This window comes from Pavona decussata, unplaced genomic scaffold (assembly GCF_977016875.1).
Source record: "Pavona decussata unplaced genomic scaffold, jaPavDecu1.1 SCAFFOLD_1, whole genome shotgun sequence".
NCBI classification, from domain to species: domain Eukaryota; kingdom Metazoa; phylum Cnidaria; class Anthozoa; order Scleractinia; family Agariciidae; genus Pavona; species Pavona decussata.
The window spans coordinates 1298499-1417963 of NW_028145425.1; the positions used below are offsets into that span (position 1 = coordinate 1298499).

Genomic DNA, 119465 nt, shown 5'->3' on the forward strand with positions numbered 1-119465 from the left:
GGTATGTAAATACATTACCTTAACCAAACCACTTACAGGAGCCAAAAATACCATTTCTTTCAAGCCCAACTGTCAAAAGTATTGTTTAAAACATGCCAACCAAAATATCGGGCTTTCATTTCGAGGCAAGTACGGGCAATTCGGTGCCGAAAGCCCATACATTGACGTAGCTGTTAATAAGACCTAACGAAGACTGGTTAATACAGAAAAACAAGTTAGTTTGACACGTTTTTACGAGTTTTTTTTACACTTTTTTTTACTTGTTCGTGTGAATAAGTTTCCCGTAATGAGTCGACAAAAAATGATAAACGCCACCGATGCGCATTACAAAGAACAGTGGTAATCGGAAACGTTTTTAGTTGTCAAAGTATATTAAAAAGGATTGCTTATTCGTGGCGGTGTGTGAGCAGTGAACAAGTCTTTAGTGATAACGTATCTTTCTCAAGTTCAATTTTTGTGACTGGGCAACTTCCATGAGAACATCCGGCTCAAGCAACACTTGATAGTGCAACCACGTCTTTCCGTCACGAGCAAGTTTTCCTTCATAATTGCCCTTTTTCTTTAAAATGTAACTGATTGTGTAGCCTGCGAACGCAAACGTATTTCCGGCTGTCGGTTCTCTCTGTCGGCGGAGAGAAGCGACAGCCGGAAATACGTCTGCGTTGGCAGGCTACTGATTGTGTCAAAAATCGACGAAATACCGAAGTCACGTTCTCGACGCGCAATACTGTAACCCCAAATGTCCCCCTTAGTCAAGTCCTTTTTTATCGATTGGTGTTAACTATTAGTTCAAACTTACCAATATATTTCGCTTAGTTTCAATTAGATTACACTTTCTTTGATTCGCTCTATCAAATCCAAGATAAGTTTACTTTTCCGGGTTCACAGGCAAAATCTGTCACTTGACTACTGTATGAAATTAATTTCCAAAACAAAAAGCGAACAGACAAATTCTCTGTATTACGAATCCATCACAGTGACTATCATTCCTGTTGGCATGTTACATAAAGGGCCAACAAAATCCGTCGGATTTTCTCGGGTTAATGGTGACTGAACAAACACAGGAACAACAGTCAGTTATACGTAAGGGAATGTGTCAGAAACTGAGGCACTGATGTGGAGTGAAGTGATGATGTGAATTGATCGAGCGTCTATATAGAAGAGCTACGAGAATAGTTTATTCTTCTAACGTGGCGGAGCTGTCTACCAATTAATCATCACCAGTTTGGGCTGGGAGCCCTTGACCAAGCGTAGAGAAGCCCACGTCGTTCCTCTTGTTAGGAAATGCATTAAAAACGATGTGCCTAGTTATCTTCAGAATTACTTTCAGTTACGAAACTTCCATATTCATAGCTATAACACAAGAAACAGTACAAATCCTTTTCTGGATTTGATTTCTGCACTCAGCAAACCTTCTTTTACAAAAGGCGCGGATTTTTTTTAAAAATAACATGTCTTAAGTTAGGATGTTTATGAGAATTTTTAGCATTTTCCTTTTTTCCTCTTGAATTGTCAATTGCGTTATTGTTGTTCTTTTTATCTATTTAGTTACAACAAGGCACTCTTTTTTATAAGAGCGCTGAGGCTGAGATAAACTAAAAAATTAAGACATACTAAGAGCATTACCCAGGCTGAGATTTAAACGTTGCTACACTCGCTACGCTCTGTGGTCGATACTTCTCGTCAAGCCAAATTTACCAAGAATTGGCTGCCGCGACATCTTGTACCCAGCACTGCTAGAGTATATGTAAGCGGTATAACAGAGCACGTCACAACTTGCTTCACATGATGGGAGGCACATATTGCTCTTTGGTAGGTGTCTTGGTCACGTCCGCGTAGATTCATTGAAATACTGTAACAGGTAACTTAAGAACATCTTATTATTAAATAAGAACTTTTTCAAGATCAAATTGCTAAAAAAAAGGTCCAAAATTAGACTTCCTTTTAAGAAATCTAAAAGAGTGCATGCAATTTCAAATTTCACCTTATTATCTCAGAACGTAAAAATGTATGTATCCCTATTATTTCTGCCGTTTTTTTAAATGTTTTTCTTGCATTTTTGCCTGTTTCCGGTGTAAATTTGTCAACAAGGCTAAGCACATTACCCTGAAACTTCGGGAAGTCCATTCTACTTAAACTTCAAGCGCTGTACTAATCTTTCGTCAGTCAGAAGAGGGGTTGTGGGTCAATTTTTCTAAATCTTCTCCGTTTCTATGTTTCCTGATCATGTCATTTAAAGTTTTGAAACAAAAATTAGCCAGGATCTCTTCTTCTCTCTCTTTGTTGTTTATCACAATCATTTTGCATCCTCTATTTGCATCCATCTATTTTTTTACCCATCTTTGATGGATTCACCTGTCAATGCGACAGATGAGTAGGCAGACAGGTCATTTGCCGAGGTGGGTCCTCATGTGAGAATGAAGACCAATTCGTGACGCACACGAGCTACCACAGATGCTGCATGAGAATGAGTCCACAGAAACGGAGCGCTGTTTCCTCGTCTCTTTCTTTGCCAGGATCGCAGCTGCTCTGTTCACTTCAAAGTGTTTCGTGCCTTGAGTGCACTGGTATGTCCAAAGAACTCTGTCACAGGCAGTTGCTTTCCAAGAGTTCACTTCAATGTTGCCGCTCTTTGCCCTTTACATATTTACTCACTAAACCTCACCTAAACTAGCAATTTCCATTCAGTCCATCATTTTATGTACTAGCCTAGTTATGTAGATGTCCTCAGGTAACGCAATCAGAAAATGTTATACTAAAGTTTCTGAAATGTATCATGATCAACTTCTCAACAATGTGCTATTTCAAATTTCACCATATTATCTCAGAACGTAAACATTTATCGCTATCATTTCTGGCATGTTTTTCTGACATGTTTTTCTTGCAACCTTGCTTCCTTTCAGTTAAACTTCGAGAAGCCAATTCTACGAAAATGCCAAACGCTGCACTACTCTTTAACAGGGAAGGGAGTTTGAGGATCAATTTGTCTAAAACTTCCCTTTCTATGTTTGAGAAAATAAACTGTTTTTTGATTCTGTCATTTAAAGTTTAGAAGACAAAATTAGCTTTCAGGATCCAAAAATAATTTTAAGCGTACATGCAGCATGTTGTTAAGTTACGTGATATAGAATTTCCGAAAACCGATGTGAACGTGACAACAAAACGTGAAAAAAAAAAAAAAACAAAAACAAAAACAAAAAACAAACAAACAAAGGAAACAAAGCAAAAGATGCTTCATTTTTAAGTCTTATCATGCATGTTCTTAAAATATGAGTCCATTTTAGCCTTAGCGTTCTTCAACAAAACGTTCATAAACAAACCAAAAAAAAAGGAAAAAAAAAAAAAGGAAGAGATTCAAAAGTAATAGTACTTGTCGCTTATGACCGCAGGCCCGTATCCCGGAGAGCGGTAGCGGAAGCCGTTGCCAGTACCTCGGTAAACTCTGACAATTTCGGGGCCAACCATGAACTGGGCTTTTCGCGTCAGATCGAGTATATGCGATTTTTATTTGTTTTCTTTTCTTTTTTTTTTTTTTTTTTTTTTTTTCAGAATTGAGGTACGTACTCATGAAATGAATGTGTTGAAGAGTGGTTATCTTAAAATTTAAAAGTTATGCCAATCCATTTGGGATTTGAAAAGATTAGTAGAGCAACAATTATAACAACACAGACAACAACAACAAAATAATTAGCAAAAACAAGGGCTAAGTAATTTAAATTAAGCATAGCTGCGGTCAGGTCCCTTACCACAATCATCCCACACGAAAACACAGCGACCCGCAACACGTGCCTCACGAATATACGAGTGGGCAGACAGACTTCCATCTCAGTTTTTGCATGCGAAACCACACATGACCTCCCTCACGGCTTATAAATAAGTCTGATAGCACAGTCCTAAACTTCATCACTGAATAGGGATTTGAGAGATAATGGAGAGAGCTTTTATTGTCGCGCGGGTGATTGGCGCCATCATTGGTTTAAGTTTCTGTGTCCAGATACAAGGCAGCTGTGGTAAGTTATTTTGGAATCCTTAGCAGGTAGCACAGCTGATAGCACATTTTCGTCGTCTTTTAGGATTTTTCTTTAAACATGTAGGGCCATTTATTCAAACAGAGTCGAACTAAGGCCGCGGTTTAAGACAATCAGTGAGCCTCCAAATCTGCTTATAAGTGTTTTATTTTAAGTAGATAAATAGTTTTCTAGAATGGGATGCAGGCCGTCTTGTTACCAGCAGTACTGAATGACTGTTGGCAAAATTGAAAACGGTATAGAACGTGGTTTTGTTAAACACCGTTTAAACTGTCTTTAATTAACTGACCCATAGTGTCGAGATCATTTAAGTTTTCCACTTAACATCCCATAATAGAAACTTTTTGGTACTGAACCGAGAATTTAAAATTGTCATACACAATGACAATGTAACTCTTTTTTACTGCGTGACAACCGATGAAGACCTTAGCTCTTAGGTCGAAATGTCTTTCAGTGCCAGTTGTATTGGACTTGTACCGAGGTTCACCACGGAGCACTCAACTCAACGGAAATGTGAGGATTTTAATTCTTGCAAAAGTCAAACTAGGGAAAGTACAATAATTAGTGCGAAGGCCCGTTGTTACGAGTCCTCTATTGTAATTTCACTTACAATTCTGTTAATCCTTTCCGTCGACTGAGTTCATGAACTCAGTCTTGACTTCTTCTTTCGCTTGGTTTTGCAGACCGCGTGGTTTTGTAAACCGCGTGGGTTTCACATTTTTAATATCTATTTTGTCTTAATTAACACTTCAACGGGCTTACACTCGGAGGGTACGAAATACTAGTTTTACTTAAGGCGTTTGCTTTTAAACTTAGTAGATTAGAGGTTTGTTAGAAAACATGTGAACGTTTGAAGATATAAATTTACTGTGTTCTCGGCACCGGTATTCTGCACACCATTGGGGTTGTAATTAAACAGAGGCCATAATCAGAGATGGAGACCGTAAGCGTGTGCTCCACGCGTCCCCATGTGTTGTACCAAAAAATCTATTTTTAGAAAAAATTGCGCCACCCTTCACGTCATAAACCCGCTCGGAAACACGCAAATTTGCGTGGGGCTACTGCCTTATATGGAAAACGGAAGAGAAAGTCCAGTTCGGTTTCAACAAAATTACATAATTTTTAAATACTTTGAATGTGAAAATTACATTTTATTACCCTGTACATGTTTAAGTTTCTCCGTCTAACCTTACTAAACTACAACTAAAGCATTGGGGACAACTCCAGGAAATTCTCCTGGCTGAGTAGAAAACATAAAAACCTTACAGTACAAATATAAAAATATTCTCCGCAATGCTGATATATATAAACTTAAATTTTATTTGTGAAGTCGATCAGTTTCAACCATTTACCTCAAATTGGTGGTACGTCCTTGAGGCCGAGTTAAGGCCATCGTCTTAAGCGTTTTCTACGCGTTCAATGGCATGAATATTCGGCGTTTCCACCAAATTTTGTAAACTGTCTTTCGAAGGAATATCTATTGAGTTTCAGTAATCAAAACCGAGATTGAGTTCATTTGAGAGAAACATGAATATCGCTCACGTGCGTTTTATACCGACCCAGAACAACCTAATTCTTACAAATCGAGAGGGTTAAAACTTGACAAAGGCTTTACCAGGACATTTCGGTTACTGCTGCAACCTTCTTCAGTTAAGAATGTAAATGATTTACGGCATCCTTGGTGCATGTTATATATAAAATTTAAAAATATACAATAAGTGTGATGATAATGTTTTAAGAAAAGGTCTTGTTTTTGTTTTTGTTTTGTTTTGTTTTGGTTTTTTTTTCAATTTTTGACAAGAGTGTATAACAACACGTAACAATTGTGACATAGTTCTTAGAAATTCTTTGTTTTTATATATGTTTGAGAACGATATGTGTATCTCAGACTGAATGCCACGCTTTAAGAAAAAGAAAAGTCTTTATTTCCATTTAGCTGCATACTGCTAGGATTTGAACGTCGATGCGCAATGGAATGAATGTGATGGTATATTTGAAGCATGGTGAATGAATGAGAATGATGTATTATTCAAAGCGACACAGGCATACTCGGAGAAAAGGAAATCCGAGTGCTCCTATCAGGAGTCGAACATAAGACCCTCCGATAACTAGTTCGGATGCTCCACAACTGAGCTACAGGAGACTCGTGGGAGCTAAGGCCATTAAACTATTCAGTGGGTCAGTGTAGCCTGCGTAGCCAAGTGTTTCCGTTGGGTTTTGTGCATGCGTTGTTCGCTTTTTGACCGCGCGGATATTGGGACGAGAGCGCAAGAAACGGAGGAGATAAGATCCAAAATTAAGAAAAAAAACTTAGACAATCAAGCAAAATTAGTAGCTGTGGCATAGACTATCTCTAGAGGGAGACCATGTGTACGGCATGTCTACGTCATAAGTATGGTAAGAAGAGCCTGAGGCTGACCGTTCTTATTTACATATTTGTTTATTTATTTGTTTATTTGCGATTTGAGTCTGAAAACGTTCTTAACATGTTCTTAAAGTTGTGTGGTATAGTATTTCAATAAATCAATGCGGACGTGACCAGGGAACTTATCAAAGTGCATTGTTTGATGTGATGTGGTATCAGGTAGCTTGTCACATGTTGTGCGGCTTGCTGTGATGCCGAGACTACAAACTGAGTTATTCTTCAGGCTAGTATCATGCAATAAGAAAACCACATTGTTAATGTTAACAAACGTCCCTAAGCATTTGAGTTGATTGTACTGCTAGACTACAGTTTTACTTTTCTTTTACCTTATTTATACTACTCACAAAAAGTTGAGCAAAATAAAGATTCTTATCTGACTGTCAGCCTGGGTATGTTCTAAGTATGTTCTTAAACTGATTTTGGTTAATCTCAGCCTGACCGTTCTTATAAAAAAGGTTCTTATAAATAATAAAATAAAAAAAAAGAGTTTATGAGAAGGCTTTTAAGGGGGCAATTTACCTAAATTTAAATGAAATTTAAAGAGGTTTTAAGAAGGGATAGAAGAAAGAAAATGATTTTTGGAACACCAACAGACAGTTGATACCCACGCAAGAGTACCCCGGGTTGTTAGTGGACTAACTGGTATCCGTCTATTAATTATTAAATACAAATTCTAATTTTTAAACTTCACTAAATCTTCAATATTTCTTATTTCTCTTAATTTAACCAGTCCTTCTAAAAAAAAACCACTCCTCCCAAATATATCCAAAAATCACCCAAAAATTTACAAAATACCCCACAACACAGATTCACGGGATAATGATAGGGTTTTTGAATTCCTTTAAACGTGAATGAGAAATTGCCGTTAAAGCCATGTCAAGTGGCAGAAAAATGGCGTTTAGGTGAATTGCCCCCTTAAAGAAACTATAGTACAAATAATCAGTAGAGACGCCAATTTGCAGATATGGTTCCACGGTAAATTAACAATTCTTTTGAAGAAGGAGCCCTGAAAAGTGGCAGTTCTACAGTAAGCAGTTCAAAAACGGGACCGTCCGTGTGTGACTTAAAGTCTGTCTCCTCAATGCGTTAATGAAAGGCGTAAACGAAAGGCAACCGTAGCTGACGTTGAAATTCATGAAGCGACTAGGAGCTTTGGCATTCCCACCGACTCCGTGTACGATTGGGAACTAGTCCATCAGATAGATGGATAGATAGATAGATCTATAGATAGATAGATAGATAGATAGATAGATAGATAGATAGATAGATAGATAGATTGAATGACGTACCTGTTCAAACGCCCCCCGACATTTTGTTCAACAAAGTGTTGAACGCATGTAAAGTAAATGTTGAGACCGTTTAAACGGCTCTTTAATCTGAAATGTCAGCGGTCTCTTTCCGCGTAGGTTAGGGTGATCTCAGACGGTGATTTCAGACCTTAAAATATCTTTTCTTCTAGTGCAACAGCTTGTGTCTTAGGGCGCAACAGATTAGCTAGTATCCACATCTTTATCATTTATAATACCCTTATTTAAAATTTACAATTTAGCAGACAATACCTCACGTTTGCGAGTCAGCCGGTCCTTCTAGCATTTTGCTTAGTTTTGCCAAACAGATTATCCATCTGGGTAGGGTAACGTTTCTTGTCTAAGGAAAGAACACAATGCACTAACAGCCCTAGGAAGTATTACTCTGAAAGTTTGGTGGCGGTGTGCGTATCGCTTCTCCAAACCAAAGATATGTAATTTTGTGATAGCCATTTTCAGACATAGCTCCAGTTGTTCAATGAGCGGATAGCTCTATATCCAGTGGATAAATCGTTATCCAGAGGATAAGATATGCCTCAACCAATACATTTTATCCGCTGGATAAACTTATCTGCTCTTTGAACAACATGGGCATGGCCTCTACACTTCAAGAAGATTTTCAGATCTGGTCTCTAGTATCCATACCTTTTTTCATACTTGCCGACCAAAATGGTTAAAATCCATAGCCTGTTTCAGACCAAAATGGCTTAAAATTATGCAATTTAGCGCCTCACTACCCATAAAGCTTACAAAGGGGGCTATCTTTCCGCTATTTTCTATTGTTCCATGACTTAATACCTCACTGGAGGTTCTTTGACGCCACGCAAACCATAAAACCGCTTGAATGGAATAAATACTGTATTACTTGATCAGATTCACCCATGTAAAACCAGTCGATGCATTTCCTTTGTGGACAAATTTTTTATACTAGCTACAACTGCTAAATCATATAATACCAGGCTGAAAGTTTTCTTGGCTCGGATAACCGCGCCAGCTCAGATCATGTAACAACCGTCTCCTAGGCAGAAATTTCCTTCGGGTCAAATGACTGCGCGCGGCATGCCAGTGGGCGGGGAGTATAACCGGGGATGAGTGCATAGTCGCACGAACGAGTGGATAAGTAGATGACAGACACACCGGATTTACGCTTGGTATTAGATCAACATTTTATATGACTATTGACTATTTATGGTACCTGATTATTTTATTCTTCCTTGTTTTATTTTATGACTTGGGTGATTAAACCCACACAAACGGAGCATAAAAAACAAGTTGAAAAGAAAACGTTGTTTATAATTTCATGTCAGTAAGAGAAATAAAGAGCCAAACAAAAACGACACCTATCGAATAGAACTTACGTCACAAATCAACTTTCATTGAGATATTGCTTAAATTTGTTGTTGTTGTTTTTTGTTTTGTTTGGACGGTTAACTTATCAATGAAATCCAATGGGCAATAAAATCCAGATTATGACTGATGAAACTGAAGTGTGGGGCTACATTAATAATTTAGTTTAATTTAATTTAACCTAGGGATGGTTTCGTGAATCTCGCCCTTGATGAATGAAAAAGCAACAACAACAACAAGAACAACAACAAGCTTTATTACCAAATTAGAATGTTAACAAAGCTAAATTTAATTTACAACGTAATATATTAATACAAAAGACGTAACATTTACTCAGAATAACTGAAAAGCTAATCGAGCTGAGTAAAACGAAATGATGTTTAAATATAGAAGATATGCCACTTTAACTAATTCTTCTATCATAGTATCATATTTCTTTCAATGCGCATTGCTGGCTCATCGACATTCAAATCCGAGCAGTATGCAGGATGTTCGTCACATCCCACGCTGAAGTCACGCTGAAGTCTCCAACAGCTCAGTGGCAGACCATCCGAACTAGTAATCCGTAAGTTCATAGACTTCTTTTGGGAGAACTCTGATTCTTTACCGAGTATGCCTTTGTCACTGACTGAAAAAAATGGAGTTACACAAGTTTCTCGTCTTGTCTTGTCTCTATTTTAAGGCGGGGGGTCTACCTGAAAGCCGCTTTCAAGCCGCTTAAAATCGGTTCAACGGAAATATCTCGTTCGCGTTTTAAGCAATACAAAAACCCTATGCTCATTACAAAAATCAATGTTTTGGGGTGTTTTGTAAATTTTTGGATGATTTTTAGGTATATTTGGGAGGAGATAGTTTTTCTCAAAAGAGTAGTAAAATTAAGAGAAATAAAAAATATTGAAGATTTAGTGAATTTTTAAAATTAGAATTTGTAGTTAACAATTAATAGACGGATACCAAGTTAGTCCACTAGAAACCCAGGGTGCTCTTGCGTGGGTATCAACTGTCTGTTAGTGTTCCAAAAATCATTTTTTTTCTTCTATCCATTCTTAAAACCTCTTCAAATTTCACTTAAATTCGGGTGTACCCCCGCCTTAAGCTTTAACACATATTGCGTAAATAGTTAACTAAACACCACCCCCGTCCGCCCCGAAAACAAATTACATGACCAGAAGTGCATTTTTTGAGCGTTGTAACGTTGAATCCAAACGCCACCTAAAATTGCATGTTCGTAGCCCTTATGATAACATTTTATTTATAGTAGTGGAGGTTAAGTTGGAAAGATTGTGTTCGTGCATGAACAGACTTGGATTCTATTTTTTTATTTTATTTTAATTGTTTTTACCTTGGTTTTTTCTTTTCCTCAATTTTTTTTGTAGGTCTGTGGACCTTTTGGTATTTTCTCTTTCTACGTTTTAGCTAAGTAGGAATTTTGATCAGAGACAATCAATTGGGGGGAGGGCGAGTTTCCCCGCTCCGATTTGCCGACTAAAAAATCCATGTTTATCCGGCAAAATGTTAGGTCCGATTTTGTTGACGGCAAATTTCTATTCCTAACTTTCTCGGCTGCACTCGTTATGATTGTAAAAAAATATATATCCCGGCCCCAAAAATAATTACAACAACGTAATTCCAGGCTGCTCCCAAGCTGTGAAACGCTCTTCCCTGAAATCTGCGCGGCTCAAATTCTGCACACATTTTTAAATCCAAACTAAAAACTTTTTTACTCAGAATTTCTTTTAGTAATTATTTTTGAATGCTTTCTATAATGTTTATTGACTTCTGCCTTTTTAGCTAGGAAACAGTTTTATAATGGTTATGATTTTAGTTTATGGTTATAGTTTTATAGTTCAGTTAGGTCGTCGAATGTAACTTAAATTTGGTCGATAAAAAATAGCACCGCCGTTACTAGAAGGAAATTAGTTTTATTATGATTTTGTGCATCGGTCATGGTTATTTTTGCTAAATGTTGACACTTTGGTGTCTGTCAGGTAATCTTTTTTTATTAGATTAATGACACTAATGTCTCAGGAAAACAATGAACATAAAGAAAAATTGGCTGTGGAATTTTCTAGATGATGAAAGGGGAATCTGTTCGAGGACGTAAAAGGAAGTATGACGCAAACCAAGAGAGGATGAAGCATCTTCTCTTGCGCAAACGTGCTGTTATTTCAAAACCCAAAAATGTTTGTCTGTAAGCAGAAACAACGAAATAATTGTCAAGTTTGTTATAAATTATAACCCCATGGCCCAGGCAATAAGACTGTAGTAGGCCGGTATGGATTAAAACTTAAAAAATGTTAGGCTTATGTTTTTCAAGTTCTCGCATTTTTTGTTTCCAAAATACACTTAAACAGATCCGACGAGTTGTTCCTTTCAAGAATTGAGTTGATTTCGTTCCTCTCGTCATTCTAGAATAATTTGACAGCCGATTGAACGACGTATTTCATCATTTTTAAAAAAAGATATCAAAAATCCCACGATACTTCCCCTTTAGGCTTTTTACGCCCTTGTTCAGTCGGAAATATCGACCGGCAATCTTCTCAGTTGTGGGAAATTGATAGATTAACTAGGTTAACCAGTAACCAACATATATATATTCCTCTTCAACTGGATGGAGAAGGCAGAAGTCCCAAGACAGCTGTACAGTTACGCTTAATGGCCAGACCACCAGAAATGAAAAAGAATAATGATATGCAGTTATCCCTGTGGAAACTTCTCTATTTTTGCCTCATGAAATATCTGTTACTTTGTTCCTTGTCAAGTATCACCACGGAAGGTACATTAAGTGAGTCACTTTGTTCCCGTTATATTAGTTATTTTTGCTAAAGTTCGCAGAGTTCGCAGAGCATTTCAGTTGTCTTGTTCGTATACAGACTGGTCTGATTTAGGAAATCAGCAAAGATTTAGCTCATCCAGGGAATGACATGAGATTGTTTATATTGAATATTTAGGAAACAGATAAGAACTTACCACGGGTAATTTCATTTTATTTTATGAAAATAGAAGTTAAAGAAAAACGTTTCAACCAGGCACACACAATGGTTCACTTTGGTGGATATCTGTTCAAAGGGCCTGAATTGCCTCAGAAATTCGGGTCTAGTCGTTAAGAAATTTAAAGTTTTTCTTAGGCGAAATATTAGCTCACAATTTCATAACACTGGACACTAAGTCCTTTCGTCTTCGAAGGGGCAGGTTTGTCATGAAATGAGCAAAAAAGGGTCAGCTAGCATTTTTTGTAAAACCAACAACAGCTCGTAAATCTAGGAAATAAAATTCGGTCTCTTAAACTTTTATGCAACTTAAAATTTCAGCCAAATCATCCGAACAGACCAATCTGCATTAGTTTTCACAAATAGGTCTTCAAGGGCACAAAACAGGAGAAAAACGATCTGGAACGCAGGATGTTCTCGCAATGAAGAGCAAGGAAGAGCTAGTTAGCAGTAATTAGAACAATTGTTAAAAAAAGAAAGAAGGGATGAATGCTTCTTTTAAATACACCCTTCTTTTATATAGAGATTCAAGGGGAGTGGAGTTTAAAGTTAAATGTTCTTATTTTTGATATTTCGGCCTCACTTTTGTTTACAAATGTTCCCGTTTTTTTTTTTTTTTTTTTTTTTTCAATTTTGAAGTGTACTGCATGAACTCATCGAGAAACCCACCAAACTGCTACCGATATCAGCTAAATCACTGTGGAGTTGTGATAGTAACGTTTTCTAAGTAGGATTCGAGCAGACGAAAACGCCGTCGCCTCTTCGATAGTGCTAAGTAACGGTTGACATGTCAGACTAGTTCAAGACGCATTTGGTGAATTTTTTTTTTTTTCATGAAGAAGAACAGAACGTAAAAAGGTTTTTTTTTTTTAACTATAGTCTCAATTTTCTGCCATAATGGCAGATCCTTTGTAGACTATGCTAATTTCTATTCTGAAGCCATGTTAATTCTCGCATGATCTCATCGCTACCGCGGATATTGACCTTGTCAGCGACTTCGTATATCGGATCAGAGTCAATTATCGCCTTAAGAGAGACATTTTTTTTTAAAAAACCGTGTCCATGACTAACATCCATCGCTAGAACAATACAGCAAACATTCTTTAAGCTGATTATCCTAATTGTATTATTTTGTTTTTCTCTCTCACAAAACCTCTTACGCATGCAGACTGTCTTTGTGCTCGAATGCGTGACGATCTCAAAGCTTAAGAGTGTCTGCGTCGGAAGTTATCAGCTCACATTACTTTTGCTTTTCTTTTTCCTCGTTCCTTTCTTTTTTCGTTGATTTGAACCAGTGCATGACTGTTGACTAGGCGTCGATAGCTTCGTTTCCAAAAACATTCTAGCTGAGAACGTTTCTAGTTTTATCTCAGCCTTACCTTTGTACCTTTTGTTGTCTCAGCCTCACACGAGACACCACCGACCTACGTAACACAACCACAGACTGACTGCTGAACATTCACTTTCGAAGCATTGTTCTCAGTAGAGTTTGCACCTTATATTTCCTTTCTTCTAGTTCATTTGTGGGTTTAGCAAGTTTTTCACCGGGCATGTAAAGAAAATCTCAATTTGTCTTGTATAACAATTTTTAAAGTGTTGTAATTTAAATTCACCCCTCACCATAGCAACGACTAAACAAAAACCTTCGCAAGCATTTTGCGTGTTTTAATTTCCACAAAATGTTCAAGGATATGATAATATTTTTAGGGGCGGGCTTAAGAGGATTGCAACCCCCACTAGCATTGAAAACACAGGAAATGACTACACGTTCTGAACATCAAATGCCATTCACATGACTATGGGAGTTAAATTTATGTCATGCTTCCCGCAGAAAGGGTACTGAATTGCTAGCCATCTCCTCCCCCTAACCCACGAGGGGGCCAACACAGAAGGGGAAGTGAGGGTTATTAGAGGGTTGGGCTTAAACAAGGGGTGGGGGGTTAAGTCTAAACTACTTGGAACATGGCACGAACAGCGCTGTGTTTCACGAACACAATGTCACTAGAGTTAACTCGATGAACGTTTCGTTTCCCATACTCATAGCTATCACATTTTTCACGATGAGTTTCATAACAACAGATTATGGGGTCCTGTTTCAGTAAAAAAAAAAAAAAAATACGGTTCTAGTAAAGGTATACTTAGTCTAATAAATGCTATATACTTATAACACTAATATCAATAATATTTATACAGTCTAGTATAGACACTAATAAATATATTTAGTTAAGCCTAAAAGCGGAGCTCCAAACTGATTACTTTTTAATAGCATTTCTGATTATGGTTTCCGTATGAACGAAATAACCTTACAAATTCCTCATCCTTTCTGGACTTATAAATATTTATAGTACATTAATGCAGCACACTATTTAGCAACAATAACAATCGTAATGTTAACTGTCATACAGGAGAACAAGGTATACTCTTAAATCCTAAAACAACAACAACAAAAAACATTTCAATAGATCTGACGTTCTAAGCTGTATGATTATGTGGAGCTGGGTGTCTTAAAACAATATCAAAATATTGTGTACACTGTAAGATAAACATTCTTTACGGGGATCGGCTATTTTTCTAGTTACGCATAATGTTTTTCACGCTCAAAATGATACTTGCATAGGGTTTTGTTCACTGGATTCCAACTGATCGACCGCCACATAACCAATACATTGAGGAGAAACACGAAGAAACTTGTTGCACCTTCAACAAAGCTCACTAAAGTAGGGTACAAATCCTTATAGCTGCTGCCGCAGGAATTGTAAACAAGGCGTGAATTTGTGGCGCCACGGCAAACATAAATATATGTTATTCACCGGCCGAAGACAAAGTTTTTCCCTATAGGGAGAATGGAGGCAAATCGGTTTGCGAACAGTCAAAACGCGCTACGTAGCACTGTCACTCTCTAGTAATTTTGCTTATCAAGAAAGCCGTGCGTAAGCCTCAGAGAAAAAAAAAAAACTAGACTAACGAGAAAGCAGACTTCAAACAAGGAAGCAGTACAGAAATAAACTAAACAACAATCTTTGAAAATTTTGTACATAAATCAAGCGAATAAATGTTTTGCGTAAGCTTTGTTTGTTTTGATGAAACTGAAATCTCACTTCAAATTTTACATAAGCTTTTGATGAAAGTTGTAAAAACAGAGTTTTAGTGAAAAATACTCACCTATGGATCTTACTCTCTACCTTTGTATCTTATTATTTTAAGTATTTGTGTTTGTTCTCTGTCAAGATCGTCACAAATGAATGTTTAAATTAGAGAAATGTGTGCAAGAAGAATTTTTGCAGAGTTTATGCCAAAGACACAGTGTTGCGAGGCGTTTGTTTAACTATTTTAGCTAAGAATCAAATTTTCTTAAATGAGGTAAAATGGGACGAGATTAGGAAATTAAACTCAAAGAGAAATAATGAACAGGTCAGCAGTTAGCTATACTATTAAGCTTAAGTTAAATGACCTGACAATACTGCAAGAAAAACTGCAAAACAGCAAACCAGCAAAGCTTTGTCAACAAAATCACATGAATAGTATCCGCCTTTTTGGAGAACAACCAATCCTTTTATCCGATTGCTGAGTTTCGTTTTACAACGTTTAGTGAGCGAAAAATTCACTCCAAGAGGAACCGCATCGGAGGTAAATGATTCACTTCAACAACAACTTTAAGATTTCCCGCACATTGCGATTACTGTGTTGTTACCGTGGTTAGTCAGATTGTAGGATTTTCGGGATACCGCCCACTCACGAACCGAGTGAATAATACTTACTAGCTCCGCTCTCACCAAGTCGATTGAAACGGCAAAAATACTCTGTCTTTACGGATGGCATTCGACATTCGCTGTCTTTTACGTTGTACTTGCTTATTCATTGCCTTCGTTTTCGTTTTCTTTCTCTCTCCCTTTATTTTCTTTCCACGTTTGTCAACACATTCAACGAGTACATGAATTTAAAGCTTTCTTCAAAGTTTGTAAAAAGCAGTTGGCAAAGCAAACTTCCCCCCGAAAAAAATGCGGGTTACAGCAAAGGATTTCCGTGTCTCATTTCTCATTGGCTTACACGGAGGAGCTTACGTACGGACGCACGGTCGTACGGAAGTGATGTCATAACCAAACCAAAATTTCTCGGTTTCACGGGTTACCAAATTCTCTTTAATAGCTATGAGGCGCGCACGGAGCTCCGCTAAAATGTCATCCCTGTCACGCAACGATCTTGACTGGGTTATTACACTCATGGAAGTGGGTGGGTACGCTCATGGAAGTTCGGGTATTAAATCAGGATGCCCCGTTATTACAGAGAGTTTTCGTTCTGATCAGGCAGAAAGGCCAGGTATTTTCTCTCAAATTAAGAGGGACTATTGAGTTTACAAATCACTCTAGTTTTAAAACTCGTCAAATACGCTAATCAGACAGTAGAAAACGTGATATCACTCTGGTTGAAAGACAATTGCCTACTTTTGTCTCATAGTTATTAACGTCATAAAGAAGTGTTGTAAAGAATCTATATATAAAAATATACTTTATTCACTGAAAACCAGTGAACGGACAAATTACGTCATTCATTTTAGAATCATATTAGCATGAATATCCTTAATACGGCCAGTTTCAGTGGTCGCTATACAGAGTCCGTACCGTGAACAGATTTTGACCGTATTTCGTGCGAATAGTTTGTTCTGAATAATGAAACGATCCAAACCTAAGATGTTTCATTCACTAAGTGCTACCATGCCGGGTCTATCGCCGGATCTATCGCAAAGTAAGTTCTTCCTCATGTTAGGCAATCTCGGCTTAGGAGAACAAATGAATCGGCTCAGTAGAATTACTAAATGACAAAAGGTTTATCTTCAACAAAAACTCCTCTAGTCTTGTCACACAATCCCCAAATATACAGGACGTTATGACATTCGAGACCAAAAACAGCAAATCACTTTAATTAAGATGTATTTCTTAAACTTAATTAACTTATTTTTAATATTTTCCATATTCCTGGATAATCAGAATCATCTTCCCGCAAATTGTAGATAATATAATGCTTGGTAATTAGGATTTGTTTTCAATTTTCTTAGTAAAACCGTTATATGATGCATCTTTTGTGTTACTGACTCTTCCGTATCAGTGCTTAGGGTTTGCTAGAAAAGCGCAGTGTTCTACTAGCAGAACCGATGCTCAAAGCTGGGCCGTAGTGAGAGAATTCAAGTAGTGGCAGTAAAAATTCCTTAGATAAACAGCCCAACAAGGAAACTTCGAGAACAATTATAACCGCCTACAGAGTTGACTAGAGTTCCCACTCAAGAAAAAAATAATTGTCGACAACAATTTAAACAGTTTCCCATTGAGAGGAACACGGAACACTCTCGTACTTTCTATGTCAGAGAAACCAAATTCTTTTTATTTTAGGCACTTTTCAAAGTTAATTTTCGATAACAAACTATCTGCAGGTAAAAAATAGCTCAACCAATCGCACAATCACACTTCCATCTTTAGATTATCAGTTTAGAGGTGTGGACGTTTCTGAAAACTTGCTAGATCGTTCCAAGTCCTTGGATGAATATTTTAGTCGTTGTTTTTCCCTCCTCACCGACAAACTAACAAAGTAACGTGACAAATTTCCTTCCAAATATCAAAAACACCATGTCTTATAAAAAAAAAGAAAACGAAGACAGCTATGCCGAGCAGATGCAGGAGGAAAAATATTTTCGCCATTAAATTTCAATTTCCAATGAGTTTTAAGTCATTTTTATAATGACTTTAAAAAAGTGTTTGATGACAACACGGTACGTGGTCAATATACTATCGTTATATGCTTTATGACCCCAGAGTAATGACCCTTAATTAAAGGACTGGGTGGCTAGATTGAAAGCTTCATCGTTAACTGTACGTCTGGATTCTATACTGACTCAAATAACTTGTCTGAAGACGAGATTAAACTGATGGTTCAATTTTTTAAAGAAATAACCATACAAGTGCACAGAAACTAGCATCACTTGTAATTTCATCTATGAGTGGCAAAACTAAACTTGAAACTTGATTTTTTACTGCGGATGGCTAGGATAGTTCTAAATGTTTCAAGTTTCTCTCGTGTATTTTGGAGAAATCGCTAGATATTGATTATCGTTTATTCTTCCTCGGATAAATAATTTCATATGTATTTTTCTCCCGGTACTCTAATAGCATTTCACTTTACGGAAGAGCTTCTTCGGTCGAATGTTTGAGCAGTTTGGCCAACATACAACAAAATTTCCGTGACAGTGCCCCTTTAAATAAGGTACACGTGTTGATTTCCATGTGCATCTGTAGGACACATGGAGTGATTCGTCGAGGAATGGATGAAGGAATCCATGAGGTTTATTTTATACCACCAATCGAAAGTGCCGAAGTTCAAGATAAATCAACTGCTAAACGCCCTAACCACGTTCGTCAAAATTCGACCTCTGTGCAGAAATAACTTGAGGTCAAAATGGATAAATAGTTAAGGAGGGAAACTCATCCCTCACGGCAACGAATTTATGTAAAGTAAAACAGGTCAGGTTTTGTTGGTTTTGAGCAAATTTACCCTTAGACACTTTTCCATCTCGATATAAACTCGGTCAATTCCTGAACAGTATAGACGTTTCAAGAAGAGCTTCATTTCATAATTTTGGTTATTCGAGAAAAATGCTAAAAATTCTCGATGTTTCCAGACGATTGTTTTCATCAGATTAGGGAGCCAGTTGATAGCCCCGTGTATTGCGCAGAAGAATCCTGCAAAATCTGGATTAGCGCGTGTGCGGGAAGATCATAGAAATTCCTTTTCTTGCATGATCGCGAAGCTGCGTTCGGGGGAGGGTATTTGGACTTCGTCGCTTTTGTTATCAAAAACGTGGGCAGGCAATTTATTCTTGATGGAGATAATGTAACTACTAGAATATATAAATGCAACATATGTAATAAACAAACCTGGTACTGTATGAAGAAGCTGGAGGACATTGATTGAGGTCCAGGGAAAAAATAGCAGTCATGAAGGAACATGATCGTGTGTTTGTCCCGTGGAAAAATATCAATCGTTGCCTCATGAAATATTTTTTGGTTTGTGTCCTGTTATGTTTCCTCTTCAAAGGTAGGTCAACCGGGTTACTCTGTTCTCGTTATATCTGTAAGTTTTCCTCACTCCTTCTCTAAAGTGAAGGCGACGGTTTGACGACTTATAGTCAGTGCCATTTAAAATATGATTTCAAAGAGAAGGTGGCAGAAATAACCTCCTGAAGGGCACAGGCCAGTTTATCAAAATAAACTCGCAGCCAGATAGCTTAATTACTTCCGTATTGCGAAAAAAATATGAGTTTTGCATAATTATCTGTGAGCAAAACGGATGGTTGAACGTCGAATGAAGGAATGAAGGAAAGGAAGGAAAAATGGTTTATGTATTTCCTTTCCAGGTACAATCATACACCTCGGACATCCTGTTACTCTTGTTACTCGGACTTCCTGTTACTCTTGTCTTGCAAAAGGCCATCGCTTTGCATCACTTTAATCTGACCTCAATAATTCAGTGTAATCGTTGCTTAACTTGTTGACATTTCAATAGGCTGTTATTAAAAAACAATAGGTAGAAGGCTTGTTAATTTAGCAGGACCTCGTGAATCTATCCCCATGTTGTTGGAAACTTGGTTTCTTAAACTGAGATTTTAGCCCGATAACGTTTTAAATTTTAATGTTGTTAATTTATATAATAAAAAGAGAGTCCAGTAATGGCATTCAAATTGCTTTCAGCCGAAAGATGAAAGAAGCCGCCGCGACCTTCCTAATGATTGGCATTTCCCCTTTAAACTGATACGTTCAAAACGCAGATAATACAATACATCCCGCGAACAAATACTGTAGACCTCCAGACCCAAAGAACAATACGGGGGGTGAGAGGGGTGTTATAGAGATGGGAGCTATTACAGAACTGCCTGTAGCATAGCTAGCACTTACAAGGTTGCGTCAAAATGTGATGTCACATGGGCCAACCGCAATGGAATGTCTCGTTTTCCATTACCCGCCCGACCGAATTCTTTCGTGAAAGAAAACTGTCTGAAGCAAGCGAAAAGAAGTATCCGAAACACAGCAATAGTCACCGCTATGCCTTATTCCATTTAAATATAACTTTGGAAATGTGACTATGCTAAACACCAGAATGCGTACGTCTAGGAGTCTTCAACAGGATCAATGCTTTTGTATTTATGAATGTGAATATATGAAACATATATTTTGAATTGCGGATGGAATATCAAATATAAGAAAGATCCTCGCAGTTAGTACGCAGCCTAAGCGTTTGCGAAAAGAAAGCCTGGAAGAAAAAAATCAGTTGGCTTGATAGCTCAGTTGGTAGAGCGTTGCACCGGCATCGCAGAGGTCATGGGTTCTAATCCCGTTCAGGCCTGAATTTTTTTCAGGCATTTTTTTTTTTGCAACTGCTTTAGTTGTGTACTAACTGGGAGGATCTTTCTTCTATTTGAGCTTTTGTATTTATTCGTTTCTTTTTTTTACTTTTCTTTTCTCTTTTTGTTTTGTTTTGTTTCTACTTCTTCCGTTCCTTAAGCCCACCTCGAATAGCTTGATGCCTACCTGCGGGTTCTCAAGTCTTCGTATGTAATTTCAGTATTTATTGAATAAAGTTGTTGTTATTGTTGTTGTTATTGAAACGAAAGTGCTTCCAATCCTCAGAACGAAGAAAGTCCAAGTTCAGTTGTGTCAGGAATTTAATTCATGTCGCAAAATAGAGAAACTACTAGATGAATTAATTGAATGTTCCCACTTTAGGATTTTATCCCTAGACTCAACGGTTTGAACCACCCATTACAGCACATTAAACAGCACATCACCACAGGAAAGTAGCTTCCGTGTGCATCAGGTTATAGTTTAAAATTTCGTCCATAGATGACCAAAAATTAGAACCACCTTGCACAACGTAAAAAGGGACCTATAAGAACAAGAAAAATACTCAGTAGCTTTCATCTGAATGCTGACGGGTGCTTAAGGATTTCATTAACAGACTCCAAAGCTAGACCCACAGGACATTACTGCTCTGTAGCTGTCTGCAAGAGAGGATCCTCTCTTGCTGTCTGCTAGAACTAGTAATCAAGAGACCACAGGAACGTTCTGCTCAGTCACGTTCTGTTGAATGGCCACACTTTTTTCTCAAAGAATCAATTTTAACTCTGGTGAGTGAAAGTTACTTTCATATGTTTAAAGATTTTTCTCTTTTTCCGTGCCACAGGTGCCTCATCCGCGAGCGGCCTGGAATGTGAAATAAGGGCTTCCTGCTCCCCGTCACGTGACTGTCGTTACTCCAATCAGAAGACAGTTGTTCCAGACTCTAACGTGAATGTAAACTGCTCGATCGGAAATGGCGAGACTACACTAGACATGACATGGCAACAAGTGAAGGAAAGAGTAATAGCCAATGCTGGCCTGGTTTTACAGCAAATCAGGAATTCAACATGTCGATGCACCCGTATACGCTTCCCAAGTAGGTTTCTTTTTCCATTTGTTTTGATATCTATCTAGCGCGGTGCAACATTCAAACGTATACAGACGACATTCAAACAATTCAGACACCTTATTTTGAGGGATCAAGCGTTGTACGACCTCGAGCATCAACACGCAAGCAGGCTTATGAAGAGAAATGAGCTTTTTCAAGGGGGAATGGGGATCAGACTGCGTGAGGTCTACTATCTGATTAGGTCTAATTACAATTCGAGGCTGACTTTGAATTCGTAGAAACTATCTCAAAGACAGAATAACAAGTTGACTCTGAGTTGGTCTGTGATTGTAGCTTAGCTTTGAAGAAAGTATTGATTGAAAACGTCGATGGCGTTAAGAAACCTACCTGTTCACGTCTGAGTTAAAATCAAATTAATCGAGCGCTTTGCTCGGTCATCTCAGTAGATCTGACATATTTGAATCGAGTGACTTATCCAGATTACGGTCAAATTTGACACATCTGCGTCCTGTGCTCAAGTCTATTCCGGCTCTCTATCAGTCACTTTTACTCTTAAGGTCAGTTATTAGCTCTCCACATGACCAAGGAAAAGAGTCGAAGAGATAATAGTTTATTCTTACACTAACAATTGGCTATTGTCAAGAAGCAATACTAAGGAGTCATCTTTACTTAGGAAGGCTTCCTGAATCTGGTCAATTTGTAACTCTAAGTCATCTCTTCTTTTTCTAGGAGCGGTACAGTTAATGTATAGCACGACCTCCCCGAGGCATATATATGAAAACAAAGAAAGGAATTTGATTTGTTTGTTCAAGGGATGGCCTCTTCCTCGTGTAGCTTGGTACAAGAATGGCCGGCCAATCAATGGATCTGAATTCGAAGGTTTTTATCACACACGGAGGCTTTCAGAAATCGATCAGGGGACGTTTTATTATACTCTTCACATTCCACCTGGCCGTGAAGAATATGAAGGATTTTATTCCTGCGTTGCAGAAAATAACATTCCTGGCTGGTCGAGTAAACAGTCCTCCCTGATTCAGGTGATATACGCATGTAAGTAATCTGTTTTTTTTTTTTTTTTTTTTTCCGCGACTACTTGTAAAACTGGAAGAAATTTAATGAGCTAGTTAGAGGGAATATCGGTTAAGCTCGGGAATGTTGATACTTTGAGAATGGCCTTTGTTATTTTAGCAAATTACCTGAGGCTTTCTAATAAAAAGCCAAGCGCTACTTTCGAGTGCGCTTACATTCAGTGCCAATTGCTCATCTCTAACACGCGTCCCTTTGAATTGCCAGCTCTTCTTATATAACGAGCACTAACATTCTTACCCTGAAAACGAGGTATGGCATAATAGTGTGACGATGATGCAGACTGAACTAATTCGGGGGAGGGGGGTAATTTAATCATAGTTAATTGGGGACTGGCTATGAAACCTTGACACCTTCAAAGTTGATAAGAATGATGCTGAAATTGATTGGAAGGGCCGTGACCGAGCACAATCCTTTGTGTTCATACTACAGCTGAATATTAGCATATGGCTCCAAGACGTTTCAAAATCTAATATTGCGCTTCGTTCAAAGTTAAAGCCAAAGTGATAACATATACATATAAAAAAAAAAAAGACTTTTTGAAGAAGCAGAATTCCAGAGTGGTGTTGGACTGCAAATGTTGTTGTCCCGAAACGTCAGCTCAACTTATTACAACATTCTCCACAGAGCCCGACGTAAACTGTTTACTTCTTCAAAACTAACTACACAGTCTCAACCAAACAAAAAATGAAGTTTGTATGGCTTCATTTAACTTTGACTTCATCTTTTTTAAGCCCCAATAACAATCACCATCTAGTTCCCCCTTATAATATAAATAAAGGAATTGATCGCTAAGGATGAAACGTATTCATTTTTAAACAAATTCTCCCAACAAGTTCCATAATAATATATACAGAGGACAATGAGGAAGCTGGTGCAAGTTGATAGTTGGAGTTTCAGAAGGATTATATTCCACACGGAGATACAGTACATTGTGACCTTTCCTTTTCTTATTGTTTATTTTTACGATATAATTTATTTATTTATTTATTTATTTATTTATTTATTTATTTGCCACACAAATATTACAAAAAAGATACACTAAAACTAATAACAAGAAAAAAATATGAGGAAAGTGGCGATGAAGCCTAATAGAAGTTAGAAGCTTATAAGCCTTGGGTTTCGTCATACGATATACTAGGTGGAGAAGACATAGCAAATCAGAGGATGGGCGAGTTTGATTTAGTGCTCGGTCGATGAGAAATTTTTTTAGCGAAATCTTCAAACTAGAACATTGGTGGAGGATTGTCAACTGTGGATATTTTTCCCGTAAAAATAACGAATATTCCATTGTTTCCAAAGTTGTTTCATGAATTTCGCTTTTTGGACTATAATGATTCGTCAAAATCAATCGACCCTTGAAGTTTGGCAGATGTATGTGATTGTTCTTGTCATGAAACTTAATCGGTTCCACCTTTCACCACGTGGAGTTAATGTGTTCAGTTTTTAAGGCACCAAGGGGTAGTAATTCGGGAGTGGCGGACGCCAAATCATGGATGGTGTTAAAAAATGTGAGTAAAATAAAATTGTTTTTAACGCAGGCCCACGGGATTACAGCCCAACTACTGGTCATGAGTCTTCAAAGATTCACGCTACAGTCTTTACCAACACCACCCTAAAGTGCTTGGTAGACTCACAATTGGATTATGTGTATGACTGCCACCTTGAATGGCATTTCAATAACAAGTCGCAGCCATTGAAATCCAGTGAAAAGTATACAACAGATTTACAGAAAACAAAACGAAAATGCAAAGAAGCTTTCACCCTCACCATAAACAACGTTACGGATGATGATGAAGGGACGTATAGCTGTCACATGTTCTGTGAATTGTGGGACGAATGGAAAAACACTTCAGCTGCCGTCCATTTGGAAGTTTCACCTCAACCAGTGGGTAAGACCCTCTTTTCATTTCATGCACCCTGAGGTATTCACAATTTTGAATACAATGGATCATCTCCAGACGTATAGATCTCCCATATATAAGCTATATGGGTGTGCCGCTGTGAAAGGTATGGTTTTCAAGCAGTTTAGTCTGGGATTGGGTACAGATAAAACTGAGAGTTTTTAACCAGAATTGCAATTAAAAAAAACAAGTCTTGGTCGTTGGTGTACACGAAGAAAATTTTGTTTTGGCTGAAATTTGATAGTGGCCGAGTTTCTGGAAAATAGCAAGTCTGGAATACGGTGGGGGGTAAGAGGGGGGGGGGGGGGGGGGCTTGTCTTTGGTCTAGTATAAGGATGCAAAATGTAGCTGTAGTTGGTTTAGGGTAAGGTTTCAGAGTCCCAGTGGCAAACCCATGTTAAAAATGTTTAGGGTACCCCTCCCCGGGTGTTATGACTATGTTCTTGTGGCATACACAAGAACACGATTGCCATTTTGTTATCTGAACCATTGTTTATGCGACCGTTCATTGCGTTAGACGTAGTAAGGCACTTCTAATACAGATTGGAGAAGAAATTATATGGGACAACGTTGATTCAGTGAATGGATAGGTCTTGGAATACGTTAAAACTGAAAAACGTGAAACTCAGCAAAATCATACAGTTAGAAATGTGGCAAGAGAGGTTTGGCATGGCGTTAACGGCATACGGCAAACATCACATTCGCGTTTATGTTTTCTTTGAAAAAAAAAAATTACCACCTAGATGAGAATAGTGCAAAACATAATTCTGGCCAGAATTCTAGCTTTGTCGTGGAACGTAGCTCATTCACATTAATGTGGCATTATTTTTCAATTTTTTTTCCAATACAGGCAATCCTGGTGGAAACAAGTTGTTTATCAATTATAGCTCAAGTGACGTTGCCTGGGTTACTGGAAATCTGACCACCGTTCTCAAGGAACACAAGATACGCTATCAGCTGGGAGGACCCATCGACCAAAACATGGCGGACAAGGTGTACGACAGCAGCCTCCAAGTGTTTTTAGTTGTTTTGCCTGACAACTACACGGTCGGGAATGTCTGTCCGGAAGAAGGGAAGATGAGCATCCCGAGGAGGCTAGGCAGGGGAGATTCGCCGCTGATTGTTTTTATCGGCAAAATGACGACAGGGAGTTTAGCTTGTTTGGGAAAGGAGAACTTGCTAGAGTTTGAGGGGCGCAAGAACAAAGATTTGGAGAAAAATAGGCTGCAGGCAGTATTAGGAGAAAAAGTTGTAAGTCGTTGAAAGAGTCAGCACCTCCCAGAACAATGCAAGTGATTTTCAAACAAGTAATTTTCTTTTTATTTTTGGGCGGGCGGATGTTCTTGAACACGTGCTCGTCTTCATTTATAGCCTCTTTCTGATGTAATAAGGCTCTGGAAAAATAAAGAAATTACTTTTAAGTTTAGTCAAGCCTCCTATATTTTGAAACAACTTTTCTGAAATTGTGCTCGGATTTGACTGATGTTCGCAAAATGTAGCTTTTAATATTTCATGACCGTTTTAGCACTTTACCGGGGGTGAACACACGCACGCACAAATCCAAAAGGCCAATCACCCACGCGTATTTTTGCACAACTTTCGTCGACTTTTGCCGTGCAATACTCGCAGTGAAAGCTACAAGTGTGGTACCTTCCATGTGTTACTGTTTGTTTCTTCGTTCCTTTAAGGAAAGTACTCTGGGCCGGGTTGTTTGAAAGCCGATTAACGCTGATCTACGATTAAAAGTTAACTGAGGTTTCTAGCTCGCTCTTTAAGAGTGGTTTTAAAGCCTAATTTCAAGCTAAAGGTAAAGAAAAGTCTAAGTCAAAACTGACGGCCAAAAATCTTTTGGAAGAATCTTTACCGATTAGTAATTAAACTCGAATCAAAGTTCACTTTAATCCAGGATTAGCTTAATCGGGTTTTGAACAACTGGGCCCTGCAGTGTGGTGCAGTGTTATTTTTTATGTAAAATTCTCGTTGTACGTAAAACCGATAGAGTAAAAGAGTTTTCTTTTTCCTCCCTTTTTCGCGTCTTCGGAGCGGCCAAGAACGGATGTTCGAGAGAAGAAGAAGATTTCAAGGGGGAAATCTGGAAGAGCGAAAGCTTGCAAGACGGGCGAAAACTTTTGCTCATCTCTTTTCGCCCATGAAATTTTCTTCTCCTCTCGACTGATTTTCCCCGATTGCTCTTTAAGTTCCCAGAGGATTCTTTTTTCGATACTTTGTGCAGCCCTTCCCATGTAGGCTTGATAAGATTCCTTAAGGCATCATTCAATTCCAGTAGTGCCCCACCGGCATTAGTGGGGCATCAGTGTCCCTTCCGGGGAGGCCGGTATTAGTCTACACCGCCGAATTTGACAGCCCGTGATTTTTATCTCACAGTAACTCTCACTTCCTTTCAATCGGATATGTTCATTGGCAAAGACCACAAATTTGTGATTAACTTTGTCTGAGGACATATCAAACTTTGAGTTGATAATATGACACATTTTCACTCCTTTTATGGTCTTTTTTATTGTTTAAAGGAAAGAGCCTTTATTGTTCGTAAAACAGGTCGTGATTACCATAGTGTTACAATGCCGCCTTTGGAGTAATGTTGGTGAACAAATATCACACCCTCAGTTTTTTTCAACAAGCAGACGTGCGAAATACACATTTGTTGAGGAAAATTAGGTCGTGAGGAACCAGCCTTGATGAGTGGCCTGGAATCAAATTTTAAGCTAGACTCTCACACACACGATTTGTTTGAGCTCACCACGCTACCTTTACCTTCTTTTCAGTGCCAAAGTCATTACCAAACAAATCCTAATTATTATTATTATTATTTAAAGAAAAAAGGTATTTAAAGGGGCGGTGCGTTCTATTTTGACTTCACTAGTGCACACTCAGAAACTAGTATTAACTTGGAATTAATGTGATGGAATATTTGAAACTTTAAGACTCGAAAAAAGTGGCCCCTCTTGCGTATTTTAGAGAAGTCGCTAAAAACTGATTATAGTTGGTTCTTCTTCTGAGAAATCCCTTGATATTTTCTTCTCGGTGCTCTAAGAGCAATTTCATGTTAGCAGAAAGGTTCTTTGTCAAATATTTGAGCTGTTTTTACCAAAATAAAGCAAAATCGTCGTGACAGTGCCCCTTTAAGATCAAACAGCACAACAGTAAAAGGCTTTCCTGTGGCTTTTGTTTGTCACACTTGAGGTTTACATCCATCAAATTAAAAACAAAACCATAAACTGACACAGACAATATAATGTAGAAGATCAGACAGGACTAATCTTTGCGGTAGTAAAATAAGGACTACAACGAAAAACGGTCAGGGATCCCTGAATATGCAATGAAAGTTGGGAACTGGTCATAATAACTTTTTTCGAAGGGGACCCTTCTTGTCATGGGTAGGAGGGTTATCGAAGACACCACGTATCTAATGAACATTACCAGCTAACTTTTATTTGAATTAATGTTTTAGTCGACACAGAAATATTCAGCTAGCAAAGGGTTGGCAATGCTAGGTAAGCAAGAACAATTAGGTTTAAATCTCATTGTCTTTTTTCCCTGCAAGTTAGAGGGGCGGCTATGCAATAAAGACATCATCTTTTGAGGTTGAGAAAGGAACGTTAAGGCTAGACCACTATCTATTCTGTGGTTTGGTGGGTCCTGTTTGAGTGTAGTAGTTCTAATCTCTTGAATATGTATTTTCCAGGTAATATGTATATACTCAACCAGAAGTACATATTCTTATGTAGTTCGGATTCAACTTCCTTTCTTTTCGTCTTCCATTTTGCCTTTCACATGATCAGTTTTGCTAATGTTAATCCATCAAATATTTTTTCTTGCCTGCAATTGGTCAAAACGCATCACGTGACTTAGCAGGGCTATGATACCAACAATCGTTTTGAAACATCCTAGGCGATAGGGCGCTGCTTTGAACGAAAAATATTTGAAGGATAACAAACACAATAACCCTCGTTTGGCTTGAAAATATTGACCCAAATTACCCTTGTTATGCAGCTGTTCTTTGATTGTCACGCAATTCCCCTCTCACAAGAATTATAACAAGATCGAAGGATAGCTTTATTAAGCTTTATTTGAGCATGCAGCACATACTAATCATGAGAATCATGGAAATGATCGCCAAGATATTGTTTAAACAAATCATTGCAGCTACAGTAGAACCCCACCAACTCTAATTCCCAACGTGTTGGTGTTGTATTTCAAGTATCTTGCTAAGAATTAATAGTTTTATTATTATTCTTTTACAATCCCGAGTCACTTTGATGCAATTGTTCTCTTTGTTTTTGTTGTTGTTGTTTTTTTGTTGAGGGGTATAAGAACCTTACGGACGAGATCGTCTAGTTAGGGCATTTCCCCAAAATTTGAAGCTGAGATCTAGTTAAGCACGTTTTGATACATTTCCACCACGTTATCGACAGAAATTACAAATTTCGACCATAGCTAATAAAAGGCACTGGTTATGAAGCCTGACAAACCTCTTTGTTATACATTTTTGTAAGTATTTTTGGCCTTGACCGTACACAGACCACCATAGAATTTGAAATGTGTTGAAGCAACCGACCAATTGAAACGTTCCTGTTAAGATATTCAACTCTAGCATGAACGTTAAAACAAAGGATTGTGCACGGTCGCGGTCCTTCCAACATAAATTGCAGCACCATTGTAGTTAGTCCCTATACATACATTATGGGATGTGCCTAAAGACGTTCTTAAAATAGAGTTCGAGTTATCGAGATAAATTTGAGCCAAGAGAAAGTAAAATTAGTTCGAGGTAGCGGGGAGTTTTAGTTAAGCGATTTTGATTTAGCTCTGATAGTAAATAACTAAAAATACGGGTTGAGGTCAAATTCAGGGGAAAACGAATTTTGTTCGGGTTTGTGGGGTGCTATCAGCTGTGTTACCATAGCAACTGTTTGGAGAACAGTAAAACAGATCTGCTTTATTTTGTCTCCCTAAATTAGTAAGGGATTTTCCCAGGCTATAAGGCATTGACAAGGTAATAAATATTCTATTCTATTCTATTCTATTCTATTCTATTCTATTCTATTCTAGAGGCCGCTAGTGAAGGATTTGTTTAATTTTCTTTCAAACATGTAGGACATTGATCGTAGAGTTATCTGTAGAGAGAGAGAAAAAAAGAGAAAATGTTATCTACAATTTAGGGCCTCTTCGTATGTTCTCGGCAACCAGGGTTGGCTCGGTTAGCGGGACGAATTTTGTCTTCTGATCATATGGGAAATGTCATCTTAGTTACTGAGGTTAAAAAGCCGCGTTTGTTCCTTTTTGCCTTCTCTTCCTTTCAACGTTTGTCGAAATCAACCGACAACTGCGAAGCCACCACAGGCCCGAACATAGATACATCGTTCCTATAAAGTTTATCAGCGCCGAATTATCGACTCCTGTATAGGCCATTTTTGATTCGTCACAACGATCCGGAAAGCTGTTTCTTAACAATAATTATAACAATAGGCTATTGTAATTATAACAATAGGCTTTTGTTCAGAAACAATTATTAGGATACTTCATTCATTCTGGCCCCAGGTGGCTTTTGGAGGTTACCTTATTATAGGAAATTAACAATGCACGTTCACAACGCGAAGAAAATTCACGTCACACTAAATTTACGCGAATTTTTCAAAAGTTAGGTCTACATGCATTAAATTAACGCGAATTTTTCGATAAGCATCTTGCTTTATTTACTGCGATTTTCATAATTCTGCAAACTCGCACTTAACATTTCTGAATGCCAAACCGCGTTTTGGCTTCCGTCAATAAAACCTTCCACGACAACTGCACGGATGTTTCTAAGTTTTTTTTAAAGCCAAAAATTTGGTTTTGAAGCCTAACTAGACCCTATCAATTCAAGAGATAGTTACTCTGAAGAGCCAATAGAGGAGTCATGAACTCAGTAATAAGGTTTTGTAATGAAATAAAGGTGCTTTAAAATAACAATGTTGTAAAATAGAGTGCATTAAATTTACATCGACATTAATTAAGATACATTAAATTAACGCGAATTTTGTAAAATCGCGTTAATAAAGTGCATTGTTAATTTCCTATAATAAGGTACCTCCAGAAGTTTCGCTTAAAATCCCACCTGGGAAAAAAATAAAGTGCAATGCTAAATTACTGTACCTGATTGCACCACAGCGACCAGCTTGATGGCTGCTTTTTGAATTCTTTTCATGAAGTTGCAATACAACTGACAGAAGTACTCTCCACTATCTTTATCCGTCACGTTAGAAATCTTGAGAATAAACTCAGCCTGCAGGAGCCGCCTCTGGCACTCGTTGGTTTTGTGCTCCTCAGTTATTGTATACTTTGGGCTGTTTTGCAGAATCCTGTTTCTGTAGTGCCAGGTTAAGGTGACTGGACCAATGAAACAGGTTTTCCAGCTCAGTGCTGAGCACGTCAAACTTGTGTTGGAGTATTTTTTGGCAGACACCGTTTTTCTTTCTGCTGTTATGTGACCCCGTCCACCTGTGTTCAAAATACAAAGAATGTGAAGAACGCGATGCCTGACCCAGAACTCCCCTACCGGCCTCCCATGGGGTAATTTTGTTGTTATTGTGTTCAAAATGACAAACTGAATAGTAACCTCGCTCAGTAAATGAAGTAACCACAGGGCCGAGTGAAATATTAGAATAACTACGTTTTGTCAATTAAATGTTATTTACTAAATAGAAAACGATGGAAAGCAATAAACCAGATTACAGTGATTGACTGGTTGGTAGTTTGGTTGATTGATAGGTTGGTTGGTTGGTTGGTTGGTAGGTTGGCAGGTTGGTTGGTTGATTGGTTGGTTGATTGATTGATTGGTTGGTAGGTTGTTCTGTTGGTTGGTTGGTTGATTGGTTGGTAGGTTGGTTGGTTGATTAGTAGGTTGGTTGATTGCAGGTATCCTGGTTTGTTTAAGTTGCTTGGTTGATTGGCCGGTTGGTAGGTTGGTTGGTAGGCTGGTTGGTTGGCAGGTTGGTTGGTCGGTTGATTAGTTGGTTGGTTGGTTTGTTGGGTGGTTAGTTCAGTTGATTGGTTGTTTAATACATTATATAGAAATCAATAGGTTTATTCGGTTAGACGGAAATTTATCTTGAAGCTTACAAGTTGATAATGTTTCAATCTGAAACGATTGTTTCTGTCATTGGTCTTGAAGAGAAGCGGAGATATTTGTCCATTTAAAACTATTCTATGCGTCTCTAACACATTAGTGCGACCTCATCTTGATTATTGTAGTGTCTTTTCCGAGAATAGCAACGAAACCCTAATTAAACTACTCTCTCCTGAGGAGGGAGTGGTCAGCGAGTGCCATTGGACTGCGGGCTCAGAATCAGGCACATTTAGCGTCAACTCAAAATTTTGACTTCTTCATCCTTGTTCCAGACTTCGACCTGTTTATCGCGCGAACCGAGCTTTATGTGTTCCGAGCGAATCCGCTCAACCAGTGAGGCTGTGAGTTCTTGAGTTACAAAAGGAAAATAGATTATACATGCAATACTTACAGAGGACGAAGATATCTATTGTTTGACCGTTTGGACATCTGGTCGTATGGCTGGTGTCTGCTTTGCAAGTGTAATTAGCTTCATGATCCATGCGTACGGTGGGAAAATGAAGCGTACTTCGAAGACTGCCAGCTAATTGATCATATGATTGATAAAGACCTCCAGTTCCATTAGTGATCAGTTTATTGTTTTTGTACCAGTAGACTACACGAACAGGAGCCGCGAAATGGCAGTCAAGTTTCCTGCTTTCACCCTTTACGAAAGTCAAAGGTCCCCGACTACACAATGGCGAGGCATCTGCTAAAGAAAGCGAGAGAAATGTTTAATTTTGTCATACCAAAAAAATTCAGAGAGGAAGTGGGGATAGATTGGAGGGCGATGTTCGATTGAAAGGGGTGGGAAATTATGTGGTTGCTCTGTCTCTGTGTGCGTGTCTGTCTGTCTGTCTCGATTGTCTGTAAGTCGGTCTATCTCTCCCTCTCTTTCACTGACCCTGTGTGCAGAACCACTTCTTAACGATAATTCGTATTTGTCAGTGAATCTCAGCTTTTGCTTTTCTCCGAAGCAATTTAACATACCTATTGTGGTTTATTAAAAAAACGAATTCTTTAACACAAACGATTTTTTGTTTTAGAAACTACGTATTCCTATTCGCCTACAATTCTGGAAGCTCGAGTGGCGTCCGATAGCAACAGAAGTAAAATGCTTGGAAATCTTTGCAAAAACTTGCTGGTAATGGCGTCTACTAAGAAGCAGGGGGACGGGGTAAAATCTGTTAACAGTGGGGAGTCTTTTTTGAGTTTTTACATCAAGACTTAACACGCCAATCCATTCCCTGTTCATTATGATGAGAGTTTTGAAACTAAATATTTTTCAGCCACGTGGTTGTTTTTGGTGGCGGTTCTCCAAATCCTTTCATGTCCCCGTTGTAGAGCAAAGTACGTTATTTTTGGTATTTTACCAAAATACGTTATTTTTTCACAGCCGTAACTTAAGAGTACCTGAAGCAGTTAATTGGCATGTTATAACAGCTAAAACGCTTCTGCAAATCTTTTTAGAAATCATACCCAATTTCAAACTGTACTGGCGACAAAACCAGTCACCCAGCCAAACCAATGCAAAGCAGCCGTTCAAAACCCAAACGCTTCAAGACTACACATATAACTATGTGTGTTATATGGTATAGTAATCTTTTACCAGAAGTATTCATTGAGAACTTGAAACCCCCTCCGTTGCGAACAGTTCGAGATCACCTAGAGGTACATTTTTGTAATAATAAAAAACCACAAGTCGAGAAAGGTCACTTTTTAAAAATAATATGAGAAAGGTAACCAATACTGCTATATTAATAATGAGTCCGTCTGCCAAATTTACAAAAATGTTAGCCCCTCAAGTTAGAGTACTTTGTATAAAGATAAATTTTATCCCTAATTTAGAAATAAATTTAGTCTTTATATTGAAATGGAGAATCCACGTTAGATTTCAACCTCAGCTAAGAACAATTGGACATTTCAGACAAGCCTGAACCGCAAAATTTTCATACTTCCTACCATGAAGCACTATCCGTTGATACTGGGTGTTCACCAAGACTTGAAAGATTTTGGTTTTTCTGTGAGTCATTTATCGGTGATAAATTCCACCATTCAATGAATTCCAAACATCCAGCGTTTATGTAAGCTAAAAAATTTGTTCTTGAAACACATTTTCGGAGCAAGACCCCAGCTTTATACAGTCAACTCCCTTTACTGTGGATAACCTCGGGACCACGAGTTAGTGTAGCGAGAATTTACTTCGGTCAAACGTTAGACTTTCTCAAAGTCCGTTTTCGCGGGAGTCCGGTAGTTGTTCGCCTCGTGCCTTCGTCTACCGTTGGTCCAGTCTTTTCGGGGCATAAAACGACGACTTGTGGCAAGTCTAGTTAAACGTCTGTAGTTTATTTTTGCTGGGTATTGAGCTGCTGGCCGTGTTATCGGGGTGTTCGCAAGGCGAGGGTTGACTGTAAATATGTTTTTGTCACAAGGCACGCACTGTTTATGTACATTTTTAGCTATGTGCACCCCTGTGTGAGCTGAAAAAACATAGTACTTGAATCCGTCGGGCCGGCGCGCAGTGAGCAGAGCAGAAAAAAAATTTGCCCGAGGGCAAGCTTAATAAACTTGTCCTACCAGCTAGACTTAACGCGATTTTGTAAGCCGAATGCAATCAAATAAATTGCTTCCAGTCGTGAACTAGAAAATAGCCTATTTGTCTGTTTCCTTCGTGAAAGATGAACATTGGTTGTCAAAGTTTGGAGCGAGTACTGCTAATTCCAAAGGTGGTTAGGTTAATAGGGCTTCAAGATTCCTACCTTAAAAACAAACATCATACTATATACCTGATGGAAAGCAAATTGTTAGGAAGAGACCAGCAATCATCAGGCAGCATATTCTCTTACTTCTTGAATAGTCCATTATCGTACTTTGTTCAAAAATAAGCAGTCTGGCAGACGTCCGTCCACACGACTAAGTAGAGAGGATGGAGTTGTGGGCGTCAAACTTAAGACTTCCGAAAAATTTTACACCCGACTTTTTTTATTAGTAAGCGTAAAATAACCGTTGATTGTTCACTTTGTGATAATTTAGGTGCTCAGGCGTAAGTGGACCAACTTACAAAACTGTGAATTGTCTCGGCTGGTGCACAAATAAATATCGCCAAGGTGTGTTTTATAACTGGATGAACATTTAAAGAAATCCAACTTATTTTCATGTTTTTTTTGGTAAGGGGTAAATATCTTATTGCCCTCTTGCTTCTAAATTAATTCATAGCTGTTGATTCAGCTTACAAGAGGGTCTTTATGGGGGTGGCGGACTTACGCCATTTCTCGGCCGAACTTATTTACTTCTGACCTCACAAGGGGTATGGGGGTGCCGGATTTACGCCACTTCTTAGCTATCATCTAATATTTCGGCCGTTTCTCAGCTATCAGTTTATGACGACGGATCTTAGCTAACGTTTACTTATCACGTATTTTTTCCGTAGCAACCAGCCGTAGACTTTTTATAAGAGCTTTGAACGAAATCCAATCTTTTCGAACACTGCTTCGATAGTCTTCTGGGCCCAGTTGATCGAAGCCCGATTAAGCTAATCCTGGATTAACGTGAACTTTGATTAGAGTTTACAGACTGTAATTACTAATCAATGAAGATTCTTTGAAACGATTTTTGTCTTTCAGGAAAGACATACACTGTTCTTCACCTTTAGCTTGACATTAACCTTTAAACCCACTTTAAGCGAGCGAGATGAAAACTTCGATTAACTTTTAATCGTGGATTAGCGTTAATCGGCTTTCCAACAATCGGGCCTTGACGACTTCACAACTTCTAGAAACAACTTGTTTGGAGCTCTGAGCCATCGTCGTTAGCAACTTACTGGTAACTTGCGAGTTATTTGCCAGTAAAATCTACACTATACACATGCAGGCAAAGTTTAGCCATCCCAGCAAAAGGTTTTCTTAAGTTTCTCAGCTGACAGTTAAAAGTTTAGCCATCCTTTAACGTTTGTCAGCTGACAGATAAAAGTTTGGCCAATTCACGGCTATCAGTAAATCCTCTTACCTGCTTGCTTGGCCTATAAGGCAAAGTCCGTGGGCGTTTTGCTCACATGGGCGGGGTAGGGACATAGTTTTGTGAAATCACTCGAGAACATTTGGTATTGTCTAGAAATAAATAAACGTGAGTGCACTCACGGTAGTTTTGGCACGCCCTACACTTTTATGCTGGCTCAATCTTTCTTCACATATTATCCGTGACAAAAGATCGACGGAAATGGAAATAAAAAAACTGTTAGGGTTCATGAGAGGTCATGAAAATTTTTACTGTACAAAGCATTTTTAATCATCAACGAGAGATATATGCGGAGATAAGTCTAAGATAACAGCGCCTTACTCTATATAGAATAGAACTCCTCTCGACCTGTGCGAATAGAAGCCAGTATTAAAATATTTTCGCTGAACAAAAGGTGCATAGGACGTCACAGCGCGCGTAGGATGTTCACTTTATAGGCTCTCGTTAGAGTATTCCAGAAATGATGATGTTATCGACTGTTCCGACAGCGAAGCCGGCCCTCTTCCATCTTGAAGTTTTGGAATAATCTAATAGCACCGAAGTGACTCTACTTGTACCATGGAAACTGGAGAACATCACTTCTTGAATATCATGGGATATCAATCCAATTCAACGTATTGCATTATTGTGACGCCGGCCGGTCGTATTTTGACAACAACAACAACAAAACAACTTTATTTTTTTCACATTTCCTTTTAAGATTGTATTGATACATATATGAATATTTAGTTAAATTAAAGTTTTAAAAACATTATTACGGATTGCTAAACATAAATATGTAACGTGGAAACGCCTAGCGCCTTAGTAAACCATATAGGTTTCTAAGTTAGACACTAGTCTTGTAAAGAAGCATTTTTTGATCCCAATCGAACTGATTGGTAGCCATGTATTGTCTGTATTTTGACAATATGGCTAAAGATTTTTACGAGGCATAAATGACTTTGGCTTATACTATTAAGCATATTATGATGGTTTGTTTTAACATTTAGACAGCTTTAAAAGTTATCTTTTCTTAATTTGGTTTAGTTACTTGCTCTGTTTAAAGTGGTATGAACAGCTAATGAGGATCGGGGAGGATTGTGCGGCGCCAAAGGGTATGGTTCTTGAGCCGTTTTGGTCTGAAATATGCGGGTATAGATTTTGACCATTTTAGTCTAACTGGAGTGAAAACGGGTATGTTCTGAAATTGAGTCAGGATTTGGAACACCGAGTGAACAAAGCAAAAACCGGGTGAGGATGAAGTTGCTTAAAAATTGACACACTTTAGTTGACAGTATGCCCGTGCTCTTGCCCGTCGAGAAAATAAGCAGGAGAAGTTAATTGCGCGAATGTAGGGCTTAATTTACTAATCCCCCGGATGAGTCTTCTGTAAATTACAATTATAATTTACAATGACAATTTATATACTGCCAACATCCAAAAGTTCTAAGGTGCTTTACAAAAGTAAGAACAATTCAATACAAAAACAACAGCGCTAATAAACATATGCACAAAAAAATGTTCAAACATGTGAAAATTCACTAGATACTGACTAAATGCTCGTTTTAAAAGAAACGTTTTTAACTTAGAAAGATCAGAAATGAAACGCTCGGAAATGCACCAAAGACATTGTTCCGCCATGTGAAAACTAACTAGATATTAACTAAATGTTCGTTTGAAAAAGAAACGTTTTTAAATTATCAAAATCGATCAGGAATAAAACGCGCACAATCCAAGATTTTGTTACTGATCATGAGATCAGTAGACCCCAATGTGCGAAACGGGTTTTGTGTAACTTCCTCGCAAGAATAAAGAACGGTACTCAGGAAACAGTTTATTTCACGCGTTAGTTGAAAGACGAAACGGAATTTAGCCAAGGTTTGAGCAGTGATAAGGCAGAAGATTGGGAGGGTTGAGACTGTAAACATCCATAACTGGCCAAAGAACAAAATATCACATTTACCTGATGGACAGCAAATAAGTAGAGAAAGACCAACAATCGTACAACATACGTCTCTGATTCTCGACAAGCCCATTATCGCGTCTTGTGCTAAAACACCGGGTACTGTAATCAGAAGGTCGTGACTGTATGACTGGATAAAGAGAATAAGCTGTTGGCGTCAATCTTCCGATTTTATACTCATCACCGTGCAGCTGAAAACCCCGCTTTTAATAGCGACCTCCTGGTTTTTTCCACCCATGCAAATGATTCGCATTTTTCTCATTTAAATCCCCGTTAATCCAGCAACTGTTGAAATGTGACTAGTGACCTCCTTATGGAGCCCCAAAGAATGAAGTTGTTGGTGTCAATCTTTCGATTTCATTCTCAGCTCACATTGGAGCCGAGAACCCCTCTTTTAAGTGCAACCACCTCGTTTTTACCAAGCATGCAAATGATTAGCATTTTTCTGCTCTAACTATCCCCATAATCCAACCACCGTTCAGATACGACTCGTGGCCTACCCTTTGGAGTTCCAAAGTATTATTCCGTTAATCGGGCCAACCTGACAGATCGAAAGACAATTGCGCAAGGTGGCTTACTTAACATAACATCTAAACTGGCAAAGAAAAACTCAGTTATCTTTTAATAACCTGCATTTGGTGACTGGTTTCAAGACATTTCGCCCTCTTAGTTATACTGTCTTTCTATGAGTCCTATACTGTCAGTTTCTCTCTGTGATTCTTTCCTCTTTGTAGGTAATCAGTAATCTGACACTTCCCCTCATTGTACCTGCGTCAAAGGACCTCTGTCAAGGCAATTCTCTGTGTTTGGTCAAAACTACTCAACTATCCGACAAGATATCTTTTCTCTAACATCAAATTGCTCTTAGAGCATCGAAAACATGACACTAAGGGATTTCTCCTGAGAAGAACAAAATAGCATCAGGTTTTTGGCGATCGATGTCCCCAGAATACACAGGAGAAACTGGAAAAAATTGGCCAATTTTTTTAAAAGTTGCAATCCATTTCAATCCTGCCATCCTCAGCCAAAGATAAAATACCAGTTTGCGTGCACTAGTAGGGTAATTGCCACAAACTGAACAATTATTCTAACGTTTCCATCGATACAGATACAATTTTTGCTTAATCAGAGTGACGCTAAAAAAGGTGACACTGCCTCTTGAATGCGGCCGCCCCGGGACCGTTAATACGACCAACCTTTCATGGCGTGCTGATGATAGTCTTAAGTGGTTTCCGTTTATGCTTGCAGTGATCGTAGAGTGTAAATTGGCTGTTAATTTAACAAAGATCGTTGTTTAACCCTCGGTATAACTGTTTGAGCTTCGGGATGTTAGCCGGTGACGCATTCACCGTATTTCCTATTTCCTTGAATTGTCTCGCCGTGATATAAATAGAGATCTGGAAATACACATCGCGTAAATAAAATAATTCATCGTTCTGAGACTCAGGTTTCCTGCAGCTTGAGAAAAAAAGCTTTCTTGCGTGGTTTCCGATGGCAGTGACAAAAGAAAAAGAAAAAAGAAAAGAAATCCTCTTGTGCAGTAAGTGGATAGTTCGCGGCTTCATTAGCTTCAGCAATACTCCTACAATCAGTGTATGTGTTCTTTGTCTGCCACAGATGGCAAGCTGGTACGTACACTAGTGTCCCTTAGATGGTTGCTTTTAAACGTTGCAAACATGTCATTTTTCACGTGGGCTGATTTTGAGTGCCAAAAAAATAATAATAATAAAATAAATAAACAATTTTGAAAAACACATGTAACCACCGAGGAAGTCGTAACAGTTTACAAGTCAACTTCCCGTGCTTGGCATAGCGTTTTCCTAAACGTTCAATACAGGCTTACAGTATAGTTATCTTTAGCTCATTGCTATTCTTTCAAAAACTTATTATTTTTTTTATTAAAAAAAGTTTATTTCATTGAAACGCTGAGAGAAATATCAAAATTGTAGAACGTTCCAGAAATGGCCGCAATCCTTAAATGACCTGAAATCCCTCTTCACATCCTACGCGTTTTCTGCGAAAATGTTTTAACACAATAAAATAGAGGGAAAAAAAACAACTTTTATTCAGGGCTACAACTATTTCTCTTCGGACATCATCTGTTCCAACAAGCAAACAATTGTCCTCCAGTCAGAAGGAAAACTGTTAGCTTCTCAGTCCAAATTGATAAGTAAACAATATTCTTGGCAACGCTGTTCAAGTTAAGGAAGAGCTGAGAATGAGTAATTCCCCGTTAAGTGCTTGTAAACGTTCCCCACGAAAGCCTTGAATTTGTTTATGTGGTGTCGTTTTGCAGGGGATGGCAAAGAACTAATTAAAACCAAAATGTATAATGCACGAGCACTGTAATTGCTTCTGCTACTAATGACTCTTGTTGTCTTTCGTTGCCGTCGCCCTCTTTGCTGCTCAAGTTCCCTGGGAAGTCAAGCACAGGGCGTTCGTGGGCCAGACCGGAAGCCAAGCGGAATTTGGCAAACCACCAAGCACAGAGAAAAGCTACCAGCTAATTAGTGGGAGCATTTCACTTCCGATCCCCTTCTTAGTACTTTTTTAATGAGGACAGACAGACCCCCTGATCCCCACCCGTTTCACACAAAGAATTATGCATTACGGATCTGCGTCTCCGGTACCACCGCCAACGTTTGTAATAGCTTGCTAAACATGATATACAAAGTATTTATCACATCTGCGATTGAAGTAGGCTCGATTTGGGCCGCTGTAACAGCGGCTGATATTAAAACTATTCTTGTGCAAAGTCTCGTGTACAAGAGCACGGAAATTCTGAAGACAGGGGTCACTTTGTTGCCCCCTCTTGTCATTCTGTCTGCAGCCTATGAGAGGAATTAACTAAGGTGAATGCTGATCTCACCATTAATTACATTGTAAAGGGTGGGATTAACTAAGGTGAATGCTGATCTCACCGTTAAATACGTTGTAAAGGGAGGGATTAACTAAGGTGAATACTAATCTCACCATTAATTACATTGTGAAGGGAGGGATTAACTAAAGTAAACAGGCAAAACGTTTGCTGATCTCACCTTTGTAAAAATGGAGATCACGTTTACACCTCACACGTGCGTTACACTGTTGGGCCAAGTTGTTGAAAACAAGGCATCAGTGAACACCGCGATCAAACGCGAAGGATAAGAATCGAAAGCTCAAAGGTTGTAAGTTTTGTGAGTCTGAGAGTTTACTAAATCATTTTTTTTTTAATATGATAATACTAAAAACGTTTAACGAACCATAGCGTGAATCAATTCTCCAGATGTCACGCATTTAAAAGGGCAGTGTCGCCTATTAAAAAAAAAATGATTACTCGATGGCCCAAATTAAAAACGTATTTGTTTCAATGGCATCGGTTTGTTAACAATATAATAACCCTACTGGTGCACAGAAACTACTTTTAATTATGTTTGGCTGCGGATGGCTAGAATGGAAGTGGATTGCAACTTGAAAAAATTGTTCTTCCTGTGCATGGTTGTTCTTCCTACGAGAAAAAACCTTAATATTTTCTTCACGATGTTGTAAGAGCAATTTCATGTTACAAAACAGTTTTTTTTGTCAGTTTTGACCAAATACAACAAAATTGCCGTGACAGTGCTCCTTTAAACAGGAGACTTAGATAACCAATATCACATGTTGCACTCGGTTCAAAACTAAAAAAAAAAAAAAAACAATAAATAAATAAATAAATAAATAAATAAATAGATAAATAACTTGAAACTTTTTTAGGAAATCGTAAAACGATTTAATAAATACACGGTCTCGTAAAAAAAGGAAACCTTTCAACTCTCAAAGTAAAAGCCTTATCTTTAAAAGACTCAGTTTTCTGCTTCTTTTTGTTTTTTTCCTTTTTACGCTTGACCGCGGTTGAGTTTAGTGTGAACTTTGTTTCCGGCTTAAAATTACTGGTATTATAAAACTTATGAATCTTTTCCCCACTCATTTCAGAGGGTTGCCAATCGTTTCATTACTAAACCCCGGGTCGTTTCTCGAAAGTCCCAGTAACAGACCGTGCCCGATATATAAGCATATTTTTAAATGTTTTTTTCGCCGATTACACAGTGATTAGAGACATGGAACTTGGCCAATGTTTTCATAGAATTATAGGATTTTAAAATTTAGTATTCAAAGCTAACAAAAATTGACTTCTGTTAAGAAACGTTTATCACAGAAGACGCTTATCGAGCCCGGTAAGTTACCGGGACTTTCTAGAAACGGGCCCCTGATTGTTCCCCACTGTCGTCACTAATACTGCGTCCACGTTTTATTTCAAACTACTTTAGGCTCTTTCTCTAGTATCATCCAGAAAAAAAAAGAAAAGGATTACCACCTTATTAAGCGTTACAACAGTTACAAATTGGTGTTTTCGTTCTTCAAGACCGGCGATATTTTTGGCATGAAAGACCCTGTCCCAAGCGGGCTTTGTTCGTGAGTTGTATACAAATTTTTTGTGTACCGTCTGTAATGCCTGTTACGTTGGCGAAACCATCCGGCATTTTTCCACACGCGTTCGTTAGCACTTAGTCACTGATGGGGCCTCTCACGTATTCAAACACTTACCAGATTTATGTTCGGCTTATTGTTTTAATATTTTAGATCATTCTTCCACCAATTTTCAGCTCAAGATAAAATAGGCTATTCATATCCAATGGCAACAACCTACTTTAAGCCAACAATTGTACCATGTAAATTTAAAACTCTCTTTATAGTCACATTGTCACGTATTCTTTTATTATTCTGTTAGAGTTTTTTCCTCATAATTTAGCATCTCTGTGTACTTATTACAAATTCAACTTAATTTCTACATTACGATTTAAAACTGAAGATGACAGAAGATCTATCCAAACATGTCTTTAAAATCAAAACTGATGTGGCTTAACTGAATTACTAATCAACAAAGACTGGCTGCTCACATATTTGACAAAGAACCTGGTTTGTAACACGAAATTGCTCTTCTTGTCCTTGGAAGAACAAACCATAGTCAATTTTTAGCAACTTCTCTAAAATACACAAAAAGAACCTGAACAAAATTGGCCATTTTTTTCAAGTTGCAATCTAATTTCATCCACGCCATCCGCAGTCAAACGCAATTAATAGTAGTTTCTGTGCACTGGTAGGGTTATTTTTTAACAAAACTGACCCACTATTTTAACGATTCCATTCAAACAAAAAACGTTTTTGGCTATTCATAGTGACACTAGAAATAGGTGACACTTGCTCCTCTCACCATTTCGGAGACGAAAATTATCAAAATTATTTGACGGGTTAAAATTACTCCTTCAATAAATGTTTTAAAAAGCTAACTGCTAATCGCTACCACCATTTTTCAAAGTGTATTCTGTTCTCTGAAATGTTGAGCTCGCGCAAAATGTCCGTCATATTTTTAATCATAGGTGGGGGTCCACAGATGTAACATGTTAAATTACTCCTGTCCAGGGAAGATATGGCTTCTTGTAGACTTGGTTCATTTATACGACCATGTTGACCTGAAATAAAAACAGACGGATTAAAAAGGGTGAAGGAATTTGTAAACAATACACCGTCTGGGTTATATTACAAAGCGAAACGGAAACTGGGACAAATTAAATTTCAACCCATGGATGCGACGTCATTTGCAAACTTTTATTTCAGGTACCACATTTTGAGAACATAGCTTCAAGTAAGCCAACTGAAGTCTGCAAGAATTGTAGCTTTCATTTTAAAATAATGCTCACACTTTAAGATTTTATCCACAAACGCAAAAGCTAGAATCACCCCGAACAGCGCCACTCAGTAGCTTCCATTTGAATGGTCGCACTTTAGGATTTCATCCACAGACTCAAAAGGTGTTCACCTTGAACAGCATAATAAACAGCACCACAGGCAAGCGCTACCCAATTGCTTTCATTAAAACAGTCGTAATTTAGGATTTCATCCACAGAATCAAAAGGAGTTCACCTTAGACAGCATAATAAACAGGCCAAAGCAAAGTACTGTACTGTACTGAGCATCGGACTACCGTGCGGGAGGTCGTGGGTTCAAACCCCGGCCGGACCAACACTCAGGGTCTTTAAATAACTGAGGAGAAAGTGCTACCTTTGTAATGACATCTGCAAATGGTTAGACTTTCTAGTCTTCTCGGATAAGGACGATAAACCGTAGGCCCCGTCTCACAACACTTCAATGTTCATAACCCTGTGGGACGTTAAAGAACCCAGACACTAATCGCCAAGAGTAGGGCATGGAGTTCCCGGTGTGCTGGTCTGGTCTTTGTGCTGTTTCATGATTTCATGGGTTGGGAGGGTAGGATGAGGTCGCTAATGGACATATGCTGATGTAAACTGCATTTGAATATATATAAATAGAAAATGCGGTATATAAATGCATTACCATTACCATTACTGCTCAGTAGCTTTAGTTTGACTGCTCAAGCTATAGGATTTCATCCACAGACTCAAAAGGTAGAACCACTTCGTACAGTATAATAAACAACACCACAGGTAAGCACTGCTCTGGAGAAAAGGAAAAAATGAAGGACCGCAGGCAAAGTAAGCTGAGAGGAAAGTAGGCCGCGGGAGAGAGGAAAGGGCAGAAACACCAGATGTATCTTATAACCACAAGATAATAATTTTGTCGACAGATCACTGACAGGCCAACTAAAACGGTACCAACTAGAATCTTCAATAGCTTGTCTACTTGCCCTCCCCCTTTCACCACCACCACCACCCTCTTCCCCTCTTTCTCCCGCCCCCACCCTCCCGCTTCCTGCACCATTTGGTGGAGAATAGAATGTCAGTAGTTTCGCAGACATTCTCTTGCAAAAGTAGCCTCCTATGCAGACGCTCTTTGGCTCGTCACGCATTCCTCCCTCCCCCCCCCCCCCCCCCTATTAAACGATTTGGTGGAGAATAGAATTCTCCTCTTCACCAAACCGTTATGGAGGGGAGGAATGCGTGACGAGTCCAAACAGCGTCCGCGTAGGAGGCGATCACTAAAGACTCTTTAAAAGGAGTCAGGACTGTGTTTGACATACTTTGTATGTGGTGTGCAGTCGACACGCTATGATCGCAGGCTTCGGGTTTTGTGGTAAAAAACTTGCAGAGTATTGAAGGACATCTTTTGGAAATTTCCAAAAGGGAATCCTGTGAAAGGGAAGAAGATCACATGTCAATACCACAGAACTCTAACTAAAGGTGGAAAAATTTGAGTGAAAATTAAAACTTGCTGAGTGCAGCCTCTGAAAAAGGCTCCACAACCAGTGAGGAATGGGACCCTTGAAGGGTTAACTCATGTGTATTTAATTAGTATTAAATGGAACAGTATATGCAGTAATGAGGATACACTGTAAGTTGTTCGGCCCAAAAAAGTCCCATGTGGCTAAAACTGCGCCCCAAAACATCCAAAGGTGCAAAATATAATTCAAAAATATTAAGTCAACTATCCCTTGCATAAAACCCTAAAAAGAACCTTACACCATACCAAATTCTTCCCCCCCCCCCCCCTGCCAGCCAAACAAAGACCACCAGAAAATTTCTACACACCCACCACCAAAAAAAAAAAAATCCTTAATCACTATATAAATTTCAAACCCAAGAAGGCCTTTCCATCGCTAGTCTCCATTGCAGCCGTCACTTGGGCAACAACGGCTATGAAGGAGACTATTCCATCATTAACATGTTTTCAAAGTAATTGACTCATATCGATTTAACCTGAGAACTTACAATCATGAAGTACCCTCGCAATAAAACATAAATTGCAAAAGAAAAACACTTGGCGAACCTAATTTCAAGCAATCAAAACTGACGGCTATAAGAAATGACCCACCTTGTGTCTGGCAATAGGAAATTATTCTGACATCTGCTTACATTTCATTTTTATGTACAGTAGTTTGCAAATATTTTACAAGTGAGCATGTGCATTGTACCTTAAAAAGTAGTTCATCTATGTTCTTTGCACTGAATAACAGTACTGTCTTTCCAGAATATTTATTTGGCAGGTCACTGGAGATATCAGCCACATGTCGCACAATGGAATACAGAGGATTGATACCAACACCACCAGCAATAAGAAGCAAATCTGAGCTGGGATCACCAGGCCTGGGATCAAAGAAAAAGTTTCCTCCCACTCTCATTTGAACTTTGCTTCCAACACAGCACTGTGACAGACATTAATAAAATAAATAAAAAACAAACAAACAAACAAACAAACAACAATGTTGGTACAATGCTATATTCTCTGTAAGTGCACATACCAAAACATTGTTTTTAACTTTTACAATTTATTGGGAACAGATAACTGGAGAAGTTGAGTGAAGAGGTAAGAAGAAGGAGATGGAGATTCATTGGACACATCCTGAGACAACAACCTGGCAATGACTGTGTTACAGCCCTAACATGGACCCCAGAGGGAAGGAGAAAGAGAGGCCGGCCAAAAACAACTTGGCGGCACACGGTAGAAAAAGAGAGGTCCAAAGCAGGGTGGCAGTCCTGGAGTGAGGTGCGCACTGCAGCGCAAGACAGGAATCGCTGGGAAGCCCATGTGGAGGCCCTATGCGCCACCTTGGCACCAGAGGACAAGTAAAGTAAAGATAACTGTCAGTGTAATTTAATCATGCACTGATGGAACTCAGTATTAACTGGAGGGATTACTGCCTCAAAATGTTGGGCAGCCAAGCTGCTCTGTAATACAATGAACACCTAACTACTGTTGCAAGCCTACTTGTTGTCCTGGTTTAGGCATTTATGTTTAAATGCTTATTTAACGTTCCTTTCATTTTGCTAGACTTGGCAGTGACCCAACTCTTTTTAAACAGCAGAAGAGTTTTTAACATCCTCTGCCAATTATTTTGAGGTGTAGGAGACAGGCCCATTTATGGCTGATTGTCACCCCACAGTGGCATTCATGATCACCTGATGCTGAGCAATAGCTAACTATGATCTTACCAGTTAGTTCATACAGTGTAGCCTGCGAAGCAAGTGTTTCAGTGGAGTTTTCTGCACTATAAAGCCAATTTTCGTACTTTTGGACGCACAAAATGGGCTGTTTTTGTCTCGTACCAATTTCTGCGTGGTCAAACAGCACAAAACGCCACCTGAACAATTAGAAATGCTTGCTACTCAGGCCAGTTAGTTCACAACCCCTAAACTTCTGCTCAGCAGTTCAGTGCCTGACTCAACTCTGTCATGCCTTGTCTTTGAGGAGATGTGTGCTGAAGAGAGAGAGAGAGGCACGGGGGCTGATGGGAAGGAGGAAGGGGGAGAAATATTGTCTCTCATACATGCTTTGCTCCCTCCATCAGCCCTTGCAGAAAGAGACAAGAGAGATGACTGAGGATGAGTCAGGTTCAGTTCTCTTACCAACTGCTGACCGCATCATTAATAACATTATCCGGGTCAAATATTTTTGAAACATGACCCGTCTCCCCCACTCACTGTTGACTCAAATAATGATGTTGTTTGTTATCATAACCATTGTTAGAATGGAACTTGTTTTGTAGAGGAAGCAACATTGAAAAGAGGAAGGGGGATTAAAGCTCCATTGAAATTGTTTCATGATGGTTTTTAGTTGGACAGATTGTAGCTACTATGACAGGGTGGCCATTACAATACAGTATAATTATATATAAAATATATTGAGCTGTTCACAAACACAAACCTTTGTATGGACCCACAATGCAGGGGGATGTTCGCTTTCTTTGACAGCAAGCTCTATTGTGTTTCTTTCTTTTAGTTCTTTGGGAGTGGAGCAAATTGAATATCCTCCCACAGTTGATAGCCCAGGAATGAAAAAGTCAACCCTAGCAAAAAAAAAAAAAAAAAAAAAAAAAAAAACCAAAGTAAAATACATGCAAGCATTACTGATAACACAGCCACAAGCAATGCCATTAAGGAACTGACAGGTCACAACAGGTTTGTTTGAAGAGGACCCACCTTGTCTGGGGTAGCAGGGGTTATCAAAAACACTTACTATTTCATGAATATTACAGACAGAAATTTAATGGCCTTAAAATTTGATGACATTGTTATCATTTAGCATGCCTTTGGATGATTACCATTGTCCTGGCTTGAATGTAAATCTATCATCCTCAACTTTTAAGCACAGCCCTTTCACAGTTTCTGACTGCTGAATGATTTCAGTTACAGTGGCTTGTGCTACTATCTGCCAAAGAGAACAATTTACAAGTAAAACATAAAAGAAAAAGAAAATAACATACAAAGTTGTCATAATAATAAATTACATTGCATGGACAGCCCCCATTAATACTGATGTCAACACACTCTGAAGAACTGAGGCAAGTAAGAGAATCAAAATGGTCATCTGAGACCCTGAAGAAAAGGTAACTTAAGTTGACAAACTGGAGAGGATTGACCTTGGGAACAAAGTTGATTGTTTTAAAAATAATTATACTGTATCTGTGACAGAAGCAGACCTCCAGGTACCATCAACTCTCGCCTTGCGGACAACTCGCTATTACGAATACCCCGATGATACGGACAGCTAGTAGTTAAATCCCCAGCAAAAATAGATTACAGACGTTTGACTGAAATAAATTCAAGCTATTTACAGACTTTCGCTATTAAGGACACTAACTCGCTGTCCTTAGATGGTCAGTGTCCGCAATTAGGGTCAGTCAACTGTACATGTAAATAGGAGTCCACTCTCAATGTATGACTTGCTTCTTTTCATGAAATGAAGTATCATTACCCTACAGGCCTCAATTTTGATCTAAAAAATAAGGTGGGGAAGGGCCCAGCCCCATGGATCCCTTCCCTAGATGTATGAAGAGATCGGACCTCTGCTGCACTGATGTGGGGTAGTCAGCTACCACAATACCTGAAAAACCAAATGTAATTGAAGTTGGTTCACTTCCTTTTGTGCACAAAAACTGAACTAATTAACTCAAGCGAAGCATATTTCATGGTTATCATGAGCAAAAGCAATCAGGCAAGCTTCCCACCAAATTATGAGCGCAAACAGAAATTGACCACTGATAACTTGAATTTATTTAATATTGTTAAGGACGGTGCCTACTAATACCGAAGTATTTTTGTACGGTTTATGACTATGGGGGAAAAGCAGATTTTAGCAAGGCCTATTGGAATCCAAAAAGAAAATTGGGGGTAACCACGCATTTTTCAGAGATTAAATGAAGCAATATCTCTAAAAAGCGCCAAAATATAAAGCAATGTATGGGATTTTTTCCTAAATTGAAGCTTATAATTCTCGGAAAAATGCATGGTTACCCCCAATTTTCTTTTGAGATACCAAAGGCATTTGGTAAGTTCTGCTTTCTCCGTATAGTTTCAAACCGCGCAAAAATATTCCTGTATTAGTAGGCACCACCCATAGGAAACCCGAGTATCTCGCGATGCGCAGAACGTATGCGTGCGAGTAACAATAGTAGGCACCGTCCTTAATTAAACATCTCAGAAAACGTTTCTGTATTTCTCTCATTTCCTGTTGTCTCACTAGTTGTTACAGCTGTGGTTTAAAATAAATTGTTTTTCTTCTACATCTTGCCCCCTTTTTTTCTCACTCTATACCTGCTCCTGTGACCAGTTACACCTTTCTTATTAAAACTTGAATTGTACCAAAATCCCTCACTGCACCAGTATTACAATATTTCTGATTAATGGCCAATTCCTAATTTTTCCCAGCTAATACTCAGACCATCACCTCCTCTCTTGTTGAACTCTCCGTCCTTTCAAGGTGTGTACTGTTATTACTGGTTCCCTCATCTAAACTGCTCGACATGGGTGCAAAAATGCTTAACCTGAAACTGCACAAACAAGGATGTAGTTGTAATCTCTGAAGACTGTTTGATCCAATTTCCAAACACTGAGAAATGGGTAGAAAAAACAAGGCACAACCAAGTTTTTTAAACTACCAACTTCAGTCTGAAGGTGTTGGGAAATTAAATTGGATGAAATGTAGCCTTTTGGGTGTTTGATATAATTATGATTATCTCAAGCCATTAATAATTCTTGGAGAAATTCAAAGCATATTAATATCCACCAAATTTTATGATAATTAAATGATCACATTTCCAAGCCTCCTTCACGGTTGTGATTCCCTTTGTTTTCTCTTCATGAATTATTAACGAGGTTAAGAATGGCTTTCTCAAACTCATTATAATACATTAACATTTTCAGGAAAACATGGATCACTTGCAATGTTATTCCCAAAAGTGATAAGTACAATATATGACACTGAAATTTAAAGAATAATAATTAGGTTTTCCTGTGAATTAAGTTATATATGATATTAAGCTTAATCTTTATAGACCTTCAAGTTATCACGGTTTTGGAAGCCACCTTGACGGGTAGGCAAACACGTCTTGAAATAACAGTGTTTGACTATGGAAATCCGATGTCAAATAAATTTCATAAAACATTGCTTCTGAAAATTCATGAGCTGAATTGGAAACTTTAGGCACGATGCAAAGGATTTTACAGAAAATAGCTGAGGAATGTACATTGTAGCTCTCCCTGGTGAAAAACCTCACAGGATCTTCAAGGATCTTTAAAGATCTTCAAAGACCTGCCAAAGATCTTTAAAGATAAAGATCCTCAAAGGATCCTTATAGGATCTTTGAAGATCCTCCAAAGATCGTCAAAGATCCTGCATATGCAAGATCTTGTTATACTATCTGCAAAGATCCTCAAGGAATTGGTAAGGATCTTGCAAGGATCTTTGTAAGATCCTTGCAAAGATTCCTGCAAAGATCTTTGCAAGGATCCTTCAAGATCCTCAAAGATTTGATGAGGATCTTTGAAGAATCTTACAAAGATCCTTTTAAAAATCTTGCAAAGATCTTTGCAAGGATCCTTCAGGATCCTCAAGGATTTAATGAGGATCTTTGAAGAATCTTACAAAGATCCTTTTAAAGATCTTGCAAAGATCTTTGCCAGGATCCTCAAGGATTTAATGAGGATCTTTAAAGAATCTTAGAAAGATCCTTTTAAAGATCTTGCAAAGATCTTTGCCAGGATCCTCAAGGATTTAATGAGGATCTTTAAAGAATCTTAGAAAGATCCTTTTGAAGATCCTGCAAAGATCTTTGCCAGGATCCTCAAGGATTTAATGAGGATCTTTGAAGAATCTTTAAAAGATCCTTTCAAAGATCTTGCAAGAGATCTTTGCCAAAATCTTCAACAATTTAATAAGGATCCTTCGAAGATCTTGCAAAGATCTTTGTCAGGATCCTTAGGGCTCCTTAAGGATTTTTAAATTAAACTGAATTATCTTTGACGGATCTTAAAAGGATCCTTGATAGTAAGGATCTTGCAAAGACCTTTGCCAGGATCCTTCATGAGCTTCAAGGATTTAATGAGGATGTTTGCAAGACCCCTATGATAAATAGAAAAAAAAGGTGATGGAAAATAAAAGGCCATTACACTTGCAATTACAGTGTAGGCATTTGGTAATTTATTTTATTAATCAATAAGACCATTTATTCAAATACACTTCGCAGTCCAAAGACTGAATTGCGTGTACAAATAATTAAATTGTATGAAACTGAAAAACATAAATATATATACAAAATATGGAAAAAATTTAATAATTACAGGTAACATATAATAAAGAAGAATGCATAGAACTCTGCGAGAGGAAAAAGGACATTATCTAAAAAAACTACATACTACTACTAATGACTAATAATAAAAGAGTTCTTTTAACGATTGGTCTTGCACACCGGAATTATAAAACGGTTATTGCTCTAAGCTTGTGGGATGAAAGGGCAGGTGAAGGCAGCAAATTTGAGCGTTTGTGGTTTCTTGATGAAGATATAGAGTTAAAATAGTTTGTTCGAAAGAAAGTCACACAGATCTGCCCGCTTTAGTAACAAATACATTTGTCACTTTTAAAATTAAGAATCAAAATTTCTGTTTCTACTGAGTTTGAGCTTCCAGAGTAAATAATTATACCTTAAAGGTGTTGGAAAGTACAGACTGTTGACTAAAACTCTGAAAGTTGCAATAATGCAATGTCATCAATACTGCTGGTTTTTTGCTTGGAACTATTGCTTGGATGTCTCAGAGAAACGGGTACGTGGAATATGGAATTTCGTTTTGGCAATTTAAATTTGTGATATGTTGCACCAAGATTCCTGCTTTATATGGCTTCCCACCAAAGGATATAATTCAATAGACAAATAAATAAGTTTACTCAGCTGATTGTCTGATCAGTGCTTGTCATGCAGCATGATAGTGTCTTAGTGATACTCAGACTCAGTAATTCATTCTTATAAATAAAGAGTGATTTCCAATAGCTAAAAGTTTGCTCACAGTCTTCATCAAATGATTACCCTGTCGCTTTCTTGCACAATACTTCTTTTATAAAGGAAACAAGGAAACCACCGGGCCAAGAGCGGCAGCCATCTTGGATTTCCATCAGACTTGGAAGACTGGGCACGAGCAAAGCCAAATTTGGTCAGCAGCTATACACTGCAGGCTCGCAGAAAGACCGTTTCTTTTGGATTTTCGCAGGACTCAAGAAAACAAGGCACATTTCCTCGGTTTTTTCTTCTTTTAAGCTAGAAAATGATGGCTTTAAGCAACAAATCGTGGACAACTACTTTTTAGAAACAGGTAGGCTTTAATATCAATGATTTTGATGAAAGACTGGCTTGAAAATGTGATGCACAATTCAACCAAATGAATGCATGTGCTTCTGTGAATTTAGCTACAAATTCATCTGATCTCGGTTGTCGAGGTAGCCATTTCCTATTTATTTTTAAAATAAAACATTTACAAACGTTTTTATGGGGTAAGTTTGTAGTTGTAGTGCTAGTTGAAATGAACAATCAGATGACTGTAGTTGTACTGAGAATCAATTGCAAGCTTTATTTGTGTGGTGACTTATTCGATCGAGTATAACATTACTTTAATTTGCCTGTGATTTGATTGAAGTTGAAGGTCATTTGGTGGAGTATTATAATGCCCACATGTACAATAAAATAGCACCATCAGTTAAAAACGAATGTGAACACTGTAATCACACAGAAGAACTGACTAAAGTGCATGATTTTTTCTCTTTTTGCTGTAGATCTTCAACTCAATGTTGTTGTCAAGGCCGATACCCAAGACTGCAGCTTCAGATTGTGTGAAGTCACCAAATCCTGCTCAATAAGCTAAGTCACTTGTAAGCAGGGGAGCCTATTTTTAACTGATTTAGTATGGTTATGAATTGTGACTTCTACTACTATATATACTACTCAGGAACAATGAAAAAATAAAAAAATTTGTAACTTTGAGCCTTGAATTCATTACTTGATGTTTGATAGTTTAATAGAAAATTAGAGGGTCAAATTGTTTTGGTCATGTAAATTACAAGCAAATTGGTACTTTTTTGTCTTTTAGCACTGTGCTTGCACAATTATTATGCCTATCAAATTTTTATAGTAGCACAACATTTGCTGATGTTGTGATTGCACTGTTTTGTTACATTATTCATTATCTAGAATATAGTTATTCCACATTTTGTGGGTCATCACGAGGGAAAAACTACAATTTTTCTGAGCCACTATAAATGTGTTAAAGTTGTGCAGACAAGGCAGTAACTTTTAAGTTTTGTTAAAGGCTGATAATTTAGAGAGGGATTTTGACTTGCACTAATGTTGCGAACAACATCTGTTGAAATTTGTTGCACTGTGTAGCCTTGTCATTAGAACTTTTGTACATAATCAGAGCTTGCTATAAGTTATTGTTTTTCTGTTATTATGTTTTCTTGTACAAACGTTTTCACTGGCAATTGTCAAACCAAATTTTAGAATAAAAATTATTACAGTTTCTTGTACATTAACATTAGGATCGTGATCACCCAGGCTTCATGTTGTAGTCAAAATTTTGTCCATCATGGTTGAGGTAAAATATCCATCTGCTGAATATTATTCTTTCACAATACATATTAAAAGTTATGTTTCTATTTCTGATTTTATTTACACAAGTTATTTTGTATTGATTTAGCATTGTAGACCTACATTTATATACAAATAAATTCCTGAATCTTAACTAAAATAAGTTAGGGATTGTTCAATAAAATTATCCCTTTTATGACATGCTGATGTTCTTTTTCATCTACATACTACATGTACATTCTCAACAGCTTATTCTGAGACTCACCGGAAATTTCAGTCACAAATGTTTTTGTGATTTTGGAAAGTTCAAAGTAGTACAAGATCTTGAAAAGGTTCATTCAAGATCCTTGAAGATCTTTTGCAAGATTATTGAAGATCTTCAAAGATCTTGGCAAGAGCTGCAAAGGATCCTGTAGGATCCTTGAAGATCTTTGGCAAGGTTATTGAAGATCCTCAAAGATCTTGAAAAGGTCTGCAAAGGATCCTTGAAAATCCTTTTAAGATCTTTGGCGACATAATTGAAGATCCTCAAAGATCTTTGCAAGTTCTGCAAAGGATCTTTGCAGATCCTCAAAGATCCTGGCAAGATCTGCAAAGGATCCTTAAAGATCTTGACAAGATCTTGGCAAGATCTGCAAGGATCCTTAAGGATCTTTGAGGATCCTCAAAGATCTTGGCCAAGATCTTCAAGGATCTTGGCAAGAAAGTTGAGGATCCTTAAGGATCTTGGCAAGGATTTTTGAGGATCCTTAAAGATCTTTGCAAGATTGTTTAAGGATCCTTAAAGATCTTCATAAGGATCCTCGAAGATCTTCATGAAGATCTTTGAGGATCTTTAAAGATCCTCAAAAGATTTTCACCAGGGCTGAGTGCTAGAAAGCATCTACTGTAGTTGCATTTTGACATTTCCATACATTTGTCTGTATAGCGAACCAGCCGTGAAATGCTATTAAAACTAGTTCACGGGAAAAAATACAGGGAAATGTATGGAAAGTTCAAAACACGACTGGACGCTTTCTGGCACAGCTACATGCATCCCTCCAATTTTTTTCTTAACATCCTTTTCCAGGGCTATAACAGTTGCCCGACGTAAATAATCGAACAGTTCGGTAATCGAACTTAATCGAACCCAATTGAACTTAATCGAACGATTGGGTTCGAGTAGTTCGGACATCGAACACAATCGAACCAAAACATTTTTGTGAGAGTTCGATTGAGTTCGATTTCCGAACCCAATCGAACCTAATCGAACAACATAAAAATCACTTAAAATATACCAGCTCAGTGGCGGGACTGTCTTAACATATGTATATAAGTAAAAATTAAGAACAATAACTAATAATCACTTTAATGAAATAACCTTTGGGGACAAAAAAAAAATACAGTGAGTTTACTGTAAAATCGAAAATGATATAAGTTCAATGGACTACAAGAAAATGCAAATTAGTTGCGAAGAACGCGGTCTTCAACACAACAGGGAGTTTAAGAAACGAGGACGGCAACGGTAGCGAGAACGTGTTTTAAAAATATAACTTCTCGTCTTTGTAACTCTTTCGCAATCATTTAAATTTGTTTAACTTGGAAAATGCTGGCGAACTCTCCAGGAACTAATTAAAATTAGTATGAACGACGTCAAAGTAAGGAAAAATAAAGAAGATTTTGCGTCATACGCTCCCGTTCTCGAGAAAACCTAAAATTTGGTCATTTCACGTTGTTGTTTTGCAGAGGACGGCAAAGAAATGTGCCAAAATGTAAAACGCACGTGCAAAGCGATTGTTTTTGCTCATTAAGCCCATTGTTTTGTGGCGTTCTCGTTACTGTTGCCGTCCTCGTTTCTTAAACTCCCTAACATCCACAAGATAACGCGAGATAAATGAAACTGCCACATTTGCAAGTAAAGCAATTAAAAGCAACAACAGAGTTGTTAACCGTGTAAGGTCGCAAGGATTCGTCAAAGCGGAAAACAAATCAATTTTTGCTGCTGGAGTCATCTCCAAAATAGTGTGTGTTCTCTGATACTCGACCACCATTTTCAACTAACAATTGGACCCGGGGAATCCAACCAGAAAATATATATTCACTGATGCAAAATCAAACCTAATCCGCGAACTCAATGGAACCCATCGAACTCAATCGAACCTAATAATCGAACCTAATCGAACTAATCGAACCCATTCGAACGTTCGATTTGGTTCGATTAGCCCAATTTTTTTGTGAGGGTTCGATTGTGTTCACTCAATCGAACCCAATCGCGTGATTGGGTTCGATTTGGTTCGATTAAGTTCGATTAATCGAACGTTCGATTTGGTTCGATTAGTTACGTCGGGCAGTTGCCCCATATTTTCAACTACCTGAAATTGGACGCTTGCCTACGTTACCTGTTTTACGAAAATTCTTCGACACTGGATTTCCATACAAACACTGTTATTTCAAGACGTGTTTGCCTACCCATCAACATGGCTTCCAAAACCGTAATTAGGTCTATTGAAGGCAGATTAATACAAACGGATGATCTGACAGCCGGGTACTGTACATTTGTACAAGAATCAATCCGTGGTAGACACTAACCTTGATAAAAACGTCCTACTCTTTAACAATAACTGCGAATGTGAAAAAAATGCCAGCTAATCTCTGTGTACTCCAAGTACAAGCCATGCATTTATAAACGTTGAAACAAATCCATCAAAACTTCCTTCTTCAAAATTACATAAGCATTTGAAAAACGTCAGGCGTTCCTGATAGAAAACAGACCGGGGACTGGGTCGGGCGGCAATTTTGTTCCCAGTGCCTTTACCAGTACGAGAGAACAGAAACCAGATGAGAAACGATCGATCACTTGCTCTATTGAACTTCTACTTTTTAATTCTGAGTGAAATGTTTCATCTAACAAACTAGGTAACACTGTTTTCCCTTGTGAGATGAATTCCATGTCTGATCGGGTAAAGGTTCCGCATTTGTGCTAACACGGAAAATATGAGGTAAGATGTGTGATTTCCACAATATTAAAACAGTAATAAGCTTTTTAATATTTACCTATTTGTTTCCCCTTCATCATAAGTCGTTACCAGATGGTCAAATGTAAATGCCCAAAGCGTTTGAAAATCAATAATGCAACATGTAACGATTCTTTATAAAATTAGAAGTTTCAATGTCATGTCACGCAAGCTGTTTTTTACACTATTTCCCGCCAGAATTCAACAGAATTTCTGAAAATGTAAGTTTTCTGGCCGTCACATACAATATACGTGTACATGTGTATACAATCTGCAGTTGCGGGTGTAACTTTGAAGTTCTGCATACGATGGTTCTGTATTGAACATACAAGGTCCTTTCCTAATATTTGAATAGGTTACGTGACTAGTCACGCGGATCACGCAACGTCGGAATGGTAAACACAGGCGTCAGTTTAAATTAAATAAGTAAATAATTCCGGTATAAACAATAAAATTATGAGCATTAGTCTTACTGTAGTGGAGAAATTTACTGCAGTTTTTGTGACGCAACTGGGAAGTTGTTTTATCACAGGGAAAATTTGTATAATTAGTAACCTTCTAGCTTGCAAAATCACTTTTGGAAGTTAATGGTGGAAACAAAGTCATCTTTCCAGGGAAATATCTCCTTTGGTTTAAGTAAATTAAGTTTTCTCAATAAATTCAGGGGTTGTCCATCTAATAAGTACAGAATATGATTGTTTAGAAGACCTTATCTGTGAAATAAGCTACATTTATTTTCCTCGCTGGCTATAATTGTTGGACCTTTCAATGACATGCTAACTCTGAACTTCAAAACACAACTAATGATTTGTGTGATTTTAAAAGCTTTACTGCCGTCACATGTACGTGTATTAATCATAATAATTTAGAGCGACAACCAACTGACCACAAAAATACAGAATAACTGGATCTAAATCTGCCAATGACAGCAATAATGAATGTGACCTTTTGTCCCCACTTGGCTGTCAAGCCAAACGTCTTTGTTTTCCAAGAGGTCCATTTGCACTGATTGACAGCTTTGAAAAATCTACACAAATGTACAGTGTATCTGTTGGTTGAATCATGAATTTCAGAGCCTTCATGTTATTAGCCAGTTCTAGTTTCTAGATATTTTGAGGGAGATGCAAAGTGATTGCGTTGGGTGAGAGGGAACGAAAACTTGGCTTTGTTCTGCTTGCCCAATGCCCATGCCTTTCATGTTATTGAAAGGCACAGTAATTTGGATTTAATCTTTAGATCTTTTGGGTTGAATGCATTTGGGAATGTACATGTACAGTGAAACCAAATCAATGTGCATAGGAGATGAGTTAAAACCTGCAGTAGACTTACATGTAAACACGTACCCCACCCACAAGTACTGGTAATACAATAATTATTGTTCCCCTAGTTGCTTCATACGGTAAGAAACTGGGTTAAGTTTGAGCTATGTATGAGACCTGTAACTCACTTAATCTTTTTAAACTGCAAAGTATTCAATTTGTATTTAGAACAAATTTAGAGCATTGTACCATCTTCCAACTGACATTTTTTTTGTAATGATTTTTCTAGGAGCATCATTGTATACCTGCAGAGCTTTGTTTTAATCTTAATCGTACTGTTATGGAACCCTGTAAGAGGCTCGTTAGGAGACAAGTGTTACCCTTTCCGTCAGTGTTTGAGAGAGTGTGAACGAGGCTGCCACCTTGATGAATACCCTGGCAAACTGCCACTATATCTGACTATCTTTTGGTGGGATTGCACCGACGAATGCAAGTACCAGTGTATGCATAATGTAACCGCGACTGATGTGAGATTTAATAAACCAACCAGACAATTTTATGGCAAGGTAAGATTCGATTTTAAAGGTGATGTACAGTTAGATACTTGTGATGTACAAGTTTGTACCTGCATGTAAATTCTTTCACACCAGTTGTGCAATTCTTGAAAAATTAATATTAATATCGTGTATATTGTGTTAAATATTGTGTTAATATTGTGTGGGTGGATTTGGGGAGGGATGGATTAATATGGCCTTGCTTCTGTTTTCTTGCAGAAAAATGGAGTCAAGTACAATTGTACAGTACATTTAATACAGTATATTTAATACACTCGCATAATATATTAATTTCATAGCTTAAAGTTTTGTTCAAGATTGACATTATGCAGTAGTACTGTATTTGATAAAACAAATCTGGTCCAACTTCGCTAGCAAGTTTACTTAGCATAATTTTTTTTCCTTCTTGTGGAAAACTCAGCAGAAGGACAGTTGTTTGAAGCCCGATTAAGCTAATCCTGGATTAATGTGAACTTTGTTTCAAGTTTAGTTTACTAATTAATCGGTGAAGATTCTTCCAAACGATTTTGTCACTCAGTTTTGACTTAGACTTTTCTTTACCTTTAGCTTGAAATTAGGCTTTAAAACCACTTTTAAAGAGCGAGATCAAAACCTCGATTAACTTTTAATCCTAGATTAGCGTTAATATGCTTTTATCGAACAACGTACCTGGCCCTAGTGTTAACCCCATATTGATCTATATTCATGTACTACAAAGGATCGACCCAAGACGGGACCCTTTATGCCACAAGACTGCTGCATTTTAGTTAAAAAAAAAATGGGGCAGCAAAATAGATGCATGCAATGTTGCTAAACCTTTGGCACTAATAAAAGTAAGAGTGAGCCTTCTGTCTCTGCTGTGAGCGTGGTTCCATCAGTGAGATGAAGCCAAAATAATAAGACATGTGACAGCTTCCAGAGCATTTATTTTACCTACGTAAAGTAGGTAGTTTCTCATGAGTGGACATTGTTAATTTCAAACTGCTGGTCAACAGCATTTGAAATTGTTGATACATGCCCCGAGTCAATATTACATGAACATACATGTAAAGATAGCCAGTCCATGACAAGTTAATGCAGTTGGAGAAATGAACCATGGACCAGCTATGAAATTCTTCTCCGAGGAGGACTATATGTAATCCAATGTCCCACAGGCAGGCATGTACCCTTGGGACCACATTTGAGTGTCCAAATATATTTAGTAGTAGTGTCTATCTATACTGGAGGTGTCCATTAGAGGTGTGACTGTACAGTGTTTACATTGTCTTTTACCTATTCCAGTGTTTTGAAGTTCCTCGCACTCTCTCCATTCATCCATTATCGTTTTTAAACAACTGTGCATTAAACAAACAGCCAGCTATTGAGGGTCAGGTTCACCTTCCCTCAGTTAGTGATGAACCTTTGGAAACAACTAACTAACTGGATCATGCAACATCTGTCAAATAACTGATCTGCAGAGCTGAGAATGATTTAACTGCTATGTAGGAGTTAAATGATAATGCTATTAAGTAAACTGGCATTTTTCGGGACTATATCATACAGGCTAAAGGAAACAGTTATTTTATTAAATTCAAGGAACAATGTATGTCTTGAATACTATAAAACTTAGGGTCAATGTTTACAGCGGTTACCAATGGCACGCGACCTACAGCATTGAAAAGAGTCAGATAAAGTTGCGTTTTGGTGGACGTCAATCAAAGAAAAGCCGTTGAAATTATTTTTTTGAAGGCGATAGGTCGCGTGTTATTGGTAACCGCTGTAACAATTATTGCTATTTTCATGTTTCAAACCCTTTGATATTTGCAGTGGCCATTTGTGAGATTCCTTGGAATTCAAGAGCCTGCATCAGTTTTGTTTTCAATCTTTAATGCAGTGGGACACATTCTTGGCTGGAGAATGTTTAGATCTGCTGTTCCCAGCACAGATTACAATATGCACTTAGTGTGGAAAACAAATTTAGCAGTAAGACTACAGTTCACATGTACTCTTCCTTCCTTCCTTCCTTCCTTCCTTCCTTCCTTCCTTCCTTCCTTCCTTCCTTCCTTCCTTCCTTCCTTCCTTCCTCCATCTCTTCCTTCCTTTCTTCTCCATCCCTCCCTTCATCTCTCCCTCCCTTCCTCACTCCCTCCGATCCATCCCTCCCTTTCTCTCATCCATCCTTCCCTCCCATCTCTCCCTTTCTCTGTTCCATCCCTCCCTCCCATCCCTTCCTCCGTCCCTCCCTTTTACTCATCCATCCCTCCCTCCCATCCCTCCCTCCCTTCCTCCCTCCCTCCCTTCCTTCCTCCCTTACTTCCTCCCTTTTTCCCATCCCCATTCCTTCCTTCCCCCTCCCTCCATCTCCCCCTCCCTTCTTCACTACCTCCCATCCCTCCATCCATCCCTCCCTCCATCCATTCCTTTCTCCCATCCATCCCTCTCTTTCTCCCATCCATCCATCCCTCCCTCCCTTCCTCCATCGCTCCCTCCCTCCATCCATCCCTTTCTCCCATCCATCCCTCCCTTTCTCTTATCCATCCCCCTTCCCTTCCTCTCATCCATCTCTCCCTCTCATCCGTCCCTTTCTCTCGTCCATCCCTCCCTCCCTCCATCCCTTCCTTTCTCTCATGCTGCCCTCCCTTCCTTCCTCCCTCTCTTTTTCTCTTTCTCCCATCCCCCTTCCTTCCTTCCTTCCTTCCTTCCTTCCTTCCTTCCTTCCTTCCTCCATCTCCCCCTCCCTTCTTCACTCTCTCCCATCCCTTTCTCCCATCCATCCCTCCCTTTCTCTCATTCTCTCATCCATCCCTCCCTCCCTCCCTTCCTCTCATCCCCCCTTCCTTCCTTCCTTCCTTCCTTCCTTCCTTCCTTCCTTCCTTTCTTCCTTCCTTCCTTCCTTCCTTCCTTCCTTCCTTCCTTCCTTCCTCCCTCCCTCCATCTTCCCCTCCCTTCCTTCCCCCCTTTCTCCCATCCCCATCCCTTCCTTCCTCCCTCCATCTCCCCTCCCTTCTTCACTCCCTCCCTCTCTCCATCCCATTCTCCCATCCATCCCTCCCTCCCTCTCCCTCCATCCCTTCTTTTCTCTCATCCATCCCTCCCTTCCTCCATCTCTCCCTTTTTTCTCATCTATCTCTTCCTCCCTCCCTCCCTCCCTCCCTCCCTCTCTTCCTTCCTCCCTAGTTCGCTCCCTTTCTCCTACTCCTACTCCCTCCATCTGTCCTTCCCTTCTTCACTCCCTCCCATCCTTCCCTCCCCCCATCCCTTTCTCCCCTTCCTTCTTCCATTTCCCCCTCTCTTCTTCACTCCCATCCATCCCTCCCTTCCTCCATCCCTCCCTCCATCTCCCCCTCCCTTCTTCCCATCTATCCATCCCTTCCTTCCTCCCGTCCTCCATCCCTCCCTCCCTTTTTCCTCCATACTTCACTCCCTCCCTTTTTCCCATCCCTCCCTCCCTCCTTTCTTTCCGTACTCCCTTCCACCACCCCTACCTCGATTTCTCTCATCCATTCCTCCCTTCCTTCCTCCCTCACTCCCTCCCTCTTTTCTTTTCTTTATCCCTTCCTCCCTCCCTCCCTTCCTGCCTTTCTTTCTTCCATCCTTGTGTAGTATAATTCAAAGTTTTATGCATGCTTGCGGTATGTTGTAGTTGATTGTGGACAATTTATAATCTTTTTTTTTTCTCTTTCAGGTTAGTTTAAATGCTTGGTTCTGGTCAACTGTTTTTCATACAAGGGATTTAAACTGGACAGAGGTAATTCGTTTTTATTCTCTAATGAGATTCATGAACTGTATGATAGGCATCACAATGTGTCCTCTAACCTTTATTTGTACTAAGACACACATAATTCTGTCAAACATGAAGTCATATGGAAACAACAAAAAGGCCTGTTTCATGTGAAGTACCCAAATTCAGGGTTAGGTGCATTTCTGGATATGTGTTTCAGTTGGGAATTAGTAACTTATTTTTTTGTCTGCTAACTCTTGTTATAATTTAGCACCCTTTAATAACCCAAATTTGACCCAATTTACCCCTTTCCTCCTCAACTGTTGACTAACCTTAATGTTAAGAATGAATGATGTATTATTCAGTTAATGACAACTTAGGCATAAATGTACTGTGAAAAAGGAAATCGCGGTGCTCATGTTAGGAGTTGAACCTACAATGTAAGAATGTAAGTTTTTGTTTTATTACCACATGTAGTTTCCCTGTCCAGTGATGCCCTTCCTTGAGGACCCTTTAACAGTGTTAAGTTGGTGCCTCAAGGTGTAACTAAACAATTCAATGAACTCAGTTCTCATTTTCTGAACAGAGTTCTTACTGGACAAATTAAACCATTATTATTGCTACCCCTGCTTATACAATTAGAAGACCCATTACCGATAATACAATTACCAGTCGCATATTTAAACTCACATTACAATTCACTTTCAGAAAATGGATTATTTTTGTGCAACATCCCTTGTCATGTTTTCACTGTTTGCTTGTCTAATGAGGTAGGTCTTTCACCTCAGTTGAAGCTTTTCAGTTTGTGATTTGGACATCAAAAACTCATTAATAATTCATATGCCCATTGGCCTATGAAATGGTCGATAAAACATCACAGGCAGTGGTTTTAAAACCTGGTAAAACCTCCTCCTAATGAACTCACTTGACACAGGCTTTTCCAGGAATGTTTTTGAAGCCATTCAAAAAGCTCACAGCACATGGTTTATCGGGTCCAAATCCACTTGGCTGTGCCTCGTGGTTTTAAATCCCTATAAAACGCTGCCGCTGGTGTGTTAGACATTGCATCTTCCGTTTCTTCCCATTGTTCATAATATTGCATGTCTTGCATTTGTAATTAGTAAATAATTGAATTATTTGGGAATTCTTAATAAGACCCCCACCCTTCTGAAAATTCCAATTTTAATTAGCTCCTTACTTTCCTTTGAAGTATTTGGCTTCGGACACATCTCCCCCCCCCCCCCCCCCCCTCCCCAAACTTCCCTGGCATTTGCAATCCCGTCTTTGGTGAAGCGGGGTAATTTTGGATAACTCTCTTCTGGAACTGTTCAAAGTATTATAATTCACCTGTTGGTTTGGAGTAGGGGGGGGGGGGGGGGTTGAGAGCAAGGGGACTGAAGCAAGTGAAGGGACACTTGTGTGTACCCACCCCTCAGGCAGACTCCCAATCTCCTTACTTTGACAACTTCGCTGCTTGTTCAATTAAACCCAAAATTTGAGCCCCTAACATTCCAGGGATGACATTTCAAGAAAAGGTACATGTCACATTCAGGGTGTTTTAAATCAGATGTTGAGGCAGGAGATTGCACTTGATATTCTTTTTTTTATTATTACACAGGTTTATTGGTCTGGAGAATAAAATCAGGTACAGTGTAGTTAAGTCTACTGGGAAAATAATTTGATTCACTGTTTTGTGTTAACCTGCAAAAAGTGAGTATATGGGAACTGAATTCAGTTGATACATTAAATATTTATGCCACTAAAATATCTGATTTACCTGAAGGCATGGTAACTGAGTGCTTCATGCTGTTAAGATAAACAGTTATTTTCTTTTTTCTCTTTCAGCTGTTTTTGTGTTGGGTTATTTCTTTTCTGTGGCCATGTTTACTATCTGGGTTTTGTTAAGTTTGACTATGGATACAACATGAAGTTTAATGTAACGATTGGTGAGTGACAAGTGTCGCACATTTATCAATTATCCCACAAGCATGCATTCCATACAAGATTCATGACAGAAAGCCAACAAAGTGTGCAGTGCTGAATGGGCTATAAGTATATGCATATCCTATCCAACAAGCACAAGTGGAATAATTGTTTTATTAAAAACGACTAAAAATTGCTAAATCTTGCTGATTTAGTGATACTTTCTTTTCCCCCCAACAAAAGGGTTCATGATACCATGGCCAGGAAACCAATCAAAAGTCTGGAACTGCATTATCCAATAAGTCAGTTTGTTAAAAATTAAAATAAGTACTCTTCGGTGTATGAGAGAAATTGAAAGATCGCCATGGATGTTTTATTACAAACAGTTGCAGGATCTATTTTCCCTAAATTTCATACTTGTAATAAAAATAGTTTTTAAAACATTCTTGTAAATGTTCTGGAATTGCAAAAAAGTGATCGTAGATAATATTGATGTGTCAATAGTTGTTGTTCGCACTAAAGACATGCACCGGCCCTGGATGCGTACATTGTTTTGAGCTTGAATGCAATTCACATTTTGCCCCCAAAATCAGCTAAAATCCTTTCAAAACACAGACTTATGCCTCTAATGGCTTAAGTAAAATGTATTTTACAAACTAAGATTGAATGGAAATTGAAAACAGTAAATTTGAACGCTGACTCCACCCATACTCTGCTGCCCCCCTAAAATAGTAAAACAATTTTAGCTACACCGTGAGAAAGTCTGTATTTGCATGAACTCTATTAAAACTGTCTTTAGTGTGAGCCCGTACAGGCATGCGGGAGAATCCATGGTTTCAGCACACACCTTCCTTGGTCATGCCCTCCACAAGTTGTTGTCAATCAGGACACTGCTTTACCATTGATTAGATTAATTTTCACGGTTAGCTGACAACTGACAATGCAACTTTGTACTTTGTTTTTCTACAGGCATAATCAACTTATCCAGCTGGTTGAGTTGGTGTTACGCGGTAAGCAACGCATCTGTCATGTTTTAAATATACACGTCATAATCCATGCGCAACCACTGGGGAGAGAAGGGATGGCGCAGTGGTGAGTGCACTCGCCTCCCACCAATGTGGCCCGGGTTCGATTCCCGGACTCGGCGTCATGTGGGTTGAGTTTGTTGTTGGTTCTCGTCCTTGCCCCGAGAGGTTTTTTTATTCCGGGTACTCCGGTTTTCCCCTCTCCTCAAAAACCAACACTTCTAAATTTCAATTCGATCTGGAAATGTGCTCCCAATTGGTGCTCTGAGCTAAATACATTGACACTTAAATAAAGTGATTTATTTTTTGGTCACACGTCTACCCCATGAGGTGGCGCAAAAAAGACATGCTTTTCTCAGTTCCGGTCCTTTATTTTTCTACATTCAATCCCCACTTACCGTGGATTGAAGTGTTCTGTATTTGCATTTACATGACCCCATATTCATAACTTGCAGAGATACCGGCAGCAACCGTATGTGTGGAAATGTGCCTTAGTGATAGTTAGCCTGTTTCTTCTCTTAGCTCTTGAGGTAAGTACAGTGAAGCATTTTTGTTGAGAATGCAATAATTTATAAAATTGTATTCCTAGTCAGAAATATACTTAACAATTATTCTACGAATACGCGTTGGATTTGTAAAGAAAAATAATCAATGAGGCGCAAAGAACCGAGTTGGCAATGATCGTCTGGGTCTACATGACGTACAACAAGTGCGAGTTGAATAATTGTTCTATTAAAAAAACCTACTAAATTAAGGTAAAATCGTGATGATTTAGCGATATTTTCTTTTTCGCTGACGCATATGCTAATATACCATATTTGTGGGACAGGACAGTAGCTCTTATACTATGGCCGCCCAGCCAATCAAAACTTTGGGACTGATTACGTCGTCCCCTGGAAACTGCCTCTTGAGTTCAAAGCGAAGTAGTGAGTCATCATCATCATCATCATCATCATCATATCTTTATTTACCCTCGGATTTACAGAGTAGCTTAATGCAGCTAATATCTCCGAGCATTTACTCACCCAACCATGAGAGTATACACATAAAGACCAGACCACATCACCGGGAACTACGTCCCCTACTTCATGGTCTTCTTCGTTTCCTTTGCCTCTCTATTTTATAACCACGGACAACTCATCTCCAGTAATAAAAATGGTTTTATCTTCCTTGTTAATTATTCTGGTATATGTTCTGTCTGTTTGCTCTGCCCTTGGAGTTTTCTGAATAGACTGGAACATATCTGTACGCTTTACCACGATGATTTTCGAAGACTGGTTTCTGTTGGATTGGTGAAAGTCAAGGCGGGGGTGCGTCTATCAGGTGCAGGCCTTTAAGCAGCTAAAAAAAAAGGACCTTCAGTGCCGCAAATTGTGTCGTGCAATATATTTTGTCTTTGCTTTCACGGTTGGGAGCATTGTTCTGTTGTTCGTTCTTTTGTCCTCTCGACCAACCACGTAAAAAGTTGCAGGTCGTCCCACTCGGAAATGGTCGATTAAGAATATGGACTAAATCATGAATATTCTTTTGGTTCCAGCTGGGTGACTTTCCACCCATTTTGTGGACTTTTGACGCTCATTCACTTTGGCACCTCGGGACGGCTCCATTCTGCTACTTCTGGTACAGGTTGGTGTAACATTAGTTTTCCACTTTTTGTTTAACAACGGCGTGGTCGATAACAGTTTTTTAATTGATCAAATGGTCTAGCCTTCCTCGTAGATGCTCATTTGGCTAGTCACGCAAAAATAAATTATGTGACGAGCCAAACGAGCGCCTGTGAGAGAGACTGCACATCACCTTCACGTAGGGGGAAGGAGAGGGGAGGAAAGGGCAACATACGATCCCAGTTTTCCTCAAGTTTTCGTATTCCCGTGATTGCCCAAGCCACCCTGATTCGTAAGTTGTCTGGAAAGTTACCTTCCCATTTAAGTAGCAGCTACCCAGACGGGGTATAATCCTCATCAGACCTACCCCTTCTTCATATCAAAAGAGCAAAAGTCTATAAACTTTTCAGGCACTTGGGCACCAACATCCCTGATGTCAGTCCAAAATGATCAAAGGTAATCTACTTTTTCCGGACTAAAATAGCGATGACACCACATCAAGTTGGATCCGCAGTTTTCGATTTAGTTCCAATATTTGAATCGCAAGGGACCACTTGAATAAGCGGAATAGACCGCGGCACTTTTTCTTCCGAATCATCTTTCTGACTAAAAGGGAAGGTTGCAGGAGAATTCGTTCAACGTGGATAATAATTTTGTCTTCCAAATCGACGCCTTTAATCCCTACGGAATCGACGAACGCTTTTCATTCGACTAATTTATTCCTGTTTTCCTCGTTACCATGCTCCCACCAATAGAGCGAGGAGCTCGACTGCTCACTATATAAACACAAAACAACCTACAATTCCTTGATTCGCTCTGCCGAAGGGCTAACGCTCGTAACGTCAGAACTCGAATCTCTTTGCGGTGGCCAATTTACCAACTCTGTTGGTAATCCAAACATTTGTTTTCACTCCCCACCAACGCAGCACCCTAGCTAACCTAAACTAACCCCCTTTACTCATTAATAGTTTAGGGTGCAAGGCTGGTAGAATGGATAAAGAGCAAGGACGATTTAATGTGCGTTTTGGCCTGCAGTAAATCTGACCAGCTTTCTTTAGGTGGATTGCATTGCCGCCATGTTGGTGGACAAAACAAAAGAAAATGTGCTCACGTAGTTTGCATAAAAATGGAGTTAACTCCCAGAGGAGAAAACTTTCATTGTTCCTATCCAACAACATGGCTGGCACGACATCGAATGCAATCCTCCAATAGGCCATTATACACTTGTGTACTTTGTGCCCTGGTCTTGGATTGGAAGCGAGGCTGGGGGTGACCTTGTTTTGATACAGACGTCACTGCTTTTCATACATGTATGTAAATGCAAACTAGTTAGCATAAGAACAGCATGATCTACATATGAAAAGTAGTGAGGTTTGTATCAAAACAAGGTCACCCCCAGCCCTGCTTAGAATCCCAGACAAGGTCTCTTACCACACAACTGTGAAATGGCCTATTGGTTGTAGTATAACCTTGCGTGTAATTTTAACCAGCTACCCTGTATCTATGGAGCATATGCAAACAATCCCTTGAGATTCAAATGACGATGACATGGCCGCCATGATGGTGTAAAATCACTCAGCCACAGGAAGCTAATGAGAAACTTTTTGTTGACGGTGCAACAACATGGCAGCGATGACGTCATGCACATACGCTCCATATGGGGGAGTGCACACTCCGCAATCCGTCAGAAGGAAGTCGGACATCAAAACACGTTTACACAATGTAACACTTACTTCAAACACTTAACTTATCAAACTTAACACTTGTCACAAGCTTCACCGTAAAAAGAAAGTTAAAATCACAACATGTGAACTTTGAACCTGGGTCATTTGCTTCATCTCATCCGCACTTAACCACTGCACCAACCAGGCCTAGCTGCCAAGAACGGTTAGTTGTGACTTCTTTACATAGGGTTGCCCATTTTCAAAACAGTGCTTAGGGCTAAATAGCGTAGATCAGTGACAGTCTCTTTAAATCAAAGAATACTACGTTGTGTAAACATCCAAAGGTGTCCAACCTACTTTTAACGGATGGCGGAGTGTGCGTAATAGGCTTTATAAAAGAGAAAGACCCCTCCCCCACCCCCACCGGGTCCATCCAAAACAAAACTCTGTTTGTCAAATAACGTGATAGGGAATCAAGACAGCTTAACCTAGCGTACCAAATGTACGTATACTTCGTATTTCAGCTTTCTGGTAGATGATGCAAGGCAACAATTGTCCATGAAGAAAAAGAAAAGCAAGAGTTCCTGAGGCCGGTGATTAATTGCATCATGTACTGGTCACGTGCCTTCGTCCAAGGTCCATTCACCGATGTATATTTTATTGATGTTCTCCAGGCACCCGAAGAAACTCATTCAGGGACGCTTTCAAAACTTTTAACCGCTTTAAGTTAGGAGGAGAGCAAACGATCAGGAGAAAGCTAAGCCTTCATTAACTACACCACATTAATGTAAACCTTGGAGTCTTGACGGAGCGATTCAAATCCATGAGTTATTCTCGTGTGTACGGTGAGACTCAATAAAGCTAGTACATTAAAAGAGAATCACATGCATTCAAATACTCTTTTTTATAACACTTTTTTATAATAACGTTGACGCTGAGATTAACTGAAATTTAAGAACATACTAAGAACATTACCCAGGCTGAGAGTAAAATGAACAATATAAACATGGCCCAACATTCGTTCAACAAAAGTTGAACGGATGTTGGGTAAATGTTGGATAAACGGAGTGTTCAAACGATTTCAACGCCTTTCAACATTTTGAATGAAAGTTTAAACCAGTTTATTTATTTATTTATTTATTTATTTATTTGTTTGTTTGTTTATTTATTTATTTACTTATTTTCATTCAGGATTATTTCAGTGTAAAAGTTTAAGCTACTAAAAACTTCATGACAAGTCGCTGGCGCGTTCGCAATTGTCATGGTCTTTCACGTTCGGTAATCGGTTTAAACTTTGCAAAGTAACCATTTTATGCAAGACGACTTGCAAGGCATGACGTTGCAAGTTTCAAGAAACCTGCCTCTTGTATTAATAAAATCGAATGTTATCTTTACTTGGACGATTTTAATTCGATTACGTACCACCTGCCAGCTGTTCTTAGATGTGTGTTGCCTCTATTGCGTCTCAGTTTGCCGGTCTTCTTAAGACTGATGCCTCAATACGGAGCGGTTTATGATTATGTAGAAAAAGAAAGTCTTAGGAAAAGCTATTGAAATCGAAGAAGAAAATTGGGGGTAACCGCGCATTTTTTCAGAGATAATTACGCGACAATAATTCTAAAAAGCATTAAAATACACAACAATGTATGGCATTTTATCTCTCTTTGGAATTCACTATCCCTCGTTAACATCTTCTTTCCCAGCATAGTCAAAAATCGCGAAAAAATAAATTTGAATAAGTAGGTACGGTACTTAAGCAATCATAGTTGCTCGTACCATCCCGAGATGCGCAGAATGTATTCGCAGTTGCGAAAAGAGGGCACCGTTCTCACGGAATCAATCAGGGACCTTAAGCAGCGACGACGACGACGGCAACGACAACGTCGACAGAAAACAATAGTTTTAATTAGCAAGACACTCGCTCTGCACATGCGTTATAAACTTTGGTACATTTGGTCGTCCTCTGCCAAACAACGACGTGAAATGACCAAATTCAAGGTTTTATGGAGAACGTGAACGCATGATGATTAATTTTCCTTTCGCTTTTTGAACCTTAAAGCCGCCCCTGTGACGTTAGCTCCTGGATAGTTTGGCCACATTACACAGACTCAATGAGAAGAAATCATCCCGAATTTATTCAGAAAACGTGAGTGTAATTTGAAAGGCCCGTCTTCGTTGGCGTCGGCGTCGTCGTCGTCTCTGCTAATAGGGAGTTTACGCAAAAGGACGGCTGATGTGGTGGGACGGCAAATTGTCCTTGTGTAACCAACGTGATGTCCAAGTATTTTCGACTCTAGATTGTAACATTCCTACCGCTCGTGGTCTTCACGTTGTAACTGATAAGAGAACACCAATTTTACTCGCAAATCGCCTAAAAATGTGAAGGTACTAAGATATCATGTTGGTCACACAACGATAATTCATCGTCCCCTTCCGTCCGCCGTCCTGTTTTGCGTAAGCTCACTGATGACACAAGTGGTCGTGGTTCGTCACCCAATACCGACAGCATAGAGGAAGGGGATCGCCTCGTTATTTTGTCACGTATCACCAAAACTAATTCTTCTACGAAAATATTAACAGAAAGATGCAACTTTATAAACCATCAATCTGCGTGTATGTTCAAATGTGTTCCTCAAATGTGGTACTGAATATGATAACATCATTCAGGTAGGGGACACAGACATTGTCTCTCAAGTCAGTCAGACAGTTCTCCATAAAACGTTGGAATGGTCCCGGCGCTCGAGAAAGGCCAAATGGAATCCGAATCGTAAAGGCCCCAAGGAGTAATAAAAGCTGTCAAAGGCTGCCTGTTCGGACTCATGAACCCTTGATGGTAGGCCCTACCCTGGTCAAGAACAGAAAACCATGAGTTGCCACCGAGGTTATCCAGCGCTTCTTGTATGCGAGGTATCAGGTGACGGTCAGGTGGTGTCTTCTTGTTTAGTGCTCTGAAATCCACACACAGCCGTAAGCTTTGATCTTTTTTCCTAACACAGACGACAGGAGATTTTTATGAGGATGATGCCTTCTTGATAAATATTTCGATTCAACAAATCTTCAATGTAATCTTTAACCTCAGGGTAGAGTGGTTTATGTAATGCTATGTAGTTCTTCTGTACCTGTGTCCGATCCTCTAAATCTAGGTCAAGTTCGAGCTCTGGGATAAATCCAACGTCATTATCATCTTTAGCAAAGGAATCAGCTTCCTCAGTCAATAACTTAAAAGTCATCTCTTTCTGAGCAGGTGTCAGACCTTAAAGGTCCATGTCCTTTATATGTGTGGGAATCCCCAATGGTCTTTCACTTTGTACAGATGCCTGAGTTCCCATTGGTACTCCTCCTGGCTCTTCGTCGAGTGCCTGCCCTGGCTTGGTAGTCCCTGACTCTTGTGTCTCCTTCTGTAGGGTGCAATTATTGCTATTGTCAGGTTCCTTTAATTTAACTTCAACTGGTGTCACAGATTGTACAAGTTGTAGTCGACCAAGTAGGGTCCGCCCCCGAAGTACTTTGGCATGGTTGGTGTTATTGATGATGTCAATGTCCACCTGACTTGATTTTTCTTTCCTGACAGACAGCAAAGTCTCGGAGACCTCCAAACCACTAGACCATCGATTGGCCTCATCCGGTTCAAACAGTACTGGTGTAGCTCTCCCCACTGGTCCCGTATTTGCTCTGCAAGTAACCTTTTGACTATGATTGGCTGGTATAGTGATGTCACGCTTCGTAGTTTTAATAGAACAAATTTCCTCTTGATTAAGGCCCTGGATAAAATTCACAAATACTGAAGCAGTTTGGCAGTCAAGATCAGTGAAGCTGGAAGCGGTAGATTGAGACAATGCAACATCCTCAATCTCTTCTATAACATTAAAACCAATCAAAGGTGAGTCCAAAAATTGTTCTGTAACAAGAAATGGAACTTTCAGTTCATTGTTGCCAGATGACAGTCTGAAATTCAGCTCCACCCATCCTATGTATGGTATCTCGCTACCGTTCGCAGCAGTCAAGCTCAGTTTATTGTTTAGCAATTCCGAAATATCCTTAACGACAACATCAGGAAACTTCTTCCTTAAGAACTCGTTTGACATGATGGAAACTTGGGCCCCTGTGAGCCAAAGTACCTCTGAAGAATGACCATTGATCTCTCCCTTAACAGTGCATCTTTTCCCCACTAATCCTTCCACTGTGGCATGTTGTTGGGGAGTCAGGTGAGTAACAAAGGTACTATCACTATGGTTCAGCATCTTTACCCCTGCTTTGATGGACAAGTGTGAAATTGCAGTGCATAACACTTTGTGTTCTGGCCAGTGTTTCCTTTGTACAGCCTGACTACAGTATTTCACAACCTTACATTAAGAACATTGCAAGAACTTTACTCCTTACAACTGAGCTTGACCACAGCCATTACAACGATGGGACTTGTAGCTGTTGCTGTAGACTATTCTAGGTCCCGCCGGAATAGTCGTTGGCCGTTTCCCTAACGACCACCCCTATTCCTACTTCTAGTACACAAACGAGCTACATGTCCAGAGCTACCACAAGAAAAACAATGGTTACATTCCTCTCCTCTTCCACGCTCTTTACAACTCTGGCAGCCCCAACTTAGGTACCTTGGCTGGTAACCACCACCACGGCCTCTGTAGGGAGATCGACCCCAACCTGGTTTTGCCGCTTGACTTCCTTGGCCATTAACTCTGATTTCATCTGCCGCATTTCGGAAAGGATCTGTTGGTTCCCGTCTGCACTTGGGTTCCTGCCTCTCTGTTCTCCTCCCTCCTTAGGGACTTCGCAGGCATTCAATTTGGTTGCTTTTTCGGCGCTCTGCTAAGGCAATTCTTGTGTTTTGTTCTGCTTGCTGTGAGGCTAACACATTAACTTGTTTCATAAGTTCCCCATCGATAGAAAACCCTGGGGTGCGCAGGCTGGGTCGCTATTAAGTTGGAGGCTAGAATGTCATCACGAAGACCCGTTTCGAAGGATTTCTCAAATGTCTTCTGAATCAGTGCAGGGCCATAATTAAACTCACAATCTGATTCCTGGCTAGCAAAATTTACCTTGTCGCGCAAGTCCAAAGCATGGAGTAGGAATTGCTGCGGCGACTCATTGCTTTGTTGGCATACTGTTGCAAGCTGTTGGTACACCTCAGATGCAGCTTTCTCCCGGTAGTGGACACAGAGGCTTCTTAATTTTGCAAGGGCGAGGTCACTCAATGTTTCCACGTAACTTCTAAGACTACAATGGGGTGTATGGCAAGAAGCACGGCATCCACAATTCCGCTTTCTTTATAACCACGTTTAAGACCAGAATCTATTTGATGCATTAATGACACAAAAGTCAACTTTTCCGTCTGTCCCGAAAGTTTGTATTTCCTGCGCAGCAAGGATGGGGTCGCTTTCAGCTTTCGCCAAATGTAATACGATATCCCCCACCCCTTGTTCGACTTGTCCTTTTTTGGGATTTTCTTCAGTACCATTTTTTTTATTCACTTTTTACCCCCGTAGCTGCTACGTTTTGGTCCGCTTCTTCAGTCGATTCATTCAATTGTTCGAGAGGGGGTACAGTTCCTGTAGGTAAATAGTTGTTCAAGAAATGTGCTTGCGGTCTTTTCACCACTTTCCATTTTGCTGTCGATTTCTTTTCTGATAATTATAATCTTCTGATTTCGTTTTTCCCGTTACACCATCCTCGATTCTTAATATTTCTATCATTTCGGCCAGCTTGGCCTCATCTTGATCGAACAATCGCGCTTCCACTTGCAGTGGTAATTGCTCCATAATTTATCTTTAAAACACGCTGTACGGTGCCGCAATTTTCCAAACACAAACGTGCAGTTCCAAGTGTGAAATTACAAAAAAAGCAACAATCAATCTACCCGTTTCATCGACTTTGCAGCGGAATTAGCTATCTGCCACTGTGACGCAACTACTGTACTCTTACCACTGGCATCTGACTGCAAATCCTTTCGCCACTTCAAGTGGTCATGTCTCAATAACCAACCAACATCTAGTACATAAGACCGCAATAAACGCAGAGCACTTCAAACGGCGTTGTATTTTCTTTGGCAGACATCTTCGGGACCGCCATTTGGTGCCCATATAAAACACACTGCATGATTCAACCTCGTTCTCCAAGAGACGGGAAGTGAATAGACATTTTCTGCAGGATCCACCCTCTTTGGTCTTGTCTGCTCAGGTGTCTTATGAAGAAAGTTAGGGATGGGTACTCTTATTTCACCTCTTCTTCTAAATAAGGCTCTCGTTACGCACACGAAAATCATAGTTTCAGACCACCATTACTACGCGAGATGGTTTATAGCAGTATTCAGTTTGCCATTTCGAGTAGAACTTATTCCAACGTGAAAGGACGAGGTATTGTTTTATGCTCTACATGCTGTAACGTAGTTCTAATTTTGGACTCCGTCGACGAACGTTTAAAGTATGATCATTCAAATGATGTAAAGGGATGTGCGAAAAAAAGGCAAGAAAAATACAAACAAACAAGAAGTCCTTTAGGCTAAAATCGGATCCTGTGAGAGTCAAACGCTCCAAAAAGGAACCCATAACTTCGAATAAATCTCCTTCAGGAATATTTCTGCACTCAAAAAGAGTAACTAATGGTATTTGTGAAACTTTCACTTTTCATATCGCTACAGTGTAGAATGCACGGAAAACAGAGATTGGGAAGGTGCTAAGAATTTGACCAGAAAAATGGGTCTATTTAGGCAGAGAAAATGCTGAAGAAATTGAAATGATACGTGAACGGCATGGAATGAGTTCAGAGTTCTAAACAACAATGAAAATCTTGGAACGTGGAAGCCAATTCTGAATGATTATTTTAAACTTGGAAAAAAGCGTATTTTCCCGCTTTCATAACTTAATTCCATGATTATACCTCATTAAAACATAGCAACGCGCATATCTGAGAAAAGTGTGGTTACAAAGGAAAACAATGACGACGTATGAAGGGTAGTCAAACTGCTCGAAACGAAGTTCATTTTAAAGATTTTTACCGTGGCTCGGAAGTCTCGTTTTAAAGACAAACAATTTTTAAAAGTTCAAAACAAGTTAACAAGAAAACTTCCAAACCCCAAGAAGTCTCGAAAAAAATCGCCAATTCCAAACTCGCAAATGATCTTCGCGCCTTATAATTAGTGTCACCGCGCCACTAATTTAGCTGAGCATACACACAATACGTCATTTCAAATTATATAAACAAGAGGCTTGACTTATTATCAAAGCAAACGTGTTTATTGTCTTTTATAAAAAGCCTTTAAATTTGTCTGCACACACATTCAGACAAACAAACAGACAATTCACCCCGACTAGAATTAAAATAAGCACACGTTCAAATAAGCAAGTGATTACCCCAAAAATGAAAATTACTAGCTTGAAAATTGGTCTGGGAGGTACTCTTTCAAAACCTAACAACTTTAGCGCCAACTATTGCCTGCAGCAATTTTTTCTCCCAATCTTTTTTCTTGTGCCCCTCAAACTTGAGCAAATTTTGCTTTCCCAAGCAAGCGAGATCGAACAAACGCCCTGTCCTAATTTTGTCTATAGAAACAATAATCAGTGGCAAATCTCCCCTGCCTACCCTCCTCGGGACGCTCGTCTTCCCCCCTTTCCGACAGACATTCATGGTCGGGTAGTTGTCAGACAAAACAACTAAAAACACTTGGAGGCTGCTGTCGTACACCATGTCCGCCATGTTTTGGTCGATGGGTCCTCCGAGCTGATAGCGTATCTTGTGTCCCTGGAGAACGGAGGTCAGGTTTTCAGTAACCCACGCAACGTCACTTGAGCTATAACTGATAAACACTGCACCAGGAAGCTTACCTGTATTGAGAAAATGGAATGTGGAAAAGTAATGCGATATTGATGTAAATGAGCCGCGTTCCACAAGAAAATTACTGTCTTATTGCACGTAACAATAATTTCAATCAGTTATTTAATTAAAACCCCCACTCAACGTTGGTATCATTAGGTGGTAACATTTTTTTCAGGTTAAAATTATTACCTTGTTAATTAAGTACATTTTTTTCTGTTTCGTTTGACATTATGTCCTTGTAATAAAAACCAAATTATTAGGATACTTTTCCTTTTCTTGCCTATACATTCGCGTTAATTTAAGTCGCGTTAATTTTTGTTAATGTTAATTTCCACGAAACATTAATTAAGGGGCGCGTTAATTTCCGCGACTTTAATTTCCATTATTTTCACCCCAAATTCTGATATACACTCCCGAAAGGAAAAAGCATGGCTTTATCAGGGTGAAGATATACCGGTATCATGGATACTGTGAAGAACGCTCGAAGTGGCCAGATTCCTTCTCTTAACCCCTACGTTTAGGAACAATTCCACCAACATTGTTTCCATTTCGGATCTTTACACTTTGGGTTAAAATAAATTTGTTACTGTTGTTTCAACAATCGCATTAATTTCCCTCATTTTGAAATTATTGGGAAGTAATTTTTCCTTCCATTGGGGTTAGTTTAAGTCGCATTAATTTCCAATACCTTAATTAACGCGAGCGTTGATTTCCTATAATAAGGTATATACAGATCCATTGCATAGATTAGTGAAACATATGCCTCGCGCTATGGAGGCATAGTTTATTATGTTTATCACCGCTGTTTGTATTTTATTTCTGTTCCATCATATTCAGAATTGTGAAACTCTCAGGGGACACAGATAAAATGATCAGAGTGTCTTACCCACTGGCTGAGGTGAAACTTCCAAACGGATGGCTGCTGAAGTGCTTTTCCATTCGTCCCATTCACAGGACATGTGACAGCTATACGTGCCCGAGTCATCATCCGTAACGTTCGTAATGGTGAGGGTGAAAGCTTGTTTGCATTTGCTTCGAGTTTCCCTTAATTTTAGTTCATACTTCTCACCGGATTGCAGTGGCGCCGACTTGCTATTGAAATACCATCTCAGACGGCACTCATACTCATAATCTACTTGTCCGTCAACCAAGCACTTTAGGGTGGTGTTGGTAAAGACAGTCGCGTGAATCTTTGAAGGTTTAGGGATTGGTATGTCATCCCATGGGCCTGTGAAAAAAAAGCAAATTTAGATACTGTATTTTTTCAGTTAAAAAAAGAGCAAAATTTGTAACAAGTTAGAGACCATAGCAGTAATGTACACAACTTAAACAGCTGTGGAAAGAAAGCCTGGAAAAACCAGCCAACGACCTCTGCGATAGCTGTGCATTGCTTTACCAATTGAGCTGTTTAACCAACTGAGAGCTGGCTATTTTGCGAATATCTCTTCACCTCTACGGGTATGCAGATTGCAAATTCAGGAAATGACCTACTCCCAGTTGGCTTAATAGCTCAGTTGGTTGAGCACTGCACACCGGTATCATAGAGGCCATGGGTTCGAATCTCGTTCAAGCTGTCAAAGTCACAAGTGAAACTAAAACGAGTGCCAGGGACATTGCTTTGAGAAACTACGATTTTTGCGTTGTTTTTACGAGAAAAAGAAAAAAAGGTCAAGGGGCCACTTTCACCCAAAAGGCTTTGTTCCCATTTGTTATTGTTTAGAAACGCTTCTATTGTTCAGTGTTGCGATCTAATTGGTTTATCAGAATATTCACGCTGGAGTGAAAATTCTGGCGTATTCAAAATAAATTAGACAAGGAAAATCGGACTGATTGACAACAAAAATATACCATTTTTTTTAAAGGGGCCGTGTCATCTAATTTTTGGTGCCACATTGAATAACCAAAAAAAATATATTTGTATTTGTAGACAACAACCCCACAAGTGAACAGAAACTAGTATTAATTATCTTTGGCTGCAGATGGCTAAGATGGAAATGGATTGTAGCTTAAAAAAACATTTATTCTTGTATAGTTTAAAGAAATCACTAAAAAAAGACTGATTACAGTAAGTTCTTTCTTCAAGGAATCGTTTAATAGCTTATGGACATGTTATAGATATTACATTTACGATCACACGAGCAGGCTAAGATTCTTAATATGGGCAACTTTTTAGGATAAATGTATCTTAAAAACTTCTTATGTCCATTTGAATGCCGGCCAAGGGCGTATACAAGTCATACGCCCTTAAATATGATCCGCAAATACCGAAGACATACATATACGTCCTCAAAGAAGATACCTTTTAGTTTTTTTGGTTGGTCACCTTTACCGTAGCTGTTTTGAAGAGTCTGGGAAAGAACAGAAACTCTGCTGACACAAACATTTGCGTTGTCTGAACAAAATTTCATCCACCCAAGATTTGTTGATATTTGTAACAAGTCCAACTCCAACATGGCGTCATGTTCACCCTTGGATCAATGTCAATCGAGGAAGCACTGGTAGAATTTTTTTTTTTTTTTTAATTTTGACGAACAAAGCCCGTTAGGCAGAAACGAAGAGATTTCGGAATACAGCGGTAATAGTTGTGAGTCAGAAGATAAAGTTGAAAGCACCGAAAAAAGCAAAAGTTTCCATGAAAGAAATAGTTATGTGAGTAAAGACGCGGCTAATACAGGTGACAAGAATGAAAGAAATAGAGGATATTACATGGCTGCGCGGAGATACGAAATTTCTCTTCGAGTGTTGAAAAATATTTCACGAGTGAGCGCAGCGAACGGGTGAAATATTTTTTAACACGAGAAGAGAAATTTCGTATCTCCAAGCGACCATGTAATTTTCTTTTTATTGTATAAAATCCTCACAATCTGATACAGCAAAATATCCTTTGTTCTTTATTTCAAAAACTAAGGTTTGAAATTGAGTACATAAGCTTACAGTCAGTTGTTTATTTGTATCAATTGTAAACCAGGCCGAGTTATGTCAAACAGAGTAAGGCTAAGCGAAAAGGCCACAAATAAAATTGGATAAACGGATAATTTCATAATCAGGTAGGTCCCTGATATAAACTAATGGCATATTAAATATGGTTAGAAATTTGGCTTACGGTAACAAGTAAATCTGAACATACCGTCCTAGCTTTCATCGCTGCTTTCAACTACCCTCACACAACTCGACGTCGTACGCAGTTTTCCTCTTCTATTTTTTCTTGTTCTTCTACGAATTCGATCAGTTTCTTATCTGTGATCTCGACAAATCTGCTTGAGCTTGCCTCCATTTTAGAACAAACTTAATTCGACTCGCGAAAAGACCAACTCAAAAACTCCCAAAAGACCAAACGACAGCCAAACGGTGGAAACCCTTCGGAAAACCACAAGTGCTTGACAGCGCGCGAAAATACTGCGAGCTGATTGGTCAAAAATGATATCACACACGTGTGGATAAAAATGATATCGCCACTGGCGGGATAGCGTTTTTATCGATTTGCTACCACTCGGTATACCACTCAATTTTATATAATAAGTCACGTTTTGCACTTTTCTAGACCATGAATGTGCAGTTAAAGGGAACTGTTTTGGACATCATCAGAAGACAGGTTGTCCGTCAGAAAAAGCTAAAGAATTCTGAATTACGTTGAAAATACATGCCATAGTGATAAAATGAATTGAAACTTAGCACAGTTAGTTAGTCCCACTCGATAAATCAAACGAAATTCTGAACTCTAAAGGGACCTTGACGTTGTCAATTCTTTAGCGAACTTTCAAGTGGGCGTGGACTAGTAGAGCGTGACGTGACAGAAGCCAAATTTGTGAAAAAATGGGTTTTCATGGGTTTATTTAGATAAAGCATTTGTAAAAGACGCTCGTTGTTTCCTTTTATTGTTTCAATTCGAAACTGAGATACGGGCACTTACTTAATTCGTACTTTCTCCATACAAATTTCTCCGTTAAGTTTTACACTCAGCGATTCCTTGAGTCTGGAACCATAGTAAGATTTGGAAAAAAGAACTTTTAGAATGTCCATATCTAAAAAGAAAGTTTGTCAGATCAATAAGGATAACGTTATCAAATTGCATATGGAGTTTTAAGGGTATTGGAAATGGTACCACCCTCCAAATAAAAATATGCTAAATTGTCAGTCAAGCGAAGCCTGAACATTTATCACTCCAAGAAACTGAGGTGGCCTGACAATTCATCAAACGCCACAGTGGTATCGACTCAACATGTAGGAATTGAACTCATGACTATTTCGTAATCAAAAAAAAAAAAAAAAAAACTGGCACAGCACAAAAAGATTGAACTCGTGGCTGTCTCGTAATCACCACAAACGTGTGCAGATAAACGTTAGGAGATCGAAAATATTTCAACTAAATAAACATAACATCAGCTTAATTTAGACACTAATCAGCTTTCTTTACACAGTACCCAAACAATACCTTGTGGTTATGTTACTGTCTTGATCGAATGACGGAAGCTCAGATCAAAGGCTAGTTTCTCACCAACAGAAAAGAGTTTTGTTCCCTTTTCTAATGCCAACGATCTGTGAACCAATGCGTGGATTGCAATGAGATTTGGTATCCTCATTGGGTAATTGTTAATATTACCGTCATTATTTCTATTATATCTAAGCTGTTCAATTGCAAGAAAATCAGGTGACCCGACGGATCCAAAACACTTCTTTATGCCAATATTCAGAACTGTTCAATTCTTGGAAAATCGGCCGATTTGTCTATGCACCAAAATCAACAATGGGCATCAAGTCTCGACATGTAGAGATTTAATCTTGAGCACCTCGCGATCGATGACGAACGTGACCAGATAAATGGTCGGGAGGTCAAAAACATGCCTCATTCATTTCCCTGATAGTTAACTGCCAAAAAGTTAAAGGAGTGCTATTTGGTAAGTACAGGTTTTCAGCGATTCATCAGTATGGTGGTCTATGCTATTGAAAATGCTTTCCATTGAGGATGCATACGATATCAAATTGCGAACGAACACATTTCCACCATTTCTTGTCTTTGGGCTAGAAAAGATCCGTAACTAAACTGATTTAGAAGCGAACGCACTTTTAGTCAACAATCGCGTAAGACGTTATACCAAATGGTTATGTCAGACATTCGAAGAACGAGTTTACTAGCTGGGTGACCGAACAAACGAGGAATAGGAAGTACTGGCCCAATATTTCCAGCCGGAAACGTTTAAGAACGTTGTATTTTTGGGATCGCCTCTTTAGTAGGAAGCTTAGCTGTCGAAAATGAAAAGTTTAATTCCATTATATTTGCATCGCTTTGCGATCGCTTTTTCCGAATTTAAACTCGAGAAGAAAAGACATTCTCAGTTACGGTTCATCACCCGTAGGCTGTTCGTTTAACTTTAGCAGATTACTCCAAAATGTATGACATGATACCATAGTGAAGTGCAAAGCGTTATGATACAACTGAGTCATATCTTTCTGTTTCCTTGCTTGTAGTTTCATCCCTGAAAATGGCTGAAGTATCTCTTAACTGTCACGCAATATACGCTTTCAGTCAAAACGTGCGTGACCGTGGGGCTTAAATGACAATTCAGGTATAGCAAACGTCTTGTATCTCCACTGACAATAAATGAAATTGAATTTAAACGTTTCTGAGTTTCCGAATGTAAAAGTTTCTGACTTTGGCGCAACGATCCGCAACTCGTTACATTTGGTAGCGTCCATGCATTGGTCCCGTCCAGCTTCCAAGACGTTTCGAGCCATCCGGCCTAACGTGTATGCAGCTCCGACAGCTCAGCCAAACTCCAGTTCCTTCAATGAGTCCAAAAAATACAGGAGTATTTAAAAAGGCTTACATTATTAAAATAATAGCCGGTACAAACTCATAGCATGAGGTAAATGGGTACCAAAAGCTTTTCTTTTCCGGGTGCGCGCGCGTGGCCGCTTGTAAAGAGTCACATATTATGAAAGAGGGAGGGAAAAAAGGGCAAAAAGGTAAGGGAACAAAAAGATCTGGTATCCTCATTGAGTAATTGTTAATATTACCGTCATTATTTCTATTGTATCTAAGCTGTTCAATTTCAAGAAGATCAGGTGACCCGACGGATCCAAAACACTTCTTTATGCCAATATTCAGAACTGTTTAATTCTCGGAAAATCAGCCTATTTGTGTATGCACCAAAATCAGCAATGGCTATCAAGTCTCGACATGCAGAGATTTAATCTTGAATATCTCGAAATAAAAAAAAGCGCATCTGGCACAGCACGTTATATAGATTGAACTCATGCCTGTAACAACAAACGAGCACAGACAAACGTTTATGAGATCGAAAACATGCCACGTAACAAAAATAACATCAGTTTAATTCCAAGAAAACCACCTGACTTGAGATTGTATGCAAACAATTATTCGTGGTTCTGTTATTGTCTTGACCGAATGACGGAAGCTCACTGAGATCAAGGACAAATTCTCCACCAATAGACACGAATTTTCTCCCCTTTTTCTAATGCTATAACGATCTGTGCTCCATGGCATTGTTTATCAATTTCCAATAGGATTTCAGTACCCTCATTGAGCTATTTTTAATATTATCGTTGTTAATTCTATTATATCTAAGCGTGTTCAGTTCTAAGAAAATCAGGTGATCTGATGGATCCAAAACACTTCCGTATGTCAATATTCAGAACTGTCCAATTCTTGGAAAATCCGCGGATTTGTTTATGCATCAAAGGGTATCAAGTCTCGACATGTAGAGATTTAATCTTGAGCACCTCGTGATCGATGACGAACGTGACCAGATAAATGGTCAGGAAATCAAAACATGCCTCATTTATTTCCCTCACAGTTAACTGCCAAGAAGTTAAAGGAGTGCTATTTGGTAAGTACAGGTTTTCAGCGATTCATCAGTATGGTGGTCTATGCTATTGAAAATGCTTTCCATTGAGGATGCACACGATACCAAATTACCAACACATTTCCACCATTTCTTGTCTTTGGGATGGAAAAGATCCATAACTAAATTGATTTAGAAGCGAACGCACTTTTAGTCAACAAGGTTTATCGCGTAATACGTTATACCAAATGATTATCTCGGACATTCGAAGAAAGAGTTTACAAACTGGGTGACCGAACAAACGGGGAATAGGAAGGATTGGCCCAATATTTTCAGCTAATATGAGAAACGCTCAAGAACGTTGTATTTTTGGGGTCGCCTCTTTAGTAGGAAGCTTAGCTGTCGTAAATGAACAGTCACATTTCACTTTATTTGCATCGCTTCGCGATCACTTTTTCCGAATTTAAACTCAAGAAGAAAAAATATTCTCAGTTACGGTTCATCTCCCGTAGGCTGTTCGTTTAGCTTTAGCAAATTACCCCAAAATGTATGATACCAGAATGAAGTGCAAAGCGTTATAATGCATGCAACTAAGTCATATCTTTCTGTTTCCTTGCTTGTAGTTTCATCCCTGAAAATGGCAACAGATAATGAAAAAATATCACAAGCAGTGAAAGGGGCGTTAGAGCAAATTGAAAAGAATGCACCTGAAGAGAATTCGAAGCTGAGTGCAGATCCTAAACTGAAAGATGCTATCACTGAAGCCGCCAGAGCTTCAGCTACAGAGGAGATAACGCTCGCCCAGGAGTTCGCTTCTCACCCTGATCGAGACATCCGTAAACGGCTTGCCAAGTACCTGCCCGAGGATCGGATCAAGCTGATAGAAGAAGCGCTTAGCATCCCAACTTTTCGCATGGAAATAACCAAGAAGACAGATGGAAGATATTGGGTACAGTCAACTAGGGGAGGTAAAGAGTTCTTTCCTGGAAAAGTGCTTGCCACAGTTGCTGACATCAAATCGGCAAGCATCCTACAGGAAGCCAGTATTGTGGTTGAAGCTGTGTTCCTGGTCTTGCAAGCGGTGGGTATAAAGGTATCAGTGAGCGAAAGCACCATGAAAGCCACAGTTGAAGACACCGTAAACGCAATCGAACATTCTTCACAGTTGCAGCGAGCGATCCAGACGTTCATCTCCTCCTGGAAGTCGGCTGGAGGTAATGCAATGGCAAAAGCTAAAGCCATCTTCATCCTTATCAAGGACAGCTATGCAGCTGGAATCCTTTGGACGATCATCAAGAGTCTTTGCAGAGAGATGAAATGGTATGACTGGGCGTTGACTGCTGCCAAGGTGACCGCCATGATCATTGCGGCTCTTGCCACAGAGGGAGTAGCGCTGATAGCAAAGATAGCCTTGGTTGTTTTGGCGGCCGTTGACTTCGCAAGGAAGATTGCCAACCTGGTACAACTTGAGGAGATAAAGCAAACTCTGTAGGATAGAGTTAATGATGAAGACACTATCGTGTTATAAGGAGAGAAAGTTTTTTTGGCCACAAACAGTCTGATGAAATATTTGATTATATGATAAACGAGTTGAAATGCAAAACCATTGATTGCTTTTAAGTTAAGTGTAAATTAGCTTTTGAAAGTTGAAATGAAGTAGGTAGAACTGATTTACTGATTTAGACAAAATGCCTTATTATTTCTATAGAGCTATGAAGAACTGATGAACATTGTCAACTAAATTCCTACAAATCAACGCGATGCTTAAAATAAAATATATTTGGTGCCACCTTGCCTGACAGAGCCCGCCAGATACATAGCATAAAGAGATCCTCCTTTATGTACGAGCATTTCCCGAGGCACCTTTTAAAAGTACCAAATCAAGCCTAAATCAAATATGAAATTTACGATGAGAATTGACAATTTTAATAAATTCAAAATTTTAAAATTTGCAATGATCCATCACTGTTACTTGTCACGAATATACAGTTATATTTGGCTTGTTTTGTTTCTTTTTCTTTTCTTAGTCATTTTGTTTTGTATACGTGACCCACAAGGAAAGAAAAAAGATTAAGACCAGGCTCATCAGAATAAATATAATGACTGAAGAGTTGTTGTGCTATGAGTAACTGTATCCATGGCTGAAAAAAAAAAGGATGAGCCTGAACGTGAATTAGCTTTACATCACGCATTTAAAGATGTAATTGACAATTCAACAGTCGATTGATTGTTTTCAATGTTTCACACATTTGCCCTGAGGCTCTGCCTTGTTCAGCCAGGCTCAGTAGCTGCCGTATTTAGACAGTGAACTTATAAGGAAGTGACTGGTGATCATAAATATTCAGTGTGCTGCTTTTGAGCCATTACACGTCATGTTTGCACTCTTTAACATTTCGGTAACATTTTTGTCTGACTTTTAAGCTTTAAACTGCACCAACGATCTGAAGTCCCAAAGATAATGATTAAAAACTGATCGAACTATAGCGCTCAGCATTTGTTTCGGCTTGCCTTCTCAATGTGCTCGAAGACTTACCAGCGAATGATAAGTGAGAATGTGAGAAATATACGTTCGAATGGACACAATTAACCCTTTAAACCCCAGTAGTGACCAAAGTCCAATTACTCCTTACAACGTCGCTGCTTGAATAAACATTTAAGTCAGAAGAATAAAGAGGATAATCAACGGAGATGAAATCCCTTGAGTTTTAGACAAAATCTCCCAACTAGTAGCGTAAGAAATATATGGAAGACAGTGAGGAGAATGTATATGTTGATACTGGGGCTGAAAGGGACAAGTAAAGATTGTTGACATACGCGTTTTAAATAGTCACCGTTTTGTAGTGAAGTGAGCCTCTTATTGAACACGTCAATTGGAGCATTAGACAAGGATGCAAACGTATGGTGACCTTTTCACCGGAGAATTTATAGACACAAATGTATTGATAGATTAAAGGGGAAGTATCACGCAAATTTGCTGTCATTTCAAAGCCCATAAGCGTTTGTCTGTCAGCAGAAACAAAGAAATAATTGTCAAGTTTGTTATAACTTATCATGCCAGTGAAATAAAACTGTCGATTACTGCTACTGGCCAGAGACAGAGTAGGCTGGTATGGATTGAAACTTGAAAAATGTTAGGCTGATGTTTTTCAAGTTCTCATATTTTTGTTTCCAAAATACGCTAGAACAGATCACGAGTTGTTATTTTCAAGAATTGAGTTGATTTATTTCCTCTCATAATTCTACAATTATTTGGCAGCTGATTGAAGGTCTTATTTCATCATTTTTTTTTTTTTAAAGTACCAAAAAAAAAAAAAAAAAACGCGGTACTTCTCCTTTCAAAAGGATTAGAGAACTCACTAATTATAAAGAATTTTAGCAGGAATGGTTTGCACGCGACTTACTGTTTTCAAAAGAGTCGGACAAAGTTATGTTTTGGTGGACGCCAATCAAAGGAAAGCCGTTGAAATTATTTTGAATTATGACAAGATTCAGAGGTAACCCGGCAAGAAACTAAGGATTTTTACCTCTCTAAGAGAAGGCAAACTTTATTTAAATCGAGCTCCGAGCTAGATCAAGGAAAATAAAAGGTATTTTTGAATTTAAAATTTAAATTTTCACTGCACGTGATAATTTGCTCACTTGCACGCATCGCTGATTTTGCAAAATTACTTCGGGTAGCCATTTAAAATGTTTAAAAAATGCGGCTTCATCTAAACAATGCCCATTCTTTTAGATAAACTGGCTTGGAAGTCGACTTTCATAAAGTTTACCGACTGTCAGCGAATAAAACTTCTAATTTCTTGGTTCTGTTGCCTTGAAATGTTCTCAGAATTCAAAATAATGCTAAAACAAAATATGTCATGAAGATCCGAGACTGTACGAATTCTTAATACTAGAAGAAGGTCAAACGTTTTACTGAAATTCTATGAAATTGAGGAAACTGTTTGTGTGCATACAAGAAAGAGGCCGGCCAAGGAATAATTATTCAAGTATTAAAGGGTTAAATTGTAATTGTAATCACTAATGTCGGGTACCCGAGAAAAATTGTGGAAAAGTGGTGTGTAGGAGAGACTGAACCGTAGTGCCTTACTCGCCGAAGACCCCGGTAGCCACCGTTTGTATTTATAATCATTATTGTCAAAATCGCCCTACATTTCGCGTTGATTTTCGAAAAAACTAGACGCCCCAACTTTCTGCTCACTGGTATGTAAGTTCATAACAATTCAAAAAGAAAGTTGAAAATACGTAAATTCTGTTACTCTCTGGTACTCTGTTTTTCAAAATTCATTGGCTTCGTGCCGAAACTGTTTAAATCCCAATAGAGGATTTGGGTTTGTTAACGCGAGATCACTTTTTTTTTTATTATATATGCATTGATTAGTTACGAGCTTTTGTGAACGACGAAACACGCACAGAAAGAGAGACGAAAGTTCTAAAGTAAATATTAAGAAAAACCCCTGCTTGCTTCTGAAAACGAAACGCGTTCAATTTTCGCTTCGAGGAAAGCTACTCGATACCAGCGAACGGTGCAGGTTTTTCAAAATTCGATCACAAATTTACCCACACATCTCCCCTTGTAAATCCAAAGCATCTTAACCTCGTATAAAGATTGCCAATGTGAAATCCTTCTGAACTGTAACCGTTTTCTACTTCAATACCGATCGATACCCCTCGCTCTCGTCTCGTTCCTGTGCTCCTGGGCGTGGTTGTTCATCATCATCATCATCATCATCATCATCATCATCATCATCATCATCTTTATTTATTTATACACGGAATCCCTTTCATAAGAATGCTCTTCCAGAGAGCCGTGTAAAAGATACAATAAATCGTACAATATGGAAAATAGGAGTGTTAAGTCACCCCCAAGTATATATGAATAAATTACAAATATAATACAATATGGAAAACATATAAAAAAAGCATACAATTAACGGGAGATAATTAGAACTATAATGTATAAATAGGAGACTAAGGTCTTAATTATATACGAATAAATTACAAATGTGATAAAAATGATTTCAGGCTTGTCTGACCTTTGACCATACCAGGCAGACTATTCCAGAGAACCGCCCCTCTACAGTGAAAGCTGTTTTTTCCAGCTTCAGTACATGGTCTTGGTACAAATAAATTGTATGTAGGGTTTCTTAAGTTGTAAGAATACATAGAGTTTGTGCATGTAAAAATTTGAGCTAAATGATAGGGCATAGCTCCATTAATCAGTTTATACACTATTGCAGCTAATTGCCTTATCCTTCGTGTCTCAACATTATCCCATCCAAGTTCATCTAGTATCTCAACCGACCCTCTATCATAATTTGACAAGGTTAATACTCGAAATATGGCTGTACCAGGGAGCTGTACATTGTGATTGTTTCACGAGGTATAAGATGTCTAACACGTCTCAGAGCTCGAATCCCTCCAGAGGCTTTCTTAGCAATGTTATTTACATGATCTCTCCATGTTAAAGATTGATCTATTTCGACACCAAGGTGATTATATGGGTTATCCCTTGTAAGGTAATGGTGATTTACGTGTATACTGAATTGATGCTCGAGCTGTTTTATCCTATACTGACTAGCTACAATCATGTATTTGGTCTTTATCACATTTATGCTAGGTTTATTAGTTATTAGCCAAGAATGAATTTCATGTAAATCATGGTTCATCAGTTGTTCCAGGGTATATTCATCAGAATGTGCAACAGTTAAGCTGATATCATCTGCATACATCCTCACTTTAGAATAGAGATCACAGGATGGAAGATCATTAATGTAAATAATAAAAAGTAGCGGACCAAGAATAGATCCCTGTGGTATTCCGCATTTCATTGTGCTGCTATCTGACAATACACCACCAACTAACGTTTTCTGAGTTCTTTCAGTGAGGTATGAAGCAGACCAGTTTAGGCTGGTCTGGCACACACCATAAAGCTTCAATTTCTGCAGAAGGATTTCGTGATCCATGGTCTCAAAAGCCTTTTTAAAATCGAGGAAAATGACACCATTTAATAGGCCCTTATCCATATTTAGAAACTTGTCATTAGTGGCACCCAATAAAGCAGTCGTAGTGGAGTGTACCGGTCTAAAGCCTGATTGGGAGTCTGAGAGTATGCCGTGTTTTGTCAGATAACTGTACAGTTAGTTAAAAATAATCCTTTCTATCAGTTTGGTGACAGCTGGCAATACAGAAATAGGTGTATAGTTATCAGAAATGCATTTCGTGCCATCTTTGTATATCGGTGTTACTTTAGCTATTTTCCATTCTCTTGAAAAAAATTCTAATAGAAAGATTAAATAAATTAGCAAGGGATGGAGCTATTATGGAATCAGCCTCCTTTAACAGCCTTGTAGAAATGCCATTTAGACCAGAGGCTTTGTTTGTCGGCAGAGCTCTTATCAAACTAAGAACCTCCGAAATGGACGTTTCTCTAATACTAAAGGAGTACTGTGTTGGGGAGATATAATCAGATGGTTGTTTTGAAGAGAGTGGCAGCTGAGAACCTAGTTTTGGTCCAATTTCGGTGAAATGGGAATTTAAAGCATTCGCTGTTTCGTTTGGGATGGTATAATTTGTGTTGTTATATGTTATATTATTTATAGATGTTGTACTTAGGTTATTACCCAATAAAGTGTTAATCCTTTTCCACGTCTTTTTTTATGTTCTTGGAGTTTTCACGAAAGTACATGCCGAAATATTCTTCTTTGGCAGATTTAACACCAAAGTTGACTCTATTTCTAACATTTTTGTAATCCACCCAGCTTTCTTCTGTATTGAGCCTATTAGCTATCTTTTTTAGCTTGTCTCTTTCAAACATTAGCTCCTTTAATTCCGAAGTTAGCCAAGGAGCTTGTCTGGCACGTACCCTTTTGCGCCTGATAGGAGCATGAAGATTACAAATGGACAGAAAAGTTTCTTTCCATATCTTCCAGGATAAATTTGGATCACTATAAGTGTCAATACTTTCCCATGAGATCGACATAAGATCCTCTCTAAACTTACTTCGGTCGAAATCTCTATACTGTCTTGATTCGATAACTCTAGGCCCAGCTTTAATGGGTGGTATTTTTCGTATGGCATAAATTAAATTATGGTCACTAATACCAATCTCTGAGACTCCATAATGGGAGAAATTGGCGGCATCATTTGTCAAGAAAGGATCTATAATAGTAGATGAATCCTTTGTAATTCTGGTCGGCTGATCTATTAATTGTTGATATTGAAACACATTACATATTTCAACTGTAATCGTGATGTGTGGTGCTCACAGGGGGTAGCATTTACATTACAATTCAGGTCACCAAGGATATTAATCTCAATCCCCTGTGACTCCAGTTTTTCAAGGAGGCTTTCAAAGGTATCCATTAGATTTATACCACTTGAAGGAGGTCTATACCATGTTGCAACCAAGAATGGCTTGGATCTCGGTTTTTTAACTTTGATACATAGCCATTCTAGTTCAAGGCTGCTAAGAGTTAGTGTCTCATCACGATCGCAGTCTATAGTATTTCTGATGTATAATGCTACTCCACCCCCGTATCTATTGCGATCATTTCTTTCGATAACATACCCAGGTATACCGATTTCTTTGGAACTTATACTGCTGTCAAGTCGTGATTCATTGATAGCAAGAATATCAACTGGTTGGTTGTGCATGTAGGTTCTAAGCTGGTCAATATATTTTGGTAGACTAGCTATATTAATTGCAGCAATTTTAAAGCCTTTAGCCTTAGGAAGAGCAAATGATGGATTTAAGTTGATTTCTGGTCTATCACCGGGTTTGGAAAAATCCGAGCTCTGATGCGGTTGCGACTCGAAAGCCGTTCAACGCTAATCCCCGATTAAAAGTTAATCGAAGTTTTTACTTCGCTCGATAAAAGTGTTTTTAAAAGCTGACATTAAGCCAATGGTAGAGAAAAGTCTAATTCAAAACTGATGGGCAAGAGTCTTTTGGAAAAATACTTGTTGATAAGTAATTAAACTCAAATCAAACTTCACGTTAACCAAGGATTAGCTTAACCGGGCTTTTAACAACTGAACTGTGGTGAGGTTTGTTTAAATTACAGTTAGCAAACGCTAACCGAGGGTGCAAAGATACGGGCAACCAATTTTCTTCGGAGAGCTCAGCTTTCCCTATTTGTTAACCTTACTTTAACCTTGCGAGCCCACAGTACTTTGGTGTGCGGTAAATGCAAGTAAAATATGGTGGAAACCTGACAGGATTTGGAAGCAGACAACTGTACAACTTTGTTTTAGAAGAACTTCATTTTGGCACAACCTTTATTGCACAAAGCAAAGATGTTTAAGAATTAACAAGGTAAGATGTGCCCTGTTCTATAAATCAGAATTCCTCTGGACCCTGTGAATTTTGCTGTTACAGCTGTTAGGAAAGCTGTTTTTAATAGGAAATTTAAGAACCAGGCAATGTTTCAATGCAAATTCACAACCAAGCATGTATAACCATAAGCAGCGGGAAACATGGAATTCGCTCAAAAGGCTGACTGGTTTATAAAAAAATTATCTTCTAACCGTTTGACTGTTGTTCATTACTCTAAAGAAGAAAGGCTGCGCCTTTCGAAACATTTGAGAAATATATTTCCCTGACCGTCAAATCACTCTTGCTCTTTTTAAGATTATTTTTGGTACAATTTGTTGCTGATTAGATCCTTTACTACAGGTTCCGGTACTTTTGTTTTGTCGCGGTGCTCCTCCAAACACAGTAACTAGTTTTTGCAGAATGACAACCATGACAATCAGAAATTATAACAGCGCGCGTGCTACCCTATCTTATACCTGTTGGCGTCATCATGGTACATTTCTCAACATACGCACGGCCGTGCGTCCAAAAGATGACGTGTGCAAATCAGACAAACTCCGGTTTCCGTCTGGTGCGTAGTTTTTACAGAGTTTCCCCAGAAATGGATGAAAATAGTGAAGAACTAACCGATCTTTTTTTCTTGGAATTGAGTCTTCTCCAACTGTACCGTACACAACGTAAACATCGCGATGAATCGAAATCTAGTTCAAGCCTTTAGCTTTGATTTGAACTTTTGAGTACTTAAACATTCTACGGGCTTGGAAACTCGTTTGTCTACATTTTCATTGACTTTAAACTAATCCAAAAAAGCAAATTTTCATTGACAAAGCATGACAATTTCAGATGAAACACTCTCTCCGCTTTCAGACCATACCATTGTGGCGTGTTTGTAACCAACCAATAAGGATCTTTGTTTTCCTGTCAGCACCTCGAGAGAATTTTTCCGTGTACTACTTTGTTGTTATTTTGCTGTAAAAGAATTGGTTCATGCTTTTAGGTGTGCGTATATCGAGTTTTGGATGCACTTGGGAAGTTTGGAGAGCACTCAAGAAGCTAGAGTTGCTCTCGGCTACGCATCTGGAAATTCTTACACTACTCTCATGCTCTCTAAGCTTCCAGCTTGAACAAATTCTTAAATTTATCCTCGCTTTACGACCGGGTAATAATACAGTCTTATAGGTGGAACCCTTGCTGGCATTTGCTGAGTATACCCGGTGATGCTACGTCATCATTATCAATATATTCCGTACGGGCATTAACTTGATGCTACAATTTCATTACCCATTTGATCCGTGCGCGCGCTGTTAGACAAAGTCGAGATCTTATCCGGTAAACGAACTGTATATTTCAACTGTAAGTACTATGTTATTACTTTTACGCGCGGGCTACAAGGATGCCTCCTCTGGTTTTGGCCTCTGCGCGAAATCCATACGTGGGCAATTACTTCCGGTTCTTCAAGCAAGAAAAAAACCCCGATCACTTACATGCATATATCACCTGAATCCAGGAGGACTGTTTATTCGACCAGCCAGAAATGTTATTTTCTGCAACGCAGGAATAATATCCTTCATATTCTTCTCGGCCTGGTGGAATGTGAAGAACATGATGTAAAGTATCCTGATCAACTCCTGACAACCTCTGTGTGAAGTAAAAACCTTCAGATCCATTGATGATTGGTCGGTCATTCTTGTACCAAGCTACACGAGGAAGAGGCCAGCCCCTGAAAACGCATTTCAAATTTCTTGTTTCGTTCATGTAAATGTGCCTTGGCGAGGTCGTGCTAAATATTAACTGTAGCTCTCCTAGAAAAAAAAAAGCAGACTTTAAGTTACAATTATGAACGCATGTACCTTAGTCTTACTAATTTTCGCAAATTTCGCGCTTTCAAAAAAATCGCGAAATTTTTAAATACCGTATGATATCAACAAAGCAGTAAGAATTTTAAATGTTCTGAGTTAACCGGGCCTTGTGGTGGATTGTTCTTCAGGAACAGCCTCTTATGTTCTGAATTAAAACTGTAACTATCTGCGCGTGAAATTTAAAACATCTTTCCGGTATTGTTTTCGACTATAACTCTTCCTCCGATTCACTGTTTTCTTCGGTTGGTAATTCGGCCAAAACCTTTTTAGTACAGTCATCTAAGTTTCCATTTGCAGGCTCCTTGTAGCTAGATTGAAACAGACATTTGTATCTTTTCAGTATTTTCTTATTCTTTGTGACACGTGCCCTCAGCTCAGGGTTTTTAAAATAATATAAAAACACCGACAAAATCGTGAAATTCAGTACACTTTTACCCGAATTATTCTTGTCATCGCGAAAATTAATACTCGCGAAATTAAGTGCGTGAAAAATTAGTAAGACTGAATAAGGTATGAAAGAGCCATGCTTTGCAACTCGTTTTCATATATCTATTTAGTTTGTACATACGGGAGAAAGGACAAAGACTTCAAACCATCAACAGTGTTCTAAAAAATCAGTTTATTGGGGATATAACCTTTCAAGCCCTGCAGTCTGCACGTCCAGATTACAAGTAACGATGAAATCCATCACCATATTATTGTGAATAACATCTTGAGCGGGGTCGTAAAGCTCAGCATTTGTTGTGCAATAATTTTCAGGGCACTTTACTCCTCACCTTTTAATATTTTTACGAATATTGTCTATCTTCCCTGTTAATGGAAGTCATTAGCGTCATGTGCAATCGAATGTAAGTGTAAGCCCCAAGCCAAGAGCCCTGTTGCGTGCAAAAATCAACACAAGCACAACTACAAGTACAGAATACCCACTAGTGGATATTTGCTCCATTGTTAAATTTCAAAAGCCTGATTTTTGCTAGAGACGCAAGTGCAATGATAACCAGCAAGCGTAAACTATTGTGATCCTTGCATTGGGGTGCGTGTGCGTTTAAAATAGTTTGTTTGAGCTCTATTCCTTGATCAAGCTTTTGCAGAACTAATGGCATCCTGGAACGAGGCTGCCCAGATAGCTAAAAGTGTCTGGTGGAAAGCCGGAAATCAGATTTAATCAGTCATTGACTGACAGCAAGATTAGTTTGACTTTCTTCTAGGCGTAAAAATATTATTTTTTACCCGTCACCGTCGTTGAATACTTTCATCCTGCTTTCATCTTTCATCTTACAATCACAGTTTGAGGGGAGTTCTTAAAAAAAAATTTAAAAAAAGATTCTAATTCCACCTTGAGATGGTTTTCACGTGCTCAAACTCATCTTCGAATTGTAATTGGATAGTGATATCACGCAGCCTCGTCACTAGTCCTCCTTTGCAAATCTCGGTTCGCAACATAAGCGTAAGTTTGTTGTGGCCTAGAATAAATTCCATTAAGTTCTCACGCGTTTGAGTATCGCACCGTAGATATCTAGGTGAATGAAAAGCGTAACTTACTTGTGAAGTGTATACGGGTGCATCGACATGTTGAATTCCTGATATGCTGTAAAACCAGGCCAGCATTGGCCTTTACACTTTCCTTCACTTGTTGCCATGTCATGCCAAGTGTAGTTTTGCCATTTTCGATCGAGCAGTTTACATTCACGTTGGAGTCTGGGGCAACTGTCATCTGATTGGAGTAACGACAGTCACATGACGGGGAACAGGAAGCCCTTATTTCACATTCCAAGCCGCTCGTGGATGAGGCACCTGTGACACAGAAAAAGAAAAAGATATTTAAACATATCAAAGTGAATGTAAAGACCACCTTTGTGTTTAATGTTTCACTGGACACAGTTAAAACTTGAGGCATGAAATGGCAATGACGTTTCACTTTTGAGTTTTTGGATAAAATCGTAAAGTGTGATCAGTCAAGTGAAAGCTAGACTGAAAAGTTCTTTCCTGTGGTGCTGTTTTACTCTACAAGGTGTTTCTAACTTTTGAGTCTGTGGATAACATATTAAAGTGTGACCATTCAAATGAAAGCTACTGAGCAGTACTTTCCTAAAATTTGTCCATTCACTTGACTGGTCTGGTGTCAAAACTTCAACTAAACATTAACTGATTATCAAGGATTTACTTTGGTGAAGTTAGTTTTTTTTTCTACTTTGTTAATTGAAATTCCCTACATGAACTAGCGCGTTCTTAGTTTAACCACTGAAGGTACTTTTGTTTGATGTTAACTATTTGTCTACATCAGGGCGTTCTAATTTTTAACAGAATTGTGTCAGTCTAGAATACGAGCAGAGCCTTTAGTAAAACGAACGACTTGCCACGCGAGCGCGCGAGAAAATTGTTTCCCGCGCATGCTTCGCGCGCGCTTGCGTTTTCAGCTCTGAGGTGAAAACAATGGTTTATTCGTAGTCTAAATTAGACCTGCCGGGCAAAGGGAAACGAAAAATTCCATTGGCATATCCTGTAAAACTGTTCGTCTCATGCTTCAGGCAGTGTTCTTTAATAGTAGGATTTTGAAAAAGTAAAACGGAAATGTATCCCTACGCCACAATCTTTAAACGGGTATTGATACCTATTTTGGTGTCATTTATTGAAACAATCACATAATATGTGTTTGTCTGATCACCGATTTTGAATGGCTAAAGAGCATACTTGAATCCCCAGAATAGTTAAAACTGAATGCTTCAGTTGTGTCAACAATAACCCTTCAAATCCTAGCAGTATGCAGGATGTTTGTCCCATGAACCCAGTTTAATGGCCTTAGCTCTCACGAGTCTCCTGTAGCTCAGTGGTAGAGCATCCGAACTAGTAACCTGAATGTCTTAGGTTCGACTCCTGATAGGAGCACTCGGGTTTCTTTTTTCCGAGTATGCCTGCGTCACTTTCTAGAATAATCATCATTCTCATTCATTCACAAGGCTGGAAATACAACTGTTTCGTCAAAGGTTGTCCAAAAAAAAAGGCGTAAAAGTGTATGCGACAATGCCGAAAGGTAGTCTGGAAAATGCCCAATAAAGTTCAATAAAAGCTCAGAATCCATAATGCCTCGACCGTACAGCGAAGACGCGAGATGGCGGGCAATACGGATTTTAAGCTTTTATTGAAATTTAGTGGTATTTCCCATACTACCTTTCGGCAGTGTCGCGTACGCTTTTACGCTGTTTTCTGGACAACCTTTGTCGAAACAGCTGTATTTCCAACCTGGTGAATGAATGAGAATGATGATTATTCTATTCCTACTGAAAGCGATTTCACTCCCCGTCTCCTTCAATTCTTCTTTCATGGTAACAGTAATCTTAACAGATATACGAGATGTACCTTAAAACGCGCTTGGGCTAAATTTCACATACCTAATGTTTTTGTTTTCATTTAGTGGTTGCACAGGATGGGCAAGAAAGGCAGAACATTTAGGGCGAAAGTTGGTAAAATTTAACCTAATACTAAATTACGTACTTCATTTGAGTCATGTGTGAATCAGCAGTGAGTTTTTTACCTTTATTCGTGTGATCTGTGCGATGCAGATTATTGGTCGGGGGGTACACAGCCCGACGCTTTCAGTAACGCATTGCTGATCACAAAACTTCGGCAATTGGTTGTCACTTCTTAGAAACTCAGAATAGCAACAACAACCTTTTGAAAGAGAGCCAATTTAGAATTTTAAAAATTACCAGAGTAAATTTAATTGTTTAGTTTTTCAATTGCTTTTCATCAAGAATTTAAAAATCCAGACCGAATCCATACGTGCTAAACTTTTTGTGTAACTTTTTTACTTCTGTAATAATGTTGCAACTTTTTGATGATCTTGTTCTTTATAGTATTTACATATTTCAACAAAGGTTTACAAATTTTATGACTTAATAATGAGGTTAAGCTAGCGTCGCAACGACGTCTTTTTTTTTTTTTTAGCAAAGTACGCATAATTTGCTGAAAGAAGTACGTTTTACGAAAACATACCACACATGCGCACGCGGCTTGCATAGCAATAATTTCGGCTCTAGGTCATCTTGCCTACAGACGATCGTGTGTAAAAGTACACACGAGTGACCACGAGTGACCACGAATGACCACGAGTGACCACGAATGACCACGAGTGAGAATAACATGAAAATAGTAACTGACGTCATAATGACGTCATTTTTATCAAACAGCCACTATTTAACCGCAAATGATACTAAAGGCATTTCCAAGAGACAGGGGAGGGAGCGGATGCTAAGAAGGGAGGGGGGGGGGGGTCTAAATTGACCGCATTTCTTTACCATTTATTCCAACCCCCCCCCCCCCTCCCCTTTTGTTGACTTTGCCTCTTCCATGTCTTCGCGCTTTTTCGACTGTAAAATATTATTCCCGCCTTTTCTATACTTCCCCACCCCCCTCTATCCTGCTTTGCTAATGCGAAAAGATTTTTTCAGTAAAAGAATAATTGACTAGTTTCATACTTCTAGCATGAAAAGGCTGTTGTTGGTGAAACAGCGGTGGTGACGAAGAAATATCCTTCGAGTATAAATACAGGTATAATGAATCCGGTTAAAATTCCCACGCGGCCATTTAAGTGGACTAAATGTAAATTTGGTGCACGCCTCAACACATGCTAGAAGCATGAAACTAGTCTAATTATGAGAAAGTTCCTTTTGCGGTTTAATAGTGGCTATTTGATAAAAATGACGACATTATGACGTCAGTTACTATTTTCATGTTATTCTCACTCGTGGTCACTCGTGGTCATTCGTGGTCACTCGTGGTCACTCGTGTGTACTTTTAGACACGATCCCTACAGACAGGCGATTTCAATAGAATCCAGACGTACAACGATATACCCTGAAGCTTTGAATCGAGAACTCTTTTATTTACTCTGGCGTCATATTCCGGCCGGACGGCTGGGATCGAACCGCTGCCAACAGGTCTGTCGGGTTTTGAAATGTGCGTCCTATTGTTCCTTTCTTTTCTTTAATTATTATTTTTAGAACTATAAAACACATGGTAATTTAGTTATGAATCCATTCCTTTGTTATTTTGTCGGGGAGTAAGAAAAATAGAGACTAAAAACGCTCATCAAAACATTCTGAAGGATGTGGCAAATTTCAAAAGCGTCCACGCCCATAAAAGCAATAGAATTAAGCTTTCTTTTGTGTAACACGCGATAGTATGTGTTATTTTTTAGCCTGCTTTTAACAAATACAAAGTTGCTTTAACTAAACATGAATGAAATTGTTTGATAGTCTTTTAAAACAAATTTTGGAAAATCTCTTAAATGAAAAGAATTTGCTTTATCTGTCATGGTATGAAAACTTCTATCGGAGCTATTCGTGTTCCTCTCAACGGAAACGTCGCAGTTTTTATTACTGATAATAACCATCATTCCAAAATGGCTTAATTTTTCTATTCTTTTGTTCGCATTCCAATTAGCCCTTTTTGCCTCGTTCAAGGTGAAATTTTCATTTAATTTGAAGGACGGATTTAAATATCAAAAAATATTAAAATGGTGGCCATTTTGGAATAAGGTCTGTTCTTTTTCCTTCAGGTTAAAGGAAACAATGTGGGCATGTTTCCCTGAAAGGCTAGTAGCCCCCGAGGTTTTTCTTGTTTACGTCAAAATGCCGTGGTTGAGATAACCTATGAATAAATAATTGTCTTCAAATTTCCAGGTCTCCCTAGCTTACGCCAGTTTTCCCACGCCTTCAAATCTTTCCAAAATCTTTCTGTACTGTTCTCTCCCGTTCCCCATCTCATCCTTCTCTTTTACAAACATTCTTACTGTGTGAGAATTTTACAAATTAATTGTCAGAGATTGAAGAAATCTTTACCACAAAGATATTAAGGAATTCTCAGAGGATTACTTGAAATATCGAAGAGATATTTTAGGAAAACGCTAAAACGCACCAAGAATAAAAAAAAAAACATCCAATCAACTGTGCTCCCTGTTAAGGTTTGATAATAACTTACCACCGCTGCTTTGTACTTGCACACAGAAATTTAGGAAAAGGATGATGGTCGCAGCAATGAAAACTCTCTCCATCATGCCTGATAGTCACTTTTCCATGACCAAGCTTTAATGCACTGTGCTTAGACACGTGGGAAGTTGATCCGGAAGAATATTTACTTGTGGGCATCAACTGACGCTCACGTGTTATTGTTTAGTCTCCCTCGCAGCCGTTTTTAGTGTCGTCATTTTAGCCTTAATTTTTTTAATTTTTTTTTTTTCGCAGGAGTTGTTGTAATATGTTTCTAGACTCCATTGTGTTAGGATTAAAAACTGGTTTACACAAAACTGGAAAGGTTTTTACGCAAATGTACGAAAAATAACGATGGAATGTGGAGAGGCTGTAAAAGGCTTGGATAAATTCTGGAAGCAGAATTTCGAACATAATTCGTCACCCGCGGCTTTGAGTATTCTGCCGGCAAAATACCACATATTTTAGCAAACCCTGAGCAGAATACGGAAAGTGAGACGAGAGATGCATAATAAATAAGTTAAAAATAGCTTTATAATGTCCATCTCGTAGCATGTGCCCGTGTGTCACTCCGACCCAAGGGGTATTAGCCATGTTGGCGAACACAGCAGATACAGCAAAGGTGGCTACAACTTTGCTAGGCTTAGTAATGTTGTACCGAGAACTGAATATCGTTTCGAGCCATCGCCCAGAATGCAACGACATATCCGGGACCTTGACTACGCCGCCGGCGGTGAATTGAAAAGGTAATCAGCGAAGGGGGCGTCAAACAAAAGAGAAAATGATCTGAAAATGTCTAATATGGTTTGCGTTTTTCGAGTTTTCGTCCAAACTACTCAACATTTCATAGTTTAATAATAATAATAATAATAATAATAATAATAATAATAATAATAATAATAATAATAATACTAATAATAATGCTATAAGCATTGAGCAGGGAGAACTGATACCAATTTACGAGAAGTAATTTATCCAATTTAAGCGTATTTTTATATCTCTAGAACACTGGCAAAATACTTATAACGATGAACAAAAGTAGACAAAGAACACAAAAACACAAAAAAGTTGATAACTAAAGGCAAATTGGCCACTGTAAAGAGATTCGAGCGCTGACCTTTCGAGCGTTAACCCTTCGTCAGAGCGAATCGATTAATTGTGGTTTGTATATGTGTTTATATAGTGAGCAGTCGAGCTTCTCGCTCTACTGGTGGGACTGATAACGTGGAAAACAAGAATGCCTGCGTCACTTTCTAGAATAATACATCATTCTCATTCATTCACCAGGCTGGAAATATACCATCACATTTCTTTCAAGAATAAATTAGTTGAATGAAAAGCGTTTGTTGATTCCGTGGGGATTAAGAATGCCAATTTGGAAAATAAATTTCTGCTCTAAAGTTTTGTGGGTTTCTGTGTTAGCATGATGAAGAGAACTGTCACAGACTGGCATGTGTTTGTAAGAGTGGTTAGGTAGACTAAAGGGTCGAGCGACTGGTTTACTTGTTGATGCATCCGTGCCATATCTTTCAACGTCTCGAAGATGTTCGCGAAATCGGTCGCCTAGTCCCCTTCCTGTTTCATCAATGTGTATTGTTGCAGTACCGAACAAAAACATTTTTAAAGTATTCATTGCCTCATCTGTTCCCAGATGGTTTTATGTCTTTGAAAAGGTATATCGTAATGTGTGAGCTAATAAAAGTTGATCTGTTCGGATCCTTTTCCTGAAAATTAAAGTTGAAGAAAGTTTTCGGGAATGAAACCTTATTTCACGAATTTATGCGCTGTTATTGGCTTCACAAAATATCAGCTGAGACCAGCTGACCTTTTTTCGAATTTTAGCGACATATATGCCCCTCCGATAACGAAAGGAATTAATTTCACGACCAGTGCGTTACGAAATTTTGAGCTGTCATTTTGCTGAAGTATAAAGCTTGAGAGTGTAAAATTTCTTAACCCCTAAATCCGAATATCAGAGGCGGGTAAGATCTTTTGGGGAGATATTTCCCGAAATGTGGAGCGTGGGATGCCCCTCTTTGGTGACAACGCATTTCAAGCTCGTTCTCTGGGTCCCTGAGAAAGAGGTTGAACGCATTTAATTTGTGATACACAACCCTGCACGTGTTATATTCCAGGCAATTCAGGCGTTGTAGACTTGACTTGGGTTTTGTGATAAGCCCTCTAACCCTCTTAAACCTCCTTTTCTAAGGTCTTCATCGTGCTTTATAAAATAACTCCCATAGTCATGACAATGATAGACTACATAATAAGAGATTTCCTGTCTTTTTAAGCTTTCTTAGCAGGGGGTTTCAATCCCCTTAAACACGCCCCTGAAAGAAGCTAATATCCTTGGACATTCTGTGGAAATCAAAATCTGATATAAAAGCCACACTTGAACGTTTCCTTTCCTTTTGAAGCTCTGTGCTCGCGTGCGACACAGCATGAACTTTGTAGCACTTCTATTTTTGATAGAATTCAGCATAATTTCTACTTTATTTTGCAACGGCCCGGCCATTTGTTCATGTTGCAAGATGTCGTACTTTATTTTGCGTTGTGACGCTGAATTCAAACACCATTGCAATGGAATTTTTTTTTTATGTTGGAGGTCAAGTTTGAAAGATTTTTTCTCGAGGAGCGGAAATAACTGAGACCGCTGCAAAAATTAGGTCTGATAACGGGTTAAGATAACCGAAGCTAATCGTGTATGAAAAACAATGACCCTTTGGAACACAGGAAGGAAATTCTCTTTGGGGATCTTGCGCCCTTGTCATCGGAAATATGGATCAGTAGTCTTCCCAGTTTAAAATTGGTAAACTTTGGGTGGTCAACAGAAATCCAATATTTCCTATTTGCGCAGTGGGAATAAATAAACAAACGAAAACTGAAATCATGCCAAACTGAATGCTTTGTCATTCTCTCAGAGAACTGAACATGACGTTGCAATTGCCTAAAGTAACTCCCAACTTGCGATTCAGAATTAAAGGAGGATCGAAACTTTGCTTTTTTGCAAATTCTGAAACACAGTCACTAGCTATGGACTGTTCTAAACAGAAAGAAAGAAATAAATAAAGAAAGAAAGAAAGAAAGAAAGAAAGAAAGAAAGAAAGAAAGAAAGAAAGAAAGAAAGAAAGAAAGAAAGAAAGAAAGAAAGAAAGAAAGAAAGAAAGAAAGAAAGACAAACCGGCAAAGGCTCAAGTAGTATACAACGAACAATTCTGCTGCACGCTATAAGAATTATGAACATTGCACTTTCACACTAGACATGTTACGTTACGTTACGCTGTTTTTCTATATTTGTCTTTCTACGCCCACCGATACCCCATAAAAGATGAAAGGAGTTTGGCATTAGGCCTCTCCGTAAAACCTAAGACCAAACAAGTAACCAATTATAGACAATTGTCGATAAAGAAAGAAAGAAAGAAAGTTGTAACAGTAATAATGCAGTGCAAAGCGATGGCAAAAAAGCAGTTGTTAGCCATCTTTTGGACGTTGCATATCTCTTTTAGAGTTTTTAGACCTTTTTAATGTTAAAAAGGGGAAAACACTTGAAAACATTTAATAAACGCAACATCTTGCAGCAAGAACAAATGGTCGGGCCCGGCAATACAATCAAAGGCTCCTGTGAGCCAACTCGTGAATACAGAACTAAGAGAGACTGAGAGAGGTATATTTTACAGCATTAACCTTATTGAAAACAACATGGTGTTCTCTATTCCATTAGTCAAAAATTCATGTGGAGCCAGCAATTCGGTTTCATCGTTCGAAAACTTGTCTAGTTCATGGAAGTGAGACTCTGGAAATCCCAAATATCCTCTTTTTCGGCGGTCGAGTGTTCTTTAGGCTATTTCTTTTAATCAAGTTGAACCCCAAAACCGTGCATCGTAATTCAAGAAGGAGGAAAACTTAAGCAAGCCGTAAGAGTACGCTACATTTGCTGAAAGTTTACGGCCCAACGAGTGCTGATAGAACAAGCGAGTGACATTTCCACACATTGCGATAACCCGTTCATTGCGCATGCGTAACGGTGAAGCTTATTTCACGGCCCAGACAATGATTCAGAACCTACTGTGAGATCAAAATAACACACCAGACGGTAAGGATATTGAGAGGGCTTATTATCAAGAAAATTCTCCAAAACATTTGAATCATTGTGTTAACCGGTTACAAATTCACAGCATTAATTTCCAAATTCACGTATGTTTAAACATTGCGTAAAGATACGTAAATTTAGGAGGTCTAACGAGTCTCTAAAATCTTTACGCACCATCGCAGACCACAATGCATTATAAAGCCGGACTTTACGTAAATGTAAAGATCCTCGTTAAGATCGCGATCATTACGGTTGCGTAAATTTGTGATTTCATGCTGTGTGCTATGTACAAGAAGCTGAATTAATCAAAATATCGAGATGAACGGCAGCAAACATGTGGGTCAGAGAGTTGTGTAGACTTCCCTAGCCTGTAAGCAAGCTCTCCAATCTGGGATGTGAAGGCGTGCAAGATACAATGTGTCACTCATCATTGCAGAACGTAGAAAACTGAGAGTCTGGCCTTTTAGCCTTTCACTTTGTTATAAATTAGTTTGTCTGACCCTACCTTTGCTAGTGATATAACTATAATGCTTCTTGTATAAGAAAGACACATAACTTAGAACTGAGACATTTACAGTCATTTGTAAATTCTTAAGTATTTTTTTGGTTTGCGTTTTACAGTAAATGGAAACTATTTCCTGTTAGAAGGCTGTTAATGCGAAATCCTCATGTCAAACCGTCGTACCGGCAGATCATCATGGTGTTGCCGGCCTCATGAATTTATCAAGCAATAATCACCGTCCATTGCTGCTATTTGGCAGTTTAATCCTGATTGAAGATTAAAAGACAACAAACTAGGGAGCTTGACTAAAATTTCTCTGGGTCGGTATAAAAAGTATGGGAGCGATATCCATGTTAACTCGAGTTCTACAGATGTTCTTATCAAAGTTTCGTTCAGGAACTGTTTTCTTACTTTATAGATACTTTTAAATTGGCCACTGACGAGAAGTTGTTTTGATTTAAAACCAACCTCAGTGAAGTCCAATAAAAATCGGCGTTGGTTGAGAAGACCCTAAAATCCTATCTGCAAACGTTCATCAGTTTTGAACACCTTCATTTCTATGTTCGTATTCATTAATTTGCTCCATAGTCTCACTTGTCCTTCCTCTTCTCATTTTTTTTTTATTAGAAACATCATTGCTAACAGAGTAAGATAATTTTTAATTTATAGGTTTAGTGCCAAAAATTAAGCTGCTATTAAGGATCCTACAAGGTAACAAAAACATGCAATAAACTGCACCCCCTGATATGGTCTAGAAATTACTTACCATCACTGCCTTGTACTTGGACACAGAAGTGTAAGACCACAATGGCAGCAACAGTCGCGACAATGAAAGCTCTCTCCATTATGCCTGAAATTCCTGTTCAGTGATGAAGGGTGGGACTGTGTAATGTGACTTGCCGTGATGGAAGCCTATAATGATGCAAGTCCAAAGAAGCGGCAGTTTTTGGTTTCAATTTACACACGTAGTTCGTAGGCACGTGGTCAGATCAACGCGCGCTGTGTCATCGTGTAGGATGTTTGTGTCAAAGGATACTGGCCACAAGCTAGCCTTGTCTAGTTTCAATTGCCTGGCCCTCAGTTGTTAATCATTCTTGTTGTTGCTGTTGTTACAATATTTATCCTACTTGTTCAGTTGATATGATTTAATTCCTTTTTTAAACCTTTACAAGTTAAATTTCCCGAATTGTGGATTGGAAATCGGTTGAAAACAAGCAGGAAATAACCTCTCTTGCCTCCCACTTTCTTAAAAACATAAAACAAAACAATGGTACTGGTAGAATGCACAGATCCTGTAAAATCAAAAACGTCTTTTATACAAACAGCAGGCCCGTACAATCTGAGCACAAAGACAAATTAGGACAAGCAAAGAATAAAAGAGAAAAAAGATAAAAAATCTATGCAATATCGATGCTGCGTTGCGACCTTACATACAATCTTTTATTATTATTATTATTATTATTATTATTATTATTATTATTATTATTATTATTATTATTATTATTATTATTTATTTATTTATTTTTTATTAAGAACGTCTAATTTTAAGGCTGAGGCTGAACGTTCTTTTTTTTTTTTTTTTGGCAATAATAAGATGTTCTTAAGTTACCTGTTATAGTATTTCAATAAATCTACGCGGACGTGACCAAGACACCTACCAAAGAGCAATATGTGCCCCCCATAATGTGAAGTCAAGTCGGCTTGTGACATGCTCTGTTGCGCGGCTTACATGCACTCTAGTGCTGAGTACAAGATGTCGGGACAGCCAACCCTCGGTAAATTTGGCTTTACGAAAAGTATCGACCACAGAGGTTAGTGGCATTAAACTTACCAGATTTTGTGGCTAAAATGCAGAAAATCATCATGTGTAGCGAGTGCAACAAAGCTTGAATGTTCTTAACTGACCTTCAGCCTGGGTAATGTTCTTAGTTTGTTCTTAAATTTTAGCTTATCTCAGCCTCAACGTTCTTATAAAAAAAAGGTTCTTATAAAAAAAAAGAGTGTAGTCGAAGTCTGCTGATACAGCAGGCACAGTAATTTCTAAATATTTTCTTTGCCCCCTGCCGTCAAATATGAGTTGATATATATTAGTCATATTGCTTTCAAATACATTTATTTAAATAAATAACAAGAATTGCGTAGGATGATTTTCAGAGGTGAATGATAAGACTAGGGAAATTATAAGTGAAAAGTGAAAAGACAACAAATTAACGCAATCCGAACGCTCGCTATACCGCATGACGATCAAATATGATATAACCAACTGCATAGTAGTTCAGCTCAAGAAAAGAAAGAATATTTCTTACACTTGATATGACACTAACAACTATTATGGCTTAGCGCACGGCCGAAGTCATTTTTTAGCTACTTATTGGATTAAGCTGACCTTGGCAAGCAACTGCCTCAGTAGGCCGCCCTGATGGCTGCTGGCCAGTGCCCACTTACACGCTCATGATCAAGATTGCTATTCTTAAAGCTCTTAATTGATTCCACTTAAGAAACCAAAGTTTTAAATAAAGAGATTGATCCATAAACGTACTTCCTAGTTAAGGATTATTAGTACAGCGGGTATTTTGGTAGAATGAACTTTCGAGACGTTTAGCAGGGAGTAGGGTACTATAGTTTTAGGTTTGCGGATCGCCGAAATTACCGCGAGAATGTTTGAAAAAATAAAGTGATAAAGAGAAAATGTCAGGAATTTAGCGGCACCGATTTTTACTTTCTGGGATAGCTTGGTGAAAATTTGAAGTAGCATGTTGTTGACAAGTTCATTAGACTACGAGCATAACATTTTATGATTGCGTTTAGGTTAGTTGCCGCAGGCAAAGTGCTGTGATTTTAGGTTGTTCAAGGTCTAGGTTATATACCAGTCATGTCTGCCAAAACTTACAGTTGTCAGGGGTGCCTATTTAATTTGGCAGTGTTTTAAAGGCTTTTAAAATTACCACTCCGTGAAAACTTTGGTCCGTTCTTTTCAAAATTCTTTCTTTTTCAAATGATTTATTTGCGCGCAATGGTTATTCGCTTGTGTTTGTCGAGTAGGTCAGTGCTGAGGATTCTTCAGGTCAACAGATCTCGTCTCTCGATTCTTAAGGCCCGTAAATCCAAACATACATGTACAGTCTACAGTCGAACCTCTCTAATACGAAAGCCGAAGGGACAAAGCAAAGTGTCCTTATCAGAGAGGTGTCCGTTTTATAGAGGTCACTACGATGACGTCAATTTTAACCTTCCATTGACAGTGTTAAAGTGTCTAATGCCTAAAAACAGGCACGCACATGCATCTGAAATTTATCAACATATAGTATTCAGACACTGTCTTACTGTGAAACAAACTACAACGCATTGCTGCACCTAAAAACGTACATTGTACTACAGTTCATTTCTGGGAAACGTCTTTCAATGCCGTTTCAACTGCAGCGAATAGCAATTAGGGTAAACTTCTTTCTACATGTACTGTGGTCATTCAGGCCTTAAAAAAATCTGTAATATTCTTTTGGACAGCTCTCGCGAGTCATTATTTGACATACAGCGACTGGAGAGCCCGTAATAAATAGGTTAAGTTGATATGTATTTGCTCTCTGGGGCCGAGATTTAGTGTCCGTTGTCTGTAGTACAGAAGGTCCGTATTCTGGAGTTTTTTTTTTTTTAAGAAAATATGTCAGAACTTTGTCGGGACATAGAAAACTGTCCGTAATAGAGAGGTGTCCGTATGAGAGGTGTCCGTATGAGAGGTGTCCGTAAGGAGAGGTTCGACTGTATTATTTATCTTGCTGTATTTTACAAAATAAAAAGTATATATACTTAGCTCGCTGCTTGATTGGTTAGAATCGATTAGCGCCAGCCGTTGTTGCGAATCAAAACTAAGGCCTACAATTCTGGCCAAAACTATCGGAACACTTGGCCTTTTTTACTTAAAGATAAAAATTCTTTTTTCCCCTCCCCCCTAAACAATGTTGAGAGTCAGGAGTAAGACATGGCTGTTTAAGGGGGGGGGGGGGGGGGAATAAGTTTCTAAGATTATTTTTGGGACCTTAAACTATCGGTCAGGTTGTGAATTTCACAACAAAACTTGTAAAAAAAACGTCGTGTCTAGAAACCAATTGGCCAGGATTGTAGTACACAAAGAAACATGACTGGGCAAAGATTATTCCTTCAGAAAACCTCAACAAATATCTCAACTAATACCCGTTTCCTGTCGGCAAGGCTTCAACTAGATCATCTCTCAGGAAATCTGTTATTAAAGATGAATCGCTCTAAGAAGCGGAAGTGCGGCAGATGTCCGGCTGATAGATGCTTTTTTTCTGTCAGTGACACAAGCATACTCAGAAATGGGGTTATCCACATTGTGCTGGCATAATTTTGATCAAAGTAGTGATCGCAAGACAAAAAAAAAACCCTGATTATGCTGGAATAATAGTGCAAAGTTTCTTCGACTCTTTGTGTTATATAAGAACTTTGCCAAAACTATAGAATTCCCACACAAGACACAGGCCCAGATACCACATTTTAAGACCAGGCCTTGGTTAGAAATTTGTAAAAACATGGCCTTCAGCAGTTCCAGTTCTACGACATTGTCAGTTGCCTTCTCGGCTGAGTCGTCTCAACAATCGAGCAAGGAAAATCGCAAAAAAAATTAGTTCTATGGAGCAAAATAGTGATGTAATTTGAGCATAAGAGTGACATTTGTTGGGCATAAAGAATTCGCATAATAGTGTGAAACATTGAGCTTAATATGGACAACCCTACTCGGAAAAAGAAAATCCTAGTTCTAAAGACAGGAGTCGAACCTAAGACCTTCCAATTGCTAATTCGGATGCTCTACCACTGAGCTACAGGAGAATCGCCTGGGTCAAGGCCATTAAACAGGTTCATGTGACAACATTCTACATAGTGCTAGGATTACAAACTTCGTTTTATTATCCTTGGCGTATGATACGGTGGTAAATCAAACTTCCCTAGTATGGTAAGCCCACAATACCGCAACTCAAAATGAACACATACGATTACCACAGACACGTCTATTCATTTCATACACTGTGAGCTGTAAAAAACGGTGAAGTAAACATAAAACGTTCTTTTTGATTTGGGCTTTCCGTGTACGCTTGGAGAGCCTATTTAACTTTGTGACACATTCTCTTGCGTGTAATACTGTTGTCTCTGTTTTTGTTTCACCGTTAGCCTGATTTTCTTGGTCCTCTATGTAACACGCCTGTAGAAATAAAAGTAATTATAACTCATCAGTGCCACAAATTTGCCTGTTCGGTTTTTGGTCTCAAAATTAATATCGTAACGTATTTGAGATAAGAAGATCGTAGACCTAAAAAATCGACTGAGTTTGCCTGTGTAACAAACCTTCCTGTCAAAGTAAACTTAGCTTGGATTCGATAGAGCGGTTCCACCGTTGTGAATCAAAGCAAGTTAGCAAACGTAAAGTAAACCTATAAAGTAAAATATATTGGTAAGTTATACCAATCGACTTTAAAGATGGAGAAATGGAGGTTTAGGGTATTGTGGTAGGGAATTAACCGGCGTGAATTCGTAAACGTGGCTTCGTGGCTATCTCGTCAGTTTTTGACACGAAATTACGGATTTTGAAACATTTTTTCGTGGTATTGCGGTATTGACCATCCCTTCCTTTTTTCCCTCCTCAAACATATTTGTTGGAGTCAGACCGTTACCGAGAAAAATGTCTGAATCACGAATACGGGCACGAGGATACTTGTCAATGAACAGTTGCTCGCTTGCACTGCGAAAGGCTTTGTTCCAGTCGCCACGTATTGCTTGAGAAGGTCTTTGTCTTCTGCGAAAACTGAACTAGCGAACGATAACTTACCACGAAAAAATGCCCATACACGAGCTGAAACAATGATTTTCAAAATACCGTTTTTGTCAAGTGAAATTTGTTCCGTGCCCAAATTGCTGTGTTGGCGTTACGAAGGAAACCATCTTTTGAAAGAAAATGTTTAATCTCAGCATAAACCACTTCTTCATCGAGAACACTTGAGTAACAACACTTAAGAAATGGCAACTGGCCACTTGCAAGGCAACAGAGAAGGATAAGGGTTGCTTGCGGCGATAGCCAAGAGAAGTTCTAGCTTCTTGACTGCGTAGCAAACCTCCCGAGGGCATACATAAGTTGATAGTTGTACCGATTTGCCGTTTACCATTTCTTCATCATTACAACTTCACGCAGACATTTCCGCTGGAGTTGTAGCCTGAAGGCTCTCTTTATTCCTTTGGGCATTCCCCTTCGACAGCCGCGGAGAATGTGGCAGATAAGTTCGGTTTTACTCGGTTGAGAAAAAGCGGAGGATAACTCATTCTGAGAAACTTGTTAGTAAAATTAGTAAAGAATTGTCAAAAAACCTGGTCAAAGTTTGTCAAACTAACTTTCTCGTCTGCAAGCAGCATTCAGGGGGTTTATTTTAGTGAAAATCAAGAGCCCGGAAAATTTATGGGCTTTCTGGCAAATTTTCATCACTTGCCTCGACATGAAAGCCGGAAATTTTGGTTGCCATCTTTTAAACAATAGTTTTTACTATACCAAGAAAACTGCCAGAAAATGGCATTTGTGGTTTCTAAGTGTGGTTTTTCGGTCGAGTTCAGTAGTAGACTGATAGTTTCATACACGTGAAATACGTCCACCCAACCCACCCGCACGCACCTTGCATCTCCTCACGTGGGGAAGATGATTTCCTTAAGTTTGCGCGCTGGCGTATTTCGCTTGCTAATACTGTCGCTCAGAAAGATGGCCAATCACTCGTGGTTTACTTTAGGAGTGAAATGGTTTTAAAATAAGACAGCAGAGGTAAATTAATGAAACTATTATTCATATTTTTAACTTTCTGCGCTCTCTCTTCCTATTAGTGTTGTTTTCCTATTAAACGCTGGCAGGGCGAAGGGTGGCAGATTAATTCATATAAGAGATTAAAATCACATAATCTTGACAAGTTTTGTATGTTGCTGAAGTTTTAGAAACTGTTTGCTCGTTGAATATGAGAACGCCATCAGCAATGTTTTGATGACTAAAAAGCTTTGTGCGTGGAGTAATTGCATTGAAGGAGGATTCTTAACAACCTTGCGGCTTCTGGTCTTTTGGAAAAAAAACGAAAAATTATTGGAGAATGCCATCTGGAGTTTTTTTTATGACTTGAAAGCTTCGCATTTAAAAATAGATTCTTAAATGTTTCTATGCGCGTAAAATAATTTCATTAAAGAAGGATTCTTAACAACTTAATAACAGTAACACTTTACCGCGTCTAATAGTTTGGAAATATGAGAATTTTATGAGACGCCATCTGTAATTTTTTTATGACTAAAAAGCTGCAAATTTAAAAATAGATTCTAAAATGCTTCTACGTGCGTCAATTGAAAATTTTTCATAAAGAAGGATTCTTAATAAGAACTTACAGCACTTTGCCACTTTAAATTTCTGTCGGCTCGCTTAATTGTTTTCGCAGCGAAGATTTATTAGCCTTTAACTTCGATGTCATCTCTTCCATTTTTTTTTTCTTTTACACTTTTTAGGGAGTTTTAAATAACGTCTACTTGGCGAAATTTACAAAAAGCACACAGCTGGTAGCCTTCCGTTCAACGCCTCCTGAATACACACCTCAAATAGGGATCACGGCGAAAGTCTCAGCGGAAATGGCGCACGAAAAGTAAAATTTCATGATTCTCGCACGGCCTGCGCGATTATGAGATACATTTTAAGCAAATTTAGAAGAAAAAATACTAGATAACGTTTAGGAGTTGGATTGTTTATTTTATATTTTACTTTCATTTAAATTCTCATTGATGCCATTGTCGAATAGAATAAGTAATTAGCTGCAAAATGAAATATGACCACTTTAACCCGGTAATACATAGCTCCAATCTACGGTAATTTGTCTGGTATACTGAAGGCGTTTAACCACGTAAAATTTCATTTATTACACTCCGTTCCACGAACACAGTTTCTGAGATATTAAAAATATCCCACTAGCTTTATTTTCTTAAACTGCCATGTCTTATATGTCATGTTCAAATTCTAGTTTCAGTAAAACTGAATTCATCAGGCTCATAGCAGCACATTTCTTTTACATTATTATTGGCGAGGTTTCATTAAGCATGTATATATGTACATACAAACACATAGAAACTCACTTTTGATGGTCAACTGGAAGCTTTCCTTGGCCTACAGCAATAACCAATGGTCGCAAAGGTCTGGCCAATTCTCTTCATGTCTCGAGGACTCTTCTAAGAGCCTGCATAGACGAGAACAATTGTCATTGACGGCTATTTTATTTTCAAGCGACAACTTTTAATTCAATCGACAAGTATTAGTGTTCGGAAATGCGTTTCCACACACGAAGAGTTTAGTTGTCGATAATTAGCCTGTATGTCTTGAGGGAGCCTGGAAACTTGGCTTGTATTGCGCATGTGTACATTGTGCAGAAAATGTCGGCCACGACCTGCGTCGCTGCAAAAAAAAAAAAAAAAAAAAAAAAAGACTCAAGTAATCGATGAATTTTTCACAGACGGGAGAAAGTGAGTTGTCGATAAAAAAACTGCATTAAAAAGGAAAACAACTTTGATATCGACGACTTTATTTTCCATCATTTGTATTCCATAACTTGCTTCACACACGAGATGCTTTGCCATCGATAACTTTTTGTTAACGATAATAGTATTCTTGCAGTTCCTAGCAATGCAGCTTTCTGTAAGTAATCTGGTCTTATTCTCAAGCCACTTATCGAGACATTTTGACTTTGTTCTCAAAGCTCTTTCGCTTTGGAACATTTTCCATCGATTCATCTCCAGCCAAGTCAAGTTCACACATTTTTAATCCAGTATCAATCACATGGAGCCTGAAGTGAACTCCTATAAAGTGCAATGAAAGTTTTTAAAATGCTAAGATGCTCTACAAAGCAAATCCAGAAGCACTTCGCAATTTCAGATGAAAGCTTCTCAGTAGCTCCTCCTCTAGAAGGCAGTTCTAAGTTTTAAATTTGTCAATATTTACAGTGTACCTATTCAAATGAAAGCGAATTAATATTATTGGGCGAAGAATTTTTTTTTAATACTTCACGAAGTGAAATTTGCAATATTCGTTTAAGTTGTACTTCGACGTAGGCGGAATTACCGGTAAAACTGAGATGTGATGCCATTAAAACGGTATTTGTACAGTCCAGAATGTCTATCGCCTCTGATAATGCTTTGGTCACTCGTAATTTACCGAATTATTAGGAAAGACACTCTTACAAAAAGCTGACAAAAAAGATATATGAAAAATTGTGGTTTAAGCATCGTCCATTTTTTTCCAATTCCATAATCAGTATACAATCTGAAGGTAAACAATTACAAATGTGGTAAAAAATCTGCCTATTTCGTGATTTGAATGCAAAATACAAAATAGAGTCACAGTACGTTGGTTCATTTTTGTAAGTCTTTAGCCTTGACAAACAAGCCAGAATTAATTTAAAGTTAACTATTTTAACTTTCTAACGAAGTAAAAAATAACTTTGATAACTTTGTGCTTTTCAAAGGCTTCATCTCCTAAAGGGATATGACAGTTTCTAAAAGATGCCATGGCAAATTCAACACTCCGCATTTAAAAATTGAACAATTGTAACAAAGCCTTCACTTAACGAACGTAGCACTTAACAACTAAAAGCTAATAAACTTGTGGCCCTCAAAAATGACAGCACTTTCCCATACAAGGCTGTTTCAAGTCATGCATCAGTTGATGATTTAGATCGAATGTGGCCATTCAAATGAAAGCTAATGATCTTTACTTTTCTATGATATGAGTTACTTTCACAGTATTTGACGAAGTGAAATTTACTCGGAATGATGAATTATTCAAAGTGACACAGGCACAGGAGTCGAACCTAAGACCTTCCGATTACTAGTTCGGATGCTCTCCCACTGATGAACTATAGGAGACTCGTGGGAGCTAAGGCCATTAAACTAGGTTCATGGGACAAACATTCCGTATACTATATAATATTTATTTAACTTAAACTGCGATGGAGGCGGAATATTTAATTGTTTTATGCAATATTCGGTGGTTGTTCTACTGAAGACACGACAAAAACTACAAAAGGTTAGAATTTAACTGTACAACTATGGAATCGATGCAAATTAATTGACAGTAAACGTTAACAATGTCTCGCTTGTTTTGTGATTGGAATACCAAATAAAGCTGGTTCTATTTTGATATTTTTTTTCCGATGACAAACCAGAATTAATTGAACATTTTAAAACGTTAACTGTGCAACATTCACGTGCTCTTCAAAGGACTTCAAATACAGAATAAAAAAACCCAATCGTCATGGAACCGATGAAGGTAGCTGTCGAAGACTTCTTCGCCCGTTTACTGACATAACATGGCATTATCATCGATTACTTTGCCTTTCGGTCGGCCAAGCAGTAAGTGATATTCTATGTAAGAGCTGCCATCCGTGGGCAATATAAACAATGCACCGTGACGCTTTTTAAATATTAAGGACATGTTAATATTTCTGAAAACCAAGAGCGCCCAGTGGTTTGCTCCGGTGTAAAAGTTTTTCCGTGGCGAGAAACCAAGCCCCGCCTGATTTGTTGAATGTCACCACAAACTTTCGAAAAGCGTGAACGTGAACTCCTTTTGATTTCGGACGTTCGTGTCAAAAATGACGTTCAGAATGCAAAATGAGGCCCATTGGAAACGTCTGAAAGATTTCGCTTAAAGAACAGATATTGATGCTATTTAATTTGACCACACGGCTTAACATAAATAATTAAATTGTTCTTCACCCAAAACTAGCTATCACATGGCATTGATGCACTCTTGTTTTCGAGTAACTGAAAGCTCTAAGAAGAACGAAATCTTGTTAAATATGTTGACTACTCATATAAAATATGGAATAAGGCATTGCAAATGATGCCGCCGTTTTAGCCTCCCGACAGGTGAAGGGTTTAAGAGGTCATAACCACCGATCATAGCAGAGAAAAATAAAGTTAGCAATGTACTACTTGAAAGTACAAGCTAGTACTAGCACACGAGAAAGCTTTCCTTGATTAATTTGCGCCGGTATAAAGTTGAATGTCTCGCGTTTTCTGTTCAAAAGTATGCTTGTTGAATGATTGTCAAAACACCATTTGAAGAAATAAAACAGGTGCAGGAGATACTTGGTAAAAGCTGAACCGTCAACCCAACAGGATCTCCTACATCAGTTTCTTATTTATACGGAGAGTTTTATTTTTCCCGTGTGTGAAATTAACAATCTAACAATATTTGTCATGGTTTTCCTCGACAATTATTCTTGCCTAAAAGCCGAAAAACAGTCGTTGAATAAGGAAGTCTGTAAAACTGTACATAGACAAACTTACTCTGTGAATAAAAGCGATCTCCTTGACTGGGCTTATTTTCTGACGTGAGAACTTGCTCTCGTGCTGAGCAGCTTTGGAAGTTTTTGTTGAAGTAGAAGCTTTTAATTAAAAAAAAAGCTTATATAGTTGTGTTCGTTGTCTCGATTTGGCCATACGAACAGTATACTTTAAAAAACTTTAATTTCTATTGACATTCGGAGTTGAAGGATCAAGTACGTAGTTGAGTTATTCTTGCCAAGTAAGGTAAACTGTCTCCTCATCTGCGTCATAAAGAGTTATTTATGCCACAAATATTCTTAATAAACAAAAATAGGAAACCGCCTTTTTTGCTTTGCTTGGCGTTGAGCAAAGGACAACTTATGACGCCTTCATTGTTATTATCAGAAATTTCGAGTTGACCAGCTTTGTGCGCGGGTTTAAATTATGACATTTTCGTTTTCAATAAATTGAAAGCACGTATGAATTTTAAACAAAGCGTGAAGTGTCCTTGCGTCAGCCTCGTTTACGGATCTACTGACCATTATCATAACAAAACTCTAACCCATTTGTGAAAAAAAAAACGCGTTGGCAGCTTCTGTGTTAAATTGGACCAATTGGAATCGGAAAACGATAAAGTAGGACGACTTATGAAAAATACATGAAGCTGATGGCTTACAAATATTGAGAAAGTTGGTGGGATCACGAATGATCAACATGAAACCGTGAACACAGGCATGAAGACGGATCACCTGCAAAAAGACTTCAAACTCTGGGTCATGAAATTCTTTTTACTTTGTTCTTTGTCAAGTCTGAGCAGTCTCACAGGTATGTCAATGCCAATGGCCATGGCTATGGCAATTTTAGTGGCAATTTGTAAAATTCTACCATTTAGCTACCTCAATTCAATAAAATTATCCGTCTCGTGTGGTTTAAGAGCAGCTTTTTGCCTATCAGAAGTAAGCACAACAATATTATTGGTATAATTTTAATTTTGCGGATCGTCAGCGTACGTTAAATCACACGTGTGAAGCTAAACTACCGTTTCTCAACGAATACTCGGTCAGCATATCTGACCGTTCAACACCTACATGTTCTCTTAGTTTACGCTTCGCAGGGTAATTTACGAATTACTAATTTTACTCTAAAACTGAGTTTTCATAATACATGTTTCCCCTTTTTTCTTGTTTAAATCCAAGTAATTTGAGCACATGGCTACAGTTCGTTTGTTGTGTCTACACTGTCAAGTCGTTTTTAAGACAAAAGCTTTAAATTGAAACCGCGAGGTCTTTGTTGTAATTTGCCTTTTATTTAAATCCTTTTGCATCCTTCTCAGTATTCAACAGGAGTTATAATATAACATGAAAGTCTGTGACCATATAGCTACAATGCCATTATATGAACGACAGCCGCCTGTGCTCTGGCCGGCTCACCTACATTCAAACAAATGATTATGATAATTTATCCACAATAACTTCCGCGTAAATATCCTTTTTACAGCTCCATTTATAGCGGAATTGAAAGATATTAACAAAATCCTTCAGACAATTTACATCTTTTTCTTCTTTCGTTCTTCACAGGCTTCACATTTGCCGGAAGCCTGGGGTGTGCAATTGAAGTTGCACCTTGCTCGCAGTCAGGTGTCTGTCTATACACCAATCAGATGACAGTTAACCCAGACTCCAACATAACTCTCAACTGCTCGATCAGAAATGGAGGGACAACACTGGCAAAGACATGGAAACAAGTGAATGAAACGCTAACCTCAAACGTCGGCCTGGTCTTACAGCAAGGGAATTCAACAACTCGTATATACTTCGCACGTAAGTATATGATCCTCTCTTGTTTGCCAGTATAAATGTAACCATGAAAGACGTGAGATTTTCTTAAGCAGTCCATACACTAATTATGCGTCTTACCGCTTTGATACCAAAGAGTTATCATGAATAAAGTTATATATAATTAATAACAAAGGTAGTGAGAAAGGCTTCCCAAAGCTACTTGTTACCAAAACGTTTCAATGAAATTTCCAAAATGTTCCAAAACCCAAAGAATGCATGGCTGCATGTTTAACTCGTCGACTTTTGGGCCAATTTATAATATCACGATGACGCTTACCCAGGGCTAGTTTGAAACTTTGATTCAAGTTTAAATACGAATAAATGCAGAGCTTTTCAAAAGAGGCTTGCCTCCAATTTTGACTTAGACATTTCATTGCTTTAGCTTTGAAAGAAATAAAGGTCTGGACCAGCAAGATGAAATGTTGATCGTGTATTAAGGTCAATCGGCTTTTGAACAACCGAGCTCCTGTCAATTAATTTGCCCTTAGGAAACTGACGGCGTTAACTAATATTTAAAACTAGAATGATCTGACCAGATGCGATACGATGGGTGCCTGTAGAAAACCCGGGCAGGTCTAAGGACTAGACGATGGGATAGACTTATCATCTTCAAAAACCGGGTTAAGGTACGTCCCGGCAGTACATGTTTTGGGCCTACAGAGCTGTGAAGATGATTAAGTTAAACTCATATGTGGCACTGAGTTGAACTGCGTAACCGGGGATAAAAACAGGGTGCTTACCATTTACATGGAAAACCCGGAATTTCCAGTTGGAAAATCAAATGGTACGCATCATTTCATTTGGAATACTTCTGGAATTTTAGGCTTCTGGTCAAAGTGATGCATTTTTATTACTCCTTTTGGGATTTATAGCTGAAGTTCATACATTATGCATGTTATCCATGTTCTGTTATTAGACAAGGTAAATCATTTCGTACTGATTTATGCCGAAAATGTCCATTCGGGTGGTTTTGTTAAATGTTAAGCACCACCAGTTTCTATTGCCTGAAGCAACTATGAGTAATTTATCTGCACTGGATGGGATGGCAGTTCACCCACGGGGTCGCCTCCAGTAGTATCGTGCTGGTACCCTTCCTGGGTGAAGGCAGACAATGTGAGGAAGGTTTTTTTTTTTCTAAACAATATGACAGCAGAGGCTTAGACTCGAGCACAGACCTTAAGATATGACGTCAAACGCTCTATTACACTACCCCCTAGTACAAGCCGGGAATTCTTAAACGTTAACAGCAATGATTAGCCAAGACCTGCGCAGGTTAGAGCATGGTCCATTGGTTCTTGGAGTGATTTATTCCACAGTAAAGTTTATGAACTGATCGGGATTTCCTTATTGCTCAATTTTTATGCACTTTAATGTTTCCTTCCTTACGTGCACACTACAGTTTTTTGTTTTCAGAAACCCCTCGGATAATAGAGAAAGATCAAACGAGTATTTTGCGATGTATTTTCAAGGGAAAAAAATTAGTAAGATTAAGATGCATGCGTCAGTAGATAGGAATTAGGGATTCAACGCCATGTGGTGGTGGTGGAGGTGACGTCACAATAGGCTAGGGATTAACGTCATCAAAACCGATGACATCATAATCTAAAAATAGAAAAGTGGTGGTGGGGGTGACGTCACAATAGGCTAGGGATTATCGTCATCAAAACTGATGACATCATAATCTAAAAAATAGAAAAGTGGTGGTGGGGGTGACGTCACAATAGGCTAGGGATTAGCGTCATCAAAACTAATGACATAATCTAAAAATAGATTAAAATGATGTAATTGAATTATTTTTAACCATAGCGATCAATTGTGAACATGGGTAGTACACTCTCCATACCTCGAATTGATTTTTACCGGTATCGCCTTATAGCAAGAACTATTATTGTTCCCTCGAATGAAATAGCATCTCTTATGAAAGAATTTTGCGATCTCCCATAAAAAATTCTTAAAAAGTCTTGTTTTAAAAAAAACGCTACGTTTTCCCGTGTTTCTGATATGCTTCAATAAATGATTGTAGATTTTTTTGCTCCACCGAAGGTAAAAGCCCTTTGGCCTTTCGGAAGCCTACACTTGGGCAGTGTGAAGTCATTATTTTGCCTGGCGTTCCTTTGGTGAATTTTTGAAGGGTGTTGAAGTCATTCTCGAAGATAACCGGGAGTTAGGTTGTTCATTCATTTGTATGCAGTAGTCTATTTTCATTGTCCGTAAGCGTATGAAAAAGCGATTACTGCCAAGCACATTATTCACGAATTGTGAGTTTCAGTAATAATCATACATTTTCAGTGATTCTATTTTGGATGAATTTGATCGAGATTGTGATTTTGTTGGTTATAACAGATGAAATCAGACATCAGACATCGGACGCGTGTTTCGATTCACGCACCGTTACTTAAGCTATTATGTTAATTAAGTTGAGCTTTGTCGAGGATTAAACAGTAAAAACAGTCTTTTGTTGTCTTTGTTTATGAATAAGAATATTACAGTTGATCGATTCCTGCCTGCTTAAATTAATTTGCATGTTATGTTTGGCGCGCACTGAAAAAAGTAAACACGGTCAGAATTTACCGAAAATTCTTTATTTAAATCGTTCAACAATTCAAGTACAAAGCAAAGTTCTTATGACAGCGTTTATCATCTTTATCCTCGTCATCGCTAGGGGGATAGAATCTCATTTTTGATGTCCTTTCATCCTTGTGTGTGATTGCGCCACAATTTAATTAAAATTCATCCTCTTGAGAAGCCTT

At 38.7% G+C, this 119465-nt stretch overlaps 7 protein-coding genes and 2 long non-coding RNA genes across 18 annotated transcripts; 6 read left to right on the forward strand and 3 right to left on the reverse strand.

Moving 5' to 3' along the window:
- The first annotated feature begins 3873 nt into the window (after positions 1-3873).
- LOC146490164 (uncharacterized) lies at positions 3874-25963 on the forward strand. 4 transcript variants are annotated; one of them, XM_085101967.1, is made up of 6 exons: positions 3901-4010; positions 11728-11892; positions 21323-21574; positions 22277-22597; positions 24175-24525; positions 25388-25963. In XM_085101967.1, the coding sequence occupies exons 1-6, from the start codon at positions 3929-3931 to the stop codon at positions 25798-25800; spliced, it is 1584 nt and encodes a 527-aa protein (XP_084958093.1). In that variant the 5' UTR covers positions 3901-3928; the 3' UTR covers positions 25801-25963. The 4 variants fall into 4 exon arrangements, with proteins under 4 accessions (XP_084958983.1, XP_084958093.1, XP_084958609.1 ...); XM_085102483.1 differs by having other exon boundaries at positions 11728-11883; XM_085102857.1 differs by lacking the exon at positions 11728-11892 and having other exon boundaries at positions 3874-4010.
- Positions 25964-29235: 3272 nt separating this feature from the next.
- Positions 29236-37747, reverse strand: LOC146490165 (titin-like). 3 transcript variants are annotated; one of them, XM_085103215.1, is made up of 4 exons: positions 37596-37747; positions 32052-32348; positions 30688-31032; positions 29236-29669 (listed from the first exon to the last, which is right to left on the reverse strand). In XM_085103215.1, the coding sequence occupies exons 1-4, from the start codon at positions 37666-37668 to the stop codon at positions 29638-29640; spliced, it is 747 nt and encodes a 248-aa protein (XP_084959341.1). In that variant the 5' UTR covers positions 37669-37747; the 3' UTR covers positions 29236-29637. The 3 variants fall into 3 exon arrangements, with proteins under 3 accessions (XP_084959341.1, XP_084959214.1, XP_084959287.1); XM_085103088.1 differs by having other exon boundaries at positions 32052-32351; XM_085103161.1 differs by lacking the exon at positions 37596-37747 and adding an exon at positions 34426-34513.
- A 2500-nt stretch (positions 37748-40247) lies between these two features.
- Positions 40248-41918, forward strand: LOC146490166 (uncharacterized). Its single transcript, XR_014863448.1, has 2 exons — positions 40248-40447; positions 40500-41918. It is a non-coding gene; the product is annotated as an uncharacterized LOC146490166 (long non-coding RNA).
- A 394-nt stretch (positions 41919-42312) lies between these two features.
- LOC146490167 (oxidoreductase NAD-binding domain-containing protein 1-like) lies at positions 42313-56146 on the reverse strand. Of its 3 annotated transcripts, none has more exons than XM_085103416.1 (7): positions 56005-56144; positions 49254-49350; positions 47629-47735; positions 47232-47373; positions 45502-45732; positions 44611-44719; positions 42313-43084 (listed from the first exon to the last, which is right to left on the reverse strand). In XM_085103416.1, the coding sequence occupies exons 2-7, from the start codon at positions 49329-49331 to the stop codon at positions 42912-42914; spliced, it is 840 nt and encodes a 279-aa protein (XP_084959542.1). In that variant the 5' UTR covers positions 49332-49350; positions 56005-56144; the 3' UTR covers positions 42313-42911. The 3 variants fall into 3 exon arrangements, with proteins under 3 accessions (XP_084959542.1, XP_084959618.1, XP_084959665.1); XM_085103492.1 differs by having other exon boundaries at positions 49254-49356; positions 56005-56139; XM_085103539.1 differs by lacking the exon at positions 42313-43084 and adding an exon at positions 44394-44419 and having other exon boundaries at positions 44536-44719; positions 56005-56146.
- LOC146490168 (uncharacterized) lies at positions 50794-53637 on the forward strand. The gene is made up of 2 exons (XR_014863436.1): positions 50794-52168; positions 52626-53637. It is a non-coding gene; the product is annotated as an uncharacterized LOC146490168 (long non-coding RNA).
- An 87-nt stretch (positions 56147-56233) lies between the features above and the next one.
- Positions 56234-68805, forward strand: LOC146490169 (GPI-specific phospholipase A2-like PGAP3). Its single transcript, XM_085103304.1, has 11 exons — positions 56234-56414; positions 57978-58254; positions 60049-60204; positions 61907-61969; positions 62651-62712; positions 63561-63587; positions 63788-63888; positions 64835-64875; positions 65346-65420; positions 66428-66516; positions 68683-68805. The coding sequence occupies exons 1-11, from the start codon at positions 56410-56412 to the stop codon at positions 68744-68746; spliced, it is 960 nt and encodes a 319-aa protein (XP_084959430.1). The 5' UTR covers positions 56234-56409; the 3' UTR covers positions 68747-68805.
- A 6575-nt stretch (positions 68806-75380) lies between these two features.
- On the reverse strand, positions 75381-104436 carry LOC146490170 (netrin receptor DCC-like). Of its 2 annotated transcripts, none has more exons than XM_085106475.1 (5): positions 104307-104436; positions 94504-94755; positions 92587-92904; positions 76869-77210; positions 75381-75990 (listed from the first exon to the last, which is right to left on the reverse strand). In XM_085106475.1, the coding sequence occupies exons 1-5, from the start codon at positions 104383-104385 to the stop codon at positions 75569-75571; spliced, it is 1413 nt and encodes a 470-aa protein (XP_084962601.1). In that variant the 5' UTR covers positions 104386-104436; the 3' UTR covers positions 75381-75568. The 2 variants fall into 2 exon arrangements, with proteins under 2 accessions (XP_084962601.1, XP_084962672.1); XM_085106546.1 differs by lacking the exon at positions 104307-104436 and adding an exon at positions 98941-99015.
- LOC146490171 (uncharacterized) lies at positions 80776-84893 on the forward strand. Of its 2 annotated transcripts, none has more exons than XM_085103839.1 (2): positions 80776-80877; positions 83409-84893. In XM_085103839.1, the coding sequence occupies exon 2, from the start codon at positions 83423-83425 to the stop codon at positions 84275-84277; it is 855 nt and encodes a 284-aa protein (XP_084959965.1). In that variant the 5' UTR covers positions 80776-80877; positions 83409-83422; the 3' UTR covers positions 84278-84893. The 2 variants fall into 2 exon arrangements, with proteins under 2 accessions (XP_084959965.1, XP_084959889.1); XM_085103763.1 differs by lacking the exon at positions 80776-80877 and adding an exon at positions 82798-82830.
- Positions 104437-115589: 11153 nt separating the features above from the next.
- On the forward strand, positions 115590-117342 carry LOC146490172 (uncharacterized). The gene is made up of 3 exons (XM_085106644.1): positions 115590-115702; positions 116455-116697; positions 117238-117342. Exons 1-3 carry the CDS (start codon positions 115612-115614, stop codon positions 117240-117242), a joined length of 339 nt encoding a protein of 112 aa, XP_084962770.1. The 5' UTR covers positions 115590-115611; the 3' UTR covers positions 117243-117342.
- The last annotated feature ends 2123 nt before the right edge of the window (positions 117343-119465 follow it).

Coding starts and splice junctions, on each gene's coding strand:
- LOC146490164 (XM_085101967.1), top strand. CDS start 3,929: ATGGAGAGAGCTTTTATTGTCGCGCGGGTGATTGGCGCCATCATTGGT. Junction 11,893..21,322: donor CACCACGGAAGGTACATTAA/GTGAGTCACTTT, acceptor TCCGTGCCACAG/GTGCCTCATCCGCGAGCGGC. Junction 24,526..25,387: donor AGTTTCACCTCAACCAGTGG/GTAAGACCCTCT, acceptor TTTCCAATACAG/GCAATCCTGGTGGAAACAAG.
- LOC146490165 (XM_085103088.1), bottom strand. CDS start 37,668: ATGGGCTTGTCGAGAATCAGAGACGTATGTTGTACGATTGTTGGTCTT. Junction 31,033..32,051: donor AATAGATATCTTCGTCCTCT/GTAAGTATTGCA, acceptor TTTTGAACACAG/GTGGACGGGGTCACATAACA. Junction 29,670..30,687: donor GGTCGCTGTGGTGCAATCAG/GTACAGTAATTT, acceptor CTCTCTCTACAG/ATAACTCTACGATCAATGTC.
- LOC146490167 (XM_085103416.1), bottom strand. CDS start 49,331: ATGTCGAGCAGTTTAGATGAGGGAACCAGTAATAACAGTACACACCTT. Junction 47,736..49,253: donor AGAGTTCAACAAGAGAGGAG/GTGATGGTCTGA, acceptor TCTCTTTGGCAG/ATAGTAGCACAAGCCACTGT. Junction 44,720..45,501: donor TAGATGAACTACTTTTTAAG/GTACAATGCACA, acceptor TCCCTTTCACAG/GATTCCCTTTTGGAAATTTC.
- LOC146490169 (XM_085103304.1), top strand. Junction 61,970..62,650: donor GGGATTTAAACTGGACAGAG/GTAATTCGTTTT, acceptor ATTCACTTTCAG/AAAATGGATTATTTTTGTGC. Junction 65,421..66,427: donor TTCTTCTCTTAGCTCTTGAG/GTAAGTACAGTG, acceptor TTTTGGTTCCAG/CTGGGTGACTTTCCACCCAT.
- LOC146490171 (XM_085103839.1), top strand. CDS start 83,423: ATGGCAACAGATAATGAAAAAATATCACAAGCAGTGAAAGGGGCGTTA.
- LOC146490170 (XM_085106475.1), bottom strand. CDS start 104,385: ATGGAGAGAGCTTTCATTGTCGCGACTGTTGCTGCCATTGTGGTCTTA. Junction 92,905..94,503: donor CACCCGTATACACTTCACAA/GTAAGTTACGCT, acceptor TTTTTTTTCTAG/GAGAGCTACAGTTAATATTT. Junction 77,211..92,586: donor GATTCAGGTGATATATGCAT/GTAAGTGATCGG, acceptor TTTTTTTCACAG/GCCCATGGGATGACATACCA.
- LOC146490172 (XM_085106644.1), top strand. CDS start 115,612: ATGAAGACGGATCACCTGCAAAAAGACTTCAAACTCTGGGTCATGAAA. Junction 115,703..116,454: donor AAGTCTGAGCAGTCTCACAG/GTATGTCAATGC, acceptor CGTTCTTCACAG/GCTTCACATTTGCCGGAAGC.